Source organism: Polypterus senegalus, chromosome 13 (genome assembly GCF_016835505.1).
Source record: "Polypterus senegalus isolate Bchr_013 chromosome 13, ASM1683550v1, whole genome shotgun sequence".
Lineage (NCBI taxonomy): Eukaryota > Metazoa > Chordata > Cladistia > Polypteriformes > Polypteridae > Polypterus > Polypterus senegalus.
The window spans coordinates 163,419,301-163,539,573 of record NC_053166.1 but is presented as its reverse complement, the minus strand read 5'-3'; the positions used below and the strand labels follow the sequence as shown (position 1 = coordinate 163,539,573).

General features: G+C 54.1%; 6 protein-coding genes and 1 non-coding gene across 11 annotated transcripts; 3 read left to right on the top strand and 4 right to left on the bottom strand.

Annotated features, from left to right (window-relative positions):
- The first annotated feature begins 2,544 nt into the window (after nucleotides 1-2,544).
- mrps34 (mitochondrial ribosomal protein S34) lies at nucleotides 2,545-6,696 on the top strand. The gene is made up of 4 exons (XM_039776206.1): nucleotides 2,545-2,733; nucleotides 3,816-4,151; nucleotides 4,599-4,641; nucleotides 6,335-6,696. The coding sequence occupies exons 2-4, from the start codon at nucleotides 3,834-3,836 to the stop codon at nucleotides 6,625-6,627; spliced, it is 654 nt and encodes a 217-aa protein (XP_039632140.1). The 5' UTR covers nucleotides 2,545-2,733; nucleotides 3,816-3,833; the 3' UTR covers nucleotides 6,628-6,696.
- A 6,672-nt stretch (nucleotides 6,697-13,368) lies between these two features.
- On the top strand, nucleotides 13,369-18,247 carry LOC120543023 (probable G-protein coupled receptor 139). The gene is given in 3 exon segments (XM_039775843.1): nucleotides 13,369-13,863; nucleotides 16,558-17,361; nucleotides 17,364-18,247. Coding segments are annotated over 3 exon segments (1,053 nt in total). The 5' UTR covers nucleotides 13,369-13,745; the 3' UTR covers nucleotides 17,495-18,247.
- A 78-nt stretch (nucleotides 18,248-18,325) lies between these two features.
- rab11fip3 (RAB11 family interacting protein 3 (class II)) lies at nucleotides 18,326-46,703 on the bottom strand. Of its 3 annotated transcripts, none has more exons than XM_039774602.1 (15): nucleotides 45,007-46,703; nucleotides 41,361-41,454; nucleotides 40,892-40,986; nucleotides 40,001-40,170; nucleotides 38,698-38,895; nucleotides 26,674-26,808; nucleotides 25,810-25,845; nucleotides 25,167-25,260; nucleotides 24,964-25,067; nucleotides 23,451-23,591; nucleotides 21,645-21,726; nucleotides 21,095-21,232; nucleotides 20,253-20,408; nucleotides 20,032-20,172; nucleotides 18,326-19,466 (listed from the first exon to the last, which is right to left on the bottom strand). In XM_039774602.1, the coding sequence occupies exons 1-15, from the start codon at nucleotides 45,985-45,987 to the stop codon at nucleotides 19,353-19,355; spliced, it is 2,679 nt and encodes an 892-aa protein (XP_039630536.1). In that variant the 5' UTR covers nucleotides 45,988-46,703; the 3' UTR covers nucleotides 18,326-19,352. The 3 variants fall into 3 exon arrangements, with proteins under 3 accessions (XP_039630536.1, XP_039630535.1, XP_039630537.1); XM_039774601.1 differs by having other exon boundaries at nucleotides 40,001-40,173; nucleotides 45,007-46,701; XM_039774603.1 differs by lacking the exon at nucleotides 26,674-26,808 and having other exon boundaries at nucleotides 40,001-40,173; nucleotides 45,007-46,700.
- A 5,187-nt stretch (nucleotides 46,704-51,890) lies between these two features.
- decr2 (2,4-dienoyl CoA reductase 2, peroxisomal) lies at nucleotides 51,891-59,567 on the bottom strand. Of its 2 annotated transcripts, none has more exons than XM_039774604.1 (9): nucleotides 59,460-59,567; nucleotides 57,150-57,252; nucleotides 56,542-56,610; nucleotides 55,174-55,225; nucleotides 54,215-54,350; nucleotides 54,004-54,128; nucleotides 53,286-53,379; nucleotides 52,618-52,722; nucleotides 51,891-52,534 (listed from the first exon to the last, which is right to left on the bottom strand). In XM_039774604.1, exons 2-9 carry the CDS (start codon nucleotides 57,245-57,247, stop codon nucleotides 52,314-52,316), a joined length of 900 nt encoding a protein of 299 aa, XP_039630538.1. In that variant the 5' UTR covers nucleotides 57,248-57,252; nucleotides 59,460-59,567; the 3' UTR covers nucleotides 51,891-52,313. The 2 variants fall into 2 exon arrangements, with proteins under 2 accessions (XP_039630538.1, XP_039630539.1); XM_039774605.1 differs by lacking the exon at nucleotides 59,460-59,567 and adding an exon at nucleotides 59,202-59,420.
- A 1,969-nt stretch (nucleotides 59,568-61,536) lies between these two features.
- On the bottom strand, nucleotides 61,537-67,785 carry nme4 (NME/NM23 nucleoside diphosphate kinase 4). The gene is made up of 5 exons (XM_039774606.1): nucleotides 67,069-67,785; nucleotides 63,754-63,884; nucleotides 63,214-63,315; nucleotides 62,902-63,014; nucleotides 61,537-62,773 (listed from the first exon to the last, which is right to left on the bottom strand). The coding sequence occupies exons 1-5, from the start codon at nucleotides 67,238-67,240 to the stop codon at nucleotides 62,653-62,655; spliced, it is 639 nt and encodes a 212-aa protein (XP_039630540.1). The 5' UTR covers nucleotides 67,241-67,785; the 3' UTR covers nucleotides 61,537-62,652.
- Nucleotides 67,786-68,898: 1,113 nt separating this feature from the next.
- xpo6 (exportin 6) lies at nucleotides 68,899-99,104 on the bottom strand. 2 transcript variants are annotated; one of them, XM_039774600.1, is made up of 24 exons: nucleotides 98,610-99,104; nucleotides 90,682-90,772; nucleotides 90,223-90,335; nucleotides 87,900-88,097; nucleotides 87,134-87,293; nucleotides 86,645-86,722; nucleotides 86,062-86,539; nucleotides 84,211-84,337; nucleotides 83,060-83,169; nucleotides 81,042-81,150; nucleotides 80,005-80,094; nucleotides 79,818-79,887; nucleotides 78,835-78,994; nucleotides 78,277-78,369; nucleotides 77,839-77,983; nucleotides 75,700-75,846; nucleotides 74,172-74,361; nucleotides 73,407-73,562; nucleotides 73,072-73,186; nucleotides 72,723-72,894; nucleotides 72,473-72,634; nucleotides 70,236-70,334; nucleotides 69,928-70,158; nucleotides 68,899-69,620 (listed from the first exon to the last, which is right to left on the bottom strand). In XM_039774600.1, the coding sequence occupies exons 1-24, from the start codon at nucleotides 98,610-98,612 to the stop codon at nucleotides 69,519-69,521; spliced, it is 3,399 nt and encodes a 1,132-aa protein (XP_039630534.1). In that variant the 5' UTR covers nucleotides 98,613-99,104; the 3' UTR covers nucleotides 68,899-69,518. The 2 variants fall into 2 exon arrangements, with proteins under 2 accessions (XP_039630534.1, XP_039630532.1); XM_039774598.1 differs by having other exon boundaries at nucleotides 80,005-80,097; nucleotides 98,610-99,103.
- Nucleotides 99,105-105,866: 6,762 nt separating this feature from the next.
- Nucleotides 105,867-105,940, top strand: trnai-aau. The gene has a single exon. It is a non-coding gene; the product is annotated as a tRNA-Ile (tRNA).
- Nucleotides 105,941-120,273: the final 14,333 nt, after the last annotated feature.

Sequence of the window (120,273 nt, the reverse complement as noted above, 5' to 3'; positions counted from 1 at the left end):
GCTATTTGAGTGACGGGGCTTATGTGACACCAGGAATCTGAGATTTGCTTATAAACATTTTGGGTGGTGCTGCTTAAGCGCAGTGGGTCAGTGTCTGCGTACCCAAGGTGGTCTCAAGCACCGACCCCACAGTCCGCTATGACGAGGAGACATGTCTCGGTGGGACGAGATCAGAATGAATCGGCAGAGCACAGGCGCTATATGAGCCATGGGGTGACAGCCTGTAGCGTCTTTAGTGTGCCCCCCGAACGGCGCCGTGTCTCCATGTGCTGCTTATCTTCTGCGACTCGACATCACGCCGCCCAAATATCAAAGATGGCTTCCACGTTTTCTTCACGGCATCTCTGATGCGTGCGGAGTGGACGGGTCATACTCAGGAGGTGGTCTGCGTTATGCCCCACCTTTGTGCCCACCGTGACAGCATTTAGTCTTTGTTTTGGTTCACTGCTGGGCCGCGCTGCAATGGCACCAGACCTCAAACTTGGCCGTGTTACCGTAAATATGGACCCGGGGGAGCAGCACGGGATCATCTTGAGCTCTGGTCACGCTGCGGCAGGAACTCTGGGGGTCTCCTGGGTCGTCACTACAAACACCGGTAAGTAACGGAATTAAAGAGTAGAATCCCCTTAAAGGGAAGGAGGTGACAGACCTGCCCTGGGGGGGGGGTCAAGGACCACCATTTGAAGTTCACTCTGCCTACTCGGTGGTCTCAAAGTCCACAACACGGGCTCAACACAATTGAGCATGCAGACCACCTCAGGCTCAATTCAGCGAATGAGTAAACCCTTTAGCTGAGGCGCTTCAGCCGTCTGAGGGGTCCGAGGACATGGAGGGGCTTTACAATTCCTACAGCTGTAAGGCGCCACATGTTGGAAATCTCCATAACCAGACGTGTTGGCCCTGGCTGAACTGGTGGTGTGTAACGGTGGAGGTGTGCCATGGGACATCATCCTCATCACGGTGTACTGACCTCGGTGACTAGGTGGGTGTTTAGTGAACGCATGCGGCTGACCACCCACCAGGCGTGCAGCCGTCTTTCTGCGATGTGCCGTCACGTCCCAAAGCCCTGAGTGAGCCGAGCAGGCACTGACCAGGTGGACTGAAAGGAGAACACCGGCCTACGGGCACCTGACAATGCCCAGAAAGATGCCAAGTTGTGGGGCACAGGTGGCCACAAAAGCAACACTGGCAGTCTGGACCTTCCTGAAGAGCCTCCATCCACTCAGCTTGGCTCACCCACCTCGCTGGCACGACATCCTCAGCCTGGTGCCCCATCCCGTCTATGCTGCCATTGGCTTGTTAACCAGCAGAGGGGACGAAGTCCAAAGGGAGGCCAAGTTCTCAGTGGCAGAGAACACGGGAGGTGCCCTGCTAATTCACCACACGCATCCACGTACTCGGCCAAGCGCCAGGTGGACAGCAATGACCTTTAGAAAGGCCACATTGGTGACGTCACACACCACACACTCCCAGGGAAACGAAACCACAGCAGCTGCACACACCATGAGACGTCCAAGGGGCTTCAGGGTGCCACTCTTGAAGGAGCGACCCATTGGCACTGCTTCCCATTCTGACTGGCACCCCGCCAGCCCTGCCTGTCCATGCCCTTGAACAGCCTCAGCAGGCCAAAGACCATGTGCTGCCACCTGGTGGCCTTCTGCCTGTCCTTGCCATCTGATCTGGAAATGGCTTCCAGTGCTCTAAACGAGCCCCTGGCATGAAGGCGTGCTGTCCCCCACTTCATAGCCTGGTTGTAAAAAGTGCCCATATGGCTGGGGAGGTGGGTACACCACATGACTGAGTTACCCATATGAGCCAGCCATGCGGCTCTGGTGTACCTTTGGGTCACCCACATGTACCCTCAATGGTAATGGTTGGCACTCAGCTGGAGGGACACAATGGAAAACAGGAGGACCTCAGCCCAGCCCCTCCTTTGGAGACATGAAGACGATACCCTGCAGTCCTTGCCAGCGGCCATATTGTCCACCTCTGGATGAAGCAGACCCCACTGGCTTTTAGGATGAAGGGAGCACCAGGAAATAAGACCAAGGAGTTCTGAGGAATGCAAGCAAATGTCCTCTATTTAATAATAATAATAAAATTTTTTGCATTTATATAGCGCTTTTCTCACTACTCAAAGTGCTCAGTATTTAGGTCAAGAACTGACCCAGGGTCCTGCCCACAGTCGATACGAGATCTCAGGGTCTCCTCCCGAACCCTGTGCCCGTGTGGGCTTGGCATGTCCTGCCACTTATGAGTCTCAGGGTGGTGATGACCTCAGCCAGGCTCTGCTCAAGTGTGTGTGTGTAACCTGTCCAGGGTTATTTCCAGTGTCCCACCCAAGAAGTCCCTCATACGCTCTGGGGTTTATAACGGAGGGCTGATTGCATTGGTTTCCTTGCGTGGGGCATCATAACCAAATAATGCCAGGCGAACGCTGCAAGGGAATCTGCAAACGGCCACCTGTAGCGTCACACTGTGGCACGCAAAAGCTCCTCTCCCTTCGAGCGGAACGGAAAGAAGTGCGGAACTATCGTGCTGCACGAGCCGTTTCCGGGGGGAAGTGTGCATATGACGTACAGAACAGACCCGCGCTTCTCAGGGGAAGCCTTCTGGTGACGTACACGAAGTCGCGTGGGGCTGCGGAGTGTCAAGCGGACAGAGGAAGAAGGTTATCCGTTTCATTCATCCTCGACTCGGCCGTGCAGCTGCCTCCCGCTGCTTTGACGTTGGGTGAGCCGCCTCGTGTATCCGCTCAGGGCGTCGTGGTAGCGGGGGGTTCAGAACGCCCAATGCCGCGGGTCCTGTGGTTTGGGGGGCGTTTGAGTGGCTCGGAGAAGAGCCGTCTGTATTTCATATAGCGCCTTATAAATCGTCAATGCCAAACCCTAGGCAGCTGGCCAGTGCTGCTGCAGGGTCGTGGTCACCTCGACGCCCCCGTTACAGTTTTAGAGTGGTCACCGGACTGGCGGTCAGTCGTGGCGCAGCACGCAGACATCCGGCTGGCACATTTGACACCCGCGTCACGTATTGCTTGGCACCTGCAAAGGGAGACTTTGCGTGAACTCTGCGTGTGCACGTGACTTTAAAACCCGCCTATCCAGGGACTGCAGGATCTACCGCTGGACGGGGCGCCAGTCCCTTGCCTGCCAAGGTGAACGCGCGCGCACACACACACACACACACACACGCACAAACCCGCAACCGCCGCCAGTCTTTGGACTGCGGCAGGAAGCCCCCACTGAGAGGACCCGGGACGTGAACCACCGTCTCCTAATGTGCTGTGCCACCACAGCGTCCATAAGTCATGGGCACCAATACAGGGCATTGTTCTTCACGTGGGCCATCCTAACGTCACCTGGGCACCGGACTTTGCCAGGAGGTACTGACGTGAGTCTGAGCCTGCCGACTTTTACTTCTTGGCCTGATGCGTTTATCCAAGGCGACCTGCAAGGTCTAAAGTACATACGAATTTCCTAGTTGGACTCCAGGCGGGTGAAGTGACGCCCTCAGGGTCACACCACGTCACAGGTGGGATTTGAACCCACAAGCCCAGGGTTGGAAGTTCAAAGCCTTGAGCCCCCCACCACACTACACTGCTCACCTATGTACAGTATGTAGCGCCTTCCCTGTCCATCTATATCTGGAATGTATTCTTTGGCTGACAGGTTTATCCAAGGTGACTTACAAGGTCCAGTTGGGAGTACAGGCAGGTGAAGTGACATCCTCGGGTGACATGGGTGACGTTAGTGGGACCGAAGGGTTGGTTGGAAGTGCACGGCCTTGACCGCTAAGCCACACTTGTCGTTCTGCAGTGTCGGACCGGCCCCGCCATGACCCGCAAGAAGCCCGTGCGGCACATCGCCGAGATGGCACGCAAGATCCGCGAGCACCGGGCCCTGAAGGAGCGTCCCCGCGACTCCCAGAAGTACGCCCTGGACTACGAGACCATGACGCGGCCCTGGAGCGGGAAGCGCCTGCCGGTGCTGGCCTGGGACGACGTGCGCAGAGAGAGCCGGCTCTTCTCGCTGCTGTGCGGCCTGCGGCTCTTCGGGATCGGGCGGCTCTTCACTCGCAAGTCGTGGCTGTGCCAGCATGAGGAGCCCTGCTACTGGACGGTGACGAAGGTCAAGGTGGACTACACGGCTGAGGTGGGTGCTCGTCACGTGACGGTGAGTGTCTGCTCGTTGACGGGTAACCCCTGCGGGCAGGCGAGGAGCTTGGTGCAGCTGGCACGGGCTGGCGACTTGCAGACTCTGCAGTTGAGGTTCTTCTGTCTTTAAAGACTCTGGGTGGGCACCGGGCACCATGCATGCCTGTCACACTGACACAGCTTTTTAGTTGCACCTTTGCGGTGCGGTAAAGCAAAAGGCCCAAGCAATGCCACGTCTGAAGTTCACCCAAGAAGCTGATGTGCCAGGAGTGGCATGGTGTCAGTCTGACCTTCAGGGTGGGCAGTTGGTACTGGGGGAGAGTACCCTCTGCCACCAAGTGACATTTCGTTACTTCTCCAGTACCGTGGGTGAGAGCTGGCAAGTTTGTGGTGTGGTGCCATCTGAGAATGAGATGAACTAAATGTCTGCTTTGTTCATTTACAGAACATGGACCATGGAAGAGCCTGGGGGGTCCTGACCTTCAGAGGTGAGCCCACCGATGTCCGCGTGCTTTGCTCATTTTCTGTTGACTCATTGCTGTGTGCCCCTGCTGTGGTATCGGTGATTGGCGCTGTGAGCCACGGTGCCCCCTTGAAAGCCCTGAAGGATAACTTGGGCGTGTTTTGTTATTTTGTCACACTTGTCACACTCACTGATGTGACACACGCCGCCGTGTTCTTAGATGGGGTGTGCTCGTCCGAACATCAGCGTAAAAGCTTTAAAATGCACCAAGGGGGTCCCTTATCATGCCAATGATGTTCATGAGTGCCAGCCTTCAAGTCATATTGCCTAACTGCACATCAGTGAGATTGTGCCAGTTCTGCCAAGTCCAGCTGTGCCCTTCTCCCCGCGGCCTTCTGCCCGTTTTGTGAATGCTGCCGTTCCCATTGTTCTTTTGTGAGTGTGCAGAGCCCTGGGCATCAGGTGCAGACAGGTGAGCCACCTTTGTCACACGTCCGACCTGCATGGTCTTGAGGGAAGTGGGACGGGACCCCTGCAGACCCCCGAGGGGTCACCACTCGACCTCTCCGTCACTTTGGGCTCTTCTTGGACGTGGCAAGCAGGCGACTGGGCACGCATGTTCTTTGGCTCCTGGGCTGCCAGTCATTGTGGTCACCCCAGGGACCTGTGACCAGACGGACACCCCGAGGTCCTAAACAATGGCGTGTTTTGTGACCTGAACATTTCAGGAAGTTCGGAGGCTTTCAGATGGATGCCCACATGGACCGTCACAGTGTCACTAAAAGCGAATAAAAGAACACAGCTCAGGTAACTGGTGACAGGTGGAATCTTTGGAGGGTCCCCGGTGCCATCTTACAGACTGCCAGTCACATTCAATCTGCCGCTCTCAGCTCTTCTGGCTTGGCCCACCAGCATCACGTGGCACTTGCTTTCCCCACCCAGCCGTTGGTGTCTCAGGTGGCGAATGTGTCATTTGTCACTTCACTTGCCTGATGTGACTCATTTATTTTAAGACCATGACGGGCAGGTTGATGTGACTGACTGGAGCCCACCGAGTGCCAGCTGCCATTCTGAGTGCTTTCTTTCTTTCTTCCATTTCCATTACTGAAGCCCTCTTTTAGCCTTGGCATGGCTGCTGTGTGTCTCAGTGATGTGCCACGTCAGGGTGGCCTTCTGGACTCGGAGGTGGACTGTGATGGCCCACCGAGTCCCGACAGCCTGTAGGTCTGTATTTCTAAAGACCCTCATGAGATTTGCTGCCCGAGCAGTGCCCTTGATGCTCAAATCTCTGTCTGCAGCTAGAAAAGGCCAAGCCAGTACTGCCCCATGCCCATGTGATGCCTTCCACCCCAATGGGGTGACCCTTGGCCACTAGCCTGTGGTTTTGATGATGTGCTGCCACGACTTGTACCCCCGAATGCCAGGGGCTGCGTGCCCCGAGGTCCACGGGCATGTTGACTTGTGGCCTGTGGTGACGCCACACGTGCTGCCATTAATGACGGTGGGCGGGGCCTGGTGGGATCCAATGAGAATACAGCATGAGGGAGCCAGATGAGGCGGGCAGAGTGCAGGTAGCCATGCAATGGCATTTCGGGGAGTTTGGGCATCTTGGCGCTCTTTTTTTTTGGCCCAGTCTCTCAGATGAGCAGCCTGTCCTTTCTCAGTTGAACCCGTGTCTCCAACTGGGCTAACTTCACGTGCTTTTGCTTCATTTGTAGGGAAGACAGACCCTGGAGTGAAGGAGATCGACAAGGTGATGTACCACGACTGGCGTCTCGTCCCCAAGCACGAAGAGCTGGCATTCAAAGACTTCACAGCTGTGACAGAGTCCGCTGTGCGCTATGTGCGCTACCCCCCTCTCCTGCGGGCCATGATCCTCGCCCGGCGGCAGGCTGAGGGCAGGCCATCCACAGAGGAGCCGATGGTGGACCTCCAGAGGAGCGCACACATCTCTGAGGGCCACTTTAAGAGCGAGAAGAGAGCGCAGCCTGTGGACGGGACGCCGGTTTGAGACTTGGGGGCCCACTGCCCAGCTTGTGCCCGCCTGATCCTCAGTAAAGAGCTGTGCTCTCAAAGTGCCCTCCTTGTCAAGTCTGAAGTTATTTGAACCCCTGACTTCTGTGTTTTACTCCACCAGGAGGGGGCGCCTGGCCTGCCATCGTCATGCCCACCTGGGTGTCGGCCTTCCACATGAGCCTGTGCTGCACCCGGGATTGAACCCGAGTCTCTGGCCCTGGAGTGCCCCTCATTAGTCTCGGTTGTTCTGTTTCTTTTATTTCTCCGTTGACTTCTTGTGTCCTGCCCGCTTGTTACGCTTTTTTTTTTCTAAAGAGTGGCCAGCGGAGCGTCCAGAAAGCTCGGATCGGTGGCGACAGACCCGCTAGGCGGTCACAGGGTCTCACGGCGAAGCGGCGCCCGGGAATCTGCCTGCTGGCCTCTCTGAGGCGGCGCGTGCTCGGTGCGCGTGCTTGGCTAGCTGCGCACTGGCGCTCAGTCTCCAGCAGGTGGCAGCTGCGCGCCGTGCAGGCTGCGCCGGTTTACCTCTCGGACGATGGGTGTAGTTCGGGGGGAGGCACTCGTGGGTTGGGACCAACGGCAGGTGTCGGGTGGGCGCAGGGCTCCGCCATGGCGACTGAAGGCTGACGGCCGCCCGCTCGCTTGGTCTGCCCCGGTGGTCGCTCTGCGAGACGAAGGTTTCGGCGGTTACTTTGAATGACGACGAGCCCGCGGGCGCCCACTTGGTTGCGGCCCGTTCGGGGTCCCTCGTAAGCCGTCCGTCTTTCTGGCGCGAGGCAGGACCCAACCTTGGACGGGACACCCAGTTTCGACCTGCACATCGGCGAGCTGACGTCAGAGCCCCTCGGTAGCGCGTCCGTCCCCTTTAATTTGATTTGCTGCTTTGGTGTCATTAGCGAGTTTACGTGTGGCTGCTTTGGAGCAGATGGCTGAGATTAAAAGGTGGCCGACACGACTGTGCGTCATTGTGAGCAGAGTGGCCTGGTCACCTACCTCGGTGACCTGTGGGTTCTGCCCTTTAGAGGCCGTGACTTTGGCGCCCTCTGCTGGTGTGTAAGTCAAGGCGCGAGCACTGGACTGGACGCGAACGTGAGCGGTGGGCCGACGGCCTGCTCGTTAATTTCACCCTTCATCGGCGACCCCTGGGAGCCCCGAGGCGCTGCAGCTCAATCAGAGGCGGCATAGACCGTGTGTGTATGTGTCACTCTCCGAGACGCAACAGTGACGCTGTGAGTGTGAGCGTGTGTGAGTGAGTGACACGGGGGCGCATGGGACACCACCTCTGTGACCCCGCCCACCAGCCCATGCGTAACTCCGCCCTCAACATGTGACTGTGTGGCCCTCCTCAGGGTCTTTGTGACCTCACCCTCCAGAGCCATAGGTGTGCCAGCGGGGGTTGTCTCCATCATCCTCGCTGATCGAGTTGGCCACCAGTAGCCCCCTGGAGCTGGCACAGAGGATCCTAAGCATGGTGGCCTGTCGTCGTGTGTGTGTTGACCCGTCTGGAGATTCTGTTTCAGTCCACTGCTTCAGCCGGGTTGACTTTTGTTGCTTCGATGATGTGGCACTGATGGCATTGGCACATCTGGCCTTAGTCAAGTATTTAGGTCAAATGTCACACGTTGCTGGCCTCAGGTCCCTGACATCCGATGGTGTGGTGGCAGTTGATCCCGACTTGGTCAGCCACTCCTGAATTGTGTCACCTTTTTCTTGTGTTGTTCCCCCAGTGAGTTGCCTGCTGCCTGCCTTCCCTGATGCCTGGGTGTGCCCACGCCTAGCCTAGTGACCCTGTGTTCTCCTAATGTGCCAGTTTGCGTGTGCCTGACCACAGCCTGGCATCCCCTCCAGGGTAAAGTCTTGTTGGGATTTCAGAAGGTTGACTTGAATGGCAGCAAAGCCTCATGTGCCACTTCAATGCCAGTGTCTTCAACACACTGGCTGTGACTTCATTCTGCCAGATTGTGCCAAGGCTCAGTCAGAAGTGACCTTTACGTGGCTGTCTGTGGGCCGTCTGATCCCCATAGCTTCCCACCTGTGCCCACTGCTTGATGTGTGACCCTCTGAAGTGGCCCCATACTGCTGCTGACCTTTGAACAAATGGCCACCACTGGGCCTTTCATCTCAGACAGAGGAAGCCTGGCGCTGCATGCCAGTCACTCCATTTTGTCGCAGCTGAACTCGGGGCCGCTGGCAGTGCACCCTTGTGGGTAAAGGGTACGAGGGTACACTGCATAAAAGGCAGCCAGGGGTGACACTGAAAGGGGGGCTTCAGTGGGCCACAGGCCTGAAGGAAGGGATATGAGATTCAGGAGCGGGCACTCTCACCAAGGGGGCATACTGACCATGTGCCTGGCAGGAGTCATGTGCCCCTGCCACTCCAGGCTCTTCTATGACTTCTGACATGAAACCTGCAGTGCACATCTGGGGCCACCAGGAAGGATGCCAATGAGATGATGCCATCAGTGCCCCATCTGTGTGTAAAGTTACAATTAAGTGACACTGTTAGTGTGACAATCACAGAGGTGGTCTTCCTGAAGTCATGTTGCCAAAGATATGGCAGTCGTCAGTTGGGGGATTTTTGAAGAAAAACAAAAGGGTGGGTGGCACTGAGTCAGTGGCAAGACATCAGGGTGGCATGGGTCTGGCCCAGTGGACAGGAAGGTGCCCTCCCTTATAGATTGACCCGCACACACGCCCACCACTGTTCCATCCCTCTGAATCAAGCGGCGTGCCATGCCAGTGTGTGTGTGTGTGTGTGTGCCACACTCTGATGTCACCGCCATCCTTGTGGCTCCAAGTGATCTTCAAACGCCGCCATTGTGTCCCTGGCACCTCGGGCTCTGCGCGTTTTGTCCTCTTCAAGCCTCATTCAATGGCTGCCGAGGGGCTTTCACTCGGAGAACAAAGGGCTTTAAAGCGGCGGGTGCCTTTTGTTCTTGGCGCACGCCATATTGCTTCATCACTGACGCTTTAATCACAAGGCAGTGTGAACGCGCTGGCACATGCACCCTAGATGGCAGGCCTGTGCACTCGGGGCTGGAGGGTGTGCTGATTTTCATCCAATTGGCCCATTGGGGCTCCAGCTTGGTGGCTTTGTGCCAAGGTGACCCCTCAATGACAGGCGCTGAGTGCCACATTGCAAGTCCAAGACCGCTCAGTGGGCCCCCTAGGCAGTGCCCCTGAGCTGAATGTTGACTGTCCCTTTAAGATGACAGCCAACGGCTGAAGCTGACCTGTGTGTCTCAGGTGGGCACAGCGATGGCTCTTTAAGCTCAGAAACTCTGCCAAGTTGTGCAGTGCCAGTCCAATAATATTCAAGTTAAGGGGTAGATGCTGCCAGCCATGGAAATCTGCCCGCACTGAAATGAAGTTGTGCCACTCACAGGGCAAGTGGCAGATAAGCTGGGATTGGCACGGAGATGCTAGCTGGCAAGTGAAGAAATAAGGCCACTGGACAAAGGGGCACAGTGTATAGCGCCTTTCAGGGTGAGTGCTGTCCATGACTAAGGTAAGTAAGAGCCAGCTGGGCTTCACGCCTGGCATGGCTCCAAGGAAGGCCACTCGTGTGTGCTCTGCCAGCTGTCCCTCATTAATGGCTTCTTTTCTTCTGCCCAGCGTGACACGCAGGAGACCCTTTGAGCCTTTATAGTGCCTTTCAGGGGTTGTGGCCTCCTGGGTGGCTCTCTGCTCTCCAGCAGCACCCCCAGCTTATGTCACAAGCAGGGACATCGTGAAGTTAAATGACGCACTGCTGAGACCCCAGCTGAAGAGTTCGGGGGCAGTTTGGGGTCTCCGAATAACAAAAAAAGACCAACATAGCTGGAGAAGGAAAAGAGGAGAGCGACTGAGGGGGTCCTGAACCATCAGAGTGGTCCGAGGGAGTCAGCAGCGCTCGGCGGGCACACGGACTGCAACTGGCCGAGGGTGACTTTCACTCAGACAGCCACAGGCAGTTGGCATAAGTGGCCAGGTAGTGTGGTGGGCAGCAGGACTTAGTCAAGTGGCAGTGGGCCTGTCCTCGTCATGCTCGTCCCTGAGTTCTGACGTCTGTGTCGCTGTGTCACTTCTGTGTCGTGTGGTATTTTAATGAAGATGCCTGGCACTGCCCGTCTGGTTATTTTTACAAGGTCTGAGTCTTCTGCCCTCTGCTGCCTTTGGGATGTCAGCCAAAACCAGAGAACCCAGAAACTCCTCCAGGAGGCACGAGGAGGACATGCAGACCCCACACTGGGCCTGTGAGGATTCAGACCACTTGACCCTCTGGTCTCCTCAGGCTTACTGGTGGCGTGCAGGACAGGAGGAGGCCTTGAATGTTGGACTGGCAGATGTCCTTGCAGACATACAGTCCTCATTTCACCCCCTTCTTTACCCCCTGAGTGCTCAGAGTCAAAGACCCTCTGCACTCCAATATGCACTCCATTTGGGCATCCTCGCTTGATGTTCTTGATGCCACCACCCAAGAGACTGACTGCCAGCCTCATCATATGTGAAATAAAACCAGGCTGCTCCATCTCCATTGTGCCAGTCCACCTAAGTGACCTTGTCTGGTGCTGGATGAGAACTGACAACGCACACTGTCCTGTCAAGATGGTGCGGTGCCAGGCTGCCCGCACTGTCTACTCCCGGGCCACCCTAACCGCTTCAGCTCTTCTTGCCAGGACTTGCTGTGATCTGCAGAGGATGTCACATCTGATGGAATTTCCGCCAGCCAAGTGCCAGGAGACTGCCATCCTCCATTCTGTAAGTGAATTGGGCCTTGGGGACCACCGTGTGCCCCTTCCAATTGGCACGCGAGGCCCTGGCTGTGGAAAGTCACATCATACAAAGAAATAGAGGGAAATGGGATGACGTGTGCGGCCACAGGCTGTGGTGACCTAAGAGGACATTGTGGTGGTGGGCGTCCCCCCCCCATTTTTGTGCTGAACCACCAGGGACATAGGCTGGCATGAAGGCCATTTTAACTTTTGTCCCCTCAGATGTGTGCTGCATTCCATCAGAGTCGCCCCAGAGACACAAGGAGAGTCTGGGGTGTCATACAGACTGGAGACACAAAGAGCAGCATGGCATGGCACTCCTGGCAAGAGTAACCCCCTGACCTGCTAGTGAGCTGAATGGCAGGGAGGGAGGAGACCAGGGCACAAGTGGAGCAGGCAGGGCATTCAACAACTTGGGCCCTTCTGCTCCTTAAGGTGACAGGTTGGCATCCCAAAGTATGCGGAATATAAGCCACTCAGACACAAGGGGGCACTCCTGAGGGAGTGCCATGCAACATTAAACTAATGACAGTGTGGATGATGATGAATTTTTAAACATATCATCACCCTACGGTAAAATATTCATAAAGCACGGAAGTGCCATTTTTAGACTGAAATGCCACACGGCGGGCAGGAAGTGAGAATTCAATGAGACGGTGCCAACCGCTCTGGAGTCTGTGCTTAAATTTAGGGCCAAGAAACACCTTGAAGACTGGCACGGCAGAATTCAGGGGGTAACCAGGCTGCCCTGTAATGGGCAGCTCCTCCATGGTGGGCAGTCAGGTGGCACCCACATGCAGAAGTCTCCTCTGGAGCAATCGCCATGTGTCAGGAGACCTGATGAGGATGGATGAGGCAGACCGCCGGAGAACTGATGAAACACCAACGTGGCAGGATATGCCAGTGCCAGATGCCCAGGGAGAAGGAGAAAGCAGCCCAGGAGAAGGGCACTAAAGGGGGCACAACTGCAGGTGTCATCACCCAAAGACACTCTAAAGTGGGACGTGGCAGGAAAAAGAAATGAAAATTAGGGAAGATGTCAAGAGGCGCTCTATAGAGCAGTAATGAGATTCAAAGAGAGCTATGAAAGGCGCTATATAACAGATAGATAGATAAAAGTGAAAGGCGCTATATAACAGATAGATAGATAGATAAAAGTGAAAGGCGCTATATAACAGATAGATAAAAAGTGAAAGGCGCTATATAAGAGATAGATAGATCGTGTGAAAGGCGCTATATAACTTTGGCTGCTTGGGTTTCTGCCCTTCCTCTTGGTGGACCCCCGCCCTGTACGTCCATGAACGTCCACAGTTCCCTCTAGTGGTGTGGTTGCATATGCCATACACATGTCCTGCCCTGGTGTGTCCCTTTTCATGTCCCCTCAGACGTCCTGGGCGTCACACAGCAGGTCGCCCTATAGAAGGCAGTTTCTTTCGGGTCGTCTTGTGTTGCCCGATGCCCGCCTGATGTCCTCGGAGTCCTGTGCAGGTGACAAGTTGGATCCTCCCTGGCCACTTATATCGTTTGTAAAGGCTCATGTCCTGCCCCCCCCCCTGTCCCCACTTCAGCGTCGCTGTCAAACACAAAGCCGATGGCGCAGCTCGGCGGGGGTGAATTCAGCAAACGTCAAATCTTCATAATGGCGCTCTGAAATATTTATGACCGACTCCGTTTATTAAGCCGAGCCGCGTTATGCGACCGCGGGGCAGACGTGAGCGAGTGCGCGCACGGGGTTATTGGGTACGATTGTGGTGAAGGAGGTAAACCCCCCCCAGCTTCCAAGAAATGGGGCAGAAATAAAACTAAAAAGGCAGAGGGCAGCGGCGGTGTGCCAGTCGTGCTGTGCCGGGACCCATGTGCCCGCCAGTGTGGAGGGGCTGCGTGTGCACGTAGGTGCAGGTGACAACTGGTGCTGAGTGCCCCCCCGTCCCTCCACTCGCGGGCACGCGCGCGCTCTCTCCTCATTAACGCGTGTGCGCGACGCGGCGGCAGTGCGGGCAGCAGGTGCTGCGTCTGCGTGCGGCGGCCGCTTTGCTGTGGTGCCCACGTCCTCCGGGGGTCTCTCTCTCTCTCTCTCTGTGTCTGTCGCGCACAGGCCGCCCTTCTTCTTCTTCTATTTCTCCTCCTCCTCGCTTTCCGCTTTTTCTCCTCTCATGCGGACGCTCGCCGGCTGCCTGCCGCCCTCGTCCCCGCGCCCTCACGCACCTGCCCGCCTCATGCACGAGCTCCTGGCTGGCGCTGCTCTCGGATCGCCTGCCGCACATGTTGAGCTTCGGCGGGAAGACTTCGACTTGACAGGACGCGACGGGAAGCCGGGAAGGAGCCGCAGCCGCAGCCGCGGGCTTGCCGCGCAGACAGCATGGAGCACAGCCACATCTTCAGCAACAGCTCGGCGCTGCCCTCCAGCCTGCGGGGCTGCTCGCTGGGTCCGGTGCCGGTCATCTACTACAGCGTCCTGCTGTGCCTTGGGCTGCCGGGTAAGTGGCATGCGTTGGTCTTCGGTGGGTGCCCGACCGCGGGGTTCAAGTGGCATCTCTGATGCTAAAGGTCTGCGCCAGTGGGGGCTCACTTTGTGTGGGCGCTCAGGGTGCAGGTGTGTGGCACCGGTGTCACAGCTGTGTGACCTTGACTTGCCTGCCTGTCACTCTGTGGACCCAGCTGAGGTCGCTGAGGTCCCTTCGCAAGCCCCCCCGCCCCGCCTGCCCCTTCAGTAAATCTGCGTGTTGCTGTCCGCGGTGCTGAAAGCGGCTGGCGGGCCACTCGGCGCTTCTTCTCCCAGTAAGGGGGATGCCTGCTGCCAGTTAGGAGCCCCCCCAAGATGAGTCCTTTCCAATCATTCATAATCAAAGTTTCACGGCTCTTGTGCGTATGGCGCCTGTCGCCCACCGGCTCGACTTGTTGCTCTTGATGTCCCTCTTTTAGGACACAGCGGGGACAGAGCAGAGTGGCATCAGCAGATGCCAGTCCGGACACCTGGTTATGTTTCAGTTCAGTTTATGGACCACCTGCGTCCGACCCTCTACAGGTCAGGTGCCACCTGTTCCAAGGCTGGCATAAAAATGTGTCACTTGCTCTTTTGGAACCCGCATGTCTTTGAATGGTAGCTGCTGAACGTGTCAAGGCCACCGTCATCTCCCGGATGGACTTGTCTGAGGACCGCAACGTCCGGATGGTGGCAGAGGGATGCTGGCACCAGAGGCTGTCATTCTGGTTCTCCCACCAATGGTGGCGCCCATTATTTTATTACAAAATGAGGCCAGTCGGTCTGAGACGACAGAGAAAGCCAGGCAGCCGTGCCACGCCGCGGTGGCCCAGTGCTTGTCGCTCAGCCTGCACTCCCCTGCCACTCCTGTCCTGCTGCTGAGCCCCTGAGGCTCGTCTTCTATCCATCACTGCCATGTCATTAACTAATTAGCCACTCGAAGCCATTAATTACATTTTCTTCCTGCCCACAGAGGCTCTCGACGAAAGTCTGCCTTCGTTATGTGGCACGTGCATGCCAGGGCAGGGCCCTCTGTTACCCCGTGGGTAGAAGCAGGTGATAGTGCCCACCTGGGAAGGCAGACCTCGGATCCCACTGGCTAAAAGAGTTTGGTACCCGCTAGCCCAACGACCTTGCACTTCACACCCTGAAGGCTGGCATCAAAAGTGCAGTGCCCTCAAACCCAGCGTGAGTCTACTCAATGAGCTCAGAGACCCTTAGCTTAGTACCAAAGGTGCCCAGTATCTTCAAGTTTTCCCCATGTTTTAGGTATTTTCAGCACATCTGGTTCACCTTCTGCTTCCTAAAAGTCCTGGATTGGCTGCCCTTGGCAGTGCCAGCAATTAACCCTTCGCCATTTCTGGGGCTAGCATTGTGGCAGCAGGAGTTTGTGCCAGCGTGTGCCAATGAGAAGGCTTTTCTGTAAACTGCCCCTCCAAACAAATCTGAAACTCCCGAACTGAAATCCCGTGGCATAAACGGGCTCAGCAAGTCCAGCGGCCACCAGAAGGTGCCATGTTGGCACACGGCCCGCATGAGCCTTCACCTCTCGTGCCAGGGTCCTCGCCCGGCCACGGCGGCTTCTCTTCAGGGGTCTCCTTCGATCGCATTTTTAAGTTCTGTCTTCAGGGTGCAGAAAAGAGCGAAGTGAAAGGCGCTAGATGAGCGCCCCCGATGGCCCGCGCGCCCCCGCCGCAGAGCCCTGCACGCTCAGGTTGATGTGCACGTCGCGCTAATCGAGCGCAGCGGCGTTGGGGACGTGCGGGCGCGCGGCCGGCCGACCGACAGACAGACCGACGTTGACGGCTCGTTTTTCTGCCTAATGAGCTGTCGAGGCGGCGGCGACGGCGACGATTAATGGCGCTAAGGCGGATTAGCAGGGCGGCCCCCTAAAGAGGCGGCGGAGCAGAAAGCGCAGCAGGGGGCGCTGAGGAGCCGGCTAGGCGCGCGCCCGTGAGGGAAAGGGTTAGGGTTAGGACGCAGGATGCTCGTGGACGCCAGGTGGGGGGCGATAAGGCGCTACATTAACAAGACGGGAACAGAGGACCTGCGTGTGTCGCAGAGCCACCCGCCCCGGGGACAGCGTCTCGTGATGACGTCAGCGGACAGAACAGGTGGCCTGGGGGTCGGGTGTGGACCCTGAAGAGCCTTGGCTATTCTCCTATCGCAGGCTTGGTTTTATATAGCGCCTTTCCATAGCAGACTACCGAGCTGAGTGGGCAAAGTGCCACTTCATTCCGGGACGGGGGTCTCTGCACATGGCGTTGGCTCTTTAACGTTTGGTGGGTAACCAAGCAGGAGCTGAGCGGCTGGACGCATACAGTGAGGGTCCGCCAGGATTTGACAGACCTGTGACCACCCGGATTTATCATTCACAGCTAAGGAACTGGAGGGTCTTTAACCGGCACCCCTGAACTTCTGAGCCTGCTTACTGGATATAGCGCCTTTCGCTGCTGCTGATCCCGTGAACACCAGCACTGCGGTGGGCCCTCAACCTGCAAGTGCTACGTCAGCGTGTGACGTTAAGCTGCATGTAGGCCCCCCCCTTATTGGCAAGTGCCAGTGTGCCCCTGGGTGAGTCACGTGGTGGGTGTGACAATGCGCTGTAAGCTGTTCACTGGCACCGCCATGTGGCACGGTCTGCCGTAGGGGGTCTTCTCTCACCCACTCTCTCTCTGTGCCCCTTTAGCCAACATCCTGACGGTGATCATCCTGTCCCAGCTGGTGGCCCGCCGGCAGAAGTCCTCCTACAACTACCTGCTGGCGCTGGCGGCCGCTGACATCCTGGTGCTCCTCCTCATCGTCTTCGTGGACTTCCTGCTCGAGGACTTCGTGCTGAGTCGCCCGCTGCCGCCAGCCCTGGACAAGGCCGTGGAGCTGCTGGAGTTCGCCGCCATCCACACGTCCATCTGGATCACCGTGCCCCTGACGGTGGACCGCTACATCGCCGTGTGCCACCCGCTCCGCTACCACAGCGTGTCGTACCCGGCGCGCACCCGCCGTGTCATCGTCACCGTCTACCTGACGTGCCTGCTGACCAGCGCCCCCTACTACTGGTGGCCGGACCTGTGGCGCCAGGACCACCGCAGCGCCGTGGCACAGCAGCTCCTGGTGTGGGCACACTGCTTCACCGTCTACCTGGTGCCCTGCTCCATCTTCTTCGTCCTCAACTCCATCATCGTGCACAAGCTGCGCCGGCGCCGCCATCGCTTCCGCCTGCGGGGCTACTCCACCGGCAAGACCACCGCCATCCTGCTGGCCATCACCAGCGTCTTCGCCATCCTCTGGGCGCCCCGCGTGGCCGTGGTCCTCTACCACCTGTACGCCTCGCCCATCCCCAACGCCCCCCTGGCGCACCTGCTGGCGGACGTGGCCAACATGCTGGCGCTGCTCAACACGGCCGTCAACTTCTTCCTCTACTGCTTCATCAGCCGGCGCTTCCGCGGGGTGGCGGCCGCCATGATCAAGGCCTTCTTCCGCTGCCAGAGGCGGCCCACCCCCTCGCCAACCACCACAACCTGTCCGTCAGCAGCAGCCCCTGGATCTCGCCGGCCAACTCGCACTGCATCAGGATGCTGGCCTACCCCGGTGACAAGGACGGCAAGCCGCTGCACATCTCGGCCTGAGGGGGGCGGTGGGCGCAGGGGGAGACCACCCAGCTAAGGTCAAAGGCAAATAAAGGCGGATGGGCTCTGGTGTGCGCCTCCCTGATTATTGGCCGACTCCAGGGCAACGAGAAACGAGAGGGGCAGGGGCCCCAGCCGGGAGGGGGGCACCATGCTCCTGTGTGCCAACTTGATGCCCAGCCCCTTCTCCCTAAAAAGGCAAACCACAAACGACAGCCGGGTGTCCAGTGAAGTGGGGGGGGTAGGGGGGGCACAGCTCCACTTGCGCTTTCCGTCCCCGTAACACGTGTGGCCTATGAAGCCCCCGCGCCTCCTTCTTGACCCACCCAACCACCGGCCCAGCCATCAGGCCAACGCACCTTCACCCAGGGGGCCACTCTAAAGGTGCCCTTGACTTTGGGGGGGCTCAGGCTAACAGGCCAGCCACTCGCGGGTGTAAAAATCCTTGAGTGATGCCCACCCTGGCAGCATGCAGTTGAGGGCAGAAGCCCACGCCAGCCAGTGGTCCATCCTTGGGACTGGAGAGGAAAACTGAAGCAATGCCACAATGGCCTGGCAAAGACCTGCAGGTCCATGATGGTAGCAGCCCTCAAACCTAACCCGCGTACCACCGTGGTGGTACTTAAGTGGCAAGGGCTGGACCTAAGCCTGGAAAAGTGCTAATTGATGCCACCTCAAATAGGCATCAAAGCACACCACCATGGCGCTACAAAGACTGCCAAGAGGACAGCTGGCAGACAGATGCCCATCTCGTGGCCTGTGTGCCCTCCTGCATGAGAAGACCCCCCCACCCCCCCCTCCAATTAGACAGACAGACAGACAGACAGCAGGCTCGTCCTCTCGACAGGTGATACATTTGAAACCTCATCAGAGTACACAGTGCCCGACAGCAGGGGGCGCCGTCTCATTCTCTTAACATACAATAAATACAGCGGGGGTCCTCTGCAGGGGGCGACAGTGGAGGGTCAGCGAGGGGTCCCCCATCTCAGCTCCCCCACAGTCACTTTCCTTCATTTCATTTTCTTCAGCTGCCCACCCCACCTTAAAAGCGAAGCAGAAAGCTGGAGGCAAACAGCGGGCATCCAAGGGTCGTGCCCCTCCAGACAATGAAAACGTTTCTTTGATGCTAGAAAAATAACTACGAGATAGAAAAACAGTCCAAGTCCAAAATGTACAGCACATTTACAGCCAAAGCCGAGGGCACGCCGCTCGAGGGCACCGCAGGGCCACGGGCACCAGTGCCATCACACCAACGTGTCCGGCCACTAAGACATGAGCGTTCAATGCCAGCAGAGCCGCTCCTTCCTTCATTTGTGCCCCTCTGGGGAGCAGGTCCAAGTCACCTTTCTGGCCATGTCATTTGTGCCAGCTTGTGCCAGTGTACAGAGGAGGAGAATGTCCAGTGCGGTCAGTGAGAGGGCCTTGTGCTCCAAAGCGAGTGCCCATCAGAAATTCAATAGCCAGAAATGCAACTCAGACTGGTGTGGCCGGTCGTGTGCTGCCCAGCACTGATGTGGCATCAGCAGGCAAGGAAAGAACAACAAGAAGTCAATTTTGGGCCCGCCTTACAGCACTGCCTGTGCCAAGCACTCATATACAGGTTGCCTGCTGGCCACCCTCAGGCCTGGGGTCCAAGCCAAGGTCCCTCCTCCTTTAGGTGCACCAAGTGATGCCAGGATGTCACAGGGACCACTGGGCACCATGCCCAGGTGAGAACATCAAATACTATGTACAAAGGTCACCGTCCAATGTCTTCATGTGTCTTCTGGCCACACTTTGCCCAGGGTTTCTGGACAAGCTAAGGCCACAATCCTTGTGCCAACTGGGGCACCACGTCGGGTGCACTGGTGCCCGAGCGTTACTTTACCTCCAGGATGGAGGGGTTCGACTCCATGATGGCCACGATGATGCGGTCGATGTAATCCTGCAGCCGGTAGTTGATCTCCTTCTGCTTGTGAATCGCCTCCATGAGCTGCAAAGAGAGCAGAGAGATGACACGTCAGGCGGGCACATGGAGAGCAGGCAGTGCCCGGTTGGGGGAGGGCATCAAGCCAGTGAAGTGGACAATCAAAGAGAAGGGGCACCAGGGCAACAAGAGGAGGAGGCGGTGGCGGGCTGCGTTCAACTATGGGCCCTCACATTAGGCCAAGAGAAAGAGGCCTGTCCTGTTGTGATGGGTACAGTGGCACAGCCATCTGTGTCAAGGGTGGGCAGGCATGGCTGGCCAAACAGACTGGAGTAAAGGGGCAGTGCCACAATAGGCACCAGAGACCAAACAGCTGGCACCAGGCTATTTGGTGTGGCATGACTAGTAAGGTCATCTTTTGATCTTAAAATGGCACCGGGCTCGATTTGCATTCCTGTCCCCCTTGTGCTGTACAGACATGTTGGCAGTTGGCACACCTCAAACACTAAACCTTACAGCCTGGCAAGTCCCCTTATGAATCGAGCCACAAGATAACTACAGATTGGCACACTCGGGCACAGACACGCAGCCATCACAACACACACCGCGGACGGGCAGGCGACTGACTTGCCTCATCGCGGGACACCGAGCTGATCTCGGCTGCCAGGGACTCTGAGAAGGAGGCAGCAAACAGGTTCTTGGCACCCTGGATGCTCAGGTTGATGATCTGCCCGTTGAGCTCGTCGTTCTGCTCCTTCAGGTTTCGGTTGTCCTGCCGAAGAAGAAAAGCAAAATGTCAAATGGGACAAGCGGCAAAGGGTTCCGGGGCTGATGGTGCCACGGGGGGCTCACCTGTTTGAGGCGGCGCACCTCCTGCTCCAGCTCGGCCTCGCGGGTCCTGCTGTTGTACTCCTGAAGCCCCGCGCTGGCAGAGCGCCCCCTCCTGGCCTCGGCCTCCAGCTTGTAGAGCTGCAGGTGCTCCAGCTGCTTCCGCAGGTCTTCGATAAGCTGGGGAGGGAAAAGCGGCATCGGAAGTTGAGGTCACATCTGAACGTCACCACCGCGTCCTGAACGTCACCAACTGTCCTGACTTTACAGAGGGCCTCGTCATGGTGCTCAAGGTGGAAGGCGCTATATAGCACTGCACTTTAGAGTCCCGCAGGTGGCAGCAGGCGCAGGCCCTGATGGGTTGGCCCTGGCGACGTCACCAGCTGGCCGCTCGCCTGGAGTACTTGAGCAGGGGGCACTACACCGCTGGGGTTCTAACAGAGGGGTCCCCGACGTCACCCATGTTGGCACAGTCTTGGAAAGCCGCAGCACTCACACTGTACCAGCGGGGGGGCTCAGACACCTCTGCAGTGATGGCCCCCTCTTTTACTGGGGGAGGGGGGCTGCCACAGATTACAGCGGGCATCACATTGCCTGACCAGCACCCCATCACGCTCACTCGGGCACTCTCTCGCACCCCCATCTGCCTAAGCTGAACGCGCTGGTCACAAGAGAGAACCCGAGTGCTGCCACCAGGTCACCGGGTCACCTGCATCAGTCCTGGCATTCCAACGGGTGGAGACAAAGCTCCTCTTTTGAAAGGTCACCAAGTAATGATGACAGGACAACGTCCTCCCACAGAGGCCAAAAGCCACATTCAAACTGGGAGGAGACCACCAGGACAGACGGCCGGCGGCCCACCTCACCTCCTGCGTGGACTCCTTCTCCTTCTGATTCTTGTGTCTGTCGAATGCCAGCTTATCACTCAGCTTGCGCCGGCTCTCCAGCTCTTCATTCAGGTGAATGGTGGTGTCCTCCATCAGGTCCTGAAGCTTCCGCTTCTCCTGAAGGTGTAAAAGCAGGAGAGTGAAAGTCACGGAGGGGCCGTCACAGCACAGACCACCAACAGGGGCACCACTCCACAGCGCAGACCCACCCAGGGGGGCACCACTCCACAGCACAGACCACCCACGGGGGCACCACTCCACAGCGCAGACCACCCACGGGGGCACCACTCCACAGCGCAGACCCACCCACGGGGGCACCACTCCACAGCGCAGACCCACCCACGGGGGCACCATGCCACAGCGCTTCCGCCTGTTGGGGTCACAGCCAGGTCAGGCGGTGGGTGATCAAGTGGGGGGTCCGCACGACCAGACAGCCGACCCTCAACTGTAACTGAGCCAGCTTCACTTTATATAGCGCCTTTGTACTGGCAGCCCACTAGCGAGTGCGCCGCGGGACCCTCCGACTCACCTCCTCCAGCCGCTCTATGTTGGCGCGCAGGCAGGGCAGACACGAGCGCAGTTCACTGTTCTCCTCGTCCAGCTGCTGCAGCCTGACAGAAAGGGGAAAAACAAATGACAAGTGGGCAAAAAACGGGCAGCACACTGGCAAAGCTGCCCTCAGCGCCAGGCACATGTCACACCTGAGCAGAGGACACCCAAGCAATGGATTACAAGGTGCCATCCGCAAACCTGGGAAATGGTGCAGCTGGCAGACAGTGCCAGTGCCAGCAACAAGCCATTGAAGTGAGGGGGCACTGAAGGTCCTCAACTGATCTCATCTGCAAAACACTCGACGTCCATTCTTTGGATGAAATCAGGAATTGGAAAGAAAGAAAAAACAAAAGGGTGGGCCGGTGGGCCGTCCTCCAGTTCAGCCATTCTGCTTTTCTTCAGTGTTTTAAGAAAACAAAAGGTGGTGGGGGGGCACACAGAAATCACCTTGCATTGGAATGCAAGTCTGCGGTGAGACCCTCTAATCAGCTGACTGACTGAGCGGGAAACTGGCAGGCACAAAACCCACTGCCCAGTTGGGGGTCCGGGGCCTATGGCTGTCACACCTGCGGGTCGGCCATGTCACAGGTCGTGGTGGTCTGGCAAACACCTGACAACACTGTGGGGGGTTTGCCAAACGGGCGCGGGGGCCAATGGCGGTGTACCAGGTTTCTCGTGTCTGCCAGGCTGACGTGCACTTCACTTCTTCTATGGAGAGTCACATGCACTGCCAATTAGTGGGAGTGGCACACGTAGAGCCCCTTTCACCCACCGACTCGAGCACAGGGGGTGCTCACTTGAATGTCACTTGTCCTTTCAATCTCACAGTTTATGGACAATCAAGGGAAAAAAAAAAAAAAAAAGTTACTGACAGGACAGGAGCCAAAACATCTGGGGGGCCAGGGGGTCCGACGTCACTCATGTCACATAATCCACATGACCGTCACGCACTCGCCAACAGCACTTGGATTGATTCTTCTGGAATTTTCAGCGCACACACAGCCAGGACACTGAAGACCCCTGAGAAAAGGGGGCGGGACTTAATAACTCAAAAGAGACTCCTCCTCCTCCTCAAGCCCCTCCTCCTCCTCCATCAGATTCTTCACAATCCGGCAGCACAAATGACGAGACCCGTTGGGAGGCTCGGCAGGCCAAAGGTGGGAGCACAAAGCCCCCTCGGTCTCTTCGTCTGCCACCCCGGTTTGGTGACCTATTGGTGTCCATGGGCACCTGCAGCAGCTCTCGGCTTACTGGAGGCGTTTGTGACCACTCAGAGGTGTCACTGGTCAGTCTGTCACCGCGGGGACAGGTCGTCACCAAGGCTCACTTCTATGCTTGGAATCGTGATGGCGGGTGAAGGCCTGAGAGTCTTTAGCCCATGATAGGTCGGGCGGGCACACTGCGCGCTCATTCTCAGGGTGGTTTGTGTTCGGATGGGGGGGCTTCCTTGTGTATTAGATAAGCTGCAGTAGAGCCACCTCATCAGGGCCCACCCACCTCATGGCGTGTCTGTGCCAGCCTTAACATGCGAGGGCAGTTCTAAACGGCATTAGAGCCACGTCTCATTTGTTTGCTGAGATTGTGAGGGTATTAGAGGGCATCATGGGATACTTGAGGAGGAATGTGCCATGTATCCCATAATGCCCTGTAATACTCTGACAGGATCCCCACTTACTCCTAACCTGGGACGTTTTCTTTAGATCCTGTTGAGTTTGCCAGTGGGCAGTGCCCATGTCCCACAGCATCCCACCCTCCTGGCCCAAGGTGCCCCCACGGCCCTCACCTGGCCTGCAGGTTCTCAATCTCAATGCCACGTTCCCTCTCCACCTTGCAGAGCGCCTCCTTGTGCCTGCGAATCTCCAGCAGCAGGGCCTCCTCTGCCCGCATCTCCTGCTCCTTCAGCTGCTCCTCCAGGGCGTTGGCTCTGTGGGACAAGGGCACAAACGGCAAGGGGTTGGCCTCGAGCTGAACGGGCGCGCAAGGCTGGCCCCAAAAAGGACGGAAAACTCAACGTGCTTAGGGGTGGGCCGATCAGGAAACTTGAACCCGACTCAGCCAAGGCGAAATCTTAGTGATCACAATGGCCACCAGGTCAAATGCCACCCCACACGTCCTGCATGATCCGATTGTCCCCACTGCACTGGCACACCCACAGACCCCGAGGACCTCCAGCAACAACGCCAGGCCGTGCCACGGAAATGGATGATGGAGTTAACCAACTGAGGGCACAGAGACAAAGTGCCAGTCGATGAGGCAGCCACAGCACTGATGCCCTTTTCAGACCCCAGCTACACAGTGGGTGGTCTTCTTGACTTAATGGGGTTAATGTGCAGTTGGCACAAACTGGAGCTGCCAGAATTCACTGACACTAAGACATGAATGGTGCCAAGGCCAGGCCGACACGAGGGCAGCAGGCAGTCGAGATTTTCTATCTTTTATTAAAATTCTTTCGTTATTACCGCTGCTCGCACGGGAAGCCTGTGTTTGTCGGCGTCGTTACGTCATCAGCGTGCGCCTCTCCCAGCGTTCATCCTGTTAACTCCTAGAGGACGAAGTGAACGGCGGCGCGAGTTTGCGCGCCCTCGTGTGTTCGGTTGTAACGTTGCAGCCTGCTAATCCTAAAGACGCACAGACGAAGTGGCACAACGCTTTTACCGAATGGAGAGGGGCGCGCGCGAGCGAGCGCGTGCACTCACTCACTAAATAACTCACTCGGCGCGTGACGTGTTTCCGCGCATTTGTCCACCCGATTCTTTTCCTTTTTTAACGCTTTTAAGTAATTTCTTCACGTCTTCACTGATCTCGAGCGCGTCTTTAACGCTGCTTGGCACATGTCCGGTCCGTTTTGTACTTTCCTGCTGCCACCAGATTTCCCCCCGGGATACTAAAGTCTACCAACGCATCCTTTGAGGGTCTCGTCCATCCCCTGCCCCAAACCTAAGGCAGCCCAGAGCGCGTGCGGCGCGGTCACAGCGGGTAACGTAAAGTCGCGTGCGATCTCCTTGGCTGACGTGTCGCGATGAGCTGCAAGTCAAACGTCACTGCAGGCAGTCGAGGGCGACATCAAGCGAGCTGCCGTTTGCCCGCGACACGGGCCAGCTCACCGCGGCATGTCGACCACACCACTGGGCGGCGCTGTCACGTAGCTTCACGTGTGTCACCGCCGTCACTTACGCCCTAAACGTGAGGAATCGGACGGCTTTCTGCTCATAGGCGGACCACCCAACGGACCACTGTCAAACATCACGGCACAGTCCGCAGCATGCAGACCACCAGAGTGGCACGGCGCTGCCCACCTGTGCACCACCTGGAGGTTCTCATGTCGCAGGCGGGTGTGCTGCTCTCCGCTGGCAGTCGCGTCCTTCTCCAACTCCATGAGTCGCTTCTCCAGTAGGACCACCTGCAGAGAGGGGCAGCCACAGCTTAGGATTTCAGAGAGACCCCTCAAAGCCACCCGTGCTCACCTCCCACCTTGAGCACAAAACAGCAGCCGGCCCACCTTATCGGCGATGTCCGTCTCAGCAAAGTCGGCGATGTCCCTGGACACGTCCTCCATGCTGTCGGCACAGAAGGCGCTCGTCTGCCGGAGATGCCTGAAGGGGAGAGGAGACCAGGAGAGGTGACCGGTGACCAAACCACCCTGATGCCCACCCACCAGGCCGAAGCCGAGGTCGGTCACGGGGACAGCCACGCCCCTCTTGTGACGAATGCCTGCACTGACCATGAAGCGGGTGGACGTCGGCCTGGTGGGCTTCATTTAGGACTCACTCAGCCGACCAGGACTTTATAAAAGGAGCTGACTGGTCACCACCTTTATGTTAAGCTGGCAACTGGTCAGTCCGGCACTCTTAACCAGGATCTGTGCCCACCTGTGGTGTTGGGCACCACATCCAGAGGCCACTAGAGGGCATTGTGTGGGCTTCATAAGGCTGCCAGCCTCCAGTGCAGGATCCCTGGCATGGCGTACAAATGACACGGCCACCCTGGTCAGGGAAACGAGGGCCCATCTGCTGAGCGAGCCGCCCACTTCACTGGCCAGTCCGGAGTGGAGCCACACACTTCAGTGGAAAGCATGGCACTCATGCCAAGCAGGGAAAACGTCACAGAAGAACCCGTGTGATGCCATGTCAGGTCCCACTCACCTTGCCACCTTCTTGCTGGAGAGTCGCTTGCTTGCACTAAGAGACAAAAAGACAAAGAGTTAGCAAACTGAAGGTGAGCCGGGCACACGTGGGCACAGCATGGCGATGGGACACACAACCACAGCAAACAGCATGCAGGAAGGAAAGATGTCACACGTGGCACTGCTGGTGGGAACTTGTGCCACATAGCATCAAACCCTGCCAAGGGCAACGTGAGCTCTGGCCACCCAGTAGCCTCCGGGGGTCAAAGCTGAGGGTCTAGGCCCACTAATCTGCCTTGGTGCCACCACATCAGAGTTAGGGGAGGGACTCAAGTGGCCAGTCACACAGTGACCATTCAGAAGTCATCAGTGCCACGCAGGCCTCCAGAATTCTGAGGCATATTAAGGTGGGGTAACCCTGGGGGGGTCCACTAAGGGTCTTCAGGACCACCCTGCAAAATGACAGAAAACTACCTTGGGGGTGGCACTGTATGGCACATAAAAACGTGGTAGCTACTGGGATCACTGGGCACCACTGTTTGGCTTGCACTTGGAAGTGGCGGTACCAGTGTGTGGTACCTCACAGGGCACAAAATACCAAATCTGTGGCAGCTTCACCAGTTTATGGCCCGCTGCTGACCAAATGCCCATTTAACATGAGGATGAAAGAAAAAATCAGACTCTGGGACCAGGGCTACATGCGGGCACACCCAGGGGAGAATACCGAGCGAGCTGCACCAGTGCAGGAGCCACCATGTCTGAAAAGAGTGATCGTGGTAGCCTGTGCCAAGTCAACTGGTGCCGGCCGAGGGTGGCACAGCTGGAAACGGCGAGAGCGTCACCTGGGCCACAGCATGCAGGCACACAAGGTGGCACGCTTTACCTATTCATCTCAAGGTAATTGAGGCGGGCAGACAGGTCCTCGAGTCGGTTAATCTGCTTGTGGCACTGACTGCAGAAAAAGTCGAGCAGCTCCTCCCGGAGGAAGTCGTGCAAACCGGAAGGGAAAGAGTCGGCGCTGGAGACGAGAAGGAGAGAAGAGCAAAGGGGGGGCGTTAAAAGGGGGTGGGCGTACAGACACACAGACAGACAGACAGACAGAGAAAAGAGCGGGGAGGGGGTTAGGCGCGCAGACACACACACAGGAATACGGGCACGCGCACACACAGGAATACGGGCACGCGCACACACAGAGCCAGAGAAGAGCGGGGGTTGGGGCGTGGGGCGCAGACACAGACAGACAGACACACACACAGAGGAACACGGGTACACGCATGCACAGCTGAGAGAAGAGCACTTGTGTTAAGAGGGGCACACACAAATGCACAGCTGGAACACCTGGCATTGGTACCAGGATCAGAGGGTGTTGGTCCACAAAAGCATGTGCACTTTGCAGAGGGCCCCGGGAGGATGGCACCCAAAACTGCCAGTTGAACCCTTGGCACTCCTGTGGTTTTCCTTTCAGGTGGTCCTCTTGCTGGGTCCCAAGCCATTTTGGGCAGATGAGCTGGGGGCACCGGCCAAGGGGGTGACAGTATGGAGGGCACCTCACCTGTGCCATTTGCCGTCTTACAGCTGGCAGACCTGACGTGGCAGCTTGCTTGCTGATTGGACAGCCTGTACACACACAGACCACCGGAGACGCACGCACACCCCTGAAGCAGTGGTAGCCCCGCCTCTTCCCGCCTTGCCCCGCCCCTCCAGCTGGCCATTCACCACGTCGAGTTCAGAGTGTGGACCCAACCCCCGTCAGTGAAGTGCCCACACAGCCGCTTCCTGCACGTTGTTTGCCAACTTTAGTGAACGGCATGTCACAGAATGCCAAGGCGGGCACGAGACTTAAAGCTGCATTTGGCCACACGAGTTCATTTACGACAAAACACACAGAAAAACGAGGTCAACGTCACCGTCGTCCACCGAGCCAGTGACAACAATGCGCTCTCTTCTTGGTCACGTGTGCTTTGTAAACGCTAGTCCGCTGAGAGTTGTTGGTTTGTTCTGTGGTGTGAGATTTGAATTAAAAAAGAAACACATTTCGCTCTTAAAAACTCGGGTTTTGGTTGCCGTTAAGGAGCCGTTTGGGATTTTAAAGCTTTTTTCCCTTTAGGTGTTTTTTTTTTTTTGCTTTTTTCGCCCGCACAAGAACAAAAGTCGGTGGGTGTTCGGAAGTGCGCTTGGAAAAGTTCTGTACTTGAATTAGCATCGAGAGAGACGGCAGAGGAGAAAGCAGCAGTAGCGGAGATCGGCGTCTGTGAGGAAATCTCCGCGTGTCGGAACGGCGACTCCTTAGTTTAAAGGAAAAGAAAACGAGGCCGCGGCGGACTTCAAATCAGTAAAAGGTGAAGACGACTCGGCAGTGCGCAGGTCAGCGGGCGGTCAGCGTTAAGACGCCGATCAGGCACACGCTTCTGTAGGAGCAGATGAGGTCGTAAAGTTTAATTTGTGTGTTTATTTTTGATTAAACTGACCTTAGCGGTCCACAGGTACAACAGTTAAGGGGGCGACAGCGTAAGGGGACATTAATACAAACAGTGCGAGTGAAGAGCTTATAAGTCAGAGTTAGGAGAAGAGACACAGAAAAGTAAAGTTCACCTCCTAGAAAGACAAACAGCAGGCAGCTGAGAGGAGAACAGGACAGGAGCTCAAGGGGACAGAAGGTGTCAAATATCTGGAGCAGATCTTAGTGTCACCATTCAAGTTAAGGAGCAGCTGAAAGAAGTTAAGGCAGCTTAGTAATCTCAAGTCAAATTTTAATAATGATGCCAGTGCAATGCCAGTCCTGTTGGATGTTGGACTTTTTAGATGATGGTTTGGAAGAGCCAGTTGTCTATGAGGGCCACATCTGCAGGAGATGCCACCTGATCCAGCACCTCGAGCTCAGGGTCGCTGAACTGACCTGCGTTGTAATAGAGAATTGGCGGACTTGGCCCAGGTGTCCTTTAGAGAGATAGTGGGCACCCCTAAGGTGGCGCGGGAGGAGGTTCCAGACCAGACAGGTAGGAATAGGTGGGTGACGGTCACAAGGCGTAAGGTAAAGGGTGCACACTGTCACCCAACGGGCCACCTCAAAACCAGTTCCCAGAAAGAGAGAGGTAGTGACAGTTGGGGACTCAATCATTAGGGGGATTGACGCGCAGGTGTGCTCCAGAGAGAGAGAGGGTCTCACACGGTGTGTTGCCTTCTGGGTGCTCAGGTGGGAGACCTCCCTGGAAGGGTGGATAGGCTCTTGGCCAGAGCGGGGGTGGATCCAGTTGTCATTGTCCACTTTGGAACAAATGAGATACATAAGGGTGGTCTGTCAGTTCTGCGATCCAAATTCAAAGAGTTAGGTACCAAGCTGAGGAGCAGAGCTGACAAGGTAGTCTTCTCTGAAGTTCTGCCTGTGCCACGCGCCAGTCCAGGTAAGATTGAGGAGATTAGAAGGCTTAACGCGTGGCTCAAATCTTGGTGCAGGGTAGAAGGGTACGGGTTTAGGGGGCATTGGGACTCCTTTTGGAACAGATGGGACCTGCACTGCCATGACGGGTTACATCTGAACCGGAGGGGCACCAATGTATTGGGGGGGCGTATGTGTAGGCTAGTCGAGGATTGGGGGGCAGGGAGTTTAGGACAGGCCAGGTTTAGATCTGAACATGGAAGAACAAACAACGGGGTAGAAATAAAAATGAATAGGAATGTAAATTCTAAGCAAACATTTAAATGTAGAAGGAGTAACACATTAAAAATAACTTCACGTAATGCTAGAATATCAAAAATAAGGTAAGTGAGCTGGAGTTGTATGTAGCAGAGCAGAATTATGATGTTAGAGAAATAACGGACACCTGGCTAAATAAAGATGGAGACGAGTGTAACAGAGAGGGGTACACATTAGTAGGAAGGAGAGACAGAACAGAACAGAACAGGAGGTGGGGTTGCTGTTTACGTCACACAGAATTTAAATGTCAGTCGTCTGCAGTAGGAAGATGAGCCCATCTTAGTGAGGACGTCTGGCTTCGCCTGGAAAATATTAGGGAAGGAGGTCTTATTGTAGGAGTGTGTTAGAGACCACCCAATTCAGACAGTCACGTCAACACACATCTCTTTAGTAATATCAGAAAGGGGATATTAGAGTCATGGGGGGCTTTAATGATCCAAATATTAACTGGGATAACCTTGGAGACGGAGGAGCACAAGAGCCGGAGTTTTTAGAAGTAATCAGCGACGGTTTGTGAACACAGCATGTTAAAGAGCCAACACGGGGTGACGCCTGACTGGATTTAGGATTCTGTAATAATCAGGAGAGAACTGAGGGTCTCGAGGTGATTGGACCACTAGGGTCATCTGACCAGAATGTCATACAATTCTCAGTATTTTATAAGAGTGCAGATACAAAGACTAAAATTGTGAAGTTGAACTTTGGTGGGCTAATTTTGAGCAGATGTGACAAAGTCTAAGGAGGACAGACGGGGAGAAGACAGTCGAGGAGCAGCGGAGCAGGTTTAGAAATGGAATGCAGGACAGACACGGACCTAAAATATGGAATTAATAGGAAATAAAAGAACTCCACGGTGGATTAATAAAGAGTTAAAAAAGAAGTTGCAAAGGAAAAAACAGACAAATAAGACTAATGACTGCAAAGAGAATCGTAGAGCGCATGAGAACAGGAGGGCAGCCATTAAGACGACGACAGCTGGAGAGGAAGAGCAGATAAGGAGAGACGAGCACAAGAGTAAGAGAAGTCACGGAGGAGGTGAAGAGCATCAGGAATAGTGAAGGGAATTAGAAGACACAGACAGTGAAATAGCAGACGCTCTAAACTTTCATCATTCTGAGGTCTTCACAAGTGTGGAGGTGAATAACCTCAGAGCAGTAACAGGGACTACTAAGGAGGTGCTGAGGGATTTGGAAACTGTGAAGGAGAAGAGCTGTGATGATGAAATAAGATGAAATCACCCAATCAGCAGGGGCCTCATGTGTGAACGGTGCGTACGCACAGACACGTTTCCACGTTCACATCGCGATGTACGAAACCTGCACTTGGCGTAAAGCCGCGCACTTTAACACGGTACCTCACGCCTTGGCGTACGCAAGTTCTGCGCTCGGTTTGGCAGACTGGCGCCACTCGGCGTCAAAGCAGTGCGACTGTTCCTGTGCGGCGACTCCTCACTTTAGAAATACTCTGAAACTGAGCGCATATCGTTTATTAGGGTGACGCGTCCGATTGTGATGAACTCGTAACAATAGAATGGGCCAGAGAGCGGCCATAGTAGTGCAGATAGCAGAACTGCTTTAGCGTCGTTACTCTCACTGCACCTTCGTCGTCGTCGTCGTCGTCTTCTTTCAGCTCCTCCTGTCAGGAGTTGTCACAGCCGATCATCTTTTTCTACATTCCTCTCACTGCAGCACTCGGAGTATTTATATCACTGGAACTTCAAACTGTACGTTTTGATGAATCGGCGCTCAAAGCTAACAGATGGCTCAACGTCCATTACTGAGCGGATTGTGTGGCGATCGGTTACTTGGTAAAGAAAAGCACTGACTGCAGTGACGGCCACGCCAACATATATTGAATATAAAATAGAAAGAGAAAATAACGACACAGCGAGAAATGTCGGCAAAAGTGAAACGTGTGTCGTGAGCTCGAGGCGGCTGTCAGTGTCCACAACGGACGAGGCCATCCACCGCACAGAAGACACCTGACTGACATTGGACTTTCTCTACTGGTCAGAGTCGCCCTGAGTGCTGCTGTAATAAATGATGACATCGAAGTGAAGCTCCTGTTTAATAACGTGCGTTAACTCGTATCATCATGACAATGACATCACGTCTACGTCTCAGTGTTTGAGTTATTCAGAGAGCTGGAATGTCACGAATGTCACGAATGTCATGGACTCTGTGACCAGTCGGAGGAAGAGAGCCGGTTTAAGAAGCACGTAGTGATTCACACACAGAGAGCACATACGAGTAGAAGATCAAATACAACACAAAGTATTTAACGAGCGACTTTAATTACGATGGGATTTGAGAAACTGGTTGATTAAACGATTTTAAGATGAAGTTTCTGATGTTCTACTAAATGACAAAATAAACTACGTGATTAAAGTGGAAACGTCGAGATTCAAGTTGACATTTCGTGTTTTTTCCCCACCGTGTCCCTATTTTTTTTTCTCTGTACCCTAATAATCTGTCATGTGACACTCAGACGGGGGGCTACAACTCGGCTTCTTTTCACGGCGACTTTGATATGCGACTTCTTTTTTATTTCCGTCCCTGTGCGATTTGTGAATGTGAGCTTTCGAGTTTCTCCAACACGCTGTGTCACTCGGTCGACTTCCTTTGTTGATTATTCCACAGTTTATTTGAACTAATTGTCTGTTTTTCCTTTGTTTGCCTCCACTTGGTATTCGCTGAAATTCGTATATTTTTCCCCTCCGTGTTTTTCTTGTTGTCTTTTCACAGAAGGCTGCGCTTAAGGGCGATTTATATTGATTTGCATATTCAAATAGGCGTAATTCTGGGAGGAGTTGGGGCGGGACATAAAGTGCGTGCACGAGCGTTAGTTTTCCCGCTGATCGGGATTTAAGTAGCGGAAGGACGTGGAAGTTGGAGTTCGCACAGATTCCTGCATCTCGATTTTTCTGTACGTAAACACATTTTGGCTTTTGTGCTCACGTCGTGTCATAATGCGAGTTCTACGCACGCCGTTATACGCGAGGCCCTGGACCAGACCATATTTACCCGCGAGTTCTTAAGGAGGCCAGCGAGTTCAGATATAAACCACTGACACAGATTTTTAGGAAGTCACTGAGCACTCGAGAGATTCTGAAGGACTGGAAAATGTCAAATATCATCCCATAATATAAAAAGGGTGAGCGGGCAGATCAGAGCAACTAGAGGCCAGTAAGCTTAACGGGCATCACAGGACAATTAATGGAAGGGCAGGACAGTCAGCGTGGGCTCAGACGAGGGAGGTCGTGTTTGACTAACAGGCTGGAATTCAATGAGGAAGAACAAAAGAAGACGAGGAGAGAGGAGCAGATGAGATGATTGATGAGGACTTGATGAGGTGCCACACGAGAGGTGGGCATCAAGTTAAAAGAAGTGGCAGTTCAGGGTGTGGGGTGCAGAATTGGCTGAGACACAGGAAGCAGAGGGCGATGGTGTGAGGAACCTCATGAGAGCTGGCCGATGTTAAGAGTGGTGACCAGCAGGGGGCAGTGAGGGGCCGCTGCTATTTTAATATCTAGAAATGATTTAGATAGGAATAGAAGGAACAAGCTGGTGAAGTTGGCAGATGATACCAAGAGAGGTGGATTAGCAGATAATCTGGAATCCGTTATATCATCACAGAAGGACTTGGACAGCAGACAGGATTGGGCAGATGACATTTAATGTCAGGAAATGTACAGAATGACAGATAGGAAGTCAAAATGTCAGGTCTGAATACACAATGGGGGTCTGAAAATCGAGAGTCCACCTTATGAGGAGATTTAGGAGTCTCTAAGCTATCGACTTCCAGACAAGCCATTAAGAAGGCTCACAGACTGTCAGGTCATATAGCGCCTTGACGTGTGCAGCACAAGTCACAGGAGGTGACGCTCAGCTTTACAACTCACTGGTGAGGCTCATCTGGAGTACGGGGGGCAGTTGGGGTCTCCAGGCTTCAAAAGGCTGTACTTTAAAATGAGCTCATCAAGGACACGGGGACACAGCTGGAAACTTGTGAAGGCGAATTTCACACAAAGAACGACAGAAGTGGTGTGGTGGACAGGAGGACGTGAGGGACTCCAAACTCGACTGGACGTTAATAAATGGAGACGACTGGTGAGCCTTGTTGGGCTGAGTGGCCCGTCCTCGTCCAGACTCTGCGAATGTTCATCGTTTGGCCTTTTTCTATTAGTTTTTATTTCACAAAGACATTTCTGTTTTATTTTCATAAATTAGTTTTAGTTTTAGTAGTTGTGGCCTGGAGCGCCAATGGAGTTTAGTGTGACAATCAGACAGGACTGCACACCTAAGAGACGTTTACTACGCCGACTCGCTGGGTTTACAATCAAAACCGGACGCCGAATACCAACGACTTTACACAATTCTACAATCTTTACGATAAGCGCTCATGAAAATCACGGGGGGCTTAGGAAGGAGGAGGCTGTTAGGCTCGAATGAGTGTGCAGAGCCCACCTCGCTGTGTTGAGGGCAACGAAGAACAAGCAGCAGGTGGTGTGGAGGTTAGGGGGGGGGGACTTGAGTAGCCCACCATAAGAACAGCAAACCCTACTGAGCAGGCGATGGGAGTGCGGACAGGAGGGGCCACGTCGGAGATTAGGAACAATAAATATGGTGGGATCTACACCTGGAGCCACCTGAAGTCACCCGGAGCCACCGCAGCAGGTTCAGATTAAAGGCAGGAAAACTCCCTGGTATGTGATGTGTGTGAGAAGGTTGATGTGAAGAACAGAAAGAATACGTCGACGGCATTTGAGAGAGAAACACTGAAAAACAAAGATTTTCAAATATTATTCTACTAATGGATTCCTTTCACAATATCCGGCCTTTTAAAAACGACAAATCCCTAAATCTGGAATGAATACCAAAACCCAGAAGTACGTTTAGCTTTTCACCACTTGGCAGACTCGCTGCCTTTGTTTGTGTCACTTTGTTCTTAAACGACGTTTGGAAAGCAAAGCTGATTGGTCAGCACAACACGGCGATCTCGTGTGACGCCCGCCAGGCTCTCCATCAGCAGTGGCCTCCCCTCGACTTTCTGACGCGCTCAGATATGGCGATGGACGTTTGAGGAGCAAACCACGGGACGAGGATTCTGTTGTGACTTTCTGTACATTAAAGAGCCACCAACAACAAATCAAATGAAGAATATAATGAACAATTTTTGCTGCGTCGTTTCGCGTCGTTTTTGCTGCGTTTCAGTTTACGATGAAGTTTTTTTAAGAACAGTTTCAGTTTTGATTTTACTTTCCGTTAACTTTAATAACCTCGGTGACGATTCTGTGAGACTCAAGACATCGGGCTCATCGACAACTGGGACCTCATCTGGGAAAGGCGGCAGGCGCCTCTTCAAGCGGGACGTCCTGCCTCTGAATAAACTCGGCGCCCGGTCCTCTCTGAAGACAATTCGCGAGGTGAGTCGCGTCCCTCGAGTGTCCGTTTCTACTCTTAACGCCGTCTGTAACGCGACTGCGGAGCCGAGCTGGGACACGACGACGTGGCCAGCATTAATACTCGAATAACTAATCAAGGCAGAGTGGCCTAAACGCCAATGACTTCATTCCAGTGACCACTGAGGATGAGCGACGTATTAAAACTACAAGAACAGACTGCAGACGAAATAAAAAACTGATCCAAACGCCGATACGCACACAGAACTCCGCTCTGCTCCTCCGAGACGCTCTTATTAGCGACAGAAACACGGATTTTATTACACCGAGCCAAACGTGGCTTAGCTCAGACGGCGTGGCCATTTTCATCCAATCTGCGCCTGCGGATTTCAGTTTTACTCGTGCGGACCACCAAGTCGTGCGAGCGTCTCGCCGTCGTTATCCATGGAGATTCTCACCTTCTCGTATTATCCGTGTGTAGGCCTCGCGTCTTTCTTTGAGGAATTCTCAGACTGAAAGTCAATTCTAATTACGAGCTGTGACGAGTCGGCGACTTTAACGTTCATATCGCCAGTCAGCGTGACCTCTTCTTCTGATGCGAGACGCGTCACATTGCGCAGGTGACACGTCAGACCTATCAGATCATTAACATGTCAGACTGAACCAACGAGAGACAACACTTGTTTCAAACTTACAAACATTCAGCGCCGTCAGTCCGTTTGTGGTGCCGACGACAACAGCGAGGATAATAAAGAGTAAGGGGAGCCATTTTAATAGTCAAGTGAGAGCTGACGATGACGACGTTAGAGAGTCTTCTAGCATCGAGTGTCCGACCTCAAGAGAACACGCCGGAGAGCTGAGCGTCAATGGAGGAGACCAACGTGACTGTCCACCAGGAGATCTTCAAGTTCAAATGACAGAACACAACAACACAGTCGCTCTCGACGTTACAAAGAGTCGGATTCTCGACGGCTGATCTCTGGTCTGCTGAACTCAAAGGAAAGCCTCCTAAGTACCCGCAGTGAGACCTGCCAGGCGGTCTGTCGCTGTGTTCTTCAGTCAAACAATCAGTGACATTAGAACTGACATGGCACGTCTCGCCACACTGCGGACCCTCCTGAGCCCCACTACTCAGTCATACACAACTTCAACTCTTCACCAGGATACATTGAGCTCATTTCCATCACATCATCTCTCACCCGAGACCCTCCGCCTGCGTCCTCGACTCAATGCCAACGAGAAGTACCTGGGGTGCCAACTGATGGTATTCTGCACGTAGCAAACTCGTCATTAGATACGGGGGTCTTCCCAGACGGTCTTAAGAGCGCTGTAGTTACACCCCTAATCTCGACTCCTCCGCTTTTGAAGATTTTAGCCCCGATTCTCACCTGCCGTTCTTAAGTCAAATCCTAGAGACGGCCGTCGTTATGCAGCTTGAGGACCACCTCGATAAACCTGCTGCTCCCGAACAATCACAGTCCAGAAACGGCACTCGTTAAATTCTGTTTCTGGACGTCTCTAGCGCCTTCAGCACCGCGGACAAGCTGGCAGAGACGGGAGTGGAGGACGAGTGCAGGATGGAGCTGAACGCCAGTCCGAGCGCCACTACACTGGCGACCTGTGCCAATCAGAACGGACTTTAAAATACAAAGCCTTCAATCATCTGCTCCATCTTACACTCCAAACCGGACCCTCAGATCTTCAAATGAGGGTCTGCTTGGAATAAACTTAAAAGACGTGGTGAGGCGGGCACCTCAACTCTGGAATTCACCAGGCTGATATGGTGGAGCTCATTAAACATCTCAATTCTGTAACACGGCCTTCCGATTACTTCGCCTCGTCTAATCCGGATACTCCGTGTATTCAATTCATCAGCATTACTATTTACGGAATATTCCGTTACTCGCCACGCGACTTTAGCGATTCCCGAGAGCACAGAAGAAACGACGAGACCACCCGAATGTTCAACTTCATGGACGCCTCAGCCCGTGGCGCGTGTGCAGACCACCAAATCCTCAGTGCCCAGGCGAGCGTGGTCCCCATTGTCAAGTCAGTGACCGTTTGCCCAGCTTCTCCAGGCGGGACGCGGGCACACAAACACACCCCCGCCCCCTGTGTAAATTCAATGGAGCGAAATCCTGATGACGAGGAGGAGACACGGGCCGAGTACCCTAACCTGGAATGCCAGCCGACATCATCAGCAGCCCAATGGCGACGCCATCTTCAGTGGATCATGTCACCAAACTGTCATTGCAATGTGCCTTCATGTGACAAACACCCCAGAAGTGACAACTACGACGCACAGGTGACTGGCCAACAGGTCAGCAGCATCTCCACGCCAAGCTTCACTACCACTGTGGCACCACTGACCACGTGGTGAGGCACCACATCTGGCAAGTTGTGGGTGCGCAGGACAATGACAGCCGTGCCCGCTTCTCCTAATGTAGTCGGCACAATTGCCTGCACTCACAATGCACTGAGGGCCACCGCTTCTGTCACAAGTGAGTGGAGACCCTCCATTAAGCTGCCATTATTTCACTTCCCCCACAGCACCAATCCCAACTCCAGTCACCACCTTGAACTAGGTGCCAACGACACACCGTTAAAGCAGAGCCCCACCGGTGCAGATGGCACCTTCAGTCCTGTAGCGTCTGGACGGTCACGATGGCTTTATCAAGTCACCTTTATTTGGGGTCTTTTCAGTTCTCTTTGACTTTCAGTTGTGCGCCATCCCACCACCCACCAGGAAATCGGAGTGTCATGACACCCCAGCAAAGACAAGACTGGCACTCCATTAACACCCACATCACTCCTGGCACTGCCAGTGTGCACTGAAGGCCTTTCATTCCAGGTTGAGCAGTCGAAGCCCCCCATCATGGATGACTAAAGGGGGCTGAGCAGGAAATCCAAGTCACAGAGGATGAGCCCCTCGGCCCGAGCGCCGTGACAAGTGGCCGACTCTCACATCCGCCAGACATCCTGCGCCACTTCAGGCGAGCCCCCCAGCACCTCCGTTTAAGGGGGTCACAAAACGAGAGCCCATTCATCGGCCTGTCCAGGCAGGAAAGCGGCAGGACAGGAGGGGTCAGCCATCATGGAGACAGGAAACAGGAAGTGGTGACAGCAAAGGCCACAGCAAGCCCCCCGCCACTAAGGCAGCAGGACATCAGAGACGAGACGCCACCAGCTGAGTGGCAAACAGCCGATGGGCACCAGCACAGACGTTCACGCCGGCGCGGGCACTCAGGACCCCCGGCCTCCAAAGTCACAAAGCACAGGTGGGCTGTACGACACCTTCATCTTGGAATGTGTACAGTCAGAAATGTCACCTGCTAGGGACACGACGAGCCCACCTGTCACCACAAAGGACAGACAGCACGGAGAAGCCAGCGGAGGTCCACAGACTCGTCACAAAGCAGGCCACAGTCTTTCTGGGCACAACCACAAACATGTTCAGGGGGAAAGAACCTCTGGGCAAGGCGGGCACAACTCCCACCATCATTGAAGGGTCCACAAAACGCCATCGTCACACACACACACCCCCCCCCGCCAGCTTGGCTCACAAATCACATGTGCACAGCATTATATAGCGCCTTTCAGCGAGCCCACACATCTAAGGTCAGCCAGCCTTGTGCTCGGGGCACTCCTCATGCCCACATCAGCCCCCTGCTCACCTCAGACAGGTACCAGGGAGGGGGCATCATGTGCCATCAGCAACCACAGAATGTCCAGCGGTGACAGTTGAGGACCCCGGGTCACTCTGCACCCACTTTGGGGTCAGTGGGGGGGCTCACACCTGTACAACATCTTACCTGGGGGAGTGTAAGGCGGTGCTCTCTAGAGGGGAGTTCACACTGGCATCGTCTTCGGAGCTGGCAGGACCATCAGGCAGGAGTTCGGTCTCAATGCCCTCACCAAAGTCCTCAAAGTGCTCCTCCTCCTGGCCGATGACGGTCACCAGGGAGTGGCTGTTCAGCTCCGAGTCCAAAGACAGCCGGTGACAATGGGACCTGCAAGGCAGACAGCGAGCGAGAGGGGCAATCAAACAGATGCTGGCACACCTGGGCACGAGGGCGCACGCACGCACGCACGCACAGGTCAGTCTCACTGGGCAAGTCAGGCACAAGTGCCATCAAAACTGACAGGCATAGGGGGACCATTAGGGAACCAGATGCCAGTCTAGCCCTGCCAATTTCAATGCCAGTCGGAGCCTGAAAACTGCTTTCAGTGGAAGCTGCAGATGCACACAAGTGGACCACAGCGACACACACAGTGAAACGTGGCATCCGCAGGCTGGCAGTGGGAATGCCGAACACAGCTGAATGGTCAAACTGGCACCAGTCCTCCTGGTGCCCTTGACTGTAGTTACCCCAAAGATCTAATCCTGCCACTAGAATGCGCCAACAGCAAAGTGTTTATCATGCCCGTCAAGCTGCCCCTCACTCATTCAGCTGGGAGAGCCTCTCCACATTAAAGCTAAATGCCCAGGACGACACCAGGCCCCTACTCGCAAGGCTGGCACACACCCCGGTGCAACGGGTACAGTATAAACTGAAGAGCCTGTGACATAAGTGCCACTGGAGTGCCCACGGGTCAAAGCCAAGATATGGACTGTTACTCACACACACACACAACCCTTTTCACAAATCCCTAGTGTGCCCGCCTGCAGCGAAAGACATGCCACATCGAGGTTCCACAGTGGAGCTCAGCACATTAAGAGGCAGCTGGCCCAAAGGCGGTGCCCAGCACTAACCCTTCATCTACTGTCCGTGCCACCTCGACTTCTTACCTCACAGAGGCCTGTGGAGAGCGGCGTGGCCATCTCCCTCTGGCGCTACCAGGGTCCTCACCCCTCCAGAACAGGGCACAGTCCTCCTCCAGCAGTCACCTCCCCGACTGGCGCAGCAGCACTTCTACCCCAGATTCACCCGCTCCTCCCCCAGGGGCGTCACCCTGGCGCCGACCGCCCAGCTGCATCCCCTCTCACTTCCTGCATGGCAGCAGCTCGGCCTTCGCCTCTTCCTTTCTACTCTGCAGTGTCAGCGTTTCTCGGACCACCCGAACGTCACACGCACCCGTCTGCCCCCCCTCAAAGAAAAGCTGCGGCCCACTCACCCGCTGGCCGAGTCGTCGCCATAGTGGAGCGCCGCGTCGATGGCGCTGTCCGTCTCCACCTCCTCGTGCAGCTCCTGGTGCACCAGTGTGCCCGTGTCCTCGTCAGTGAACGTCTCGCACTCGCTGTAGGTGCTCTCCGAGCCCAGGTAGGCGCTGTCTGTCACCTCGTTCTGCTGTGGGGACACAAGGGGAGGGTGAGAGGCACCAAAGGCAGAGCTGGCACCCCTCGGCAAGACAGAGTCACGAACTGGCTGCCACCACTCACTCAGGTACAGCAGGTGGCACCGCGTCGAGGGCTCTGCTCCGATGGACCACCTCATTACACGTGCCACGCAAAGAAAGTCCCTCCTGTCCAATGACTCCCCAGCCATGGCGCACTGGCACTCACCACGGAGCAGTGGCACACGTGAAAGAGCTGCAACATCCAGACATTTCCAAAGGCACAAAAGCTCTCCATCACCAGTGGTGGCATCATGACACTGGTACGACACGCCCTGGCAGGTGTTCCCTATGCCAGGCCCATCTTCTGCCACACAAAGGCAACGCGAGACAAGAAGAGTGGTGAAGAGGTGGCGTGGCGCAGAGCAGAGGGTCTTCCATAATGTGCCAGGTGCGCCAGCTTAAAAGATCAAACAGAAAGCAAACCACGCAGCCAGGTGGCATGAGCCATGCCAAAGAACAAGATCCACCTGAGCCGCGTGTGCCATTCACCAAGAGAGGTCTGCGAGGTGTGCCCGCCTTCATTTACGTCATGTCAGGCACCTTCCACGACGGCTGGGCTAAAGTACGAAGTTCAAAGGGCGCACAGGCTCAGCAAGAACCAAGAGCAGAGCGGGTAAATGGTGCCACTCGTGTCTCCTGGGCACATAACAGGTGCCCCGTGGCTCTTACCTCCAAAGCAGTGAAATCCTCAAACTCCTCAGGGCAGCTGGCACTCTCCACCGCTCCTCCATAGACCCTTGTCTCGAAAGGTTGGCCGTCGGCACCTGGGCAGAAGGGGGGCAAAGTGAGAACATCATGCCATGCCAAGTGCCTGTGTGTCCAAGCACAGTCAACCAAATCAGATAGTAACATGGGCACAAAAGCCAGTAGACCAAAGTCTCAGGGGTACTGCCATAGGTAGGCAGATGCCAGCTCAGCGGGTGCCCTCTCAGAACACCCCAGCCTTGTGGCACCTGCCAAGCCCTAAATGCAGCTTCAGGTGAAGCTGGGTGAAGAAGCCCGAGGGCAGCGGGCAGCATCCTGCAAAAAAACTGCTAAAAGCCCAGAGTCACCTCAAGGCACATGGCATCGCCCACAGATGGCACTGCTTAGGCCCAAACTTGCCAGAGACTGCTGTCTGTGAACGGGGGGCACTCACCTCCATTGTTGATGGCCGCAATTCCTCTGAAGAAATCTTCAAAGCTGATGACCCCGAGGCCGGTGGGGTCCAGGAATCGAGTCAAGTCTTTGACCTGCGAACGACATGGCACCTTGTCACATGGCCAGGTTATATAGCGCCTGGACAGACGGCTCAAGGTGGGTTAACGCACAAAGACGCGGGGGTCCTCGGGTCACCTGGCATGACGACTATACTGGCATTTACAAAGGCTGAGGGGATGGCGACTTGGGACACACCTCTCGGACCCCACAGTCCCGCCCCCATCACCGGACAGTCACAGTCAGAGCGAGCGGCCACACCAGGGACACCCATCAGGAGTGTCACAAACGACAGACAGGCAGCAAGCCAACCAATAATCTGCCCGGTGCGCCACCTGCAGATCACCCAGCGGACAGCGCGCCATCCTAGCTGGTACCGTGCGACTGGCTGCATGCCATACAGCGAGCCACATGCGGGGCTGTGGTCATTCTCTAAATTCAGTCAGTTCAGTGGTGCCCTATGGCACAACACCTGGCATGGCCCCTGCTGGATGTGCGGCACTCTTAATATCATCCTATGTTGGCCTGGTGACATTTAGATGTGTGTAAAAGTGCCAAGCTGCCCATCACTGACCGTACCCAAGGATTTATCAGGTAATACCAACCTGTGCCCTACGGGTTAAAAGAAAGGCCCCCAGAACAACCAGCCTGTTTTAATTTGCGACAACTGGGCACAAGATGGCACCAGCCTAACTAGAGTAATGCTGCTGGGAGAGTCTGGAGGCGACGGGTTCAAAGGTGCAGGCCACACAAGCGGGCAACTCTCTGCCAACGGCGCATGCCAAGTGAACTTCAAACTTCGGCGGCCGCTGGGCGCAGCATGTGTGATCTGCGCCGCACTTTGTGCCCTCCTGTCTGTTGTGCTCCTGAGCCACCTCACCACCTCCTGTGAACGGCGCCATAAAACTCAAGATCGGGTGGGCTTGGGGGGGGCCAAGTTCAACGCTAAAATACCACGAGACTCCCCTCAGAGGTCAAAGTTCAATAGCGAGCGAATGCCAATACATCACAGCTGATGTGTGCCTGGGCACAGGAGGACCACCAGAGTGCCACAGCTTGACCCCCGCCGTGGAGCACAAAAGACGCAGCCCGGAATCGGACACCACGGCAACGGTGCGACTGATCGGGTTACCATCGAGACGCCGCTGGTCTCATAGCAACCAAGTAACCTAGCAACAGGGGGGCTGAGGGCAAAGGACAATAAACAACAAACACACTACTTACACGAGGGGGCCTACTGCAGGCAGACCCTGTGGCCCTCTTCATGTGCCCACATGATGCCCTCAAGTCCACACTAGCTCAGTGTGTTGAGACCACCGTAAAGAGGCTGGCAATGAAAGGTGCTGTATAGAACAAAGGCCTATGTGCCAATCAAGTGTGGGTGCCAGCCTGCTGAGAATGAAACTTGCAAGTCCGTCCCCTTGGGTGGTACCCAGGGGCTCACAGAATATAAGATGCCAGCTGGCACCATCAGCGATTTCAAATCCAACCGAGCACAAGCTGCCACCTCTGCCATGTGACCCTGGCCAATACAGAAGTCCACTCCTCGGCCACCACAGTGGTCACTACTGACCAACTGCGAGTCTAGGTGGCCCCTGTGCCCGACTCTGTCAGTGCTTATTCTACTCAGTGGCACCCACTTTAATTGGGCAGAATTCCCAGACCGGTCGAGGGGTGAGACCTGCCACAGACCACCCAAGACCCTCTGTGACAGCATTGTGCCAGACCTTGCTCCCCCAGGACGTGCCACTGCAGTGCTGCCACAAGGGCCCCAAGGGGCACATCGCCACACTGGTCCAATTCACAGCCAAGGCACGAATGCTCGGAGTCACGATAAACACTGGTGCCTGTGCCCGGTGGTCACAATGGGCGCTCTGTTTCAGTGCAATCTGCCGGTGCCCCATAGGCTCTCAGCTGGCATGGCTAACAATAGTGGCAAGCCCTACGAAGTCCAGGGCATCACAAAACACCCATCATGTACGACTACAGGGAGGGCACAAAGGGACCATTCTGGCATGACCCCAATGCCCTTGGTTACCTGGCAAACAAAGGCCCGCTGCCAAACCACAAAGAAAAGCTGCGGTTTCTGAGGCACCGTAGCGTCGGGTATCAATCGATGGTTGGCACACAAAGGAAGCCACAAAAGGCCAAGTGGCACAGGAGGAGGTCTGGTGTTCCGCTAATCTAACAAATGCAAATGAGTGAGGCGGAGACAAATAAGCGGGCACACTGAAGATGACAGAGACGGCGCGCCAAGGACTAGTGGTGACCCGTCAGGGCCGATGCTACACCTGCCAATGGCACACATGAGGTCAGGCTGGCCAAGCGGGTTTGCAGACACACATCTTGCCCAAGCTGGGCAGCAGGGAGTGACCGGAGGTGGCAAAGACCGCAGCTGGGCATCTGGTGTAAGCTGCTGTATTGGCGGACCCTTCACCCTCACTCAAACCCCACAGATGAGTGCTGCCAGTCACACATCGCTGAAGTGGTGCATGTGCCAAGCGGCCGTCCAGTCTGCTTGTGTGGGACCCCCTAGAGGGCATCAGTGGCAAACCAAGTCAATGTGCGCACTTCTGTGGACCCCCCACGTCAGACTTTCCTCATCCATGCCCACAAGCAGTGCCCATTTGGAGCCATGGCACTCGCCTCCACTTTTTACTTTTGCCCAACCTGACCAGAACACCTGAGGGGTCCTTCGGCTGCCTCACAGGCTCCCCCTGGTGGTCCCTCACATAGGTACCCACTCCCTGCCCCTTCTAAGACCCTCCTCGACATGCCAGTCCCATCTTGATGGGACACCTGCTGCTCCCATCACACCCTGTACTCACCAGACTGGTCACACTGGGACATCAAAGCAGGTGGCCAGCTTTTGTACCCAGCAGAGTGTGCCCAGTGATGCCCGCAGCCATGACAGGTGACCTCACACAAATCTGACTATGAGGGCCACCTGAGGGGAGTAATTAAAGCTGGCATGTCCCAAGTCGCCCAAAGCATTAGACCAGGGGCGCACACCGTGCCAACTGCACCCCTCCCATAACCGCCCACATCCTGCGCTCAGTTTGCCCGCCTGTTTCTGCTTTTCACATAAGCGGCCCCTACTGAATTCTGAAGACCACCCACTGTACTGCAGAGAGGTGCCCTGGGCATCCACCGCAGTGGGGCCACCTCCTTAGCGGGCACCACGGACATGTGAGCCTCTGGGCTGGGCACCAGCTGAAAGAGCGGCACAAGGACGAAGGCTGGGCATTCACTGTCTAGATGGATGGGCCTGCCAATCCAGTGAAATGGGGGAGACAGACAGGGGTCTCATGGGTGCCTCTGCCCACCTACAAGTCAGCTAACAGGGTGACAGCACGAACCCACTCAGTGCCCGAGAAACCCAACAGGGTAAACGTCCACAGGCCGCCAGGCCAAATGTGTGATCACCTAACTGGCACAGGGTGGTCAGGCAGGCCATGCCAAACTCAGTCATTGTCTACTGGGGGTCACGGGGTGCCAAGCAAGGCTCCATATGGCCCCCACAAGTCCGAGCGTTGGCTCTGGCAGCCCAACGAGGACAAGGGCACAGGCGCCCACTGCCCACTCACCTGCTCCGCGCCGTAGACGGTGGCAAACTGCACAAACTCCTCGGTCCGCACAAAGCCATCCTTGTCCTGGTCCAGCATGTCAAACACGGCCCTGAGGGCACTGAGCTCGTCCACCTCGGCGCCCCCCGCGGCCCCAAGACGGGACTCCTCCGGGGGCAGTGCCCACTCCTCGCCAACGGGCACGTGCAGCGTTCTCTGGTCCAAGCGGTCGGCGTCACCTAACCAGTCGAGCACGTCCCGGGGGGCGCCGTCCCAGGACTCCCGTTCTGAAGCGAGGTCCTCCATAGCCACATTTGAACCGGGTGAAGCCCCTCGTTCCAGCGAGGATGGGCTGGCACGCCGACTAAGAGAAGTGGTCGTCTGAGCAGTCGGCTCAAAGTCCGCCCAGGCGGCGGCGCCACCGCTGGACTGGCACGGCTCTCCTTCCAAGGGGGAAGACGGCGGCAGATCCTGGTCTTCCGGACCCTGCGCCGAGCCCTCCTGGCCACGGCTACCTGGCATGATGTCATCCAGCGGGAGTGAAACCCGGCCGACTGTCTCAGGTGACGCTGCCCCGTGGGACTCCTCACGTAAGGGCGGATCGGGTGACAGCGCAGAGCGCGCGTCGAGCTCTGCAGACGCGGGGGCTCCGTGCCCCCCGATGTCGCCGTCCTGGAGCACGAGCACCGCCGGGCCCTGGGGGTCGTCCGGGCTGGCCTTGCCTTCCCACTGCAGCACCGGGTAGTCCAGGCCGTTGTCCCAGGCCAGCAGTTCGTTCACGGTCGGGTACCGGGAGCTCCTGAAGAAGCCCCCCAGGTTCAAGGACACCAGCTCTTTGTCACCGGACATGAAGTCCAAGGCGGCTTTGGTCCGCTCGCCCCTCACCGGGGGCAAACCGGGGCCCTTGTCGGCCTCCAGCAGGATGAAGCCCAGCTCCCCCATCTTCTTGTCTAGGTCCCAGTCCGAACGGCCAGTGGGGCTGGACAGCAGCATCTGCTCCATGGCCGCTCGTCCGCCGGGGGTCCGGCTTTGAGGCGAAGAGTCGGAGAGAAAAGCGAGGCGGCGTCGAGGGCGGCGGTTAGCTCATCGTGACGCGCGCCGAGGCTCACGCTCGGTCTCCGGCAGCCACGGCCGGCGAGGCTTCTCCGCCACAGCTTCCTGCGAGCCACCGGTGCTTCGCGTCCCGTCGCATCGGCCCGCCCGGGCCCTAGTCCCTCCCGGGCGGACTCGCCGGCAGCCGGCGCTCCGCGGGCCTCGTCACTCGAGCCGGCCGCACACAAGGCCGCGGTGGTGGTGGTGGTGCTGCTGCTGCTGCTGCTGCTGAGGGGGCGACGCTCACGTCCGGATGGTGTCCCCGCGCTGGAGCATCCCGGCCACCGCCGCTTCGTCACACTCAGGTCCGGCAGGAGGGGCGCCTCTTCGATCACGCCGTCCCTTGACGCCCCGGCCGCACGGGCTCCACCTGTTCGTGATTCATCGTTTATTCGGCCGAGGGGTCCATCTGCGCTGCGGCCCACCTGCCAGCGGCGGGCGCTTTGATGCTTGCTTTACCAAATCAAACGATGAGAGGCCGAAAGCGCGTCCTCCATCCACGAACAAGAAGAAGAAGAAGAAGAAAAAATCAGCGCAGCGGAGAAGAACAGAAGAGCAGAACAGAGCGGCGCCGCAGAGCAGGCTGACGTCACAGGCGCGCACGCGCCACGAGCACACCGCAGTCCAGTGGTCCTTGCGCGTGCGCATATACGAGCTTAAAGGGACGGATCTGCGAGCCTCGGGGGCGCGCTGTAAAAGTTTGCAAATTAAGCGATCCGAGCGCGACTCGGGTTCAAAACAAAACAAAAAAAAAACCCCACTTCCGGTAGTTTAAATCTGCTACCCCAGATGACCACACCCACTCTCTGAACAACGCTGACGAGGTGGACGTGCCGCTGCCTCCGGTCACACAGGTCGCACAGGTCGCACAGGTCGCAGCCCGTCCTCAGTCAGCTGTGCACGCCGACGCCCCGCAGGTAAACATTGGGGTGGAGTTGGAGGTGGGTGAGGTGGGTGGTCTCTCGGCGCCATACTCTAAGTAGAAAATACTTCCCAGACTTCAATACAAAGTTCCACCGTCATTTGGACTGACACAGAGGAGGCCACCTGGCAAGGCGGGCATCATCTGCCAGCATGGGGCTCACAGGGATCCTGGCTATGAAGATCCTAAAAGCCATGCCACTCCAGTCTGTGCCAAGCTGAACCCCAAGGCATTTTTAAAGCAGAGGCATGCAGTCGACCCTGGGGGCAAACAACAGGTGGACCAAAAGACCAAAGGAGAGGGTCTGAAGAGATGAGGGCACAAAAGCTAACTGGCGCAGGGCAACTGAATAGAAGAACGTGCAGAACTTGAGACCCCTTCTAGTCTGACATTTGGAGGGGACTCCGCCATCCTCAGCGCAGGTGAAGAGGGCAGTAAAGCTAAAAGGGAAAGCGCTGAAACCCTCCTGGCACCAAACCCATCTACACCACGTGCCACATCCACTGGGCGGGTGAAGTCACTTCAGTCCGCCTTCCCTCAGCTCATGCCAAGGCAATGTCCCATTGAGTGCCCACCTGTCACCGACTGTTCAATGTCTGATTGGGTCTTTTAAATAAGCAGGTACCCCTGGCACACAGACTGCCCCTGAATAAATGAATAAACTGCATAGCCCAGCAACTGCCAAGCTGCACTCGCACCAAGCCAGCTCTTGGAGGGCACCTTGACAAGAATGTGGCACCACGACAGCCCAGAATTCCAAATGGGGCCCCCAACAGAAGAAAATATGGATATGGAGCCCCACGAGAGGGGCACTGGGACAGCCAGGGTGGCATCACACACTTGTGGATGAGCTCTCAGAGCGGGCTTTGGCCGTGCCAGCGCTCTGTTCAAATCCAGAAAATGTCACCTCTGCGAAACTTGTTTGGGGGTCCAGACGTTTTGGTGACATTGTGCCCTGCAGGTCTCCTCTGAAGAGTCGACAAAGAGTGGGCCGTGTGTGCCATGCTACACAATCAAGCGCAGTTGTACGCCAAGCCTGCCCAGTCAGCTCCAATCATTATGGGTGGACTTGTGCCCATGCCCAGAACAGAAGGCACCTGGTGCCATGCTCTTTGGTTTCTGTGCAGAGGTCGACCCCTGGGGACATCTCTCCGTGCGTTTTCAAGTCGTTCCTTTTGTTATCTGGTGCCAGTCTGTCAGAAGAGCTTAACGAAGTTTGTGGACCACCAGGTGGGTGGCCAGTCCTGTCACCTCGACACCAACGGGCCTTCTTGAGCTGTGCTGGTGACTTGGCAAGAGAATGAAATCAGCCTGGCCTGGGGGTCTTGGTGGTCCTAAGAACGACCTCTGAGTGCTCACTGGTACGAGAAACCCCCCCTTATGACATAACGTTGGCCTCGACTTGATGTCCAGTTTTGTGCGACCTTGAGCCCCCTTTCAGTCTTCTAGACCCTCTTCTTTTTCAGGCCCCCATATTGTGAGGAGGACACGACACCTTTATGATAAAAGACCCTAAAGGGCACCATTATAATCATCACCTTACCGGTGGTCCGAGCCCCCCAACAGCCACTCCCAGAAGGTTAAACACGTCAAACCTTGGCATGCGGGCTGTCGTTTTGACCATTCGGGGTCCGAGATTAGGAATTGGAGGTTATTTTTGATTTGTGACCCTTTCCTAGCTGTCTACGGACCCCCATCGGAGGGTGACAAAGGACACTTTTCGGTTACAATTGAGAATGCCCAGACATGGAATGTTTCACATATCCGATGCCCTTCTACCCCCAAAGCCAATCCTGACATTTGTGCTGAATGCCTCTGTAGTTGTGGACCTTGAATGGCTGAAAATGACATCCGTCGTGCTGCGGTTTGAAACTTGTCACTTTGAAGCTACTAGGAGTGACTCTTAGGGGGCGAGGACCACCGGTGAAGAGTGCCAGCTCAAAGCTGCTGATCAGCAACTCCAAACAGCACAAAACGTCACTCCGCACGCCTGCCATGTCTGGAGGGTCAGCCCCTCGGGTCGCTTGATGCACAACTTCGAGTCCTAGCATTCATTTTTACTGAAGACCCCCATCGGTTTACTCCTGATCACTTCCTGCACCAAAAATGAGGGCTCTTGGGGGTCCAGAGGGCCACAATTAGGGGTCAACCCGAACAACTGGCCATCTCACATAACCAACCGGGCATCAGGACGAGTCTAGTGAGGGGCACCAACGAGCGTGCAGAAGTGCTACTCGGGACCACAGCAGAGCGCGTCATGTGACCACTAGCAGGTGGCACTGAATTTCAGACTTTGTGTGTCTGTCGGTCAGTTGATACCACCGAGAACGTGAAAGTCACCATACAAATGGGCACATTAGGAAAAGACCGCAGTGCCACCCACCAGAAAGACCTTTTAGTTTGGCGAGATCCACAAATGACCACAGAAAGATGGCAACAGATCTGTGCCACTGCGACCCTCACTGCACACGAGGCACACTTTGGGTGGTCTTCATCTGTCACCCACCCTCCAGCCTGCTCAACATAAAGATTTGTTTTGTCCGCAGAACCTTTTCAACACCCAAAGACCCCGAGCAGACCTGCGAGGGACCACTCAACTCCGTAAAGAGCCATTAAAGTACCAGCCTAGCGAAGAAGATGAGCAGCTGTGAGAACTGCAAGCACCAGGTGTGCCCACTTCATCATGAAGCACCCAGCTGGTCAAGCCGATCCTGCGCCTCCTGTCAAAGGGGACAAGCAGAATGAACGACTCGCCTCTGAAACGGAAGACCCCCGTCCCGCCCGAGCGACCCCTGCTGGCCAGGTCACTACAGACCGTCCGATGTCCGCCTCTGCCGGCCTACCGGGCTCGGGCGCCTGAACGAATGAGGAAGCGGGCGGCCCGCTGCACGCGCCCCCGACAGCCCGAATCCATCACTCAGCGCGGCCGGCCCGTCGGGACCCCCCGGGTTTTCCGTGCACGCGCGCCGCCCTGATGTTTCGGCAAGTCCAACGTGCGACGGCAAAAAGCAACACGGAGAGGAAAGACGAGCGGAGGGGTACCTGCGCAAAGCGGCGGCGGACGGCGTCCATGTCTTCAGCCCGGGGGGCGGCAGCCCGAGCCCTGCGTGCCGCTCGTTGGCTGTCGACAGGGGGCGCTGCTCGCGGCGGCTTTCATGCGCTCCCGTCCGGCTCTTACGTGGAGGCCCCGCCTGTCTCAGTGATGCCCCTTTGGACCAGCGTGCTCTGTGTGCGGACGGGCACTGCTATGCCCTCTTACTGACGCTCTGTGCTGGCAGACAGTGGCATCCTGGGGTGGGCACTTAAGTGCCATCTTGAGCTCATTGTTACTGAGTTTTAATTGGATGGGCACTGCCCACCTCCACTCCAGCTGGGGTCTCGTCATCTCATTCAGCGTCCAGCAGCTCGTTGCCTTTGGACCCCTACAGGTTTGACTTCTCCAGGCACTGTCATCTGGCCACAGCCCCACGGTGACATTATCGGCCCTGTTGCTAGGATTCAGCTGTGCCCTTTAGGTTGTGTGGGCATTTGGCTGGCCACAGAAGTCTCTCATGGCTCACCCTGCACTGGTCAGAGCTGCTATGCCATATGGGCAAGAAGCAGATGGGGCTGGGCACCAGGGTGGCATCGATGAGACAGCAGGCACCAGCTCAGGCAAAGAAGCATCAGTGCTAAAGATACCAGTCTTTCATGGCAGACCTGCCAGTCCACTGGCCAATCACACCTGCTGGGTGACAGGATGGCATCTGAATGTCCTTTCGGACCATCGAGGTTTATTGATCGATGGGGACACGCGTGTTGAGCGGGGGAGCTGCCCCTCCATTTCCTGTTTGCCAGGTGTGCCCAGCTGAGCGTCTGCCAATGGAGTCATTCCTGCCAGGATTGTCAAGACGTGTGGGGGGAAAAAAATGAAATCCTGGGCACGCTCGAGCAGTTTAGTGGTCTCTGTCGCTATGCCAGCAGCACAGAAGGACCACTGAGCTGGAGAAAAGCCTGCAAGATCCCCGTCGTCCAGGGGTGTGCGGGCAGGTGGACAGACAGATGGGGGTCTTCCTTCATATTCTGGTATGGGGCACTCCTAGGAAATCAAGCAATGGGTTGCATGGCGTCTGCAGTTGCTGTTGGCACCAGAGAGGCACTCATCACCCACCTCCAGAGAGTGCCCGTGGTACCCTTTAAAGGCCCTCTCTGTGCTACTGCTGCCCGCTCCCATGTGATTCCCCCACACGCGCATCTCCACAGCAACATTCCTGTGTGTCCAGGGATGGTCATCGTCACCATGCCGCCACTGTGGGTCACCTTCAAGGTTTTCACCCACCCAGAGTGCCAGCCCAGGGACCCTGAGCAGAAGCTTTACACCCCAGAAGACGGACCACCATCGTCCAGTGAGATGACTACAACATGGCGGCCACAAGACTGGTGTGCCAACCCCAGAGCTGAGACCCTGCGCAAGCTGAACCCGCAGGGAGGGCACCACAGCCTCTGCTTCTCAGTCTGAGCACATCATACTGGGCTGTGACCAGTTCAAGTGAGTAGGCAGACTGGTAATGCCAAGAGGCCACCACCGTCATCGCCTTCCTCCAATGGCACCCAAGCTGGATCTCCGGTCCAGTAAAGTCACAAATGGGCGAGAAGCAGCCCTGGCATATGACAACATCTGGGGACATGAGACGCAGCACTGGACCCCGCGGTGCCATACCCATGACTGGCTTGTAGTGGCCAGTGCAGACCTCATCCTGGCACACCCATACCCACCTGCCCGGCCAGCTCTGACTGTGGCAGGCGAACCGTGATGACGACGCCGCTGAACAGAGTGGGCACCGAGTACATAATGCCTACTGTGATGGCATTCGCCACTCGAGAGCACTTCCCGTAATGAAATATTCAGACCACAAACAAAAGAAAAACTTTATGAAGATTAAAAATTGAACAGGGGCGGGTAAAGCAACATAAGGAATTGGCACCAGGTTACCCTAAAGGCTGGCATAGAGCAGATAACCCACAGCTAAGGCCTGGCAGGCTTCTTTGCCAATCAAGTTGGGGCACCACACAATCTGATGGCAGGAGGTCAGACTTGGCCATGTCATCCTTACGGTGCCACAGACTCCGCCTGCAATCAGGGAGGCCACTGCACGAACCCCCCCTGCGGCACCCCTTTGGGCATCAGGCAGACCTCGAGGGGCACATCTTGGTATGCATGCCACCTCACTCCAGTAGGGAAAGACGATTTAGTGTAGGAAAACATGAAAGTGACGAGCTGCACCAGCAGGGCTAACTGATGACCAGGTGGGCTCCACTGCTCCTGACGCCAGGCTCAGAGGTTGGCAGATCTGGGGGGCGCAATACCCAGCATTGCCGAGACGCTGTTGCCCGAGGTAAGCCAGCTGCCGCCGTCCACGACCAGACAGGCCCCGGTCACATAAGCAGCAGCGCGGCTGGCCAGGTAAAGCACACCGTGTGCCACGTCCGTCTTGGTGCCAGTCCGCCTTACTGGGATGGTGTGGACAAGTCCACTCGCCTCGGCCGACGAGCCACCTAAACAAGAGGAAGAAGAGGAGGGGTGGCATGAGAAGTGAGGGTGGCCGGCAGTGGGGTGGGACAGCGCGGTGGGGACCTACCCAGGCGGCGGTATCCTTCGGTGCCCGACACGATCCCAGGGGCAAGACTGTTGACACGCACATTGTTTGGTCCCCACTCGACTGCCAGGTGTCTCGTCATTGCATCTGTCAGAAACGAGAAAGAACGTCAGACAACAAACATGGAAGACGGGAGGAGCGGGCACTCACGCAGACGGACAAAGGGTGCCCTGTGCCCAGCTTGGTCGTGCAGGCTGACAGGTGACTCCACGCCACGCACTCCCAGAAATCTTCAGGATATCAAATGTGGTGGAGACCTCAAGAACTGCCCACATGATGCCAGTGGGCCATGAGCATCACCTGGTGTAACTGTCCAGTCCCTTAATTTGACCCCACGGGTGTCCTGGTGTCTGCGGGACCCTGTGGTGTTTGTGGCCTGCGGTGAAATGTTCAGTCATGTGACATTTTATTACTGCACTTTGTCCCTTCAGTCCAGTGACGGGCACCCGCTAAGGATTGGAGTTTCGTAACTCAGGTGGCACGAGACGGTCACACGACGAGGGCCACATGGGCCAATGCAGCCGTTCATTTTGCTTCACAAGAAGTTTTGCACTTCCTTCTAATCTGTGCCTGTGTGCCCCGCGCCCACCCTAGACAAGCGCAGATAAAGCGTGGCCCGGGTTCGGATCAGCTCCCCAGCTGTACTTTACCTACTGCGGCCTTGGCAGCGCCCGCATGCACCTGCAGTGCCTGACCCCTGTAGCTCAGAGTGGCAGTGATGTTGACGACTGCTCCGCCGTGGTCCTGTAGGAGAGAACAAAGAGTCAGCTTCTGAGGTGGCACAGCCTGGGCACGAGTCAGCATGATGCCAGTGGAAGAAGGCCCTGGCCGTCTTTCACGACTTTCACCCTCAAACGCACACAAAGATGCAAAGCCGAGTTAATGTCGTCGATCTGGAGACGTCCCGGGGGCAGACGTGCATGCGAGTGCCCACGGCGGGCACCGAGCACTCCTCATCATGCCACTTTTCCTGATGAGGCTCACAGCAAGTCAGGTGGTACTTGGATCTCCGCACCATCCTGCTGCAGGGTAGAAGATGCCAGGCCATGTGGGTCAAACCAAAAGGCTCAGGAGATGCCAGACTTTCTAGGGTCGCTCACTTGCATTACACCCTGGCATCCCAATCCAACAAAACAAAATGCAAACCTCTACAGCACACATTTCTATCCGCTGCCAGGAAAGGAAAAACGGGCAAAATCCACAGGAAATGCCACAGGAACGCAGCTAAGGAAGAGACGCACCAGGGGCAGGTCACAACAGCCCAGTGCCCCCGGTGCCACCCATACTCGAGCTCAAAGCTGCTCTTCTCTGCCAAGCCGGTGTGCCAGCCAAATGCCCACACTGGCCAGCCTACGTGATGCCACTCACCTTCAGGTACTTCTCAAAGACCACCTTGCTGGTGTTAAAGGTGCCCATCGTGTCGATCTCCATGACGGTGCGGAAGGCGTTGAAGGACAATTCGCTCGCAGGGCACAAGAAATTTCCCGCAGCATCTGTGGAACGAGAAGAGAAGACCACCCTTCACTTGACGGTAAGACCCCCAAGTGGGTACCGAGCACGAGACGTCGGGGACATTAACTGTTGACGAGGACGTCGATGCGCCCAAACTCCCGGAGTGCCTCATCCACAGCGGTCTCGATCGTCTGGGGCTGGCGCACGTCCAGCTGGAGTGGCAGGCAGTGGCGTCCTGTGGTGGCACGCAGCTTTGTGGCAGCCTGGAACAACAGGAGACATGCCAGCGTTAAACGGGGGATGAAATGAAATCCTCTAAACCCCACCCCCCAGGTGCCATGCGTTTGGGGTCCTGCCAGGAGATCCGCCCCTTCTGCAGCCACCCAACCCCACGTCCAGGTCAAGGTGCTGGCCCTGGTCACACAGACTCCCCTTTAGTCCCCTGCCAGTCTAACAGACCACCTCTTTGTTCTCTTCTTCCTGTGCGCCTCGTCGTCATCGTCATTCTCGGTTAACGGCGTTTGGATTTTTTTGTGGCAAGGATGGCGAGACATCAGAGGGCGTGAAAGCCAGCAGCGGGCACCACCCAGAGTCTGAGCACCAGCCACTTGGCCTTTCTGTTCCTGTACTCCTTCCTTCTTTAATTCAATACACCGGTCAGACTAGCGGACCACCCCTGTGGGCATCACCCCAGGGCTCAGCTGTTTGCCCCCCCCTCATCATTTCTCAGGGGTCCTTAGGTTTGCCATTGATATCACTTACAGTGAAACAATTGGCTGTGCCAGGGGACTGACGGCCCCCCAGGGCCCAGTAGGCACACACACCTGGCTTACATTTCGTGTGTCCACCGTTAGTGCTGCTGGCCCGTTGAATGCCATTAGCACGCGGCCTGGGTGGGTGGGGGTCCCTGAGGTCAAAGGTGGGCTGCAGCCACTAAGGCAGACGGGGTCAGTGAAGTGACAGCACTAGCAGCCGATGGCATCCTAGACAGGCAGACAGAGGGAGGGAGAGTGGGCAGAGACCACCTACAGAGGGCACAATGCGGTCTCCCTGCATTCTGGGGGTCCGGTTCACCTGCACACGCACCTGTGACAGCCGCTCCGTGTTCCTGCTGGCGATCACCGTGTCACAGCCGTGCCTGAAAGACAGCAAATCAAAACGAGCATCAGCCACCTGCTGGGACCACCGGGGAGCCCAAAGGATTCTGGACAGGAAACTCGATGCCAGGGGACAGCGGGCAAATAAACAAAAAAAAAAAAACCACCACCACCACCGGTAGATAAAAACAATCAGACAACGGGGGGCTTTAGCAAGTGAAGCCAACTAAGGCCAGCTGGGGGTTTCTTGTGCCACTCATCAACGCCCACCCATCAATTCCGTCAGAGCTGCTGCTTCAAACCCCACCCTGAGGCTCCAGCTGGCACGCACCCTAAGGGGCTTCTCTCGGACAGGGCCCGCTGTAGAAAGGCGCTATATACTGTAAGCCCTACCTAGTCAGGAGTTTCCTTCTCCTTTTCAGTGAGCAGACGCCGTGACTTTCACATGCCACCTGTGGGTGACAGGCAGGCATTGACATCACGCTGCCAGGGACAGCCGGGGGCCAAGTTTGAGGACAGGGGTCCGCTAGGTGGGTCACCCATTAGAACCACTGGCTAAATAAACAAAAGGGAGCAGAAGAGGATATGAACAGAGCGCGGTGTTCTGGGATACGTGGGCAATGCCAGGCAGAAGTGCCACCTCCTAGAAGGCCAACCAGACCTCATAATCTGCTTAAAATCCGTTCAGGCGGACAGAAGAGCACAACGTCACTTAACGTCACTTAACGTCACCAACAGCCATCGAGTCTCTGTGTAAATTAGTGTGTGGCCGGCGACAGTGAAGGGCATAAGATGTTGTGAAGGCACACTGAGCCATGGCCGTACAGTGCCACCTAAAGTGTGCCCCACCAAAGGGGAGGACAACATGGTGGCGCCCTGCACTGGCCTGAGAACAATGGCTTGCGTTATGCCTGGCATTCAGTTAAAGCTCAAAGCTTTCCTGGCATGTGTATTGGCATCCTCTGTGCCAGCCAGCTCACTGGAGTGCGTCACTCTGGGTTGATGACAATGACAGAGCTGAAGGCCAGTGATCTTTCTCCGGACCCTGGTCAGCTTTGGAAGCCAAGGCTGCCACCCCCAGCTGCTCCATGTGGCCCCTGAATGCCAGTTTATCTGGCTAGTGCCCGTGTAAATCAGGGCTAACCATTTCCACATTTCCAATATGAACTTTTCCACCAATAAAATATTAAAAGACCCTTAGAGGTGCCTTCCGTAGCCCCCCACTGCCCCTGGACTTCTCACCAACGAGCACACACCACACACACTCCCTCATCAGCTCTAAAGCCGACAGTGCCAGGATGTGAGCGGGCACCAGGAGCGGCGCCCAGTGTACTGCGCAGTCAGAGGCGCCACTCACCGCATGAAGATCTCTGCAATCCGGAAGCCAATGCCAGACCCTCCTCCGGTGATGAAGGCCACCTGACCCCTGCAAGAAGACACAAAACTCATCAGCCTACAGGGTGGGCAGCAGAGGACCCGTTAGGAATGACCAAAATGGGCAAGTGGGCTACGCAGGAAAACCAGCACAAGGAAATATTAAAAAAAAAGAAGTTGGCACCGCATGCCAGGGATGTGGCCAGGCTATACAGGGTCCATTACATCTGCCAGTCTCTGGCCTTCAGGTGTTGAGGGGATTGTCCAGCTAAGTTGCCCACCTCGGCCTGAGAATTCTGGCCCCCCTAATCATCCCCCTTCACCACCTCATAGGTAATGTGCTGGGATGAAACCCGTTGGCTTTGAGTGTGACATAGAAATGTCATTGTCATTCATGATCGTGAGAGGGCAGAGGGGGACAGGAGGGGACCGGGCCTACGGTGGGGGCACAGTGTATGGACACAACACCGGGCAGCGGGCACACGGGGGATCTCACCAAGGAGCTCGCCACTCGGGAGTAATAACGAGCCATGGAGCTGACCAAGCGGCTGTCCCCGAGGTCACAGACCCCCCGGTCAGAAGGCCACTCACCTGAGCAGGTCCGGGCTGTACAGGTACGAGTAGCTGGGCAGGCAGTCGTCCGTCTCCACGTCCTCCGGGGACTCTGTGAATGGGCTCAGGTGTGCCATGGCAGCTGCAGGGGGACAGAGACAATCAGTCGAGGCCCGGGACCCCAAGGCCGTGTCACTCTCGCTCACACGGGACATTTGCGTTGGGCTCCGATTCTTGTGCCAAAGTGCGAACAGGCTGTGCCAGGTGCCTTGCCAGCTTAGTTTGCATGAATGACCGCAGGCCGACATCCTCAGCAGGCCCCGAGCCGAGCACCCTCATGGTGACAAATCCTGAGGGTCCGGAGCTTCACCAGTGCATTTGGGGGCACACAGCCCTCGTTCTTCTTTCGTGATTAAAGGGCGGCCCACTCAGCGGTCTGGTGACGGGTCCTCTAGACTCGTATTTTATTTAGCGAAGGGTAGAAAGACTACCACGGGCACTCCAGTCACCATATGCTGCAGCTGGCACCTCTGGTCAGGGTGTCCCGTGGGGTGGCTCTGTGCTGCTTGTCCATTCGGAGGACAAAGCCTGGTGACCATGTGACCTGCAAGGCACTCAAGGACCCTCGGTGGGCTGGGAAAGCCTGCCAACAGTGCCATCTTAACAAAATGCCAGGCGGATGGGCAGCCCTCGTTATCGTCAAAGTCGTGTTTGAGCAGCAACCGGGACCAAGTGACATAAGGTGACAAGGACAGGGGAGCAGCGCCAGTGTCCTGGGCACCTGAGGCGTATTAGCCGAGTGTGCCCGCCACGTCTGTCTGTCTCTCTGTGGGCTCACCAGGGTGACATTTGAACTCCCGCTCACCAAGCAGCCTTGATGACATCAGCATGTCACTTGAGGTGGACTCTGCTGCCTGCTGAGCCACGCGCTGCCAGTGTGAAGTGCCATCGTCATTACATTCTGTCACGGCTGCTCTTTTTGAATAAGACTCACTGTTACAACAACAATTAAAATGCGATAAGCGACTCTGAATGTCACGCCACGCCAACAATGCCATCATCACTTGTAAATGTCACTGAAGGGCACACTGACTGATAAAACTCACCAGCACCAGTGGACACACAATCTGGGCACATGCCAGGTTATTCAGATCACGACCCAACCAGCGGGGTCCATCCATCCACTTTCGTAGTCTGGGTACCCGGGGCAGCTGCAGCCCATTTCAGCCTTCATCGGCCAGCAGGCGAAACCACCACCTTGACCGGGCACCAGTCCATCGCAGGGCATGCAATCCACCACAGGGACACGGGGAGGCCATGCAAATGCCACGCTGGGCACACGCGAGGACAAATACCTAACCAGTGACCGTCTGCTGCAGGGCATCGTCCAGGGCCAAGTGCCACCGGCATGATGACAAGAGGCTGCTGCCAATCCACGACCCGCAGCTCAGCTTCAACGCAACGACCCCAACTGTCAACGAGCCCAGAAACGTCACGTTCGTCATGGACACAACCAGCTGTGCCCACCGCAGCGACAATCTTGGACCTTGGAACTCACTGCCAGTTCATGGTGCGAGTCTCGCTGTGTGTGCCCGGTGCCACCCTGTGCTCTGCTATGCACCCCATCTGTGAAGTGTGCAGCGCTGGGTCGGCAAAGAGTGACAAACAATAGGCGAGCCCGCCACAAACGTACAACAGCACCGAAAACAGCCTGGTGTCACAATGCAACAAGGAAACGGCGCACCGACGTGCCAGCCAAGCCCCTCAGGGCATGCAGATCTCGGGGGGCACAAAGGTGACTGACCAGAGCGAGCACAGCAGGAAGAAGCCCCTTACGGCCCGATCGATTAATGCTGGACGGTAACGGGCAAAGCGAGGACGGGATGGCAGCACCGCTGAGCCTTTTAATACGAGCGGCTCTGCCTTGCCCAGGAATTCAGGGGGATCCACAGCCACTGACCACCAGGACTGGCACCTCGGATCAGGGCACAGATATCGACAGGCTTAGAAGGAGCGCCACCGGTCACAGCCGGGAGGGGGCGCCGCTTTTCTCAGACTGCCAAGGGGACCGCAAAGTTGCGATTTCTGTACCTTGCGGTCGCTCGGGTCGTCTTGCCAGTGAAGCCGTTCTGTGCCCAGCAGGACCGTGAAGGAATTCCGCCAAAGTCCGTCAACTGCACCCCGAAGCACTGCACGGTCGCCAAGTCAGGCCATCGCCGACACGACGGGCATCTGAAGGGCCGCCTCGGTCAACTTAAAGGACTGAGCGTAATGGACGAACGCGCCGTGAAAACTCGCTGCGGCCCACGCACTTAAAACACGCTGCGCTCAAACAGACTCGGCCATTACCTCTCCGTCGTGCTCAGACTTTGACTCCTCGGCCGCTGACTTCGCCTTCGCCTCCTCCCGGGAACTGTGCGCGCGATTGCATTGGATTGGATTGGCGCAAGAGCCAGAGCGCTCATGGGAAGTGTAGGCGGCGTCGCGCGTTACCGCGTAGGGTCGCCTACATGATGTCATTGAACCCGCCGCCATCTTGCCCAGGTATGAGAGGCTCGGCTTTGCTAGATTCCATATACTTTATTAATCCCCAAAGAGAAATTCAAATGCATAACGTGGCCAAACGAAAAACATAAACTGCACAGATGTTGATACAAAGTACAATATAAGACAATAGAATTTAAACATACAGTACAATAACACGCAAAAAAAAAAAAAAACCCGCATGTAAATGGAAGTTTTACTGTTTTCCCTTACGGCTGCTGCTTTTGAATTGCAGAATGGCCGCAGGCAGGTAAGGACCACAGAGATGCTTCTCGTTGCACCACCACCGAGGTATGAGCCCGTGGCTAAAAGTGCACCGAGACAGCGCCCCCTGGAGGAGATGAGAGGAATCGCTCACAATGGCGTCCCACTTCTGCCACCTTTTTTGACAAAGGCCTCGAGAGCGTCCACCTGACCACTGAGAAGTTGGAGACCACCATGGAGACCACGGCCCTGTATGGAGCAGGACGAGCAAAAGGCCGCTGCTGCTGCCGCTGAACTTCCAGTTCATGCTGACGGGTTGTTGTGGCAGAGTGGACTGGCAGCTTCTGCAGGAGGGCACCACAGGGCCATGGAGTGGAAGCTTAAAATGGTGGCATAGGGAGGAAGGTGGCATCATTTGAGGGACTGGAATCATTATGTTGATTATGTGAGAAATACCTTGGGGCTCCTTTTATTAGACCTGTTTGCTCTTGATGCCCAGTGTTATGCCACAAATCCCACCCAAGTGCCCATCTATGTTTGTTGATTATCAACTCCAGGGGGAATGCCAAATGTGCCCTGAAATGCCCTGGCACCCCTGACCAGAAGGAGCCCTGGCCTGCCAGTCTGCCCCTCCCTGAGCAGCACCCCCACAGTGCCCATAAAGAGGCACATAATACCATCCTGTGCCAAGGGGCACAACCAAGAGCTAAGATCGGTCCTGAAATTGCTCAGAGTGGCCACTGTAGTCGGAGACACTGGGCATGGGGTCACGCCAGTGGTGACCTTGTGTCCAGGTTTTCCTGCCCACCCCCTCTTTCAACTGTGTCATGCCCCCGTTGGCATTTCACCTTAGCCCCTTGTAAATGGCACCAGTCAAGGCCACAGCAGATGGTCACAATTTGACACAAAGACTGGTGAGCCACAGACATGATGGCATGCACAGACTGGTGGGGGGTCTGCCAAGCTGTGCCCAGGATGCCACCTTCACCCAACAGCCCTCAAAGTATTGGATTTTTATTAAAGGTTGAGCTATTGGTGAGGGCTCGCCCTGCAAGGCTGGTAAGTGACCCTGGCAGACCTCTAAGGTTCAGGGCACAGCAGGCACCTCAGGTAGCGTTCAAGGCTGCAGAGAGAAGCAGCCAAGATGGGCAGATGCCCACACCACTTAGTCTCGCCATTTACTGCCCGCTGAAGCTCCAAGCAGAGAAGAGCGAGGCTGCCCGCGCTTTGTTTAGGTCCACAATGCCATGGCCATCACCCTCTCAAAATGAAGCAGGAAGTGGCAGCAGGAAAGGCGGAGAACAACAAATGCCCATCTGAGAGATGGCACACGTTCAAAGACTTGAAATGAGCGCACATGCTGGGGACTTGGGCGGCACAAGGTCAGCTGTTGGGCTTTCAGCCTGGCACATCCTGCTCTTTACTCACCACCAGCAAGATCTCCTTGGCAGAACAGGGGTACTGAGCGCCACACTGACCAGACACACCCAAACACAGCACTCACATTGGTAAAGATGGCATTGATGGTCTAACAGTTGGGCAGTCAGTACCAAGACGGTGCTCAGGGTGACACCCCCGTCAGCAGCAGCCAACGGGCACCCAACTACAGTCCTCATGTGTAAGGGGGTCCTGCCGAGCGCAGACATGACAGACAGACAGGCAGACAGACAGGCAGCCATTGTGGTGTCAGGGAGTCACATGACTTTTTATTTTTTAGGCTCAACGTACAAAACCATCAGGTAGGCGGTGACCGGGCACTGCAGTGGTCCTTTGGTGCCCACGAAGGCCTCAGACATGGCGACTGACCAGGCCGAGTGCCCAGAGGGGCAAAGATGGGATGACACAAAGGGGTCCCACATAATCAGGCGTACCAGAAGACCCCACCTGTCGAGACTGGGCAGAGTGCCCACAGCCTGCCCTCTACCAGCTTGTCCAGTGGAAGAATGAAAGCATCGGGTGGCTGGCCAAACACAAAGATGAGTCGCTTGACCCCCACGTGAGTCTGCAGCTCATCTACAAGATGGACGACGGGACACACCGGGACCACCCTGCCCTGCCCGCCACACAAAAGGGCACCGTTAACTTCAACCACTTTATCCTTTCCTATCCCCCTCAAGTGCCCACTGCCCATTGTAGCCCCTCTTGATAAGAGCTGCTGTTGCTGGTACGGACAAGTCCATGTCTTACCAAGATGCCCTCTCAAGTGCCAGGTGTGGACTGGCACAGAGGTTTAAAGCAGGGCAGTCAATGGGCACCAAAGCAAGGCTGTCACGAAGCAGATGCTGCATGCCAATCCTGAAGACACTGCTGGTAACGGCCAATGGCGCGGTCCCCCGACACGCGAGGGTACCCACTGAGAAAGGCACTATAAAACGATACGGAGAGGTAGTTAAAAGACGAAGCAGCTCGCTGCCAAGGGCCAGAAGATCTGAAGAGGTGGCACCAGACTGGGCCCGCAGGCACCTTACCAGCGCTGAAAGATGGCATTCATCAAAGGGGGCACTTTGTCAAACCATTAATTTATTGTCTTAAAATCACAGAGGGGCTCGTCCACTGACCCGTCGTCAAGTGGCAGCGATGCCACGTCGTGCAGACAGAAATGGGGCCCACCGGGCACAGCTTTGGTGGCAGACGTGGCCCACTTGTGCAGTTTCATTGTTTTGGCAGGTGGTCTTTGGTGAGTTTAGGTCACGTGAAGGAGGAAGGCTGCCCACTGCGCGAGGGAGTGGCACACCCGTGGAGGTAGCCATTGTCTCTTGTCCTATGCCATCCACTCCCTGTGCCACTGGGCTCCTCACACCTGGTAGGTGTTGCTGTGGTCGCAGCACTCCCAGTCCACAAGCTCTCGCCGGTCAAACCAGAGCTGGATCTCCCGCTGGGCACCATCCACTGAGTCACTGGCATGAACCACATTCCTACACAGAGAGAGAGAGAGAGACAAGAAATAAAGACCCTGGTGCCATCCTGCCAACCACCGTCTTCTTGTCGAGACCAGCAGGGAAGAAGGAAAGCCGCGTGTCGCACACAAGACACACAATCCCACCTGCTGATGTGCACGCTGAAGTCCCCCCGGACCGTCCCTGGCAGAGCTTCGGCCGGATTGGTGTCCCCGACCATCAGGCGGGAGGTGCGGATGACGTTGTGGCCTTCCCACACCTGGCAGGAGAGAAATCACAAGGGCACTGCGTCAGAACGGACCGGCCTGGGCGATGCCACCTCCTAAAGGAGGCACCCCACAGCCTGTGGGCACAGACGCCACCTCCATGTTATTCAGTTACCCCCCTTCAGCAGGGTGCTTTACAGAGGACCACCCTAACCCTGACTGGCACCCTATGAGGGGGTCTCAACTACGCACCATCGCCACGACGGGCCCGGAGCTCATGTAGCGCAGAAGGTTTGGGTAGAAGGGCTTCTTGTGGAGGTCGTGGTAGTGACGCGCCAGGAGGTCCTCGGGGGCCTGGAGGAGAACAGAGAGAGAGACAAGTAAACAGAGGGGTTGGGCATCTCCAGGGGCACCGGCACAGACGTCATGCAAAGTGCTGCCAACAAGCTAGGAGAGCCCGGCTGGCACAAGTGCCAGGCAGACCGCTAAAACGGCCATCTTGACAGCAGCACCGCTCACCGAGACCACCAGTCCGACACAGCCAGTCTCCACTCTGACCCACGGCAGGGTGCGGGCATCGCTCGACTGACACACGTCCTCACAGTGCTGCCACCGGAGGACACGAGAGTGTGTGTGTGTGTGCGCGAGACCAGCATGGCCACCCAACCCTCCAGGCACCGCAGGGGTGAAAGGCCCGGGGAGCAACCAAAAGGGTGGGCAGGGGGGCACTAGGAGGAGTCTCAAAGAGCCCCCCGCACCACAATGCCACTCACCACTGGCACGGCGACTCACCTTGAGGAACTTCATGGCCACCAGTTTGAAGCCCCTCTGCTCGAAGCGCTGGATGATCTGCCCGATGAGCCGCTTCTGAACGCCATCAGGCTTCACCGCAATCAGAGTTCGCTCTGCCACTCCGGCGATGCCTGAAACACAAGGGGGCACAGCCAGGTCAGCCCACCGCCACTCTCCAGCCGAGGCCCTGGGCACAGCCCTAAAGTCAAACAGGCCCACACCTCGGCCCGGCGGGGGGGCCAAAGTCAAACAATGACAACGAGCAACTAATGGACGGCGGGGCGTCTTCAATGGGGGTCCGAGGTTGCAGAAGACCCCCAACTGTCAGCACTATTAGGACACCAGCCCCCCAGGAGGACATGAATGAAAACAACACAGACGTAAAGATCGGGGGGGTTCTTGTAAACTTCTGAAGCAGACCCCCTCGTGACGGCCCCCCGGAGTGTGGAGAACGGGACATCCCTGAAACGGGGGGCTTCCTGCCACAATCCAAAGACGGGGGTCCTACAGTGTGCAGACCCCCGTGACCCTGTTCAGGACTAAGTGGGTTTGAAGATGGTGGACGACACAAAGGGGGCCCATTCTGTCCCTTCATGTCATTTATTTTCATGCCACTCGTTTGAGTTTTTCTAAGCCCACTTTAGAGGGACAGGGACAAGAAAACAGAAGGTGGCGCGGACCCCTGAAGCATAAATCTCTGCTCTTCTTCTATAGTGTGTGCCAATTAGATGTCACATAAATCTGACTCATCAGATCATCGTGTGCCCGCTTTGCCTTGTCACAGAGTCATTAAAATCAGGGTGGTCCACAGTGAAGCCTGTCACTGGATATGCCACGTTTGCCAGCCAGTTTGACCCGAGGACTGACACTGCGCCAGGAAAATCTCAAGTGCAACATAAAAAAAGGAATCTGGTCACAAAGCGATGACACGAAGGGTGGCACACTGCTGCCCAAGAGCGCCAGGTAAACATCAATGTTAATACCAGTCATTAAAGATGGCAATGTGCCAGTCAAGTTGAGCCCCGTTGTCACATCGGTCTGACTGCAGCTTAACAAAGGCATTTCACGGAGCCCCATGCCATCTAACCCTCTGCAGTGCCCACTAAACAACGAATTCCACTCACTAGATATGGGAATGTGCCAACTTTGCCTGTCAGTTTGACCCACGTGCCCAACTTAGATACCACAAAGGCTGCCCATTATCACCTCACGCTTTCCTGTGCCCATCAAACATAGGGCACACCTCACTCATTAGACAGGACTGTGTGCCAAGTTGGTCGGTGGGCTGAGCAAACTGTGAAAATGAAGTAGGTCCAAGTGGCCGAATCCCATTTGTTTGGTTCAGATAAAGGACCCCCTTTAGTGACGCAGACCCCCTTTAGTGACGCGGCTCAACGTAACTGCAATGGAACTTCGGGCTCACGTCAAACGGCCCCCACCTCTCTCTGGCCTTCATGCCAGGCCCCCCATGGCGCACCCCGTGATGGAGCAGCCGATCCCCCCAGACGCTCACTAAAAGCTGCCCGAGACCACCGGGTAGAGCACAAACACCGAGCCCACATACGTGGAGTTGGGTGGCACACGCCTGGTACAAGAAATCACGGGCATCGTCGTCTTCTTCGAGATCAAACGCCTCGTGCGTCCAGCGACGTGTTTTGCCCATGCCGGACAATCACGTGTGACATGTCACCCCCCTGAGTAATGGCAGGCCAGTAAACGGCAGGACCCCCACGAGTCAACGTACCGACTGAAATAAGGGGGGCCGCTCTCCACGATGAGGATGATGAAGATGAAACACAAGCAAAGACCACCACGGTCACCCATCAGGGGCCCAGAGGTCTCACGCTGACTTGCCAAGTTCAAAGGGTCTTGGGACACGGGCAGTGGGACAGACGATGGACTCCACAGGGTGGGCTGCTGCTCCCACACGGTCACCTCGGCCCCCCTTGGTGTGAAGCTCACTCTGGCCGAGGGTCTCCCAGAAGAGTCGCTTGCACTGCTGAACAGGACCACCAATGAGCTCTTAAAGAGGTGCTCTGATGTCATTCAGCGGTCATCTCGCTCATCGGCCAGCGTGACTCTGAAGACCACCACAGCCCCCCCAAAGTCACACTCCTGCGTCTTATTATTCTGTTCTGTCACCGGAGTGCCCGCCCCACCATATTGATAACGGGGGCTTCTCGCTGTACACCCACCCCACAGCGATTTCACTTCGACAAGATGGTGGTCTTCCCAAGTTTAACGCTGCACACTCGGCGAGGTCTGAAAGTTGGAGGCCATCACCTCTGCAAACCGACTGGTGACCGAGGGGACCAAACTGTGACCCCACAATGTCACTACGGGGCCACACGAGCCGATGGACGCCTTGGCAAACAGCAGGGGCCCACCGACGAGGCTCTTCAGTGTTTGTGTACTTAAGGGGGGCAGTGACTGGCACTATCAGGTTTGGTTCACCCACATTGTTTATCATGGCAGGCGGGCTTCTGCCAACCAAATCAGGCAAACGGCACAAGGCAGCAGAGAAGATAAACACAGGCGACCTTGAAAAGGGGACCTCTCAGCTGTCAGGCAGCCACTCCAGGAATGTCACCGAAATAGAAGGCCCTGGCACCGCCCCAGGCCCGCATGGCAGCGGCAAGACACCTTCAAGGGCAGGCGAGCCAAAGAGCACAAGAGAAACGGAAGTGAGGAGTCTTGGGGGGGCTCCGGTTTCACGCTATTCTGAGGAGCCCCCCGTCTGATGCCAGCCATCATTTTAAACGACAGTGAAAGTGGAGGGAGGCGGCCACCCAAAGGTCCAGGGGGCCAGCAGGACGCTCCTGTCCATCTGACCGAGCAGTCGGGCCGCCCCTCCGTGGCTCAGCTCCCGGCTCTCCACCACCAGTCCTGCTCGAATCAGACACACTGAAAGCGGGCAAACCTGCGGGCCGGTGCCAGGAGTAATCATTGTAGGCGGGCAGCCGCAAAAGGCTTCTGCCAGGCTGGCTCTTCTCGTCGCCGAGTCCCAGTCAGTCCGTGACAACTTCTCTCCCACCCGCCAACTCAAACTGCTCTCCGCGACTTCCATTCCCGGCACGCGAGGCACGCGACTTACAAGCAAAAACAAACAGCGGCCGGCGCGTCCACGAGCGGCTCAGAAGGCGGGCTCTCCACCGGAAGTGACTGCCTGCCCGCGCACGTTGCACTCGAGCGCAGCCGTCGTCGTCGTCTCTCCAGGATTTAAAACTTTTTGAAAGTGCGCCGAGCCACCGAAAGCTCCCGGATCCCCCCGAAAAAAACAAAACGCGGCTCACGGCCGGCGGCGAGGCGACTCACCCGACTTGGTGCTGTACGAGTCCAGGCGGAGGCACCCGCGGACAGGCTGGCGGCCTCTCTCTGCAGCCCATGCCACGGCTGGACTCTCCTTAGCGGCGTGCGATCCGCTCACACCCCGGGGACTCCGCAGGAGGCTGCGAAACACCAGACACCGCTGAAGCAGCAGCACCATGTCGACTGGGCGTCTTCGCTTAAAAAGAACCAAAGAGTTAAAAAGAAAAAGAAAGAGAAGTCCCTAAAAGGAGCCTCCGCCCGCGTGCCCCCCAGCACTGCTTGCTTGCCTGCCTCTCCTCAGGACTGCTGCGCTTCCTCTCCGCTTTTCATTTAAAGGCAGGCACTGGCCCCGCCCCTCACGTTCAGCTGGCGTGGCCGGGGGGCATCCCGAGGGGAGCCCGGCGTGGGAAGTCCGTGCGGTCTGTCGGTCCGCTGTGTGCCGGGGGGTTGGAGGGCCTGTCGGCGCCTGTGGACCCCCGCAGGTCGCGCTCGCTCGCTCTCTCCTCCCGGCGCGTGCCCGTGTCTTGTATTGGTGTTCCCGAGGCTCCAGGCGCGTACCTACAGCGCCGCAAGTGGCCGTCCCGTCCGGGGTTTGTTCCTGCTGTGCTTTTATTAAAGGAAGGGGCTACAGCGGGGGTCGTGTCTCCTCGTACTCTTTATTACGCTCGTTGACAGAAACACGTTTGCGCTTCCATTACATTGGCCGGCTATGAGCATGTGTGCCAGTCTCCAGCATTGGCACTGGCTTTGCACCCCATGCTGCCTCGTTATGAGAGGGATCCCACCCAGTGGGGGCCGGCTGGCTCTACTGAAGCAGTTAAGTGGCACCATCTATGCCATTTGCCCCACGTGGCTGGCAGTTGACTCCATTTAGCGCCTGCCACTGTTGGGATGCTTTCCAAGTTATCATTTGTAGGTGGGAGTTGGCACATGCCATGGCGCCAGCTCTCTGTAAATAAACAGCAGCTCATCTTGGCAGAGGTGGAGCCATTTGTGCCCGCTTTAATTTCTTCTGCCCACTGTTACTGGTCATCTGCCGTTTGTTTTGTTCCACATACAAGACTCAAGAAGTGTCACTTCCCAGACATCCTGGTTACACTGTTAACAATATTTGTGATGTGACGTTTACTTCAAACAAGTCTGTGGCCATTCACAAAACCCGCCGAGGGCAAGGTGGCACCAGTCCTGCGAGACACAAACGGGTGGTCCTGTGGTGTGTAAGAAGGGCGATAAACAAAATGCTGTGGCTCTGCGATGACATTGGCATTAATGGTGACACCGAGTCATCGGGCCCTGTGGTGTGACGCAGCCCCCCCAAGTGACTGAACACCCGCTATGTGGTCCCATTGGCTCTGAGCAGCCATTGGTCTAATTAATTGGGTCATGTGATCCCCCCCATCCTATCACATGCTTGAGCATGACTTTGATTTATCAGACTAATGGAGGAACAGCAAGGTGGCGCTCAATGGAGGACAGGCACACACCGCAGACCATGAAGATAAAGAGCCAAGCGAACACGGGCAGTCTGTCCTGCCATGCCAGCTGCGGTCATTTAACACGACTGGCCTGACAAAGGTCAGCTTGGACAGTTTGAGCACCTTGGTGTCCCACGCAGAAATTCTCAAGAGGTGCGGGACGCGGCTGTGGAATCTCCTCTTCACCATCCATGGCAGAGGGGCACCCCGTCTCAAAAGGTAGTTTGGAGTCCCCTGGGCCTGCCAGTCGTCACCGGCAGGCACATGCCCACAATGCCAAGGCCACCCATGTCACACAACACACACACACACAGTAAAGGCCTCGGTGAGGTCACCCGTTAAATTGGGACGCCAGCCCGCAGAAGTGTAAAACAATCTCATCATTTTAATAAAATGTCCATAATAAGGGAGAGAAAAAAAAAAAAAAAACACAAACCAACCAGCGCACGCGCACGCGCACGCGCACACACTCTGTACAAAATGTAAAAGAACAAAAGTCAAAAACCGGGAGAGCGTCACAACAATAAAATTAACAATTAAAAAGGGGACTTTTTTTGTTTTTTTTTTTCCCTTTTTCTTTACAAAACAACTCGCTAAAACGTAAGCACTTTGAAGTGGCGGCGGCGGCCCCTCGGCCCCCCACTGGAATGGTCCGCACGTCCGTTCACAGTCTCCTCCCTCCACTGAAGGCGATGTGTAAATTAAAACCGCACACACACACACGACGACGACGACGACAAGTATATCAGGAAAAGTGCTAATGCAAGGCCACCCGGTCGTCCAAACGACGCGCACAGTGGAATGATGCCCAGGTGGTCCCCTCCCGGCGGGCGCTCCGTACGGACATTCAGGAAGACGGCCGAGCGGGTGTGAGGGGGTCCTCCATGGCTCGGCTGGCGTCGCTGGTCCGGCGGAGGGGGCACCCGAGGCGGCGCGCTGGCTGTGGAGTTCACACGCCCCCATAACCCCCCGTGCCAGTCGCTAGAGTTTCACCGTCCCAGGTGGCAAACTGCTGTTGCAAAGTCTGTAGTACCGCAGGTCGTTCACCAGCCTGTGCACACTCTGGGTGAAGGATGGCAGGTCCTGTAAACAAAGGGGACAGCGTCAGTCGGGGACGGAGAGCAGCAGTTCAAGACCCCCGACACGTCACAAGCACAAACTGAGGCCAGCGTCACGGGGACGACCGCGGGGACACTTGACGCGGCTCAGTAACGCCAGCTGACACGACTTTCCATTGCATTTCCGAAGTGCCAACTGCGTGCCCGTGCCCACGCTTTAGGGGGGTCTGGCGACCGTCACGTGCTCATAGAGCCCCGCCCCCTGTGCTCAGACGACAGAACAAGGGGTCACCCGCCACCACGGCGATGACGTCAACGGGTGACTCGCTCACCTGGTCCATCTTGAAGTTGCGCCCCAACACCGTGCGCTGATTGGAGTCCACGCCATGGCAGCTGCTGAGAAACTCGGGCAGGAAGGCGGAGTAGAAGCCGTCAAAGTCGACAGACGCCATGTTGTAGACGGCCAGCGCGATCTCGTCCTGCAGCAAGTCGTGGCTCCTGTGCACCAAAACCTGCAGCAGAACGTTGATGAAGTGGAAGAGCATGGAGGTGCGGAAGAGCTTCTGGAAGACACGAGAATGGGGAGCATCAGCGTCGCAGCCCAAAATAAATCACAAAGCGGGCATCGGTGACCTCTCACCTTGTGGTACAGCTTCTGTTTGCCGTTCAGGGACTCCAAGTAAGACAAGTTCTGTCGGAATATGTGGATGTCTGGCTGGAGGAACGACTGCCCAAAAGCCTGCCAAGGGGAGCAGAACGTGAAGAAAAAAAAAAAAAAAATTAAGTCAACCAGTGCCCAGCAACATGGGCGAAGGTACAGCAAAGCCCCAAATGGACCACCGTGAGTGTTCAGTTCAAACTCCCCAGAGCATTTGGGGGGCTCACTTATTCTCGTCATTGACACTTCACACCCGAGATGATCCCGTGCAAACCAGGAATTCCAGGGGCTTGGGCACAGCGAAGCAGGGTGCCACCCTGAACGTGAAGATGCCAGGCCCGTTGTTTACACCGCGCCACTTCTTCACATAACCAAACAGGCTCAATCCAGATTACAGGCAAGTTATGCCAGGTGCCAAGCAGGCGAGGGGTTAGGGGGTGTGGGCGGCAGGCGTCTCAGCCCTGGTCCGTGCTGATTGGACTACAAGAGCTGGCATGGTGCCAGGAGACTAGGACAGTGTCGTCCTCAGCTGGAATTGGCGGCTCCGTGTCTGACATTACCAACGACAGGATGGGCATCATCTAATTTGGGAGACGTGCCAACCAATCAGAAGTCAGAGGCGTCCCGTCTGTGGAGGAGGGGACCTTCAGGGGGCTCCCCAAAGACAGTTTTGTACCCCGGGGGTCAGAATGAACAACAAGAGGAAGTCGTGCGTTTATCGACACGCGAGGGTCAAACACTTCGGGCGAGGCATCAGAACCCGAGACCCCCAACCCAAGTGACGGCCATTTGTCGGAGATAGAATGACGCTGCCAAGCTGCGGTGACAATCTTATGCAGTGACGTCATGTGTCGGGCAGTGCGCCATCCAGATGTCCGAGTGGTCAACTTCATTTCAATATTGGGACAGTGTGCTCGAGGGTTTCATTTCCTGCCAGGGACATAAAGGCAACGGTGACTGGCACCACCAGGGACAGCAGACGGGTGTCCCATCCAGGGTGGCTTCGGGTTATGATCAGTGCTGCCAGAGTCATCTCCAAGTCCGCTTTGAGGCCACCTGGACAAAGTGCCCTGCAGGACATTTTAGAACGTCAAGGCACGGGAGCGGCGCGCTGGCACCTCTCATGGGGTCGCTCTTTTTAAAAGGCTACGGCTGGCATATCTGACCCGTACTCCCGTCCTGCAGGCAAAGAAAGTCTTACTTTGATTTTATGTGTGTGTAGTGACCTGTGTCACTAGGCACAAATCTCTGGGGTGCCACATGTCACACTGGGCACGCGTGGCTCTTGCTCTGCACATGTGGGCCACGTGAAGGGCCTTTGAGTTTGACCAGTCAGCTGGTGACAGTGACAGGTGGCCCTTTTGTGTCTCACAGGTGTAACCAGACAGGACATTCACTTTACACTACAAGACCTGGTGACGGTGGGTGGGGGGATTGGCACACAGGTAATGCCAACAGACTGCTGTCTGAGCTTGTGTTTATTTCCATTCTCTCAGCTGGTGTGCGTTTACATGTGGGTGGCACTCAGGGTAGTCTTGGATTACCGGCAAACAAGAAAGCCTTCACGCCGTCAACTCAACATTGGCGCAACAGCTCTGAGAAGCTACGGTGCGTCCGAAATCGAGGGCACAGCGGGCCGATCAGTACACGGAGAGGAGAATGAGAGCCTGCACCCTCAGCGGCCCATGGGCAGCAGCCGAGGGGTTCCGCGTTGGCAGCTTCACCATTTGCCCCTTTACATGGCGTCTACAGTTGCTGCGGCTGAACTGGTGAGGGCGACTCTGAAAAATGGAAGGTTGGAAAGGCTTTCTTAAATGCAAGTTCCAGTGCCAATGGAACAAAATGCCAAGTTCACTTGTTGGGAGTGCCATGCTCTTGAGGCACACAATTACTGAATTTCAGGAGCTCTGGGATGTCTCAGGTACGCATATGCCACGTGTCACGGGCATGAAGATGGCAGCACCCTTAACTGGAGAGGTTTCTATTTTGGACCCAACCAGGATGTTGGTCTCAGGTGCCATGTGGAGGGGGTGCTGACCTTGTGACTAAGTGGAGGGCATCAAGCACACGCAGCGAATGAGCCTAAGACAAGTGGTACTGGCCTTGGCACACACAGGGGATCCTCTCTTTAGGGTTTCTTTGCTCCACGTGGCGCCAGTCACCGTACGGACCCCAAATAACTGCAGCCCCCAAGTGAGCTCTGGCGATCGCCGCCTCACCTGCATGATGGCAATAAACTGCGCTTCATTCTCCATGGGCTCCTCTGAAGCGGCCCTCTGCACGCTGGCCAGCACTGACGACTTGAAGAAGTACCTCCAGTTATGGTGCAGAACCTGATAGAGCAACTCGAAGAGCTCGGCCTTCACGTCCGGCGATGGCCTCTGGGGGGCGAGAAGACAAGACAATCAGTCAAAGGTGAAATCGGGCGGGTCTCCGCGCCAAGGCCCACCCCACGTCTCCGGTCCTCACCTCGGCCACAATCGGGTACACCTGCTCCATGCACAGCGAGATGATGCTGGGGAGGAAGGGCTTGAAGGCCTGGCCGGGCTCCTGTACCACAACCTGCAGGATCTTCAGGAACTTCTCCACCACCCGACATCCGGCGCTGCCCTCGTGGTGGATGCTCTCGGCAAGCTGCTCCCTGGGAAGTGCAGGCCAGTCAGTCAGTCAGTCAGTCAGTCGGACCGAGTGAGCCGAGACCCTCACACACACCCCCAACCGAGACCCTCCGCCCTCAGTAAGGTCTCTGGCAGTGGGGTCACCTTCAAGGCGTCGAGTCCCACACACCAGTCCGCTGGCAGACACCAAGGGTACCCACCTGGTAAACATGTTGAGGAAGGTCTGAATGATTTGTTCAGTGAAGGGAACTCCCATCTGCACCCTCAGGCCTTGCAGCAGAGTGAGGAAGAAGGTGAGCATCTCGTCCGTGACGTCTGTCAAGAGAAGGCCAACCAAACCACAGACATGAAAACGGACGTACAGACAACACGCGAAACACGCCGACGGGGCGAAACTCGGCCGCCAACCCCGTCTCTGTACACCTGGGGCCGGAAGATCTTCCCAGCGTTTCCACAATGCATGAAGTGCCACAGCACCGTACGGCAGAGAGGACAGAGCCAAACGCACGCGCCAAGCTGCCCAAGCTGCCCATACCTGGCTGATGTATGAAGACCGGGAAGAGCACAAGGGACACCTGCACCGACTCCTGCAGCGACTGGTAGCAGATCTGCCGCGATTTGGTCGACTCCCCCGAGATGCTCTCCACGATGTCTTTGAGGACTTGCAGGGTCTGCTGCACCAGGGTCTTCACTAGGAGAGACAAGAGGCAGAGGGGCTGCTTTACTACACACGGCAACACCACGCGGGGTACGAGTTACAAGACGAGACACGTCGGCGCTCGGGGGTCTCACTGCAGGCACAGCAGGAGTCGTGTGCAGGTAAGCAACCCCCACGCAAGATGGGACAAAGGGGGTGCCAGGCCACTAGTTTGGGAAGCAAACAAACCAGAGGACTCAGAGACCCCCCCCAATCCCCCCAGAGCTTCAGGGGGCTCGACGTATGGGAAGAGGCAAACCACCCGTGAGCGGCTCACTCGTCGAACCTCTCCTTTTAGGGTCGGCTGCCACCTGGAACTTCACCGTCAACCCAAAGAGCACAGAAACGGGCAGCCGACTAAACAGGAAGAAAACACAGCCAAGTGGCATTGGGGCGGGGGTGTTTGGAGGATGTGTGCCACCTACCGTCTTCAGGGCCCACACTGTGGGAGGGCATGTGTGCCACTTACTGTCAGAGGTGTGTGTGTGCGCCACCTATGGTCTTCAGGGCCCACCCTGTTGGGGGGTGGTTGGGTTTGTCACTCTGTGGTGGAGGGGTCCAGGTTGTGTGTGCCACCTACTGTCCTCCGTGTGTGCCACTTACTGTCTTCAGGGCCCATTCTGCGGTGCTGCAGGCTGGCATTGCCACGGAGCAGTCGGTAGTCCCGTGTCAGGGCAGACAGAAGGCTGGCGTGATTGCTGGAGCGGGTGGTCCACTGCTGCTCGCCCTCCGGCAGGTTGGGCCACGGTAAGAGCAGCGTGTTGTTCAGGGCCCTGCACACCAACACCCGGGCCTGGGAAGACAAACAAACAAACAAACAAACAAACTCACTCGAGTGGCATGGCGTGGCGTCGCACTTTTCTTCTGTCATCTCTCAGCCGAAGCTCACAGGCGCATCTCAATAAATCAGAAGATCATCGTCAACTCAGAGTGAAGCTCCTACAGTCGGTCGGTCAGTCCTATCGATTGGTGACACGCAGCGACGCACGCCAGGCGTTTATTTCTTTTAATTTTGCTGATTACGGCCAACAGGAAATGAAATCTCAACATTCAACATCTCGGAGAATTGGAATATCACACGAGACCAATAGAGCAAAGATTTGAAGTACAGAAATGCTGGCCTGTCCATGTAGGCACTCAATACTCAGTGGGGGCTCCTTTGGCATGAATGACTGGCATGGAGGTGTTCTGGAAGCCCAGGGTGCTTTGATCGCGGCCTTCAGCTCGCCGGTGTTGTTGGCTCTGCTGTCTCTCATCTTCCTCTTCCTCACAGATTCTCTATGTGGTTGAGGTCAGGCGGGTTTGCTGACCAATCAAGCACAGCGATACCACGGTCATTAAACTGGGTATTGGTACCTTTTGGCAGTGTGGGCAGGTGCCAAGTCCTGCTGGAAAATGAAATTGGCATCTCCATAAAGCAGAGGGAAGCAGGAAGTGATCTCAAATGTCCTGGTAGACGTCTGGCTGCGCTGGCTTTGGACTGACTTGATAAAACACACTGGACCACCGCCAGCAGGTGACATGGCCCCTCAAATCCTCACACTGGACCTCAAGCCACTCGTCCTCCAGACTTCAGGACCCCAAGAGGACTTTGGACCGCCGCCCAGACAAGACTGGTTCAGGAGTGGCTCGACACCAGGAATGCTGTGACAGTTGTAGCCCACGTCCCGGTGTGGTGGCCCTTGAAGCTCCACTCCACACTCCTGTCACTTGTGCCCCACTTTTTTCCTCCCACTAATCTGCTTGGACGCAGCACTCTGTGAAGAGCAGGTGACCTTGTGTGGCCGAGGGTCTCAATGACGGTCTTCTGGCCGACGATTGTGTGGCCCCGAGACCCCCTTTTGAGGCATTTGGCGTGTCACACCAGGAGTCTAATTCTCCGAGATGTCGAGTTTTCATGCCCTGTTGGCCACAATCGGCTGACGCACGACGTCACTGCGTGTCACGAATCGCTAGGACCGACTGTAGGAGTTTCGCTTTATGAGTCGCGTTACTGAAGTCAATTCACTTTGACGATCTTCTGATTCATCGAGATGCAGACCGAGGAGCCCCTTAACAAGCAGGACCACCAGCCCAAGGGCTCCACGCCAGAGACCCCATTCAGAAGCGGCTCACTTGACTGCACGCCCACCTCAGGAGGAAGCCTCCGCGCCGAAGTGTCGGTGATCAGGTTGAAGATGTTCTGCACAGCTGGCAGGGTCACCAGGAACACGGGCCGCACCGTCGTGGCGATCGACACGAGCAGATGGCACGCCGACAGCAGCAACTTCTCTGGCACCTGGAAGGAGGAGACCAAAAAAAAAAACACAACCAAACAAATAAAATGGCGTCTCGTACAACGGGTACAATGCCAAGGAGCCCCACATGACAAGCACACGTACAGCACCAGTGCTCTCGTCTGCCTCACGTCTAGAGCGACGCCACCCTTCTGCGATTACCGACGTTCAGATCAATGCCCGCTTTGTGCCAGTTGTTCAGGGCTGGCGACGCCGCAGTGACAACTTTTAACTCGCGCCGTCACTTCTGGTTACGGGTTTCAGGATGAAGACCCCAACATGGCACAAAACTAATTCCCAAGTTTACAATTCCAGACAACGAGGAATTCAACGACAACTTTACTGCCTTCGCGTTTCGATTGTCTCGGACCTCCGATGTCCTCCCACGTCACATTAGAGGCCACTCAGCACGCAAGCTCGCCAGGCCTGCCCACTTAACTCTCCTAAAGTGACAGCAAGTTGAGGTCCGAGGGTCCCCAAAGCCCCCTGGTCACTTGTTTTCCTAATGTTTGTGTGAGTGTAGTCTTGACCCACTGCACTGATGCCCTTCATCATCTTAAACTCTTCATCACTCTTCATCTTTCCTCCTAACTCACCCCCTGTAGCCCCCCAAAGTCAGCCCAGTCGCTCCTCTCTGGACCTTCTCTTGTGCTGCTGTGTCCACTTTGAAGGCTGAAGACCCAAACTGCCCACCGTACCCAGATGAGGCCTCACCAGTGCGATACAAAGCCTGAGCAGACCCTCCTGGGACTTGTACTGCACACGCCAAGGCGCTATATAACCTCTGAGCCTCCTTAACGGCTCCTGAACGCCATCTGCCAGTTGATGGCGTCAAGTCCTCTCCGACTCCTAAAACCTCCATTTTCAGACCTCCATTGTGTATTGAAACCTCAGTTTTACTCCCTGCATGGCACATTTCATTTCATCGTCCACAAATGTGCCCAAGTCCCTCTGATCTGCCAACCTACCACTTCACCAGCTTTTCTATTCCAATCCAAACCGTTTCTAGATATTAAAACTAACAGCCGCCCTGCACTGCCCCCTGGTGGCCATCACATTGTCACCGTCACCTTCTGTGTCTGAGCTGATTCTGCACACCTCTCCGAGTTTGATGCCCACCCTCTCACATGGCGCCGTATCAGATAAGAAATTTGCTCCTCTATAATTAAAGGGTCGCCCCTTTCACACCTCGACTCATCCACTAAAGATCTGCTCTACTAAAGTTAACCTTCTGAGAATTGGGGGGGCGACACGGTCATGTGACCCTAGCGGTGGTCCGGATTCAACACACCAAGTGGTATTCGTTATTCAGGGGCGCCGTGTTCTTGGGCCACATTGTGAGTGAGCCGACATGAGTGGTCTCAGGACGCTTTACTGTTGGCCTGGCACAGGACTGATGGCAGCGCCACTCAGCTTCCCCCCCCAGATGCCCCAAACAATCAGAAAAGGGATTCAGAGACAATGACTGGACCCCAGTGGTCCTCAGCAGTTCAATCCCAGTGTATCAGTCTGTCCCTTTGCTGCCCACTAGGTCATCCTCACCTCCCACCTCCATTCCTGAGCCAGCTCTGCCCTGGCAGTGCCCACAGCTGAATCAACTTTAGCAGATGGTCCTGGCGCCCCTTCACAACAAGTGAACGTCTGCCCTTGAGGTCCCGATGAGCTGATAAATGGCCAACTAGGTGCCCCTTACTGTCTTTGCCCACGAAGCCCACACAGGTTTCCTTGGTAATGTGCAGTGGAATTTTTGGGATGAACTTCATTTGCATGGTAAAGTGGGACTTTGTAATTAATTGTAATTCATCTGCTCGCTCGACAGAACACTCGTAACAACGGAGGCAACAAAGTGTGAACATTCCGATGCGTGTCCTTCTGCATAGAAATCTGTGAAGGCAGACGTCCAGCACGGCTCAACAATTCAAAGCCCCCCGACTCCCACATGCCACGAGTTTGCTTTTCAAGTTGGAACGAGAAGCACGTGAAAAGAGGAATACCTTGGAGCTGATGATGGGCGCGATGGAGTCCATGGCAGTGGTGACCAGAGACAAAAACCGCGCCTGGCTCTGTCGCTGCACTTCACTGTAGAACTGCGCCAGCCAATGGGAGTAGGCCTGCAGGGCAGCCAGGGACTGGGCGTGGCTACAACACAAAATTGGGGAAAGGTCAAATCGAGCCACTGCCAATCATATTCTACAAGACTACGATGGAGGCGGAGTCTTAAGGGGGGGGGGCCGCCCATTGTGTCGCTGCTCTGATGAGCACACTGGACTCCAATAAGACTCGAAATCCCACCACCTGCTCCGACTGTCACACTCTGTTCACCGAGGTGACGGCAACATGAGAAGAAGTGGGCCACAACACCCCAGAACTCTTAGTGCCAGATTATTAGCAAAAGGTTCAAAAAGGCGGGCAGGGCATCGGGTGGTACTTACACATCAATCAGGTCAGGCTTCAGCACGGAGGGCACAGCAGTTTCCAAGTCATACAGACTGACCTGCGAGGCGTAGCACGTCACCTCCACGAGTCTGCAAAGAGAAAGACCACCGAGCAACATAAGAGCTCATCTCGTGTGCCCACGTCCCGGATTGGTCACTTCAAGACAATTTGGTTTTTATATCTCGACACTCACGTCAAGTCAGCCTAATATATAAAAAGGAACAACTGTGTGTGTGTGTTTAGCAAAACCAAAAAAAGGCCACAAACCTTCTAAAGGGGGCACCGCACATCTGGCCACGCAGACAGCCGCTCGTGTGCACAGATGAGGCAAAGAGTGTCCGTCCATACAAAAAGTTGTTCTTTTATTTTTAACAGAATTGATAATAATAAAATGGCATAAAGGGGTCACTCAGACACACAAGACCACCTACACCACGGGAAGCGCAGGCAGGCTGGCACCACGGCATCACAACATAATGGGGAGAGGCAACAAAAACTGGCAAGGCGTGCCAATAGGTGGCACCAATCGAGAGCTCAAGAAGAAAAGGGCCCACCTGTCCACCACGGTGAAGGCGTCGTTAAAGCGAACTCCGAAGACGTCTCCGATGAAATACTCGGCCAGCCTGCCAACGGCCTGCAGCAGCGAACTCAAGTCCCGCAGGGAGCAGTGCAGGCGCCGGCAGTCGTTCTCTGCTGTGATGTTCAGCCTCCGCGCTGCAAGACAAAGGACACGTCAGAATGCACCTGCCTCGGCGGTCTACACACTGGGGGGCCGAACCACCGTCACCAAAACTGAAAACCTACGCCAACATTCACTGGGTCACTGCACGGTCACAGATGGCACAGCGCCCCAGAGAGTGAACAGCAACGGGCAGCTGATGGGCTCAAGCGAGTCGCAAGCTGGTCAGTTTCTTAAACTTTTTGGGACTTTGGATCCAAGTATTTTGTGAGCCCCCCAAGACCGTTAAACACGCACTACAATTGGGGGGGGGAAAGGATTTCTATTTAAGTTTCAACGACAGACCCGGTTCAGGGCGGCGCGCGCCATCATGAGGACCACCTAAAGATGGGACGATGCCACAAAACGAGTGAAGATCAGCCATCGAGACTCAATGCCCACCCAAGTGCCTTCACTAATGACCCTCTCAAAACACGGACCACGTGCACTTGATCATTAAGGGTCAAGTTCAATCAAAGGGGCACACACAGACCCACAACAGAGCCGTCTGGCTGGCAAGCCCACACGACGGTGGTGGCAGACAGTCAGTCAGTCGGTCGCTCTGCGCCCTCAACCTCAGGCCCCTCGTCACCGATGGCCAACGTCACCAGCAGCTACAAGTGACGCACACCACGATGGCCGAGAGCTCCCACAAGTCTTAGCAGGACTCCGGGGACGTGGAGTTAATCGGCTGCCCACTGGGACGCTGGCACTGCCATAACCCCTGAAGCATACCAAACAACAATGAATGCCAGCAAATGTCACATTCAAACCTTGAAGGACGTCGAGCAGAATGACACAAGCCAGCGCGAGACTCACCCGAGCCCGACGTGACGATGAACTGCCGCAGGCCGAGGTACACCTCGAGATTCTCCTGCAACACGGGAAACTGAAAGAGAAGACGACATGGAGGTCAGCGAGGGGGGACAGCAGACACCCAACCCCTACGGTACGACCAGAGCCATGCCAGGCAGCGGGCGACGCCTTCATACCCCTCGGCACGTACCAGTGTCGAGAAGGCGTGCGACGGGAGAAGCTCCATGACCTTGGCCACCACTTCCAAGCTCTGCCGCAGGTAACGCTGCCATTCTGTCTGCTGCTGTGGTGATAAAAGAAAGAAAAAGAAAAATAAAGGCGGCACCGATACAGCAGACAAGATGGCCGCTCAAACCAAATCAAAACTCTCTTCTAATGCCCACTGGGTAGCGAGTCTGAGGCCTGGCGGGCTGAAATTGTCCACGTAAAGCCTGAGGAGACCTGCGGTGTATGATGGGCACTCTGCAGTCGGGAGGGTGAAAGTGGAGAGGAGAGCTGGGGACTGACCAGCGTGCCAACCACACTGCCAGTCACCTCCATCCACAGTCAAAGGGAAGCTTCGAGAACAGGCCCACCCCTCCTGTTCTCACTCCACACCACAAACGTATGCTGAGGGGCACATCGATGGGTGCCATTAAACAAAGCGCTCTTCGGACGCCCGTCCTCCTCCTGAATCTCCTAGGATGCCAGTGCTGGACCACAGGACAGGCCCCTCCACGTGGCACACACATACTCGCCCAGACGGGGGCACATCCTTAGAACAGGGTGGGTACCCTCATAAATACCCTGAGGTCAGGGGGTTCAGAGACAGGAGGCGCTTCGTTAGACCAGCGCACTACTAAGTCAAGTCCACGCGGGGGTCTCCGTGTACAACTCACTTATATAAAAGTAGCCCAAAATCACACACGTGGGCCACAATGGGCTTTAAGGGGCTTTGAATCTCTAAGGCGACGCCTCTGGAAAGGCAGTTCAAAGAGAGAGACCCCCTGGTCCAGGTAGGGTGGGCGTGCACAATAGACAGAAGAGTCATCCTCAATATAACAGAAATATGACAAGGACAGAGCAGAATGGCACAGGAGAGGACATCCCATAATAGGACAGGATTTGTGCAGAAAATCTGGAGTGGAGTGGAGTGATGTGTCCACCGTACGGTGCGGGGGGCCAGCTCTGTCATTGCATTGGACTTTTTCATTTGCCCTTCACTTCCCAGAAGGCACCAGTGCTTACGTCATCGTCGAGGGTCTCGTCGTCCAGCTCTTCCAGCTGTGCCTGGTTGTAGCGGAACTGGATTCGGTTCAGCACCTCCCTGAGCAAGAGCACCAAGGCGTCTCTGTACCTGGAGGGAGCAGCATAAGCACAAGTCGTGAGAAGTGGGCGGGCCTGGCACAAGACACGAGCCACGTGCCACGCACGCACACTCTTACAAATCATCAGCAGGGCCGCGCAATAAAAACACGCACGACGAGCGCCCACCGGTAACCCGACGGGGACAACGGGCAAAAGGGCAGACCATCAGCAGAGGGCGCACTCATTACGGGCCAACACACAGCGGCCACCTAGTCCAAGCTGGCGTTAGTGCTGCCCTGTGGCATGTGCCCACACCGAATGCCCTTTTAGAGGGTGAACCGGCGCCATCGACACGTACGACACAAAAGAACTGGCTTGGGTTCAAGGCCGGCCCGTTAACAGAATGACCTGCGAGTCACAAAACACGCGAAAAACGAACCGCGTTATTAGCAGGCAGTGGGGCGCAAACCCCACTACTGACACCAGTGGGACCCCCGAGAGTCACGTCACCCGTCTGTGCTGCAGTTGGAAAAAGAAAACGGGAGCAAATCGTATCGTAAATGTTACGGGGTGCCCTGAAAGACAGCGTCCCCCCAAAGGAGTAAACGTAACGCTCGTAAAGTAATTCAAACCGTGCACCGCTGGCACGGCAGGCTAACTCCCCTCGACTCGGCGTACCGATGGCAACATGCGCTCTGCGTCCGTTTGTTCAGCCCCTACACTCAGACGACTTCTGTTCTTCTGCCAGTAGTCGCTCATGTAACACTGGAGACCCCCGTCAGCTCTCCCACCGAGATCATCTGTGAAGTGCCAATGCTGAACGCCCAACGTTTACCGGTTTCAGTTGTGGCGAGCGTAGCGGAGAGTCCGGCCTGATGATTAAGAACCCTGCGCTGTGAGGTGTGCCACCCATGCCTACACGTACATATTTGTATTTTTTTGGTGATCAGTCTTGTTAGGACTGGCTCTCTGCCCGCATCGGCGCAGGGCCTGGTGGAGGGCACACTGACAGTTTACAGCAATGGCAGAATATCTAGTGAAGCTCCATAAACCCCTACTGTGCCCAAACCACCTGTCTAGACTACAGAAGACCTTGAGGGCAGTGGGCACAGACAAAGACCAACAGAGCCACTTATGACCCCACTGAGGGCTCATGGCAGATATAAGAGTCACAGACGCAACGCTGGCTGGAATGAGGTGGCTTGGGGCCTGGCAGGAAGAGCAGCTGTGCCCACGGTCAAGTACATCACGCCCTCCAGACCTTCACTCTCCCTCGGGCTAATTGGCGGCATTTTTTTGCTCCAGTGGCATTTGGGTGCACAAGGCCCAGGGTTAGCACTGGCAGATGTGGAGGTCTGTGGAGTGGCAGGACCACAACAGACCTGGAACAGCGGGCACGTCCAAGTGATGGAGTAAGCGGTGGGCCACCCAAAAAAAATACAAAGGGGATCAAACGAAGAGCAGATAAAGACAAGCGGGAGAAGGTGGCATCTCACAAAGCAGACCGACGGCAGGTGTGAGAGACGCCACCAGCTCCCTGCACATCGGTGCCATCAGACAAGAGTGGCAGTCAACAGAAAACGTGCCGGCATAATGGGGGGGCTTTAAATAAACAAAACCATCACTCAGTTACGCTTTGAGTAAGTGGGTGAGAAATCAGCTTCGAGACTGCAGGAAGAGACGCGCGCACGCAGGCATGGGCACACACACACAGACGGGCACAGACGAGTGGCGAGGCCATTTAAAAGTTTCCTCTTTCAGCGACCCCCCGCACCGCCGTCTCCTCCGGCCTCCATCACTTCATCGGCCCCCTGTGACAGACCACTCACTGCCCACAAGGCGCCAGTTACAGCAGCAAACCGCACCAAGGGTGCCACTCGGTGAGTCAAGGGTCTAGACCACTGGGTCGATGACCACCCAAACCAAAGGCCCAGTAGAACAGAGCAGGACCGCCTCACCTGTTCAACACCGTGTCTCTGTCGGCCAGGCGGCTCTTGATTTTGGTGGTCAGGTAGTCCAAGAAGATGGTCCAGATGTCCAGGCAGGAGAAGTACCCTTCATGAGTGGGCTGTGAACAAACAAACATGACAGACGAAGTGAGGCGAGATGACCCCCCACATCTCCTTCACCCCCAAGGTCCAACGCGGAGGGTCAAGCGGCCAGCTGGGGTTCACCCGCCTCACACCTCATTCAATGTGGCGCCACTGGACAGTCGCCGAACATTTGGACAATCGGTAGGAGCGCCCATGACAGACACCCAGGCGCCGCAGGACATCACAGGACGGTCCTTTAGGTCTCAACGGCCAGCACCTCAGAGGAGGAGGCCACTCGGCCCACCAAGCTGGCTGGCTTAGCACCGGTGGGCTCAGTTTTATCAGTGCGTGTGAATCTTGAAGACCCCCACCCCTATTAGGTCACCGTGTAACCCTCAATAAAGGGCGCCTGCCCTATCTACCCCAGGGGTATCCCACCGCAAACACATCTGTAATCAAAGACAGCGGATCCCTGATCAGTCTCCTGGCACAGGCTGCCTACCATTGTAATGTCTGCTCCGACATTCATGTGGGTTGATAAAGTGGCATGAGCTCAAGGCCTGGCTTGGACAAGGATGCCACCCACCTGACGTCAGAGGGTCTCGCCGCTTGCAGGACGCGAATGAACTCGACATGGTCACAACTCTACAAGCGTCCGTTTTGCGGCCTCCACACCACAACATCCCCCCGACTGCACTGCCCTCCCGCTTGGCATCGCCTGTTACACTGTTAAAGATTAGCCTGGCATGACCTTCTCGTGCCAACACGCAGCTCATATCAACTCCACGAGGACTCACCAACCCCCAAATTTAAGACGACCACCGCAAGTTATAAAACAGACTGACCGACTGGCATCATGTCCATGTGGTAGACACTAGCGGGCACGTCTGATCAACAGTGCAAGTGTGGGGGTGCACTCAGGGTTAAAAAAAAAAAGGAGGGTCCGCATGCCCGCTTGTGAAATGCCCACCCAATCACCCAGCGTGTCAAATTCCAAAGCTCACTTGTTTGTCAAAGTAGTTTACCTTGGCCAGTCACATTCATGTTTTTTTAAAGACCCCCAGGGGTCCGCTCACCTGATGGAAGGTGTACTTGAAGAGCAGCTCTAAAAACTGCACCACAGGAAACTGGGCATTCGACTCGATCCTCCTCAAGTGGACGCTGACAAAGAGCCGCAGGAAATCCGTGAACTTCTCCATGTAGCTGCGTCACACAAAAAACAAAGAGCAGCGAATATGAAACGTGTTAACAAACACAAACGTCACACGACAAACTGAAGAAGAAGATCGAGAGAGCAAAGAGACCCCCAAAATTACCTACAGGACGGGCAACCCTCCACTCCACACACACCTGAAACACAGCAGAAGAGACACTGGCGTCAAGACAGGCCTGCCCACCACCAGGTGAACAACGGTGACGCGCCGAGTGGCCGCAGACCCTTCGAGTCAATGGCGTTCGCCAATCCAGACCCCACAGAACACAGCGGCCTCCTTAATCCGCGACGCCATTCAAGTGGACAGGAGGTCCAAACTCTGCAAAATGAACGGCTGAGAGCAACGAGGACAGTCGCTTCACGTGGCGGGGGTGGGGGGGGTTCCGTCGCTTCACGGCGGGGTCCGTCGCTTCACGGCGCGGCTGGCCGGATTTAAATGGATCCTCCAGCTAAAAGACGTACAGACACTTCAGACGCAGAGCGGCCGGATGATTAAACGGGTCAGGACCCCCCAAGCACGCCGCCATCATCACACGGGGAGCAGCGTGCGGGCACACACACACACATAACCAACGCCAGTCAGGCCGAGGCAGCCGTCAACATGCTGACCAAGAGGCCTGCAAAAGGACAACCCAATGACACCCAAATCCTTGAAAAATGACACCGAGGGGACACGAGTCCCACAACACAAACTCACTTGGATTACAAAAACGACCAACCACAGGAAGTCCCTTTGGGTGTAAATGGCAGGCAGCGGCGTCACCTTTGACTTCCCGTTCCCTGAAAGCCCAACTCCAGAAAGTGAAGGGACTTTAGTGTGCCACACTGCTTAAGGTCACAAAGACGTCCCCACACACTTCTGGGCAAAGCTCTTCAAGAATCCTCATTAAGTGTCACCTGTGACCTCAGGCTCGTGTCAGTAAAGAGACCTGCCACTAAATGAGAGGACATGAACCTTCAGTGGGCTTTAATTTCAAATGTGACAAGAGGACCTCAGTTAGACACCCAGGTTAGGGACAGGGACAGCTAATGCCAGTCTAAAAGATCTTCACGATTCGCTCCACTTGGCACGTCATCCGTCACCAATACTCCAGGTGGAGAGCCGAGGTCTGCCGTTTCAGATGTTTGATTTCTGCTTTCCGTCTGCACGATGCCATCCAGTTAGGTGCCCACTTGGGAGGGTGGGTCGGTCTGCAATTCCGGATCTCCAAAGTCGCTTCCAATGGATGGAAAGTCCAACTTGTGCAAGAACTGAAAAAGGTGAGCAACAAAGTTGTGTGCCAAGCTCCATGAGGCCCAAAGTATGGGCAACCCTGGTATGTTTACATCAATCCACATACCCAAGCACAGCCACTTCTCAGCGGGCAGGAGGCTGTGCCGACATACGTGAAGGTTACCTCAATTGGTCTTCCAGGAGGCACGTCTCCCAGAATAAACGCACACCTATGACACAACAGTGAAAGGGGGGGGGATTGGGGAGAGATAGAGAGAGAGACTGGCACACAAACAGCCCATCTGGAGAAGTGGGGGTAAATAAAACACAGACCCCCAAGACTTACCAGAGCCCAACAGCCACTGAAAAGGCGATCCGCTTGTGCTCAGCAGGGCAGTGACAGCAGACCATCATGTCCCAAGACTGGCGAGCCTCACTCTCGCCTTGACCAAATGGACATGCGGGCACACCATGCGGGCACAGTGCAAGTGCGGCGCTTACCTGTCATCGACGTCCTCCAGTCTGCTCTTGACCGTGTGAGCGTTGTTGTCTCGGGTCAGCTTCTGCAGCAAGAAGAAGGTCTGCTGGAACATTCGCAGGAGGTACTCCTCAAAGTCCAAGGGCACACAGTTCTTTGACATGAGTTCGTTGATGCAGGTCATGGCCAGGACGCCCAGGCGTGCCTGCTCGAGACTGGCATCTCCATCCGCGAGGCACGTGCTGCCATTCAGAGACAGACCGCCCCCCGACTTGCTCTTGCCTCTTCCGCCACGGACGTCGCAGCCCAGGCGAGCAAAGTGAAAGATGGTGGCCAGCAGGGATGGCGTGATGCTGGTGGACAAGGGGATCCAGCTGAAGAGATGAGCCAAGCACTCCAACGCCAAGGAGCAGAGGTGCTCACTTTCGCCATCCAGGAGTGGCACAGGCTGAGAGAGCAGCTTCGAGTAGTAAGGGCCTTGGAGCAAATTGTTCAAATTGTCTAAAAAAAGAACAGCCGTCAAGTTAGTTACGTCAAGCCAACTGACAAGGCTGGCGCCACCACCAGGAATTAAAACTCAGAAAGAAAGAAAGGTCCACAACGTACCCCCATCGGCCGACGTCGGAGAAGGCGGTGGCGTCGCAGCGGTCACACTGTGCTTCTCCCAGATCGTCTCCAAAATTCCTGCAAGCGACACAGAGAATGAGCACGAGATCACCCCGGCCCAACAGCGCCACTTGCCTATTCCTGGTACCACACGCCAGCTCCGCCGGTGCCAGCTTCAAGCACATGGCACGTCCAGGTGCTACCAGGGATCAGCAAAAGAGCCAGGGCCGTCACACATGAAGTCTTCCCCATAAACGCTGGGGCTGCAGTACCCCCTGGCACCACCATGATGGCCCCCACTACTGTATCACTGGCATGATCTTGTGATCTCTTGGGACACACGAAATACAACAAGACCCTGACTGCCAGTGGACGCCACACCGACAACAGCAGTGGAGCTGAACACGTAGCTGGCAGTTTAGGAGCAATGCAATTAAAAAAGACTGGCAGACATCTGTTGCATTTATCAGAATGAAAATGATGGCATACCTGAAAGCAAGCCAAGCACAGTGGGCACCTGCTGCAGCAGCAACTTGCGTAACTCGTCTTTACGGGCCACGGAGAGGTCCTCCCGGGGGCACGCCAGTTCTTCTGAAGTGGTCTTCAGCAGAATTAGACCAAGTGCACATGTAGAAGGAGACTGGATCAGCTGGCAAGGGGAAAGAATCAGTTAGTGCCATCCTTGTGTGGGACGAGAGACAGAGTGCCATCCAACATTGAGAACCAGCTAAACAAGGAGGAGGATGTGATGGGCAGGGCAGAATACATATAAAGTCTCATCATTCAAAGACCACCTAAATATACCAAAAAAAGATTCAATAAATCAGTGCAAAAATGAAGCTGGCATTGCCACGCCAACGCATTTCCTGATTTCTGCATGGCACAGTACAATATGGAGGACTTCTGAAGGCTACCACCTTGCATCACTTCCATGGTCTTCAATGACGCAAAGCGCCAATCACATGGAGCCCAACTTCACATGCCGGGCACTACATGGGCTCCCGATACACACCCCCCCACAAAACTAGGGGGCACACGTCTGCCAGTCTTCCGCACTACAGGAAAACATCACCTCCAGGGAAAAGTGCTTGAGTGGTCAACCAAAGTGCGGACTGCTCTGCTCTCTGCCAGTGCAGCTTGGGTCCTTGGCACCGGATCATATCAGCCCCAGAAAGGCACACGTGGGGCCGACTCGGACAAGCAGTGCACCCATTTAAAGGGGTGAGCCCGCCCTCCGCGACTGGCACTCGCTCACCTGCAGGGTGCTGCTGAAGAAGTCGTGGTAGAACATGGGCCAGTCCTGCCTGCCGATGTCCACGATCACCTTGCACAGCTTGTTGCGGATGAAGTAGGGCAGCACTTTGTGCTCGGACAGCAGCAGTTTGGGGAGGCAGGTGCGGATCTCCACTTTGTCCTCGGACGCCACACCCATCCACATCTTATTGATCAGATTCTGTGGAACAAACATGCAAAACAATGCTGAAGGACCACCAGTGCCCACCAGCTGAAGGGGTGGCCCGTCACAACAGGGTAACGTAACCCTCCACGAAGCCAACTTTAATGCAATGAGCCCAGAAACAGAGACCTCAAACTTCTTACACAAAGACCCCCAAGACCCACTTTAAAATTCCAAACCTTAAACTTTTCAGTAAGAATGCCCAACAATCGAACAAACGGGCGTGGACTGTGGAACTCAAGCTAGGGTGGGCTGCTGTAGCCCACTTCTCAGTCTCCTGGTGACGTTATAAATGTCAATGTCACGGACCCACCCACTACTGCAGCAGGACTTGGTGGTGGCCTAGACACACCCAGGCAGAGTCAGTCACGGTGTCAATGCCAACTCCTGGCAGCACTCGACCGTTTGGCAGCACAGCAGGGGCAAGCGGGTGCACTTAAGAACGGAGAGCAAAATGAAATCCCCTCTGGCCAGCTGCCGAACGCCAATGGGGACGATTTATATACAAAAACACGGGCCGAGACTGGCGACGCCGTACCCGCCTACTCCAGGAGTGACTTTCAGTTTCCTCCATTTTCGAGTTTGAATTTTTATTGAGTGTGGGCCCACCTGAAAGGTCCACACAGGTGCTTTGGCTTTCTTCGAAGTTTGTAACCCCATGAATACCAGTGGCAGCTCAAGGCCTCCCAGTACAAGCAGTTCAGAGGACTCGATTTTTATTGGGAGATTACCTTTGGTGACAGAATGTGACAGGTGACAGAACACTAACTGCTGTGCACCCACCGCTCTGACCAGGTCTAACACGGGCACCGGTCATTAATAAAATACCGGGGGCACCTAAACTGTGGGCTGCCTGCCTGCTGCTATAAGAGATGCCCCTTTGGTCTGAAGCCCACAACTTCAGTCTGGCACACCCTGACTAGAGCTGCTGATCACCAACACGATAGTCGTCACTTGTTACTCACCCTCACCTGTTCAGTTTCTCCTCCCTGTACTCACATGTGGCACTCGGTGCAACGGCCCACCTGCCAAGATGTCTGCCTGCCTAAGGTCAAGTCCTCTCTGATGGAGGATGACAGGAATCATTGGATTGGCTGGCCGGGCTGTGGAATGGCCAATAGGGAGAGGCGGCTTGATGGCCGGGGTCTCCAGGACTCTGAACAAATCCAAATTGCATTATGGGATATCACCTTCTGTTGACATCTGCTCTGTCCTTGTAATATTATAATTGTATGGAGTATGACCCCACCCTACCTGGAAAGGGGTCCCTCTTTTACCTGCCTTCCCAGAGGTTTCTTCCAATTTTTTTTTTTTAGGAGTTGGTTAATGGGAGTTTCTCCTTGTCTTCTTACAGACTCAAGGCTGGGGGGCTTTAAAATGGCCGTGCCTGTTAAAGCCCACCGTGGCCCTCCTCGTGTGATTTTGGGGTATTGTATGCTACACATCACTGGGATGAGGTCCCCACTGGCAAGTAAAACAAGGCAACTAACCCTAAGCCTGAGGGGCACCTCGCCATCCTAGGAATACGTGCGGCGACACAGTTTGGAGGTGAATGGAGCGGACATCTTGTTTGGGCCACCGTCAAGGTTCACACACGGGAGGCTAAATGGGCTCTGCTCCGTTGAGGAGGTGCGGCTGGCAAGCGATTTGTGCTCCTTGGGGTCTGAAGCAGCTGGACCCTTGGGCACTGGGGTGGGATGAGCAGCAGCTTCTAATGCCAGGTCACACCTCTCTCCTGGACAAAACGGTACAAACAAGGATCTCTGGGAAGACCTGGCAGAGCTTTGGGGGCTCACAGTCTCTGAGAAGGCGAGCAGACCCGGCGTGTTTGTGGCACAGGATTAGACTGGCGATGCAGCAGCCGGCCACTCTTGGCTGGTGTGTCAAGTCCTACGAGATGGAATCACATAAATCTCTTCGAGGGGCTAAGCAGTCAAGTCAGAAAGCGAGCGGACCACTCGGACCTCACGAGACTTCAGGGTTTATTTTAGAAGAGGAGGCAGAGAACCATACTTGGGGTCTTCGCTCGCTACTTCACTGGGTCACATACGGCACGCCAACACCTCGTGGCTGCCACGTCCCAACAACGGCCCTTCTGTGCCAACTCCCCGGACCCCCTTACCTCAAACACCGTCAAGCTGTACATCATGACGTACTCGTTGTGCGTGTTGGACAGGAAGTACAGGCAGAACCTCCAGGCTCCGATCTGCTGGGCGAAGTTGTTCAAGAGCTCCTCTGGAGAAAAGAGGGACACATCAGGGACACATTAGGGCTGAAGACTGCAAGGCAGAGAGACACTCACGTCAAGTGACCCGCCGACGAGTTTACTGGGGGGCTCAGGCAGCGTCTTCAGAGTCGAGGACGACACCGGCTTGGTAAGGCGCCTTCCAAGTGACAAACCACACGTCACCATGTCACTGTGCTTGGCCGACGCCTCCTCACCTGGCGCCCCTCAGAGCTCAGATGAGGCCTCATTAGAGCCACAAAATCTCTGACTGCACTCTCAGCAGGGGGGGCCCACGTGACCCCCTCGGCTAGACCTGGGCACAGCGAGCAGTGCCACCCGCTAACGGGGACTTACCGATCTCTCTCTTGCGCTGGTTTGTGGTGCAGCTGTGGAAGAACTCCGTCATCAGGCTCTCCAAAGCCCGCAACGAGGCCTCCTCGGAAGCCTAGGGAGACACCGGTGAAGAGCGTTAGTGACCCTGCTGCCCTTAAGAACACCTTCACAGGTGAAGCATGAGCCGTCTGCTGCCCACCGACCACAGTGGCACCGAAGCAGCAGAGGGCAGGGATGCCCCCAACATTTCTCGGTTTTCTGGGCGCTAAACAAACAGCCAGGGATTTGTTCTTTGATGCCACTCGGCACGTTGGGCTTGGGGTTCAAACAGGTAAAGCCCCCCCAAACCCCCCACCCAGATGACAGAAAAGGTGACAATGTAGGTGCCACTTTGTAATTTCCAGGGTTATCAACATCAAGGCCCCCTTGGAGAGTCAAGTCCATCTGCTGCCCTGGCGCGTTGTGTCAGGCAAACCCCTCAAGTCACATTCATGGTGGTGGCTGGTGGGTTGGGGGGGCACATCAGGACTGCATTCCTGGCCCTAACAAGTCCTGGCGCCTTCGGTATTTGCACTCTGCGATGGCACGGATGGCTTGTAAGTAAAGGGGCCATAAAACACAGACCAGGCCACTGAATTGGCTCACTTACGTCACCCGTGCCAATCAGCGGCGAGGTCAGGGAGTCCGGTGGGCCGCACTCCTCATCACCTAACAGCACTGCCCTGCGTCTCAGAGCTCCGAGGAAAAAATGACAATCGTGAGCAAAGATTTGTAATGCCAGTGTAAAGTCCGGTGCCCTCCTACAATGACGGGGCCAGGGGGTGGAATGGCATGACGCCCGCCACCGCACACAGAGCTTTAGGAGTCAAACACGAGCCACAGGGCCGACAGCCCACCCGAGACTCGCAACGCGCACGCCGGACGTCTGAGCCGACTCAGGAACTTTAACGAAGGCCCTCGGGGCCCCCGTCTGCACACTCCTCTCACTCAAGCAGGGGCATGCGGCAGCGTGCCCGCCTGCCGCCCACCACACTCCATTCCTAGGGGCCGGGGGCAGGAAAGCCTTTGGAGCGTTCAGGACCACCGCCTATTAACAGCAGCAGAGACGACATAGATGCCGGGGTCAGAGACTGGGCACATCAGATGGTGGATCACTCGAGTGCCTCATACACGTTCATGCTGCCCGACGCCACCGGTGCCCACAGGCACAGCACAGGCACTTGAGCAGGTCATTCATTGGGCACCGGATGGGAGAACAAGCAGGAAAAAAGCAGGGCCAGCAGGGGGCGCCTGCCCTGTGGTACTAGACTTGGGGTTGCACAGAGCAGTAAAAGTGGTGCCATCCTTTGGACGAGACGCTAAACCGAGTGTAAGGTGTACCCGGAGGTCCAGGCTCAGGTGCCACCCTGGTCTCTGATTGGCTGGCTGGCTGGCTGGCTCGCTCTCTCTCTCTCTCTCTCCCCCCTTCACCACCTACCAGCTCACGTGTGGCGAGCACATTGCCGCAAAATGGCTGCCGTGGCATGAATGCTGCACATCAGTGGTGGTTGAAGTGACTCCACCACTCACTGCGTAAGGCGCTATATAATTCAACAATTATTAAAACTGAATTATTTCATTCTGTGACTTGGCAGCACAGCCCACTTGGGTGGCACAGACGCTCGCTTTTCTTTGTCCCTTGTGGCTCTCACACACTCGGGGACGTCACAACTTGATTGTCACACTGCAGCACTCTAAATGAAGTTACCTAAACGAAGTCAATGACAGGAAGTCAGGCGGTGACACGCTGGCCCAAGACCACCTCTAGGGGGCCCAAGCTTGAGCGTGTCACTCACGACTTGCATTGGAAACTCAAACCATCACGTGCAATGCAGTGTGTGCAAATGTTTGGGCACCTGGTGGGCCAACCCTCCGCAGTGCCACCCTTGGCAGAAGTCTGAGTGTTTGTACCTCTCCTTGAGCCCGCAAGTGCTGCCATGCCACCTGCTGTCACACCGGACCACATTCTGCAGCGAATGGACATGCCAAGAAATGACCGTCACGTGCCACAAGGTGTAAGGTCACTACGGCTGTGACGACGGCGTACTTCAATGTGCGTCATTTCAGGGTCACACAGAGCAGAGCCCTGGAACCTGCAAGTGTGCCCATTCAGTGCCATAGCAGCACAGTAAAGCATATGACGCCCAACGCCCTTGTGCCTCGATGGCCACTCGGCACTGCCCACTGGGACTTCAGGGTTTTACTCTGGTGACCTTAGCAAAGTTGGTCACGGGCATGGTGGGCTTCAGCTGAAGGTGGGCATTTCCACTGGCACGGCAGCCACAGCCGTCACCTAAGTGAGCTGGGACTGAAGCAAACCATCCACGAAGGAAGTGGAGGTCTACCGACCAGCCGGGGGGGTGGGCAGCAAATCTGTTACTGAGGGGTGCAACTGCCACTTGAAACAAACGTCCTCAAAAATCAGGGCCTCAAACTGAAACAACAAAGTGCCCCAAGCACAGGAATCGCGCCCACAACCCGCCTCGCCACTCCAACGTCTCACACCAATGTCACGCCGGTGGCACTCAAATGTTTTAACGTGACGCTCGGCCGCCCGGCTCGTTACTAGAAACTCCCCAATGAATCTGCAAACTCGGCTGAAGTGACGCTGCTGGCAATGCCCCCCGAGCTCCAACTCGCCTCTGCTGCCTTTCGGAGAACATGGCGGGAAACATTGGCTTGGCGGCACTGCAGTCCCTACCACCTTCGCCACATCAGAGGAGCTCCTCGTCCTGAGGGAGGATGAAAGGAAGCTGGGTAGGACCGAGACCACCGGGCCCGAGGAACGTCGACAGCTCTTTACCATGGCATTGTGGGTACTACGAACAACGGTCTCAACATGACAACGCCGGACAGAGTGGAGAAAGCAGGAGGGGGACTGGGAATTTAAAGGGGTCTTGCGACATTAAAACACGCAGCAAGTTCAGCCACAGAGGTGCCCTGGCACAGAAGGTACAGCATCATGCCAAATCTGACATTCAATGCCAACGTCTTCACAATGGACCACTCAGAATGCTAGCGACTTCAAAGGCCAGTCTGTCTGCACGTTCCATTGGTGGTCCGATCCCAGGGGGTCTGCCCTCCTCTTACTGCCACCTACAGGCCTGGAATTTTCTCCTCGTTTGACAAATGAAGATCGGCCACCACACGCCAGCCGAATGGCCCCGTGGCGAGGCTGCACAGTACAGGGTGGTCTCACTCGACTCCGCAGGCCACGTCGGGAGACTGGCGCTCTCTGCTGTACCAGGCTGTACGGCTGCGTCCTCCTGGTGCTTCTGTTCTGCCAGTCTCCATTCCTCCTGCTTATACCTGTGCCCTTACCCGGGGGGCTCGCCTGCAGTGATGGCGCCACAGCCTGGACGTGTCGACGTGTGCCTGAACCCCCCGCCCATTTTGTTTGATTAGGACTGACAAGTGCCAGCCGAGCTCTCCAAGACACTTGGCACACTTGTTTGACTTTATAGCACGTCCACCGAGATGCCAACGAAATGACTGAAAAGTCAGACGAGACACTCGGTGGTCTTCGGGCGTCACCAGGCGTAGCTGGCAGTGACTTCGTCATAAATACGACGAGCGACCTGTGAACCTCCGGCCCAAACAACACACCAAGTGCCGTGGGCAGATGTGACGTCACCCGTCATGGCAGACGCCAACCGCTACACTGGTGGCTGGCGCCGAAGAGCAGGGAAGTGGTCTCAGACGGGGTCTAAAATATTTAGGTGGTCCTGCGTACAGAAGTCTAAGGGTCTTGCTGCAAATCTCCGTGGTGAGGCACAGGTCAGGGCAAGGGGGTCAAACCACCTGAGGGCTCAGAGGACCACAGTGACACTGGCCAACCGGAGTAATCAGCCCCTTGGTCAGGGATATGAAGGACCACCCAACGCGGACTCCAAACGAGCCTTCAGAAGTCCTCGGCTAAGACGGCCATCACGGCAGCACTCGGTCAGTTAGGAGTGACACTAGGAGGACGAGGAACTCACTGGGCAGAACTCTGAGCGCCAAGTCCTGCCCACCACCTGCTGAATGCCAAGCCGAAGTGAAGCACGGCCAGGGGGACAGGAGATGACCGGTCCGTGGGGACGCAGCCAAACACAAAGGAGTCCTGCAGGACGACCGGCCCGGCGTGACCATTACCAGCACCTCAGACCGGGCCACGGCTGGAGTGACCTTCGAGTGGCGCAGACTTCAAGGCCATGGAGTACATCGGTGGGTCCACACGCCAACCACCCAACCTAACGGGGCCCTGCCAGGAGGAATGGGACGAGCTGCCCAAATCACTTTACATTGGCACTGTGGGTCCACCACTGATGGGCGCAAACGGATCCATTTAATACCCTCTGAACACATGGCGTTAGGTGGGCTACAAATCTGGCCAGGTGCCTCTCGGTACCCCTGTGTGTCCTCTCTGGCCTCGGGCCACAAGAAGCAGCTCTGTAACCAAACAGATGGGCACCCAGCACAACTAAAGCTCCACGAGATCCAACACAACGAAGAGGGAGAGGGGACCCAAAGGACAGGACATTTAGAAGTGTGTGACACAGTGTCCAGACCAGAACACTGGGGGCAGCAGGCTGGACAAGCTGGCTGTGCCCCCACACTGACCGCCTCATTCAGCGCCAGAGACACAAACGAGGAGGGCAGGACAGTGACCATCGTCACCAAGAGCAGCATTGCCATGCCAGCTGACTGGCGAATGGGCATATTTTGGGTGCGTCACTGCGAGACCCAAACACAAAAGTGAATGAAGAAGATAAGCCGCACTCACCACGTCCATCTTGCTGGCAAAGCCAGTGGCACAAAATGGAGTCATCGGGTTGGGGATGATGGTGGTCTACTCAGAGGGCCAATAAGGTCTCACACACACGACTCTACAAAACACTGAAATGGGGGTCTTCAAGGAGGCAAACAGACGGGCATCCACTGGGCCTGCCTCATTTCTGTCACAGCTGGCATTCACAGAGTTTTTATGCTGCCAAGATGTACCATTGTGAGTGTGTGCCAGGGGGGTTTAAGAGTGTGTGGGTGCACATCAACGGGTCACACACACACCTTAACGTATTCTTGACCAACGGTGGGCTGACACCTCCACGTGACAGATGGGTGACACACAAGGCTGCCAATGTCACATGCCCACTCCCGTATTGGGTGTTATGGGGGTCTCTGGGCAATGACACCAAACACACGAGCAAGTGCAGCCTGTGTGACCGCAGGGGTCCGACTATCAAACGGAACACAAAACAAAAGATGGCACCATGTGATCAGGAGTGGCGTGGTGCCATCCTGTCAGATGACGAGAAGCCCACAACACCCGCTGGCTGGCTCAGCAGGTAACAAGGAGCACTGGTGCCGATTTGTAAGGGCACACGTTACGGACCCTCACTTCACCGTGTTGCTGCCCCCCTTCCTTTCTAGGCCTGCGCCTTCTTATGATCTCGGAGTGAGCTGGTGGCCCCTTCACAGACACTTTGTGTCACCAACTAAAATGTCACCCGCAGCAGAGAACCTCCAAGTGACAGAGTTAACAAGGCCACACCGTCACGCCATCTGCACTGACAAACACCAAGTGGTACTGAAGTGGCACTTTCACTGGATGCCCCCTATGCCACAGGTCAGTTTGTGCCACTCTGCTCTGCTGGACCTGCTCTGGTCAACTGTAAGGAGCAACAGCAGCTCAGCCGGGCAGGCAAACTCACCAAGTGACAAATGCGGCCCACCCACCTTGGCACCACTCACAGATGGCCAAACCTGCCCAAGCAGCAATAGCACCATGAGTCCCGCGAGTCAGGAGTGTCACCGATGCCCAGCTGGCACACCGCCATTGACCTCTGGGCTGGCAGTCAAGTGGCCCAGTCCGGTGAAGGGTCCCGTCTTCTGTCGCTTTAACACTTTAGACCTCGGGGGTCTGGGCCAGGCCTTCTCGATGTCACAAGTGCCCTTCAGGATCTCGCCATTGGGGCGACTCACATTAACGTCCAAGGGGGCTCGCACAGGCGCCATGGGCAGGGGCTCACCAACGGGGGGTAAGGACGCCCCTTTCACGACTGCATAACTGGCTGGTCCATACTACCCTGATGCCAAGAGTAAGGGGTCGGCACGCGGACAGAGAAGGGGTCCTATTGCAATCATGGGGGTCCTACAGCAGGGCATCGGGGACGTCCACCCGAGCTGGGCTGGCACAACGCCTTGAAGTCACGTCACGAGGTGATCACCAGAGATGCCAGGTGTGCATGCCACTTGACCTCCAGCAAGCAGCTGGCATTAAACGGTTTATTAGTCAAAAGCTCCAGACTGGCTGAAGACAGAAGCACATCCGCGATGGAAACGACGGGCAAGGCCGACGAATAATCAATCGATTGAGGACGGATGGACAGACAGACAGACACACACACGCCTCGCCATTCTGCCTCTTGAAACGACACGAAGGTGACCCTCCTGCTGCATGGCTCAAAAGCCCCCTCTAGCTAGGTACCAACCCTGGGCCTGTCATACGGGGGCATACCTTGCAAAACAACAGGGTGACCTGGCATCTCCCCGGATTGGTGCCCTGTGAACGTCTCATCCCTGGTAAGAGAACACGTGGTGGGCAGCGATGGCACAGCTGCGTTTCTTTATGGTTTAAATACTTTGGGGGAAAAGTCAAATAAACCCAATGACACAATGGGCGGGCATGCAGACAGACCTTGCAGTATGCCAACCTCATTTTCTCAATGACTAGATGGGTCTGCCCAGTCAGTCACCATCCTTACCTACCACACAACTTTCACAGACTGCCCTACGCCACCGTTTAAGACGTGCCACAGTGCCAGCGCGTCATTCTCAAGGCTATCACGATTAGTGCCCGGGGGTCCACATAAACAGCAGCCTGGCCTGGTCCGACAGTACAAGAGCTGCTGGAGGAGGTTTACCAGTCTGTGGTAGCCACTGTGGGGTGGTCTTCTGGGAAAGCTGCCATCATAGGGGTGGGCACAATGGGGGCAGTTGGAGAAGAGAGGCTTGGGTGCCATTACAAAACAACCCCCTTTCCAGGAGGTGCCCCCTTGAAGCACTTTTAGCCCCAGGCTTCTTCCTCCAGTGTGCCAACAAGTGCATCTGGGGCAGCGGGCAGAAGAGATGCCATCTGGCAGACTCCTCCCGACATCCCAAACTGAAGGTTTTTACACTTTATGTAGAGAAATTCCTCCCTGCGCTCAACAAAGTTTTATGTAATCAGATTGTGTATATTCTGCCTGGCAATGCCCTGCTGTTGATCACACAAAGCCTTGAATGCCCACATGGACTGCTCCAAGTCCAGAAGCTAGCGCTGGACCACCAAAATGGCAGCTCGGCACAGCCGTGTCGCTCTCAGCTGGACTGGGGTGGGCAGTTTTCAGAGTACTCACCTGCGCCAGGGCCTTCGTCTGACATTCAAATAGAGAAGTACATCATACGCAGTTCAGCAAGAGTGACGGGCCACGAAATGAGATGTAGGTGACAATAATGCCACCTGAGCCAATGGCCCTCACCTGCAGAAACTGCCAAGTGCGACAGCCCCACTTCACCAAGTCCTGTCGAGTACCCAGCAGGCGATCTGTTAACTCAGCAAATGACACAAAGCTAACTGGCATCGAGAAGGGCTGGAAGGGGAAACTCTGGGCTTTGCGCCTCCATCTTTTATAGCGCCTTCCACACCTCGTCCTACCATAAGGCACCCGGCGCAGCACCTGAACACACCTAGCGGTGTGCCGGAGGAGGAGGAGGAGGGTAAAGAAAGCTGCAAAAGCCTGGACGTGAGCAAGTCGGCCGACGATGGGAAGTCGCGGAGCGCCGACCGCGGCACACGAGGGCTGCTGCCCTGCTCCAGTGGGTGTGGTGGCTGCGGGGAACCAAGTTCGGCCTCGGAGGTGACGAAGACGCGGAGCAGAAACACTCACCATGCCCCGCGGTGCTCGCCCTTCTTCAGTAGCCGCTCTTGAACTTGGCAGGTTGACGCCTGCGAGGAAGGCTCATGCTCCGCTTCTCAGCTTGGACTGAAAAATGTGAAAACCACTCATAAAAGAGGCACCTTCGTCCGTGCGTGCCAGCCTGCCAGCGTCCGTAACGGGGATGTGGCCGCTGCACGGCTCGAACAGTTATCCGGGCAGGCGTACCAGCGGCGTGTTTCCAATAAAGCCTGGAAAAAAAACACAAACTCAAATCGTCCGCTCGTAAAGAAAACCAAAACCTTCGAGCATGAAACGCCTGCCGACTACACCCGCTCTTCTTCCAATAAAAGTCCGAAAACAAAGCAATAAACGCGGAACTTTAAGTTATTCTCTCCCGTTTGCTAAAACTGCAGCCGCAGCGGCAGAAACAACCACAGGCCTTCTAAAGCCAAGGCCTCAGCGCTTCCGCTCTGTGCCGCCCCGCCCGCCGGAAGTGAAGCGCAGCTCCGCGCCGCAGCAGCGCCACTACTCCAGGGCGGATGAAACCGGCTGCAGCCAGTGACGTAGCGCCACGCGCCCAATGGCATCGCGCGCACTGCGGCTTCGCGAGAGGACATGCGCAGTGTGAGCAGCGCCCAGGCGTTTGAACGGAGCGGCGGCCGGCACTGCCCGGCAGGACTTGAGGAGCTGAGCGGAGGGGCGCCCGAGGAGCTCGTTGTTAATGTTGACGTTCGTTACACCAGAAATAAGCAGGAACCCAGTCAGAAAAAGTCATTTAAGTAGGATGCGGGTAAACGCGTTGGCATTTAACTGGGTCACGTTCTGCTTGTCTCGAATGCCCCTTGTCGTAGTTTGTAACTCTTGCCATTTTAATGAGAATAAAAAGCGCGAGGTCGGTGGACCGACGGACGTGTAACTGAATCAACACAAAAGGAGTACGCGACGAATTCGTCAAGGTAACGTCCATAAGTAACCGAGCTGCTGGTGCTCAGATGAGGGCAGACAATGAAGAGATGGCCACCGCCAGGCAAAGCTGTTCGTTTGTATGTGTCGTGAACCGCAAAGCAGGCCCGCCGCCACTTATCTTTGGGCCTCGGACAGCTGGGTATGTGTGGGCCCCCACGTGCCAAGCCCTTCAGATACGTATACAAAATGATCGAAATGTAGTTTATCCGACAGTGTCAATGCTGCATTTATGAGTACCATACTTGATGAGTTCATCCTTCTCGCACATCGGAGTTTGACTGCGAGAAGGAAAGCCAGTGCTGACGGAAGCTCGTAGCGGAATTGAAACGACACGTTAATGAGATGGGCCGGCCTATGTCTTATCTAACGTGTAGCGGTACAATTCTACCAATGCAGTGAACGGGAGTAACATCTGAACGTTTTAATTAATATACACTCGCTCGCTCGCGCTTAGGGTTATCTGCGTGGTGTACAATCACTATGATAACCTGGTGTATCAACGTTTTCAGAATATCCGGGTGATTCACCCAAAACCAACGCACACTCGTCACTGCTGTAAAAGCACCAATAAACACCCCAGCGAATGAATTACCAAACTACGGCGACGTCAACATCCACGATAGTGCACAACAATATGGCTGCTGCCTGTGAGTGTGAAACGGGAGTGTCCAATCACAGCGACGAAGTCCATCCATTATCCACGTACCCTGCACAACAAACATGGCACTCGACGTCGGCTCTCCTTCGACTTTGACTAGCGTGCCTCACACGACACGAGCACGATATCGACTTGCGTGGCGCGTACGGCTATTAAAACACTCGCTTGCATTGTTGTAAGCTAAATGATTTCACGTTTCTGTTACGTGTAACTTGAATAATCGCCCGAATATTTTTCTACGCGCACAACATCAGCATAATAAAAGTCAAGCGTGGAGGGGCCCCCGACCAGAGTCCCGTCTGTCCCCCCCGGCGGCGGGCCGGCGCAAAGCACCGTGCAGCTCCAACAAAACACGCGCAGTGCATTGCCATTGGATTTGGGCCTTCGGCGTGTTGCAGCTTGGTTCTGAAAAGGGCACAGCTGGCATGTAATGGCCGTCAGGGCACTCCACTCACCGGGCACTCCGCTCACCCACAGTGTGTTCACAAAGCGTTTCCGATGTGCTGAAAGTCCCAAAGGTAAGTGTCATCCCTCGAAGTTTTCAGAGTTCTTTGGAGAAGCTCCGTGGGAAGGACTCCGCACGCTTTGGGCAGTTTATGCCATTCTGTCTGGTGGATGGGAAATGTCCGTAATCGTCATCTGCAGGTCCTTCCACACGCACTCATTTAAGTCTGGCCTTGGAGTGGGCCACTCAGGGACGTGTCCTGAAATCACTCCAGCATTGTTTGGGTCACTGAACCATAAGCCCCCTTCTGAGGAGGTCACCTTCAAGGGCCTCTCTGTGTTCAGCCGCCCTGGTCCTGCTTCAGCCTCACTACGAACCAAGAGTGAGGGAGCGACTGACAGCCACACGTCATTCAGGAAGTGGTCCCCGGACTGGGATATCCTGAGGGGTCACATAGTGAGAACATGGAGGAGGTTGGTGACTGCACTACTCACTACATCAACTTCTGGATGGACATTGTAGTTCCAGTAAGACCAGTATGCTGCTATGCTAACAACAAGCCATGGATTACAAGTGACATCGAGGAAGAAAAGGTCTCTTAAAGGCGTGTAGAAGGAACTCCGAGTCCAGCTCAGGGCGGTGAAGGAGCAGTACAGGAGAAAGCTGGAGCAGAAGTTGTAGAATAACAGCATGAAGGAAGTGTGGGATGGGATGAAGATCATCACCGGCTGCAGCTTGAAGCAGGGTGCCACCATCGAGACAGACGTGGAGAGAGCAAACCCAATGAACAACTTCTTCAACAGGTTTGACCACCCTAACCCACTCTCACCTCAGTACTGCACCCTCCACACATCCTTCTGCTGATACCAGCATAGGTGAGACATCCCCACCCACAGTTACAGCAGCCCAGGTGAGCAGAGAGCTGAGGAGACTTCATGCCAGTAAAGCAGCGGGACCAGATGGTGTATCGCCATGACTGCTGAAGGTCTGTGTGTTGGAGCTGGGGAGTCCTCTACAGCACATCTTCAACCTGAGCCTGGAACAGGGGAGAGTCCTGAGGCTTTGGAGAACATCTTGTATCACTCCTGTCCCAAAGGTGTCACGTCCTGGTGAGCTGAATGACTTCCGGCCCATCACTCTGACGTCACATGTGATGAAGACCATGGAGCAGCTGCTGCTTCACCACCTGAGGCCACAGGTCCACCACGCCCTCAACCCTCTGCGGTTGGCATACCAGGAGAAGGTGGGAGCGGAGGATGCCATCATCTACATGATCCACTGATCCCTCTCCCACTTGGACAGAGGCAGTGGTGCTGTAAGAATTCTGTTTCTGGACTTCACTAGCACCTTCAACACCATCCAACCTCTGCTCCTCAGGGACAAGCTGACAGAGATGGCAGTAGATTCACACCTGGTGGCATCGGTGGATCGTGGACGATCTTACAGACAGACCTCAGTATGTGCGTCTCGGGAACTGCAGGTCTGACATTGTGGTCAGCAATACAGGGGCACCACAGGGGACTGGACTTTCTCTGGTCCTGTTCAGCCAACATATATAGGACTTCCAATACGACTCTGAGTCCTGCCACGTGACGACACTACTATGGTGGGCTGCATCAGGAGTGGGCAGGAGGAGGAGTACAGGGACCTAATCAAGGACTTTGTCAAATGGTGCGACTCAAACCACTTACACCTGAACACCAGCAAGACCAAGGAGCTAGTGGTGGACTTTAGGAGGCTCAGGCCCCTCATGGACCCCGTGATCATCAGAGGTGACTGTGCAGAGGGTGCAGACCTATAAATACCTGGGAGTGCAGCTGGATGACAAACTGGACTGGACTGCCAACACTGATGATCTGTGAAAGAGAGGACAGAGAGGGCAGAGCTGACTATACTGACTTAGAAGGTTGGCATCCTTTAACATCTGTAATAAGATGCTGCAGATGTTCTATCAGACGGTTGTGGTGAGCGCCCTCTTCTATGTGGTGGTGTGCTGGGGAGGCAGCATAAAGAAGAGGGACAAACTGGTGAGGAAGGCAGGCTCTACTGTGGGCATTGAGCTGGGCAGTCTGACATCTGTGGCAGAGCGACGGGCACTGAGCAGACTGCTGTCAATCATGGAGAATCCACTGAAGAGGATCATCTGGAGACAGAGGAGCAGCTTCAGAGACAGACTGACAGACGGAGGAGATTCAGCGACAGACTGCTGTTACCATCCTGCTCCACTGACAGACTGAGGAGACCCCACACTATGCGACTCGGGGGGTAAACGTCATTATTATACATTAAAGTTATTGTCTGTTATACCTGCATTGTTATCACTCTGATATTTAATATTGTTATTATCAGTATGCTGCTGCTGGAGTGGGTGAATTTCCCCTTGGGATTAATAAAGTATCTATCTATATAGCGCCTATCTATCTATCTATCTATTATATAGCACCTTTCACATCTATCTATCTATCTATGTCATCCTCCCTCAGTTCAGGTCTGTCTCTCTGTCTCTGTCCCTGTCCCCTCCTCAGTACTTCAGCACAGGGTGGTGACAGGCAGGTGACAAGGAGTGCCCACTCTTGACTCTGTAGACTCCGTGCTTGGAGTTGCATTTCTGTCTCATCGGGCCAGAGAATCGTTCCTCTCGGCTCTCAAAGTCCTCTAAATGTCGTTTGGCAAACCCCCCGTAGGACAGCGAGGGTCTCCCATAACCACCTGATTGATGACGCGCCCCTGAGATGGCGGTGCTTCTCACAGAGGAGTCCCGAGGTTCTCTACGAGTGACCGTTGGGTTTTTGGTCACCTCCCTGACCGAGGCCCTTCATGCCCAGTTACTCGAGTTTAGTCAGGTGACCAGCTCAGGGACGAGTCCTAGTGGTCCAAATCGTTGAGGCCACTGCGCCCCCTGAACACTCGCAGCTTGTCCTGACCTGAGCCTTGGCACAACTTGAGGCCTACAGAGAGTTCCTCGGACCTCCTGGCCTGCTTGTTGCCCTGACGTGTGTGAATGGCGAGACCCCGTGGGCCATCAGTTCAGCTTGGCACAGGTGGTCTGCAGTCCCATTCTGGACACAGGATCTGAATACTTAACGATTGTGCGTAAATGATGGCGGTGACTTTGTCATGAGGGGAGAGTGACGTCTTCAAGTGTGCAGAAGGAGAGGGGGTCCGAGGACCCCACTGTGCACGACGATGCAGCAAGAGAGAGAGAGAATTGTCCAGAAGAAAGAAATTGTACCAGAAAGGGGCGCTATAAAGGGTTCAAGTCGTCATGGGGAATGTGGGGGCTTGTTGTTCCGGGGGTTTCCAGTTAAAACGCCACTGAGGCCTTCATGTGGACCTCCGTTTACTTCTAAGGAATTCCCATAAAAGGCCTTCAGCAGGCACAGACTCGCCCGTTAGAATCGGGGGCTCATTCCGAGATCCGTTACTAGGGAGACAGACAGGGAGGACCTGATTTGTCCCAGATGTGAAAATTCACTTTTTAACAAACAAACAAACAAATAAATAAATAAATGTCAGGAATTGCTAAAGAGACAAAGGGCGGCGGTCCAGCGAGGCACTCTAAAGGCGTCCCACCAGAGCCATAAAGGACCCCCAAGGCGTTTCTTGACACACGTCATTGGCTAAAGGTCCTCGGTGTCACTGACACTCTGCCACCACCAGGGGTCCACAGTGCGTCCCATAATCGAGTCTGCCCTTTTAATTAGCTTGGCTGCCAGCTCTGCCCACCACACTGGCCATCACAGACTCGTAGAAGATGTCAGTGCCACCTGCTCTGCCCTTTCTTAGGTACCCAGCCTGCCAGGCACATGACAAACTCAGGTGGTCCGTACTCTCGACATGCACAACATCTCGTTCCTGCCTGATGCCACTTGGTGGACCCTGTCGTGCGTGAAATTGGGTCTATAAAAGATTTTAAAGCCGTGCCAGAGTTCGGAGCGGTGGGTTGCCCGAGGACTTTAACCCCAAGGGCAGGACGTCCTGAGCTCGGAATTTCAACACAACATTCAAATGGAAACCAATAAGTGAGGATACGACGGATCAAACTCGGTACCAGGCTTGTGGACCCGCGGTCAGTTTGTTTGTTGAGCTGCACTCCCGGCGCCCCTGATTGTGACTGGCGCGGGCAGATGTGCCCCTGGGGTGAATGCCCGGCGCTGGACTCTGACAGTCTGAGTGGAGGGTTTGCTTACTTGGTGGGATTCGTTTTGTTGGTCCTTTCAAGTTTTTAAAGTGCCGGTGACGTATTTATGAGAGGGTGACGCTGGCCTTCTGCGCTGCTTGTCACAAATTGTCATATTCAGATACGATGAAGAACGCAAATGTCATAGAAAAAGGGAATTAAAAGACCAAACACACACACACACACGAGTCCTGAAGTCCTCACAGTGCCAAAGACAAGGGCTCAGCTCAAGGCCTGGTCTGGACGTCGAGACCCGCCGGTCACCTGACTCGGCTCAGAGGCGCCACGTGTCCCATTGTGGTACGAGTGACGTCACTCGCGGTGTCACATCAGGAATGGCGTTTCACTTGCAGGCTCAGCCCGAGGGTCTGCGTGAGTCGATTCACCTGAAATGGCAGCGTGTGTGACCTCGGGTATGTTTGGCATCACCGCTGGGTTGTTTGTCTCACCAAAAATCATATCTGCTGCACTGGCACAGGACCCCCAGCAGGCATAGGCCAAGTTGACTGGCATCGAGGGGCGGCCACATTGGCAAAGACATCTGCAAGTGTTCCAGATCTCCACCCAGTCTTGTCCTGAGGAGAAAGGTAAGGCCGGGCATAACAAGCGCCACATCAGATCTGTGGGGGGGCACAGGGGGGCTACATGTTAATTACTTTGCTGTAATTGGCTACTTTAACAAAGATGGTGTGGTGATTGGAGGACTTGCCAGTTTCATTTATGCCAACATTAGATTAGGACAACAAGTGGGGGACATTTGTCACATGTGTGTCTATTTATTGTAATAAACCCCACGGGGGACAAACCAGGACCCTCTCAATGCCCCTGTTGGTCCGGGGTATCTGACTTGGTGCTCACATAAGGGGGCACAAACACGACATTGAAGGACCGGAGAGTGACAGACAGAGCTGCAACGCCACCCGGTGAAGGACCACTCGAATCTAACGTACAGACGGGGGGCGCTGTGTGCCTCGCCGTGGGCTTCGGGAAGGCGGCAGCTGCTGCAGGGAGACCACCGGCCGGTTAGCTCAGTTGGTTAGAGCGTGGTGCTAATAACGCCAAGGTCGCGGGTTCGATCCCCGTACGGGCCACGACAGAACTTTTTAAATAAAAATGAACGACAAAAGGCCGCATAGGCAGCGCAGCCCCCCCGTTCCTCGCCAATAGCACGTGACTAGGGGGCTTCCACTTCAAACCCACGAGGTGGCTGTTGGCTCGGCCCCCCTGTGATCTCTCCCGGTCCACCGGCGTACAGAGGGCACTCGGCGGCCGGGGGTCCGCCTCCAACCACAGGGGGCTCTCCCTTAACGACAGTCGTGTGCCAAGGGGAGCAGGAATGAACGCGCCGGTTAACGTTAACGCGCATCTCCCGTGTTACTTGCTTTTTATTTGTAGATTGCGAACAAAGGAAAACAGACGGCGGGAAAGCGTCGCCATGTGCTTAAGCTGAAATAAAGTGTAAAGTCGCTTGGAGGGGACACAGTTGGAGCCCCCGTATTGGGACCAGTCAGCTCTTTTTGTAACGTTGTAGCGCCATCTGGTGGCCATTGACGCACACTAGACTGCGCGGGACGAGGAGAAGCTTATTGGGGTCGAGGGGCTCGTCGCCCCCCCAAGTCACGAGAAGGAGAAGAGCAGCTGCCTGGCAGAAACTTCAGAGCCGTAAAACAAAGCGAGGAGAGTCCGAGAGTTTCGTGATCATCGCCATTGCGGACGTCCCAAGCTGATCGTTTTCATGGATTACTCTTTCCTTCTCGTTTTATCTCTTTGTAATATTTATCTTATCATTCCAGCAGTGTCTTTGAGATGTCGACAGTGTTAGGGTGCCTGCCACCTGAGAATATAAAGCCAGCTTTGATTAAATATCCAAATGAGCCCAAGTGCCCCCCTTTGTAGAGAGCATCCTGGTGCCCACCTTGTGAAGTACACTGTAAACAATGTCAGTTAATGTAACGGTAAAAATACTGGAACTGGTGAAAAGTAAAAGACCTTTTTTGAAATAAAGTAAAGTCCCCTTCCGTTCCACTGAAGTTACCTGTGTATCTTAGACAATACGTTTCATTCTTTTGTTACAGCCAAGTTCTGTAAAAACCATCAAAATATGCTAAATACCGTTTACTGATGTATTACAATTACACTGAAAAAATCGGTTGATGTCACCGAATAAAACTGTTAAATAAATAGCGAAGGCAGACAACCGGAAAATGTAAAGCGCGATATTTGCATAAGGACACGCCCCCTTTCCCATATTGTGCCTGGTGACCCGAATACCTTTGAAAAGTCGGGAATCAAACTTAAACTAAGTGAACAAACTCTCCCTAACCAGCGTGCTGAAGGGTTTTGGAGGGGATTTCTGGTGGGTTGTATTCGATAAGCTGGCACACATTTTAGGACACCAGACGCCGCAAAAGCAAACGTCACTTCCGCACCAGAGAAGGCGCCAGCATTGACTTGTTTTTAATGTGTTTGATTTAACGGCACGTGTTTGCTGTTGGCTGTCGTTACTTCGCTGATGTAAATGTGATGTGGAGGCTACTGGGCTTTGACCCTCCCAGTACTTTCTAATGGTTTATTGATTGGCATATTTATTACACTACTTGAATTTCTGGTTATGGCTAAACGTACCCTTCTGATGGAATGTGTTGCAAAGAAAGAACAGTTTTTACTACAAAGTTATACCGTGGACCTAAAAATACGAGAAGGGTCTGGCGGCAGCCTGCAATACCTAGGAATTTAGACACGGAACGCCCTTCATATCACGGAACGCCCCCAGCGCTAGTCACGGAACGCCCTCTGATGTCAGTTTTAAGACGTCATCATTGTTTTTGTCGGAGTCCGGAGGAATGGTGGACTTAGAATAAATCTTTCTGAAAGAGTTTCGAGGAAAGAAGAAGAGTTTGTGTTGGAAATTAAGATGGCAGTGAGTTTGTTGCAAGTTGTATTAGTATTAGGTAATATTATACTTTACTGCTAGGGTACGAATTCTACCACAGTGTAAAAAAGATGTTGAATCAACTTTCAGGTTCCGTGCAGTACTAAGCGCTCTAAGAAAGTATTAACAGTTAAACAACAAACAGGATGGTTTGTGTAGCTGATTGTTACAGCGCTAATCGGAATACTCGATTCTGAGTAGTAAATCGACGGATTCAGCAGTCAATAAGTTTTTATAACAATTCTTATAATATGCAACTGACCGTTGTTGAGTATAATTAACCATAGCGCAGTGTAACGGACTGTAATCAAATATAAGTGACCGTGATTAAGTACTTATAATTGCCAGAATATCATTCACCATTTGTCCTGTATATCACGTATATGCAAGTTAATCAGAAGCAAAACCAGTAACCATAGTAACCATAGTAACCTGGTATTTTAGATATCAAAATATATTTCAGAAAGACAATACAGAGAGATTGAGCCATTATAAGGTAATGTTCAAAGAGAGCTTATTGTTTGCCTACGTTTCTAAGACAAACACAGTTAATGGTGGATATACTGGTTTGTCAATTATAGTAATGTTGGTAGTCTGAAGTTTGAATATACGTGGGTCACTTTAGATGATCTTTTTTCATAGTTCTGTATATATATTTACAGTACATAACTGAACATTTTAATAAGTAGCTACAAACAAAGGGCAAGTGTGAATGTAATATTTAATTACCTGCAGTTCAAGAAAGTTCAAATTAGATTGTAGACAATAATGAGGAAAAGAACAGCCAGGACAGAATCACGTTGTTGTTGTTGTTGTTATTATTATTATTTATTTTCTAAAGTTCTTTCAATGATAGTCCAGTTTGTTTGAACTCTTAAAACAATATTCAATGTTTCATGTCCACCTCTCCTGCATTCTTCAAAAATACTGCTTTTGAAGTTTTTTTTCAATTGAAATAAAGTGAAGTGATTGTCGTCGGACATGTTTGTCAGTTTTAAGAACTTTATATCTATTTAATATTCACCAGAGACACAGACGTATATTGAAGAGCACAGAGGAACCTCCAGTTGTGTTTGGTGTATAAAAGATCAGGTCATGTAGGCCTCGTCAGCCACTTACAGAGCCACAGCAGGACAGCGGTGCTCCATTATGGGATGTGAGGTGTTCTAGAAGATGTCTTGTAACTTGTAAAATGGGATTCATTGACACTTTTAATACACTTTAATGCAGCTAGATATTCACCTTAACGACATGATTTGATTTGACACAATAGTATACGGTGTTCTTTATAACCTTTTGAAAAGCTAGCTTGGAATAATTTTAGATGAATTAATTCATGACTGTGTATTAACAATTTTCTCTTTTAAAATATTTAGTAGAATATGACAAAGATCATACTACAAATACTTTAATTTTTCAGAATGTAAGTGTGGAATTACATTGCCTACAATTGACAGGCAACATAAAGTATATTTTCATACATTTTTAAAAGCATCATTGACAGAATCTTTAATTAGTTTGTTCTGTTTAAAAGAATAATAGGACAGGATTTGCTTGTTTTAACTCTATTAAATTTAAGGATTATCTGAATTTCTTTTGTTAAGTTTTAAATGTTTAGCAAAATAATTCTGAATATGAACCTTTTTTTCTTTGTACTGTTTCAGGTTTTAAAATATTCAAGTGTTCACTGAACTGCCAGGGATGAGGCCACCGCCATTGCTGTTATTGTCAGAAAACAGCAGTTCATAAAGATCAGCTCCTCAGGCGCTTGTCAGATTGTGGCAAAGGTCCTAAAGTGCTCCCTCCGCCCTCCATGCCCATGGCACCGGTCGCCACCCAGTCTCTGCCCTCCGTGCCCACTGCACCAGTCACTGCCCCGCCTCTGCCATCTGAGCTCAAGTTCTTTGTTCTTGATCTTTGTTCATCTGTTCAGTTCACTCAGTTTGAACCTCAGCCCAAATCTCCCAAAATGAACATTTCAGCAGGACTGCTCCTTATTTACTCTGTTATTTCTGTCACCTCGTGATGACTGCTGCCCACTTGAACTATTCTTCTTTAAATAATTTGATCCTAATAGTTTTCACTAGGTGGCACGGTGGCACAGTGGTAGCGCTGCCCCTGCGTGGAGTCTGCGTGATCTCCCCGTGTCTCCGTGGGTTTCCTCCCACAGTCCAAAGACATGCCGGTCAGGTGGACTGGCGATTCTAAATTGGCCCGAGTGTGTGCTTGGTGTGTGTTTGTGTGTGCCCTGCGGTGGGTTGGCACCCTGCCCTGGATTGGTTCCTGCCTTGTGCCCTGTGTTGGCTGGGATTGGCTCCAGCAGACCCCCGTGACCTTGTAGTTAGGATATAGTGGGTTAGAAAATGGATGGATGGATAGTTTTCACTAAGCTATTGTGTAAATAATTCATAACGGCACAGCAGTAAAACATCCTCAGGGTTCTAAAATATCTGTAATGGTGTGCTGTGGTGTCGTGTGTGAAGCCAAAGTCACTCCCTTCATTAATTATTTGTTCATTTAAAAGATGATATGATCTGATGTTCACTATTTCTCTACCTGTTCTATTACTAATAATTCTACTCTTGTAGTCTGAAATGAATATCATTGTCATAAAAAGTGATGAAAGGCTCCAGCTACATTTTGGTTAAGTAATTCTTTCTTCTGTGTGATAAAATTATTAATTGGCACATTTTCAGAATTCAATATTATTAATCCAGTTCTCCAATGATATTCCATCTGCAGAGTTCATATCCACTGTGTTTTTAATAAATATTAATCTAATATAAATCAATTTTGACAAAACACATTTTATCTGTAGGTAGCTGGAAAGAACCACAAAGAAGGGAATGTGAATATCAATGTGTGCTGCTAGTATAAGACAGAAAACACACACACAGAGATGTCTGCTGTACTAACTAATCAGCTCTTCATGTGATCAAATCTACCGACTCAGACCGGCAGCCTGGACTGCTCACAGTAAGCTGAGGACACTCCGCCAGTAGTCAGATGTGAACGTTGATTTCAAATCACAACTTGCTGTTTTATTTAGTAAACTCTCTACATCGCCACTGGAAGAGCATTTGACTTCAGTCAGGCCAGCGGTTCAAGTGGAAGATTTGTTTGAATGTTGTGATTTGTTTTATTCATAGAATTTATTGTAATTTCTGATTTACATTTTTTAGGAAGACATGCCACAAATTAGAAGATGGAGGTGTCATCTCCTACTTCACAAGGCCAGCATTAAAGGTGTGTAACTTCTGAAGCTTTTTTTAATGAAAGATCAGTTATAAGAAGTTGTCAGCTTACAGTATTTCTAATTTATTTTTATCTTCCAGCCAAGACTTTGCTCTTCACTTTCCACACCAGAAGGACATTCTGTGCCCCCCAGCCAGTGCTTCGTAATTAGCAGTTGAAAAGTTTTCTGACATTAATTTTAAATATTAGAACTTCACAAAAAGACTTTGACCGACTGGTCACACAGCAGGTCTCCGGTGAGGCCGTCAGTAACTTGTGATTCTCGTCAGCCCTGTGGTGTGTCAGTGGTGTTATGGGGGCAGAGAATGGTGGTCTTAAAAAGGAGGGTTTGTGTTCTAACTGATTTATTAAATGGCAGTTATTTCTGCTTCCAGCAATTCCAGACAAGATAGGAGAGAGCGACGACTTTTCTCTCCCCCATCCTTCTTCTCCATTACTAAAGAATATGAAAATGTTGACTGAATTATTTCTGCCAGTCCAGTCATATTCAGCATATTTAGGGTTACATTTAGTTAGCAAATTGTACCTCACAAAGGCACAGCCAGTCCTGTCATTCAGGTATGTCGTGAAATGAATCTTACGTCTCAAACACAGCGAGAGAAATCAATCGAGCTGAGCATCTCTACGACATGCTGTGGTCATACTGGTGTGGTCATACTGGTGTGGTCATACTGGTGAGTTCACTTCATAAACCACTTTGATTGTTCTTTGGGTAAAAGTGGAGTTAATTTAGTGTTGATATCCCTAATAAAGTACTTGGCAGTATTTTGTTTTTTTCTTTTTCATAAAAAGTCTTCATTGATCCAAAACCTCCTGACTGCTTGTGACCACCTGGATGCCAACGCAGTCCACCGGCCAAGAATTCTGGAAATGGACGAGGATGAAGTCACAAACACAATTGAAAAATAAGAACAAAGGGAGACGATGAAGAGACTGAAGAAGTCATGTCCACCCTCTTATTTACTTTTCAATGCCTGAAGGACATGAACTTCTTTCTTGATGAGATACAAGTTAAAAAAAATATTCCCATCAGTTGCTGCTGTTCGACGAATTTGATTTTTGTGTTTTATTTTCTTTTCATGTGGAAAAAACCTACCGTGATGTCATTGTGTTCAGTGCACTTGATCAGTGGTTCACTGTAAAGAAAAGTGGGGATGGACTGGCGTTCTGACCTGCTTCAATAGTTCATTGTCTACTGAAATGACCGATGTGATGGACGGAGGACACGGGTGGATGTCCTAACGGGGATTGTGTGCTTTATTACTTTAAAATAAATTCATATTTGAACCTGGATCTTATGTGAGTGTGTGTGTGTGTGAAGGGTGTGGGTGTTAAAATGCCCCCCACAGGTTAGACTCCCCTACAGTATGTGGTTATTATAAGAGTGTGTTTTAATACATCACTTTAACTTTCAAGACCTGGACTGTTGGCTTACAAGTTCAAGAAGGGAGTCGAATTAAAAGTAAAAATTAGTTGGGGGAAAAATCGACAGCCCTGGGACTGAATATGAGAACCACTGTATGAAACAATGCCGTGTCACAAATCAGGATTATTAATATACTGTATATAAATATAAATATAATATAATATCTAATGATAATGTGTGTGTCCGGACACCACACCAGCTCCATCATTAAAACTGCTGCTGCCATCACCGTCATAGGCCTGATCACCACCAGTAATTAAATGGCTTGTACACAAGACAAGAGGTCTACCTGCTGACTTGGTGGTCCGAGGACAATCTGACCTTTCATGGCCACAATGTAAGGAGCAGGTCATAGACGTCAGAGAATGGATTACGCTGTGGTTTGTGTTTGTGGGGTGCTGTGGAAATGGTGAGCTTGTTTCAATTTCCTACACTAACAATCACTGCTGAACTCAGGAGAGAACAGCACGGTCTGCCTATTGCCAAGTTCACCGATGCCTTCCTGAGACGTCTCACAGGTGCTGTCTGGAGTCCATCTTCACTGGCGGCATCACATCCTGGTAGGGCACACACGCTGGGTGGTGAATGCCACAAACTATTACTGGCACCCAGCTGCCTTCTGTCCAGGATATCTAGAAGACATTCTGCTAAGATTATTAGACACTCGGCCATCCTGCACACGTGTTTGTCTTCATCCTCCCTTCTGGCAAATAGTAAAGGACCAATGGCGCTAAGTATGGCTTGAAAGAAAGTGTTTAGTGAAAGAGTTACTGGACAGCCAATCATAAGAAGAAGAAGACGAGGTAGAAATATACCTGAATATGTAGCTCCACTGTAAATTGTATTCTATATCTTTGTTGAGTTTTATTATATTATTACTGTTCTCGAGAGGCGTGTACAGTAAGTAACAATATTACTAATATAACAAGACAATAAATACTGAATGTTTAATGAGGAGATCAAGTCCCTGCTGAACGCACACTGTAACTGATCCACTATTTATTAATATTAGTAGTTGTAACAGTTTTTGATATTTATAAAAATTTGACAAAAACGACGACTCAAAGACAGTTTGAGTTAATGTTGGTATAAGTTGGGTCTTTGCAATCAAATTAAATGTTGCACAAAAAAGGGTTAAGAACAATCACGATTGTCTCAAACTGAAAAGTTGTTAAAAAATGTTAAATGATGTAAAATCTACTGTCTGTCACCTGCCGTTCAATTGATATGGACGTGACATCCAGTATTTGACACATGCAGCTTTTAGTAATGAAAACGTTGATGGATCAAATCAATAAATAAATAAATAAATAAATAAATAACTGACTGTTTCCTAAAATGTTTCCTTGTCAGTTTAAAAACTCATTTTATATGTAGCGCTGTTTTTGAAAACCTTCTAAAAATAATGAAGCTTATTATTGTTTCACATGTGTATAATTTTGCAAGTGGGAATATGAAGTACATTTATAGATTGAAAATCTCTAGCTATGAGTTTCATGAGGCACATTCCGTTTGAAACACTGGATAGTAATAAGATTTGTTACTTTTACTATAATGTAACACTTCAGGGGAAAACGTAATGAACAACCATTCAAAATAGTAAAAAAAAAAACAACCTAAAACTGTACTTTATATCGACGAAGAGTTAGAATCATGAAAGAGCTTAGAATGATTTGATAGCACAAGTATGAGACTGGAGGTCATTTATGTTTGACCAGACAGAAAACTCTTGTAATTTGTACAACTCCACCATCTCCAGCGGTGTTTCCCAAACTCGGTCCTGGTGAACCCCTGTGACTGCAGGTTTTTGTTCCAACCAGCTACTGTTTTTAATTGAACTCCTGGGCTAATTAAGTGAACTGATATTTCTCAAGTTCTGTGTTTAGGGAACAATATATTAATTTGAAAACTAAGTTTGCTAAAAAAAAATGTAAAATGTACCAAGCAGTTATATAGGAATAATGTTTTTTTCTTTAACAGTATTTTCATCTTGATTTTCATTCTACTTTTCTAGGTCTTCTAATTGTTTAATTCATTATTTACTAATTAGTGGGTCTGACTCTAAAGTAGTGGCTTTTGATTATTCTGCGTTTGCCTGCGTATTGCTCTGCTTGTTTTTAATTGTCATTATTAAGATATAACGAAGGGAAAAACTGCACAGAGAAAGGGTAAAATATAATGAAATCAACAAAAGAGTTAAGCATTATAGCAAAAGCAGAAATATTTCTAAATATCTTATAAATGTAAAAATCATGCTGCTAAGCTTTTCTGAATGTTGAAGAAAAATACCAGCTAATTAAATGAGATCAGCGATATCAGGTGTTGTCACTGATTAGGAATCTGGTTGGAACAAAAACCTGCAGCCACAGGGGTCCACCAGGACCGAGTTTGGGAAACACTGATCTCCAGCGTACTGTGCAGCGAGCGCATCAACACCGTCTCGCAGGGGGCGTGACACGAGTGACGTGAGAAAGGGCGTTACGATAAATTGCGTCATTACATGCGTGTGTACTACTGGATGTTGTGCTCTGAAGGGCGTTCCGTGAGGTATTGCAGTCTGCAGCGTGACTCTGTTGGAGAAATACTGCCACCTTTATTTATTACGGTAACCCAGCTGGCAGTATTTTACTGTAAATGTCACGTGATTTGTTTTACAGTGTATGCCAGTCGGGTGGCACGAGTTCAAACCTTTTCAAAAGCTGTGCCAGTCCTGCAGTTTCTATTGTTGGGCCACCCTGACTGATGCCAGCCTGCGGGCCGTGTGTCCCGTGGCCGCGTATATTTCTCTCTTCACCCCTCATATGGGGGTCTCTCTGGAGTGCGGTGCCCTCAGGTCTCCAGGTGACCACTTTGAATGCGCCGTATGTCGTTCTTGAGACCCCCTTTGATTTTAATGGGGTGGCTCTCCGCTTTAGTCCTCTCTGTATTTGGGGAGTCAGGATTACGTCTGGCTGGGGTTCCCATTTCTGTCACCTTCCCCAGTTTCTGTTATTTTGTTCGTTTAGCACAGAGCGGTTTCGGTGGTCTTCCTCTCCCATTTTAACTGTCCGTCTGTATGAATATTCCTGTGACGCTCGATGCTCCCCACAGTGACACAGCCGCCACACGGCAAAAAAAAAATTGTTACAGTAAAAAAAAAGTGTTCATTTGAGATGAAATGACAGTAAATCCAGAAAGGCTACTTGAAGGTACAGTAATTGTACCGGGCGCTGTGGTGGGCTGGCACCCTGCCCGGGTTGGTGTTGGCTCCAGCAGACCCCCGTGAGCCGTTAGTTGGGTGGGTGGCGCGGCGTGTCGGCTGTGGACTCTGACGCTGCTCGTCGTGCGCTTGACTTCCACTTCACTCCGTGATCAGCGCCATTCTTAACTGTTGCTGTTCCATCGGCGCGATATGATGACGCAGCGAGTCACGTGACGCCGGCTAACCTCAGGGAACCAACCAAAGAAGAATCAGCGGACGATCGTAGATGAGCACTCGCTACTTGAGATGTCGATAGATAAAGCAATCAAAGATGAAGAAAACAAAAAGTGCTGTGAGCGGCGCTGGCATTGAGAAGACGGAAGGGGAAAAAAGGAAGAAAGAAAAATCATCAAGCAAATTTGAGTTTTTTCATTGCCAGCACTAAATGGGCATCATCAGCTTGTGTTACCTTTATACATACAATCCAATTTAAAAATCTCAAAATTGAAAACTTAGTTGTCCATGTTCCTTAGTTTTAAAAAGATAAATTATGGCAAAATCTGAGAGTCCCTGTCCTCCAAATAATACAAAGCAAATCTTAAGAGTAAAGCAGTAAACGACAAATCCATTAGCTTCATATCTTTAACAAATAATAAATATTACTAAAATAAAAATGAATTCAACTTAAATGAGGACTCAGACTTCTAAAATAAAGAAGCACAAATCCTAAGAGGGCCCATAAGGACTCGGCCGCCCGTTTCTCGCGGGTCTCCTCGCCCAGCGGCCGATCCTCCACCAGTAGGCCGTCCTCTGTGGTTGTCCAGTCGCGGTCAGCAGGGTCGGCCGGCGGAGACGTTTCTTGTTTTCTTGGACTCCACCTTGGTGTCCTGCTCTGCCTTTATGTTGCAAGGCTTCTGGACGCCAACTTCATTGGCTTTAACTTGCTGTCTGTCCTGAGATGTGCTGCGCCATTTAAATGATCGACGGCGTTACCGGAGGTCAATTCTGTCTTCCTCTCCTTTGCCAGTCGCACTGCTCAGTGAATACTGAAACAGGACAAGCTGCCGGGCATCAAGCACAGTGCCCAGTTTAAGGTTGGCATGTTCTAGTTCTTGGCTGGGATTGGCTCCAGCAGACCCCCGTGACCCTGTAGTTGGCATATAGCGGGTTGGATCCCGGATGGATGATATAATGGCTGTGCTAACCGTCTGCACTCTCTGCCACTGGTCAGAGCTGTAAACTGGTTTGAAAAAGGAGCTGTGAATGTGCACCGGACTTTATACTCGTAAAACAAGAGTCAGATACTCAGATCAAGACATTAGTTGGCGCTGCTTTGGGCGTTCATGTCAAAGTACCGAAAGTAACAGAGCCGCACATCAAACTGGCTCATTCGCCTTGTGATCATCGTCTTCTCCGATACGCCATATTGATCTGCAATCAGTCTGTTCGATTGACTCAGCTGGACGGTCAAAGCAGCCGGGGACTGCGTCACCTGAACTGCAGTGTAGTCAGTCGAGTCCGGTCCACCAGTTCTTCGATATTTTCAATGATAGTTTCATCAACATCGGAGTCTAAAAGGGCCGCCAACATTGCAATTTCTTCCGATAAAACTTCAGTTCTCTCTCTGAAATACAAAATATCTTCGGCAGAATCCATTTCAGCGGCAGCGGTAGGAAGCGTTTTCTAATTCATTCTTGTGCTATCGGTTCACCAATCAGTAACCAGACCGTCGGTTAGAGCCCGCCCTCGCGACTTTGACGAGTGAAGTGACAGTTTTACTTCAAGTCGTATTTCCTGATGGTTTGGAGGAAATAAAGAAAGAAATAAGCAACAAAAAACATATTTCGTGACACATCTATTTATTTAGGCTCACATTCCACAGTACTTGTATTTATGTACGCATTTATTTATTTATTTCATTTATTTATTTATTTATTCATTTATATATTTATTTATTTATTCATTTATTTATTTCATTTTGTCCGAAATATTCCTCCATACATTCTCTGCGTCTTGTGTTTTCTGTTTCATTTTGAAAGTTCCGGTGATTTAAATGAAGAACTGAACACACACGGTATTGACATAAAAACACCTGCGGGCACTGAAACCACGGGGGCAGCTCGAATTCCACGAAGGTCCTCTGTGTGGCGATGCCCTGCTCGGATGAGATCGGATCATTCAGGACATTACAAGAAACACCGGCACCAAGTCGCTCCACACCTCGTCGTTCTTCATGTCCCTCATTACGGCGTCTGGAACCCCAGGATCAAAAAGAAAGGCGAAAATGTCCATCAGAGCAGAGAACAATAGACCCGCCTGAAGACAGCGAACATCGGGAAGGGCGTTGTGAGCGCCAGGAGTGCAGGACGGTGCGGCTTCACAATGAGTACATTCATTAGTTCTTGAGACCCTTCTGTTGTCAGCGAACACCGCATAAGGTGACTTCAAATGAACATCTCATCACAAATGGACCCTCTTTCTTCATTTCAGCAAGTTGGAATTACGGAAGATCGAAAGAGCAACTGCTGACACTTCCGATGTGCCAATAATCAATAAAGGAAACGAAATCATCAGCAGCGACTACTGACACTCACCTAAAAGCTGCACATCACCAAGTGTATTTTCAGATCATGAAGGAGAAACTGTCAGAAACGTTAGGTGGCAGTGACGACGACCTTCGGGAATCGAGCGCCATACTGTTGAACACCCTGTCGCCATTAGGAAGCTACTTAATATTAAACAAATGCCATAAGTAAATATACAGTACATATATACATATATATATATATATATATATCGAGGGCGGAGTGGGGGCTCTGAGGCTAAGGATCTGCGCTGGCATCCCGACGGTTGCGGGTTCGAATCCCCGTCACTGCTAAAAGAGATCCCACTCTGCTGGGTCCTTCAGCGATGGCTGACCCTGCGCTCGGACCCCAAGGGGAACACGAAAACAAACAAATTCCTAATACGAGAAATTGTCTAAAAATAATATAAATATATGAAATAGAAAATGTGAAATATAAAAATGAAATCTAATATCCAACCCGCTATGTCCTAACTACAGGGTCTGCTGGATGCCAGCCCACCGCAGGGCACACACACACCTCACCTGCATGTCTCTGGACTGTCGGAGGACCCGAGAGGTGAACCCGGACGGGTCTCTGAACTGCGGGGCAGCAGCGCTACTCACTGCGCCGCCGGGCCGCCCTGAAATCTAATATAAAATCTGAAATATGAAAAACAGAGCAAACTCCGAGCGCATCGCAGGCCGGCAGGCACATAAAGAGAAAGTCAAAGCGCTGACACCCACACACTTTTTATTTCCTATTTTATTGAATGTATTTGATATCAGTAAGTTCAATTTGACAAAGCAAAGTTCAAATCAAATCAACTGCCACCCATCAAGAAAGAGAACTCGGCCAGCAGAGTCAAACTTGAATAGCAGGACCAATCAATCAATCAATCACTCAATCAATCAATCAATCAATCAAATTGACATTCAGGCGTGAAGAGGATCCTCTTCTCCAGTGTCTCTGATCGGGTCCTGCCCGCCTATGAAGGTTTAGCACGGACCCTCAGACGGACCCCACAGCACACGAGTCCCCCTCCGTCCTAAGAGGACAGTCTCTCACGTCTGGGTGTCCTTAAGCCCACCCGTGAGCCCTCCACACACAGTATGTTGTTAACTTGGTGCCCAGCGCCCTGGAGATGGCACTTTCATTTATGATTAATGAGCCAACATGTGCAGACATCATGCCAGCCTCCTGGAGGGTCAAATGGCAGCAAGAAGAATTGAGACTTTAGTGATGACTTACAAATGGCCAACGTCGGAGCAGACCTCAATAAGGTGAGCCTTTCCAGAGTAAAGGAGATGCCACCACAGGTGCCCAATTGCCCCTTTGCTTCGACCTTGGCACAATGAAGAGCAGAATGAAAACCTGGCAGCTCTGGTGCCAGCGGTGAGGAGGACGAGGAGGAGGATGGCAGACTGAGACGTCTGGAGTTGAGTGAGGACGACTTTGACTTAAAGGGGCAGCTGAGGAACTGGCCTGATGGTCGACACACGCGAGGGTCCGGATGTTGTGACAACAGGAAGACAAGCAGAAGTCAAGTTGGCATTTATTAAGGTAACAAGACTTGGTGTGACAGAATCAAACCCCCTTAACTAATCGAGAGGGCCCACCGACCAGGGGGCAATCAGCAGGACTGACAGCAGAGATGATGACATGGAGACTCAGGGGGTTCAAAGACCACCAAACACACAACGGGAGAGAAGACCCCAAGCGGACAGTGTGGCCGATGGCGTAATAACGGCAATCTGACTTACAAAGAGTGACAGCACCGTCTGGAGGGGACACGGGGGGTACACGAGAGGTCCTGACACAAGGGGCTGTATGTGGCGATTACGGGGTTAAAAATCACTAAAAGAATCAATGAAGTGGGTCAGCCCTGGAAGAACCGAAAGACCCTCTGGGGGGTCCCCACAGCACGGGGGGGGTAACTCTCAGCAAGGCAAAGTTTTATAAGCAATACGCGAGGAGACCACTTGACGAGAAGCACACACTTGTCACTTAGGGTCCCCCGTCAACATGACAAAGACGTAAAGCAGGAGCGCCGGGCAGCGGGCACA

Bases quoted from the DNA above. Each gene is read 5' to 3' on its own strand.
- rab11fip3 (XM_039774601.1), bottom strand. From the start codon at position 45,987: ATGGAGCAGATGCTGCTGTCCAGCCCCACTGGCCGTTCGGACTGGGAC. The intron at 21,727-23,450 runs GTGAGGGCCGTG...CCTTTCTGTCAG, and splicing joins ATTGAGAACCTGCAGGCCAG to GCTGCAGCAGCTGGACGAGG. The intron at 19,467-20,031 runs GCAAGTCAGTCG...CTCTCTTTGCAG, and splicing joins GCTCGGTGTCCCGCGATGAG to CTCATGGAGGCGATTCACAA.
- decr2 (XM_039774604.1), bottom strand. From the start codon at position 57,247: ATGGCACACCTGAGCCCATTCACAGAGTCCCCGGAGGACGTGGAGACG. The intron at 55,226-56,541 runs GTGAGTGGCGCC...GCTGTCTTTCAG, and splicing joins ATTGCAGAGATCTTCATGCG to GCACGGCTGTGACACGGTGA. The intron at 54,351-55,173 runs GTGCGTGTGCAG...CTGTTGTTCCAG, and splicing joins ACACGGAGCGGCTGTCACAG to GCTGCCACAAAGCTGCGTGC.
- xpo6 (XM_039774598.1), bottom strand. The intron at 83,170-84,210 runs GTGAGCGGACCC...GTTTGTTCACAG, and splicing joins TCAAGTACACCTTCCATCAG to CCCACTCATGAAGGGTACTT. The intron at 77,984-78,276 runs GTAAGTACCACC...TTTGTGTTGTAG, and splicing joins AAGCCTGACCTGATTGATGT to CCACGCCCAGTCCCTGGCTG.
- nme4 (XM_039774606.1), bottom strand. From the start codon at position 67,240: ATGGTGCTGCTGCTTCAGCGGTGTCTGGTGTTTCGCAGCCTCCTGCGG. The intron at 63,316-63,753 runs GTGAGTCGCCGT...GTTCTCCTCCAG, and splicing joins TGGCCATGAAGTTCCTCAAG to GCCCCCGAGGACCTCCTGGC. The intron at 63,015-63,213 runs GTGCGTAGTTGA...CTCTCCTGCCAG, and splicing joins CCGGGCCCGTCGTGGCGATG to GTGTGGGAAGGCCACAACGT.
- mrps34 (XM_039776206.1), top strand. From the start codon at position 3,834: ATGACCCGCAAGAAGCCCGTGCGGCACATCGCCGAGATGGCACGCAAG. The intron at 4,152-4,598 runs GTGGGTGCTCGT...GTTCATTTACAG, and splicing joins AGGTGGACTACACGGCTGAG to AACATGGACCATGGAAGAGC. The intron at 4,642-6,334 runs GTGAGCCCACCG...CTTCATTTGTAG, and splicing joins GGGGGTCCTGACCTTCAGAG to GGAAGACAGACCCTGGAGTG.